Source organism: Lithobates pipiens, unplaced genomic scaffold (genome assembly GCF_037356315.1).
Source record: "Lithobates pipiens isolate NorthernLeopardFrog02 unplaced genomic scaffold, aLitPip1_a1.2 Scaffold_30, whole genome shotgun sequence".
Taxonomy (NCBI): Eukaryota; Metazoa; Chordata; class Amphibia; order Anura; family Ranidae; genus Lithobates; species Lithobates pipiens.
Window position 1 is genome coordinate 176,803,201 of NW_027507791.1, and position 115,880 is coordinate 176,919,080.

A 115,880-nucleotide genomic window follows, 5' to 3' on the forward strand; every position below is an offset into this window, starting at 1 on the left:
TCTCATAGTTTAGGTATACCTAAGATGACAATTACAGGCCTCTCTCATCTTTTTAAGTGGCAGAACTTGCACAATTGGTGGCTGACTAAATACTTTTTTGCCCCACTGTATCTTCCATATCTAAGCCTTCACCTTGTGCCTCTGAGTAGACTCAGGTGGCCCTATTTTTTATCATCTTCTGGCCACATCTTGTCATCTTTTATAGACCACCTCACTGGGGGATCTCCCTCTTCAGCAGCTGGTTTTGACCACCATCTCTGATTACCCCCCCCCCCCCCCCAGCGTGGCAGCTGGTCCTTTGCAGGACTGCACTCTTAGGATTGAGTTGATTGCACCCCCCTGCCCTGGATCCTTATCATGCATAAGGTTAGTTTACCTACAGAACTTTGCTCTTTTCCTTTTTACTTTGCTTCCCCTTCTTTTTCCTCCCCTTTCCTTTCCCTTTGCCCTTTTTCTTCTCCGTTTCGACTCTTCCACCCCCCCCCCCCTTCCACCCCCCCTTCCTCTCCTCCGTTTCCTTCACCCCTTCCTTTTTCCTTCCCCTCTTTTCCTTTTCGCTGCTTTCTTTGTTCCTCTTCTTTCCTTCTCAATTCTTTAGCTTTATTCGTTCTGGATTTATTTTACTTATTCCCTTTCTTCTTCCTGCGTTCCTCTTCCTTTTTCCTCTTCTTTTATTATACTCCTTCCTTTTCCTTTTTCTTTTATCTCCTTCTTTCCTTCTCTCTCTCATCTCATGTTGTATGAGCAATCTTTTTATAATTTTTTTCCAATCACCCATTATATTTAGAGAAACTTCCAGATTTTGCATGTCCCCCCTGGTCACCACGGGGGGAACATATATTGGCACAGTTACCTTGGCTGGGCATGGTCACAGTTAAGCAGCAGTGCTCTTCCTTCCCCTAGTTGTTTTTCTTTATTTTTTATTGATTTGTTTATTTTTACATTGATTGTTAATTATCTGTCCGAACCTATTGCAGATTTTCTCCTGAAGAAGCGGCATTGAGAGCACGAAACTAGTTGAGATATGACATCTGTGAACAGTTATCCCAATGTGATCTTCCCCCCTTGGGGACCATTATACTTGTGATACTTCCCGATTGCTCCCCATGCATTTTTATGTATCCAATAATATGTGTCTTGCTTGATCTTATATTGGTTTTGTATTAATAAAATTCTATATCGTTTTTACCCACGTGAATCTACATTAATTATATCTGTACCGCAATAGTCCATACTCCGTTTTTGATCTGAGGGACCAGTTGGGGACAGGCCCCTTTATTTATCTATTTCAATCGATTGGGATGATGGTACTCTGTTGTACTATTTATACCTTATTTTTTACACTTAGGGGTTATACAATTTTGACTTGTAGACAGTCCCAGGGTGAAATTACAGACATTGTATTAGCTCTCCTTCTTTTTTCCCTTCTTTTCAGGATTACACAATTATTTCACTTCCCTGTGAATCCCCACTCAGCTCCCTCTACCCCATCCTCCCTCACCCCAACGTGTTAATAGAATTTGTAGTTTTTAATTCGTGCTGTACTTTGGTAACATGTCTATTGTAATAATGTTAATGACACGCTTGCAAATAGCAATATAGGTATTGGAAGCATTCGAGGGCATGGATTTGACATCATGAAGCTTTCAGCTTCTAGTATTACAGAGCATGCACTGTCTTTTCCTGGGAGCGGTGGTGTGCATCTGTAATCCCAGCTGCTTGGGAGGCTGAGGCTGTCGCATTGCTTGAGTCCAGGAGTTCTGGTCTACCCTGTGCTATGTTGATTTGGTATCAATATGGTGGTCCCAGGGGAGCCCAGAGCCACCAGGATGTCCTAAGTAGGGGTGAACCAGCCCAGGTCAGTGACAGAGCAGGTCAAAACCCCTGTGTTGATCAGTAGTGGGATTGCACCTTTGAATAGCCAATCTAGAGCAGCCAGGACAATACAGTGGGACACAGACTTTTTCCCAACTATTAAATTTATTTTTATATAGTGTTTCTATTGACTTCATATAGCTTTCATCTTCTAGTGTCTCAGAGACAGCAGTCATCTGCAGTGGCTTGCATCTCTAATTCCAGCTACTTTGGCAGCTGAGGCTGTCAGATTGAAATATTGATATTGGAATATGGGAATTTAAGGTCATGAAGCTTTCAGCTTCTAGTATCTCAGGAGTAGGGATGAGCTTCATACGTTCGACTCGAACATCGGCTGTTTGCCCATTCGGCGAATTCCGAACGTTATGGGCCATTCGCGCCAAATTTGTGTGGCGCTCACGGCCCACAATACACTGCGATGGCGCAGTGCATTGCTGGCTCATGATTGGCCAAGCATGTACTGTGACCCGCCTGCTTGGCCAATCACAGCGCCGGCAGCGAGGAGAGCCAGTATACACCGCTATATCCACCTATATAGCTAACCATCTTGCTCGTTTTAAATAGAGCTTGCAGTCAGTGTTAGGAGATTGTGCGTGCTGTCTGCGTACTCTGAACCCAGTATACACCGCTATATCCACCTATATAGCTAACTATCTTGCTCGTTTTAAATAGAGCTTGCAGTCAGTGTTAGGATATTGTGTGTGCTGTCTGCATGCTCTGAACCCAGTATACACCGCTATATCCACCTATATAGCTAACTATCTTGCTCGTTTTAAATAGAGCTTGCAGTCAGTGTTAGGAGATTGTGCGTGCTGTCTGCGTGCTCTGAACCCAGTATACACCGCTATATCCACCTATATAGCTAACTATCTTGCTCATTTTAAATAGAGCTTGCAGTCAGTGTTAGGAGATTGTGCGTGCTGTCTGCGTGCTCTGAACCCAGTATACACTGCTATATCCACCTATATAGCTAACTATCTTGCTCATTTTAAATAGAGCTTGCAGTCAGTGTTAGGAGATTGTGCGTGCTGTCTGCGTGCTCTGAACCCAGTATACACCGCTATATCCACCTATATAGCTAACTATCTTGCTCATTTTAAATAGAGCTTGCAGACAGTGTTAGGAGATTGTGCGTGCTGTCTGCTTGCTCTGAACCCAGTATACACCGCTATATCCACCTACATAGCTCTTCTCGATTTGAGCCATCTGCCATCTGCAGGAGTTAGTGGAAGTTGTGTGTGCCTCCAGCACAATATACACTACCCAATTGCTGGTTTTCCCAACTCCCTTCAGGCCATTACCATGTCTGGAAGGCCAGCAAGGAGAGGCAGACAGGCGCGAGCCGATAAAAGAGGGCAAGCAGGCTCTGTGTCTAGAGACAACAGTGCTGGTCGTGGACGCGGTGCATCGTCATCATCAGCACGTGGCCATGGGACACGCTTGTCCTTCTTTTCGGCAGGTAGACATGTTGAGCCGCAACATGCCAATGACTTGGTAGAGTGGATGACCAAGCCCTCTTCATCCTCCTCATCATCTCCCACCCAGGCTCCTCTCAATGTCATCATCAGTGACTCCTTCCCTAGACCCACCACGTCCTCCTGAGGAGTCTCCTGAACTCTTTGAGCACAGTGTTGGGTACATGCTCCAGGAGGATGCCCAGTGTTTTGTAGGCTCTGATGATGATACTCAGCTAGAGGAAGGCAGTAGCGCGAATGCAGAGAGAGGGGATGCTCAAGAAGGACAGCAATCTCGCAGTCATGTTCCACAAGCTGCAGCGTACTGCCAGGTTTGCTCCAGCGATGAAAAGGGAGGGGATGATGAGGGCACTGACTCCACGTGGGTGCCTGGTAGGAGAGAGGAGGAGGAGGCACATGTCCAACGAGGCAGGATGCCCTCCGGGGGCCAGCTTAGGGGCAGCACACCGACTGAATCACACCGCAGAGCTCCGCCTGTGCAGGGCGCTGCCTCTGAGCGTTATTCTAAAAGTTCTTTGGTGTGGGCCTTTTTTGAGACGAGTGCATCAGATCGCACCACTGCTATTTGCAACATATGTCTCAAGCGTATCTCGCATGGCCAAAACATCAGCCGCTTGGGCACCACATGCTTGACCAGACATATGTTGACCTGCCATGCAGCTCGTTGGCAAGCGTACCTCAAAGACCCACACCAAAGAACAAAGCGGACCTCTCCTTGCTCCTCATCAGCTGGCATCTCCAACCCCACTAGACCTTCAGTCCTCTCTGAAACCTGCTCTGAGAGGAATGAAGGTGTAGAATTAGGTGTGTCACAGCCAAGTGCTTCCAGGCACTCTGCTAGCAGTACACCCACGTCCGATTATAGCAGGCAAATGTCCCTGCCCCAGCTGCTGGACCGGCGAAAGAAGTTCACTCCCAGCCATCCACATGCCCAGCGGTTGAATGCTAGCTTGGCTAAATTGCTAGCACTTCAACTGCTGCCTTTTCAGTTGGTAGACTCGGCCCCCTTCCGTGAGTTTGTACAATGTGCGGTTCCTCAGTGGCAGGTCCCCAAACTCCACTTTATCTCACGGAAGGTGATTCCGGCTTTCTACCGGCATGTGAAAGGCAATGTCCTTGCCTCGCTGGACAGGGCGGTCAGCGGTAAGGTGCATATTACCGCTGACTCATGGTCCAGCAGGCATAAACAGGGACGTTACCTGTCTTTCACTGCCCATTGCGTCACTCTTCTGGCAGCTGGGAAGGATGCAGGACAAGGTGCAGTAGTGTTGGAGGTTGTTCCGCCACCACGCCTCCAAAATGCTACTATTGGTTGTGACACACCTCTCTCCTCCACCCCCTCCTCTTCTTCTTCCTCCATGGCCTCTTCCAGTGCTCTGTCCTCAGAACCAGCGGTGCTCCGTAGGCGTTCCAGGGGCTATGCAAGTACGCAGGCAAAATGATGCCATGCCGTGCTTGCGCTGGTTTGTTTGGGGGACAGGAGCCACACTGGGGCGGATGTTTTGTCAGCTCTGCAGGGGCAGGCTGAGAGGTGGTTGATGCCACGCCAGCTTAAGCCAGGAATGGTGGTTTGCGACAATGGCACCAACCTCCTCTCCGCCCTCCGACAGGGACAACTGACCCATGTGCCCTGTGTAGCTCACGTCCTTAACCTGGTTGTGCAGCGGTTCTTGGGCAGGTACCCGGGCTTACAGGATGTTCTGAAGCAGGCCAGGAAAGTCTGTGTGCATTTCCGCCGATCATTTAATGCCTGTGCTCGCCTGGCTGAGCTCCAAAAGGAGTTGAACCTGCCCAAGAACCGCCTTATATGTGACATGCCCACCAGGTGGAACTCAACGTTGGCCATGCTGCAGTGGCTGCACACGCAGCAGAGGGCCATCAATGAGTACCTGTGTGACTACGGCACCAAGACAGGGTAAGGGGAGCTCGGTTTTTTCTCACCACGCCAGTGGGGCATGATCAGGGATGCATGCACTGTCCTGTCACCGTTTGAGGAGGCCACAAGGATGGTGAGCAGTGACAGTGCATGCATCAGTGACACTGTACCTCTTGTCCACCTCTTGGAGCATACGCTGCGTGGAATAATGGACAGGGCACTTGAGGCAGAACAGAGGCAGGAAGAGGAGGACTTCCTTGCCTCTCAAGGCCCCCTTTATCCAGACAGTGTTCCTGCTGTGCCACCCATCACACAGGAAGAGGATGAGGAGGAGGAGGAGGAGGAGGAGGATGATTGTGTCAGCATGGAGGTGGAGGCTGGCACTCAGCATCAGCAGCAGCAGCAGCCGCAGTCTTGTAGGGATGATTTACAGTCCCAAGAAACCCGTGGACTTGTACGTGGCTGGGAGGAGGTAGCTGCGGATCATGTTGTCCTTAGTGACCCAGAGGACTCCGGACCAAATGCCTCAGCTAACCTACGCTGCATGGCCTCCCTGATCCTGCAAAGCCTGCGGAAGGATCCTTGTATTCTTCGGATCAAGGAGAGGGACCATTACTGGCTGGCCACTCTCCTTGATCCACGGTACAAGGGTAAGGTTGCCGACCTTATCTTGCCGTCGCAGAGGGAGCACAGGATGAGACATCTCCGGGAGGCCTTGCAGAAAGGTCTGTGCAACACATTTCCAGAGACTGGGAGGTTACAAACTCCTGGTCCTGGACAACGTGTTGCTGAGGCATCGGTCAGAAGGAGCGGTGGAGAAGGTGGCCGTCTGACCGATGCTTTCAGGCAATTTTTTAGTCCGCAGCCCCAAGGTATGTGGGGCTCACTTGGGGATGTTTTTGTTATTTGCGATTTATTTAGTTTACTTGAGGATTTTTTCCAATGGCCTATGTTATATAAGGCCTAATTGGAATAATGTCCTGTATATGAGAATGTTCCTTTCCTTCTTTATAGAGTTTTATGAAATTTTTAGACTTAAGAAATGGCCTGATGGTCTGATGATCTGACAGTGTCCTTTGCCCATGTGGAAGAGTAAGGTCGGGGAATGATGGTGGGCCCTCCTATGTTCTGGGTGCAGTTACTAGAACTGTGCGATCGGGTATGGGGGGTTGACCTTGTCCGATCGTGCTCTCCTAATGGGTAGGTATGCGACCGGATTGTACCATCAGATATGATCCCATTCAGAGAACAGGTCAGTTCTGATTCTCTAGAGTGTTTTTTAGTTTATTTTATTTTTAAGATTTTTTAATTCACAAAAAAGATCAAATGAGTATGAACCTATTTGTGAAACGGTTCGTGTCCGATTCCTTATAGCATTCGTGTATTTTATTTCATTTAGTTTCATTTAATGATCAGGGCGAACGATCATTTTTGCCCATTTCTAAAATGGCTGATTAGGAGCTGTAGCCAGGAGCTCGGAAGTGGGCGGTTACGTTCTGTAGCTAGTGAGTATTTAGGCGGTGGGTCAGCGCGCCGCCCGTACCCCAGGAAGAAGTCACTTTTGACGAAACTACGTAGGGTGAGCGGCGTGCTGACGTTACCGCCATTCCCCGTTGACCAGGAAGGATGGGCAGTGTTAATAGGAGAGAGCCGGCCGGCTCGTGATTGTACTTACGCTTGTACTCAACTGGAATTTGTGAGTTTGTTTTACTTTTATTTCGTTCGTATTAAATTTTTATGCGGAATTACGCTATGGGAGCCTTTCTTTCTTGTCTTATCTAAAAAATTCGGTGGAATGTGAGACGTTGTAAGAAAGAGATATAAGAGGTGGAGACGCCAGCAGAACCCATCGGAGAGACCGGAGAGACCAGGAACGATCGTTTTTTCTTCATGCCTGTATGATCTCCCTAAAAAGAGATCTTGGCAGCTGGTAAGCCTCATTGAAATAGGTGGTGGATAGAACTTCCTCTTTGGGCGCACCTGCTATACATCTGAAGGGTGTTTGTAAAGAGTCACTTCAAGGGACTTATTCCATACCTTCGTACTTCCCTCTCTTTGGACTTTTTATGTGCTTCAAGTTTGATGTTTTTATACACAATTTTTCTTGATAGTATACATTGTTTAATACTAGAATTTAACACGTCACATTGTTAATACTGTAATGTATAAGTTTTAGCGCAGCCTTATTTTTTGGGTTTGTGTCTAGTGTGGGTATCTCACATTGGGTTGCAGCAGGAATTTATACTGTTATTATTTATATTATCACTTTTAGAGTTTGTTTTCACCGGCTTAGGCCTTGTTTTGATTAATTGAGTTATCGTTTGGACAGTGCTGTTTTCCAAAAAGTTTTTTAGCCCCAAGGTATGATCGGTTCCAGCAACCATCGCCAGCGTCTGATTTACATGGTGCAGAAATACCTAGGGGCAAGGTCAGACTTGGACACCTTTCCCACCGAAAATCCTCTGGCTTACTGGGTCTTGAGAAAGGATCACTGGCCAGAGCATGCAATTGAGCTACTGGCCTGTCCTGCATCCAGCGTTCTTTCGGTACGCACCTTCAGTGCTGCTGGTGGCTTTGTTACCGATCACAGGGTGCCCCTGTCCACCGAATCAGTTGATCAACTGACCTTCATCAAGATGAATCAGTCTTGGATCACCCACAGTTACCAAGCACCTGAAGCTGATGTAACCGAATAATTTTTTTAGAAATATCACATCCCTTCAAGACTGCCTATGCTGATGCTGAGTGACTGTCCTGTTATGTTGATTGTCTATCCTCTTCCTCCTCCGCTGATATGTTGGAAAAACATTTTTGGTTCTGGGTGATGCCACCAGCCCAATTTTTTTGCCCCTCTTTAACAGGGGCATTTAATTACAATTTTTGATGCAATGCTTTGCAGCAGGGCTAATTCCTGCACTAAAACTAGAGTATATGGGAGAGGTTGCAGTGTCGTGGCAAAATCACCAGTGCCTAAGGCCCAATTTTTCTGCCCCTGTTTAACAGGGGCATTTAATTACAATTTTTGATGCAATCCTTTGCAGCAGGGCTAATTCCTGCACTAAAACTAGAGTATATGGGAGAGGTTGCAGTGTCGTGGCACCAGCACCAGCACCTAAGGCCCAATTTTTCTGCCCCTGTTTAACAGGGGCGTTTAATTACAATTTTTGATGCAATGCTTTGCAGCAGGGCTAATTCCTGCACTAAAACTAGAGTTTATGGGAGAGGTTGCAGTGTCGTGGCACCAGCACCAGTGCCTAAGACCCAATTTTTCTGCCCCTGTTTAACAGGGCGTTTAACCACTTGCCGCCCGCCCTATAGGCAATTGACAGTGGCAAAGTGGTTTCATAATCCTGATCAGACGTCATATGACGTGATCAGGATTATGAGCCCCCGGGGGCACGCATCGCGGCGATCGTTGTTGCGGGGTGTCAGTCTGACACCCGGCAACTACGATCTCGGTAAAGAGTCTCCGACGGAGACTCTTTACCACGTGATCAGCCGTGTCCAATCACGGCTGATCACAATGTAAATGGGAAGAGCCGGTGATCGGCTTTTCCTCACTCGCATCTGTCAGACGCGAGTAGAGGAGAGCCGATCGGCTGCTCCTCTGACAGGGGGGTCTGTGCTGATCGATTATCAGCACAGCCCCCCAGAGGATGCCCACACTGGACCACCAGGGATGCCACCAGACCACCAGGGAAAAGGTAATCCTCCCTAGACCACCAGGGATGCCAGTCAGCACAATGGATGCCAATCAGTGCCCATAATGGATGCCAATCAGTGCCCACAATGGGCATCACTGATTGGCCTGCATTATTGTTTGGCACTGATTGGCATCAATTAGTACAGTATAACACCAATGCCGCCTATGAGTGCCCACCTGTGCCGCCTATCAGTGCCCACCTGTGCCTCCTATCAGTGCCCACCCATGCCCATCTGTGCCGCCTATCCATGCCCATCTGTGCCGCCCATCCATGCCAATCCGTGCCAGCTATCAGTGCCAATTTGTGCCACCTATCAGTGTCCATCCGTGTCGCCCATCCATGTCGTCCATCAGTGCCGCCTATCAGTGCCGCCTATCAGTGCCACATATCAGTGTCCATCAATGCCACCTCATCAGTGCCACTTCATTGGTGCCACATCATTGGTGCCCATCAGTGCCGCCTTATTAGTGCCCATCAGTGTAGCCCCATCAGTGCCCATCAGTGAAGGAGAAAACGTACTTATTTACAAAGTTTTGAAACTGAAACAAAAAAAACATTTTTTTTTTCAGAATTTTCTGCATTTTTTAATTTGTAGCGCAAACAATAAAAACCCGTAGAGGTGATCAAATACCACCAAAAGAAAGCTCTATTTGTGGGAAAAAAATTATAAAAATTTCATTTGGGTACAGTGTAGCATGACCGCGCAATTGTCATTCAAAGTGCGACAGCGCTGAAAGCTCAAAATTGGTCTGGGCAGGAAGGTGTTTAAGTGCCCGGTATTGAAGTGGTTTATTACAATTTTTGATGCAATGCTTTGCGGCAGGGCTAATTCCTGCACTAAAACTAGAGTATATGGGAGAGGTTTCAGTGTCGTGGCACCAGTGCCCAAGGCCCAATTTTTCTGCCCCTGTTTAACAGGGACATGTAATTACAATTCTTGATATAATATTTCACAGGAAGGCCTGTTCCTGTGCCCACCCAGAGTAACTGTGAGGACTTATAGTGTTGTAGCACCAGCACCACAACCACCAAAGGTCAATTTTTATAATCGTTCACAGCAGGGCGCTCCAGCGCCCACCAAGAGTCACTTTGAGGGCTTACAATGTTGTGGCAAAACCAACACCTTGTTCCGCCATTTCTGCAGAGCATATAGGGCAGGCCCCTACTTTCAAACATCCAACTTACAAACATCTCCTACTGCAAACGGAAGGAGACAACAGCAAGTGAGATGAAAAAAGACGGACGGCAAAACAAATTATACAGGGGTGATAACCCTTCCCTATGTTTTCCAAAAAGCTTAAAAATAGTTTTTTTGACTGGAGCTACACTTTAAAAATGTACCAGTTGAAAATTACAAACAGATTCAACTTAACACAACAAACCTACACAGTCCCTGTCTTGTTTGCACCGCCTGTATACTGCTGTTCTGGGTATATAGGGCCTGGGGGCCACACGTATTTCCTTTTTTTAATATGGGTACGGGGTTCCCCTTAATAAAAACAAGACCCAAAGGGGCTGGTAATGGGCAGGGAGGGCTACCCATGCCATTTTTCTCAATGATTTTCAACCATATTGCAGGAACCAGATATAACATTAAAACCACAAGAAGTTTGAAATGACGTTATTTCCGTTAAATGTCATTTTGTGCAGGGACTGTTCTAAACACGGGAAACACATGGCACTTCACAGGCATACTATAGACACCCCCCAGGCACGATATTTAAAGGAATATTTCAATTTTTTTTCCCTTTAATCGTCATTAAAATCAGTGCTCCCGCCAAAACTGCCATTTTTAAAACTTTTTTTTGCATTGACCCATGCCCCCTGGGGCAGAAGCCAGGTCCCCAAACCCTTTTTCGGACAGTATCTTGCATATTAGCCATTAAAATTAGCACTTTTAATTTCGAACGTTCGAGTCCCATAGACTTCAATGGGGTTCTAACGTTTGTACGAATTTGGGGTCCGTTCAAAAGTTCTGGTGCGAACGAACCGAGGGGTGTTCGGCTCATCCCTACTCAGGAGCAAGCACTGTTCCTCGCTGGTTGCAGTAGCGTGCAGCTATCATCTCAGCTACTTGGGAGGCTGAGGCTGTTGGATTGCTTGAGTCCAGGAGTTCTGATCTACCCTGTGCTATGTTGATTGGTTGTCCTGAACGCTAAGTTCATTATCAATATGGTGTTTCCAGGGGAGCCCAGAGCCAGCAGGTTGTCCTAAGGAGGGGTGAACCAGCCCAGGTTGAAGACAGAGCAGGTCAAAACCCTCGTGCTGATGATTAGTGGGATTGTGCCTGTGAATAGCTAGGGTAGAGCAGCCTGGACAATACAGACTTTTTTCCAACTATTAACTTTATTTTTATTCAGTGTTTCTATTATCTGTATTCCTCATTTATTTTGAAATATAAATTATAAAGTAGAAAATAGGTTGTAATGCAGATTACTGGTAGCCAGTCCCAGGGTGAAATTCCTGGGTGCCACTTATACACGCTCCTGTGATTGTGGTGGATCGCTCTCCCCGCAGTAAGACTGAGATGTTACGAATAGATCCGGGTCTTGTTCTAACAATCCAAAGCCAATTGCTCCTGATCATGTGATCACTGTGATTACCCAGGGTTGTTTCTCCTCTGTGTAGGGGAAAAGATGCATTGTATCTTTTCCTCTTGGCAAAAGGGGAAGTCTGTAAACAAAAAAAAAAAAGAAGACGAAAAAAGTCAGTTTAAAAAATAAAATAAAATACAGTTTAAGGCAGGGGTGCCCAACCTTTTGAAGAGCGAGGGCCACCTAAGCAAATTGGTAACCGGTCACGGGCCACAATGAGTGGAGCATGTGCATGGCAGTACACTCTACTCTTTTTTTTTGCGGATCGGATTGGAGGTAGGCGTTTGTAAACGGACACAAGTCCATTTACATCTGCTACTCTTTAGAGGTGAATGGAGGGTCCAAATGGGTCGGACTGACCGCGTGAAAGGGGCCTATGGCTCAGTGCAGGTAACCTTCAGGTGCACTGCTCTGCACCTGTGGATCAGTTTGAAAGCAGCCCAGTAACCACTGCAGAACAGATATGCCCATAGATACACTGTGATTTTAGTAATAAACTTACTATTAATAACAGTATTCTATTCTATTCCATCACAAAACAGGAGGTAGCAGGCCACATCAGAGGGCTCTGCGGGCCGCATGCAGCCCCCGGGCCACTGGTTGGGCACCCCTGGTTTAAGGTGATTGTAAATTAAATAATTTTATTTTTTAAATAACAAGCATGTTATACTTACCCAAGCAGCCTGGATCATCCTCTTCTTGGGTCTCCCTTTGAGTGACCACCATAGCAATTGACTTTTGTGCATGATGGCTCTCAAGCCGGCTCTGTGTGTCCATAAGACCCATGCACCCCTCTCACTGGCTGTGATTGACAGCAGGGGGAGCCAATGACTCACGTTGCTGTCTCTGAGCCAGTGAGGAGACAGACAGCCGAGAGAGTCTTGTGTACATCACTAGATCAGGCTCAGGTAAGTATAAGGAGGGGCTTGTGGGGGAAGCTAAATGCAGAAAGTTTTTATGTAAACAGCTTTCTGCCTTTAGAACCACTTTAACTAGATCAGGATCGGGTTTTGTGTCAGTGTAAGTGTCATTTGTATTAGTTAGTAGCACTTGTGTCTTCTTTTCAACCAGATTAACTATGTAGCTACGGTATGTGTCTTAGGTAGGAACTTATTATAGCGCAACTTTAATTTGGACTATATTATATTTAGTGTCAGTTTGTGTAGGGCAAAAAAAAGCATAAAGTCGTTTCTAATCCCTGCTACAGATTAGGGTTGCCATCTTTTCGTCAAGCCAAACCCGAACACTTTAGCAACGCGCGGGAATTTTTATTGCAGTACACGCTATAGACACTATATGATTGTAGGAGACTTGGGACACCTTTGAGTTACCCTAGGAGAGTAGTAAGGAGGCGCAGATAGCGCGCTGCAGTGAACAGTGGCTGTGGCCAAATTGTTTTAACAGTGGAGAGGGGGGTAGACTTAAAGGGACATGGTTAAATAAAACAAAAGCATTTGAGTGACCATAAATTATGATTAGATTATTAAAAGAAATGTCACAGTTAAAATATGAACCTAGCCTACCTTAAAAGTGGACACTATCAGTAGGGCAGTGGATGGTGTCAGTGGGAATGGGATGGTGTTAGTGGGGCAGAGGATGGTGTCAGTGGGCAGGGGACGTTGTCAATGGGCAGAGTGCGGTGTCAGTGGGGCAGAGTGCGGTGTCAGTGGGCAGAGTGAGGTGTCAGTGGGCAAAGTGAGGTGTCAGTGGGCAGAGTGTGGTGTCAGTGGGCAGTAGATGTGTCAGTGGGCAGTAGATGTGTCAGTGGGCAGTAGATGGTGTCAGTGGGCAGAATGTGGTGTCAGTGGGCATGGGATGGTGTTAGTGGGGCAGAGGATGGTGTTAGTGGGGCAGAGGATGGTGTTAGTGGGGCAGAGGATGGTGTCAGTGGGGCAGAGTGCGGTGTTAGTGTGTCAGTGGGGCAGTAGATGGTGTCAGTGGGCAGTAGATGGTGTCAGTGGGCAGAGTGCGTTGTCAGTGGGCAGAGTCCGTTGTCAGTGGGCAGAGTGCATTGTCAGTGGGCAGAGTGCATTGTCAGTGGGCAGACTGTATTGTCAGTGGGGCAGAGTGTGGTGTCAGTGGGGCAGAGTGCGGTGTCAGTGGGAAGTAGATGGTGTCAGTTGGCAGAGTGCATTGTCATTGGGCAGAGTGCATTGTCAGTGGGCAGAGTGCGGTGTCAGTGGGCAGTAGATGGTGTCAGTGGGCAGAGTGCATTGTCAGTGGGCAGAGTGCATTGTCTGTGGGCAGAGTGAGGTGTCAATGGGCAGAGTGAGGTGTCAGTGGGCAGAGTGAGGTGTCAGTGGGCAGAGTGCGGTGTCAGTGGGCAGTAGATGGTGTCAGTGGGCAGTAGATGGTGTCAGTGGGCAGAGTGCATTGTCAGTGGGCAGTAGATGGTGTCAGTGGGCAGTATATGGTGTCAGTGGGCAGAGTGCATTGTCAGTGGGCAGAGTGCATTGTCAGTGGGCAGTAGATGGTGTCAGTGGGCAGAATGCATTGTCAGTGGGCAGAGTGCATTGGCAGTGGGCAGAGTGCATTGTCAGTGGGCAGAGTGAGGTGTCACTGGGCAGAGTGCGGTGTCAGTGGGCAGAGTGCTTTGTCAGTGGGCAGAGTGCATTGTCAGTGGGCAGAGTGCATTGTCAAAGGGCAGAGTGCGGTGTCAGTGGGCAGAGCGCGGTGTCAGTGGGCAGTAGATGGTGTCAGTGGGCAGAGTGCATTGTCAGTGGGCAGAGTGCATTGTCAGTGGGCAGAATGAGGTGTCAGTGGGCAGAGCGCGGTGTCAGTGGGCAGTAGATGGTGTCAGTGGGCAGAGTGCATTGTCAGTGGGCAGAGTGAGGTGTCAGTGGGCAGAGCACAGTGTCAGTGGGCAGTAGATGGTGTCAGTGGGCAGAGTGCATTGTCAGTGGGCAGAGTGCATTGTCTGTGGGCAGAGTGAGGTGTCAGTGGGCAGAGTGCATTGTCAATGAGCAGAGTGCATTGTCAATGAGCAGAGTGCATTGTCAATGGGCAGAGTGCGGTGTCAGTGGGCAGTAGTGCAGTGTCAGTGGGCAGTAGTGAAGTGTCAGTGAGGCAGAGTGCGGTGTCAGTGGGGCAGAGTGCGGTGTCAGTGGGGCAGTAGATGGTGTCAGTGGGCAGAGTGAGGTGTCAGTGGGCAGAGTGCATTGTCAGTGGGCAGAGTGAGGTGTCATTGGGCAGAGTGCAGTGTCAGTGGGCAGTAGATGGTGTCAGTGGGCAGAGTGCATTGTCAGTGGGCAGAGTGCATTGTCAGTGGGCAGAGTGAGGTGTCAGTGGGCAGAGTGCGGTGTCAGTGGGCAGTAGATGGTGTCAGTGGGCAGAGTGCATTGTCAGTGGGCAGAGTGAGGTGTCAGTGGGCAGAGCGCGGTGTCAGTGTGCAGTAGATGGTGTCAGTGGGCAGAGTGCATTGTCAGTGGGCAGAGTGCATTGTCTGTGGGCAGAGTGAGGTGTCAGTGGGCAGAGCGCGGTGTCAGTGGGCTGTAGATGGTGTCAGTGGGCAGAGTGCATTGTCAGTGGGCAGAGTGCATTGTCAGTGGGCAGAGTGAGGTGTCAGTGGGCAGAGTGCGGTGTCAGTGGGCAGTAGATGGTGTCAGTGGGCAGAGTGCATTGTCAGTGGGGCAGAGTGCGGTGTCAGTGGGGCAGAGTGCGGTGTCAGTGGGGCAGAGTGCGGTGTCAGTGGGGAGTAGATGGTGTCAGTGGGCAGAGTGCAGGACCCCCCTCAGTGCAGACACCCACCCCCAGTAGATGGTGTCAGTGGGCAGTAGATGGTGTCAGTGGGGCAGAGTGCAGTGTCAGTGGGGCAGAGTGCGGTGTCAGTGGGGCAGAGTGCGGTGTCAGTGGGGCAGAGTGCGGTGTCAGTGGGCAGTAGATGGTGTCAGTGGGCAGAGTGCATTGTCAGTGGGCAGTAGATGGTGTCAGTGGGCAGTATATGGTGTCAGTGGGCAGAGTGCATTGTCAGTGGGCAGAGTGCATTGTCAGTGGGCAGAGTGCATTGGCAGTGGGCAGAGTGCATTGTCAGTGGGCAGAGTGAGGTGTCACTGGGCAGAGTGCGGTGTCAGTGGGCAGAGTGCTTTGTCAGTGGGCAGAGTGCATTGTCAGTGGGCAGAGTGCATTGTCAAAGGGCAGAGTGCGGTGTCAGTGGGCAGAGCGCGGTGTCAGTGGGCAGTAGATGGTGTCAGTGGGCAGAGTGCATTGTCAGTGGGCAGAGTGCATTGTCAGTGGGCAGAATGAGGTGTCAGTGGGCAGAGCGCGGTGTCAGTGGGCAGTAGATGGTGTCAGTGGGCAGAGTGCATTGTCAGTGGGCAGAGTGAGGTGTCAGTGGGCAGAGTGCGGTGTCAGTGGGCAGTAGATGGTGTCAGTGGGCAGAGTGCATTGTCAGTGGGCAGAGTGCATTGTCAGTGGGCAGAGTGAGGTGTCAGTGGGCAGAGCACGGTGTCAGTGGGCAGTAGATGGTGTCAGTGGGCAGAGTGCATTGTCAGTGGGCAGAGTGCATTGTCTGTGGGCAGAGTGAGGTGTCAGTGGGCAGAGTGCATTGTCAATGAGCAGAGTGCATTGTCAATGAGCAGAGTGCATTGTCAATGGGCAGAGTGCGGTGTCAGTGGGCAGTAGTGCAGTGTCAGTGGGCAGTAGTGAAGTGTCAGTGAGGCAGAGTGCGGTGTCAGTGGGGCAGAGTGCGGTGTCAGTGGGGCAGTAGATGGTGTCAGTGGGCAGAGTGAGGTGTCAGTGGGCAGAGTGCATTGTCAGTGGGCAGAGTGAGGTGTCATTGGGCAGAGTGCAGTGTCAGTGGGCAGTAGATGGTGTCAGTGGGCAGAGTGCATTGTCAGTGGGCAGAGTGCATTGTCAGTGGGCAGAGTGAGGTGTCAGTGGGCAGAGTGCGGTGTCAGTGGGCAGTAGATGGTGTCAGTGGGCAGAGTGCATTGTCAGTGGGCAGAGTGAGGTGTCAGTGGGCAGAGCGCGGTGTCAGTGTGCAGTAGATGGTGTCAGTGGGCAGAGTGCATTGTCAGTGGGCAGAGTGCATTGTCTGTGGGCAGAGTGAGGTGTCAGTGGACAGAGCGCGGTGTCAGTGGGCTGTAGATGGTGTCAGTGGGCAGAGTGCATTGTCAGTGGGCAGAGTGCATTGTCAGTGGGCAGAGTGAGGTGTCAGTGGGCAGAGTGCGGTGTCAGTGGGCAGTAGATGGTGTCAGTGGGCAGAGTGCATTGTCAGTGGGCAGAGTGAGGTGTCAGTGGGCAGAGCGCGGTGTCAGTGTGCAGTAGATGGTGTCAGTGGGCAGAGTGCATTGTCAGTGGGCAGAGTGCATTGTCTGTGGGCAGAGTGAGGTGTCAGTGGGCAGAGTGCATTGTCAATGAGCAGAGTGCATTGTCAATGGGCAGAGTGCGGTGTCAGTGGGCAGTAGTGCAGTGTCAGTGGGGCAGAGTGTGGTGTCAGTGGGGCAGAGTGCGGTGTCAGTGGGGCAGTAGATGGTGTCAGTGGGCAGTAGATGGTGTCAGTGGGGCAGAGTGCAGTGTCAGTGGGGCAGAGTGCGGTGTCAGTGGGGCAGAGTGCGGTGTCAGTGGGGCAGAGTGCGGTGTCAGTGGGGAGTAGATGGTGTCAGTGGGCAGAGTGCAGGACCCCCCTCAGTGCAGACACCCACCCTCAGTGCAGACCCCCCCTCAGTAGTGCAGACTCCCCCTCAGTGAAGACCCCCCTCAGTAGTGCAGACACCCCTCCATTACAGACCCCCACTCAGTGCAGGACCCCCCAGCAGTACAGACACCCCCCAGTGCAGACACCCCCTTATTACAGACACCCCCAGCATTGGAGACACCCCCCCTGAGTAGTGCAGACCCCCCTCAGTGCAGACACCCCTCAGTAGTGCAGACAACCCCCCCATTACAGACCCCCCTCTGTGCAGGACCCCCCAGCCGTGCAGACACTCCCCTCAGTGCAGGCTCCCCCCCCAGCAGTGCAGGCTCCCCCCTCAGTAGTGCAGACTCCCCACCTCAGTGCAGACCCCTTCAGTAGTGCAGACCCCCTTCAGTAGTGCAGACCCCCCTAGTAGTGCAGACCCCCCTCAGTAGTGCAGACCCCCCTCAGTAGTGTAGACCCCCCTCAGTAGTGCAGACCCCCAAAGTAGTGCAGGACCCCCCCTCAGTAGTGCAGACTTACCCCTCAGTAGTGCAGGCGCCCCCCACAGTAGTGCAGACCCCCCCTCAGCGCAGACCCTCCCCCTCAGTAGTGCAGACCCCCCCACAGTAATGTAGACTCCCCCTCAGTGCAGACCCCCCTCAGTAGTGTAGACCACCCTAGTAGTGCAGACCCCCTCAGTGCAGGACCCCCCTCAGTAGTGCAGACCCCCCTAGTAGTGCAGGGCCCCCCCTCAGTAGTGCAGGCTCCCCCCACAGTAGTGCAGACCCCCCCTCAGCACAGACCCTCCCCCTCAGTAGTGCAGACCCCCCCACAGTAATGTAGACTCCCCCTCAGTGCAGATCCCCCTCAGTAGTGCAGACCCCCCTAGTAGTGCAGGACCCCCCCCCCTCAGTAGTGCAAACTTCCCCCTCAGTAGTGCAAGCTCCCCCCACAGTAGTACAGACCCTCTCCCTCAGTAGTGCAGACCCTCACCCTCAGTAGTGCAGACCCCCCTCCACAGAAATGTAGACTCCCCCTCAGTGCAGACCCCCCTATGTAGTGTAGACCCCCCTAGTAGTGCAGACCCCCCTCAGTAGTGCAGACCCCCCTCAGTAGTGCAGGACCCCCCTCAGTAGTGCAGGACCCCCCTCAGTAGTGCAGACCCCCCTCAGTAGTGTAGACCCCCCTCAGTAGTGTAGACCCCCCTCAGTAGTGCAGACTCCCCCAGTGCAGCAGACCCCCTCAGTAGTGTAGACCCCGCTCAGTGCAGCAGACCCCCCCTCAGTAGTGCAGACCCCCTAGTAGTGCAGACCCCCCCTCAGTAGTGCAGACCCCCCTCAGTGCAGCAGACCCCCCCTCAGTAGTGCAGACCCCCCTCAGTGCAGCAGACCCCCCTCAGTAGTGTAGACCCCCTCAGTGCAGCAGACCCCCCCTCAGTAGTGCAGACCCCCCTCAGTAGTGCAGACCCCCCTCAGTGCAGCAGACCCCCCTCAGTAGTGTAGACCCCCTCAGTGCAGCAGACCCCCCCTCAATAGTGCAGACCCCCCTCAGTAGTGCAGACCCCTCTCAATGCAGGTCCCCCCTCAGTAGTGCAGACCCCCCTCAGTGCAGCAGACCCCCCTCAGTAGTGCAGAACCCCTAGTAGTGCAGACCCCCCTCAGTGCAGGACCCCCCCTCAGTGCTGGAGATCCCCCCAGTGCAGGACCCCCCTTAGTAGTGCAGACCCCCCTCAGTGCAGCAGACCCCCCCCCCGTAGTGCAGACCCCCCTCAGTGCAGCAGACCCCCCCTCAATAGTGCAGACCCCCCCAGTAGTGTAGACCCCCCTCAGTGCAGCAGACCCCCACTCAATGCAGACCCCCTCAGTAGTGCAGACCCCCCCTACATACCTCAGAACAGCGCTGATACACAGTGCAGTGTGTGTCCCTCGAGCGTAGGCTCCTCCTCCTCTGTGGATGTAAACAGAGAGGAGGGGGAGGCGGCTGAGGTCCGTGCTGCTGTGTCCCTGTCCCGGCACGAGGTACAGCGGAGAGCAGTGTTAGTGATGCGGGCGGCTGCCGCTACCCCAGTGTGTCACCCCTCTGGCGGGTGTCACCCGGAGCGGCCAGCACCCGCCCGCTAACACCACTCCCCAGGCCCCAACTCGGCTGCGGGCCCCATAGCGCCCGCGTGGGTCGCTATGACGGTAGTTCCGCCACTGCCGCCTGGGAATACCAGGTGCCGTAGGCTTTTTTCCATTATATTGTTGGCTTTGGCGACCTGCTGTATTTTTCCTCTCGATTGCCCGAGGTGACCACCTTGGCTTTTGTCAAGAGAGTTGTAAGTAGGATGCAAGATCGCCTACGGCCACGTCACACTGAATGCGCTCGATCTCGTCTGATCTCGAATGCTAAGCAGGGTCAGGCCTGGTTATTACCTGGATGGGAGACCGCCTGGGAATACCAGGTGCCGTAGGCTTTTTTCCATTATGTTGTTGGCTTTGGCGACCTGCTGTATTTTTCCTCTCCATTGCCCGAGGTGACCACCTTGGCTTTTGTCAAGAGAGTTGTAAGTAGGATGGAAGATCGCCTACGGCCACATCACCCTGAATGCACTCGATCTTGTCTGATCTCGGATGCTAAGCAGGGTCGGGCCTGGTTAGTACCTGGATGGGAGACCGCCTGGGAATACCGGGTGCCGTAGGCTTTTTTCCATTATGTTGTTGGCTTTGGCGACCTGCTGTATTTTTCCTCTAGATTTCCCGAGGTGACCACCTTGGCTTTTGTCAAGAGAGTTGTAAGTAGGGAGCAAGATCGCCTACGGCCACATCACCCTGAATGCGCTCGATCTCATCTGATCTCGGATGCTAAGCAGGGTCGGGCCTGGTTAGTACCTGGATTGGAGACCGCCTGGGAATACCAGGTGCCGTAGGCTTTTTTCCATTATGTTGTTGGCTTTGGCGACCTGCTGTATTTTTCCTCTCGATTGCCTGAGGTGACCACCTTGGCTTTTGTTAAGAGAGTTGTAAGTAGGAAGCAAGATCGCCTACGGCCACATCACCCTGAATGCGCTCGATCTCATCTGATCTCGGATGCTAAGCAGGGTCGGGCCTGGTTAGTACCTGGATGGGAGACCGCCTGGGAATACCAGGTGCCGTAGGCTTTTTTCCATTATGTTGTTGGCTTTGGCGACCTGCTGTATGTTTCCTCTCGATTGCCCTAGGTGACCACCTTGGCTTTTGTCAAGAGAGTTGTAAGTAGGGTGCAAGATCGCCTACGGCCACATCACCCTGAATGCGCTCGATCTCGTCTGATCCCGGATGCTAAGCAGGGTCGGGCCTGGTTAGTACCTGAATGGGAGACCGCCTGGGAATACCAGGTGCCATAGGCTTTTTTCCATTATGTTGTTGGCTTTGGCGACCTGCTGTATTTTTCCTCTCGATTGCCCGAGGTGACCACCTTGGCTTTTGTCAAGAGAGTTGTAAGTAGGGTGCAAGATCGTCTACGGCCACATCACCATGAAAGCGCTCGATATCGTCTGATCTCAGATGCTAAGCAGGGTCAGGCCTGGTTATTACCTGGATGGGAGACCGCCTGGGAATTCCAGGTGCCGTAGGCTTTTTTCCATTATGTTGTTGGCTTTGGCGACCTTCTGTATTTTTCGTCTCTATTGCCCGAGGTGACCACCTTGGCTTTTGTCAAGAGAGTTGTAAGTAGGGTGCAAGATCGCCTACGGCCACATCACCCTGAATGCGCTCGATCTCGTCTGATCCCGGATGCTAAGCAGGGTCAGGCCTGGTTATTAACTGGATGGGAGACCGCCTGGGAATTCCAGGTGCCGTAGGCTTTTTTCCATTATGTTGTTGGCTTTGGCGACCTTCTGTATTTTTCGTCTCTATTGCCCGAGGTGACCACCTTGGCTTTTGTCAAGAGAGTTGTAAGTAGGGTGCAAGATTGCTTACGGCCACATCACCCTGAATGCGCTTGATCTCGTCTGATCTTGGATGCTAAGCAGGGTCGGGCCTGGATAGTACCTGGATGGGAGACCGCCTGGGAATACCAGGTGCCGTAGGCATTTTTCCATTATGTTGTTGGCTTTGGCGACCTGCTGTATTTTTCCTCTCGATTGCCCGAGGTGACCACCTTGGCTTTTGTCAAGAGAGTTGTAAGTAGGGTGCAAGATCACCTACAGCCACATCACCCTGAATGCACTTTATCTCGTCTGATCTCGGATGCTAAGCAGGGTCGGGCCTGGTTAGTACCTGGATGGGAGACCGCCTGGGAATACCAGGTGCCGTAGGCTTTTTTCCATTATGTTGGTGGCTTTGGCGACCTGCTGTATTTTTCCTCTCGATTGCCCGAGGTGACCACCTTGGCTTTTGTCAAGAGAGTTGTAAGTAGGGTGCAAGATCGCCTACGGCCACATCACCCTGAATGCGCGCAATCTCGTCTGATCTCGGATGCTAAGCAGGGTCGGGCCTGGTTAGTACCTGCATGGGAGACCGCCTGGGAATATCAGGTGCCGTAGGCTTTTTTCCATTATGTTGTTGGCTTTGGCGACCTGCTGTATTTTTCCTCTCGTTTGCCCGAGGTGACCACCTTGGCTTTTGTCAAGAGAGTTGTAAGTAGGGTGCAAGATCGCCTACGGCCACATCACCCTGAATGCGCTCGCTCTCGTCTGATCTCGGATGGTAAGCAGGGTCGGGCCTGGTTAGTACCTGGATGGGAGACCCCCTGGGAATACCAGGTGCCGTAGGCTTTTTTCCATTATGTTGTTGGCTTTGGCGACCTGCTGTATTTTTCCTCTCGATTGCCCGAGGTGACCACCTTGGCTTTTGTCAAGAGAGTTGTAAGTAGGGTGCAAGATCGCCTACGGCCACATCACCCTGAGTGCGCTCGATCTCGTCTGATCTCGGATGCTAAGCAGGTTCAGGCCTGGTTAGTACCTGGATGGGAGACCGCCTGGGAATACCAGGTGCCGTAGGCTTTTTTCCATTATGTTGTTGGCTTTGGCGACCTGCTGTATTTTTCCTCTCGATTGCCCGAGGTGACCACCTTGGCTTTTGTCAAGAGAGTTGTAAGTAGGGTGCAAGATCGCCTACTGCCACATCACCCTGAATGCACTCGATCTCGTCTGATCTCGGATGTTAAGCAGGGTCGGGCCTGGTTAGTACCTGGATGGGAGACCGCCTGGGAATACCAGGTGCCGTAGGCTTTTTTCCATTATGTTGTTGGCTTTGGCGACCTGCTGTATTTTTCCTCTAGATTGCCCGAGGTGACCACCTTGGCTTTTGTCAAGAGAGTTGTAAGTAGGGTGCAAGATCGCCTACGGCCACATCACCCTGAATGCGCTCGATCTCGTCTGATCTCGGATGCTAAGCAGGGTCGGGCCTGGTTAGTACCCGGATGGGAGACCGCCTGGGAATACCAGGTGCCGTAGGCTTTTTTCCATTATGTTGTTGGCTTTGGCGACCTGCTGTATTTTTCCTCTCAATTGCCCGAGGTGACCACCTTGGCTTTTGTCAAGAGAGTTGTTAGTAGGGTGCAAGATCGCCTATGGCCACATCACCCTGATTGCGCTCGCTCTCGTCTTATCTCAGATGCTAAGCAGAGTCGGGCCTGGTTAGTACCTGGATGGGAGACCGCCTGGGAATACCAGGTGCCGTAGGCTTTTTTCCACTATGTTGTTGGCTTTGGCGACCTGCTGTATTTTTCCTCTCGATTGCCCGAGGTGACCACCTTGGCTTTTGTCAAGAGAGTTGTAAGTAGGATGCAAGATCGTCTACGGCCACATCACCCTGAAAGCGCTCGATCTCGTCTGATCTCAGATGCTAAGCAGGGTCAGGCCTGGTTATTACCTGGATGGGAGACCGCCTGGGAATTCCAGGTGCCGTAGGCTTTTTTCCATTATGTTGTTGGCTTTGGCGACCTGCTGTATTTTTCGTCTCGATTGCCCGAGGTGACCACCTTGGCTTTTGTCAAGAGAGTTGTTAGTAGGGTGCAAGATCGCCTATGGCCACATCACCCTGATTGCGCTCGCTCTCGTCTTATCTCAGATGCTAAGCAGAGTCGGGCCTGGTTAGTACCTGGATGGGAGACCGCCTGGGAATACCAGGTGCCGTAGGCTTTTTTCCACTATGTTGTTGGCTTTGGCGACCTGCTGTATTTTTCCTCTCGATTGCCCGAGGTGACCACCTTGGCTTTTGTCAAGAGAGTTGTAAGTAGGATGCAAGATCGTCTACGGCCACATCACCCTGAATGCGCTCGATCTCGTCTGATCTCGGATGCTAAGCAGGGTCGGGCCTGGTTAGTACCTGGATGGCAGACCGCCTGGGAATACCAGGTGCCATAGGCTTTTTTCCATTATGTTGTTGGCTTTGGCGACCTGCTGTATTTTTCCTCTCGATTGCCCGAGGTGACCACCTTCGCTTTTGTCAAGAGAGTTGTAAGTAGGGTGCAAGATCGCCTACGACCACATCACCCTGAATGCGCTCGATCTTGTCTGATCTCGGATGCTAAGCAGGGTCGGGCCTGGTTAGTACCTGGATGGCAGACCGCCTGGGAATACCAGGTGCCATAGGCTTTTTTCCATTATGTTGTTGGCTTTGGCGACCTGCTGTATTTTTCCTTTCGATTGCCCAAGGTGACCACCTTGGCTTTTGTCAAGAGAGTTGTAAGTAGGGTGCAAGATTGCCTACGGCCACATCACCCTGAATGCGCTTGATCTCGTCTGATTCTCGGATGCTAAGCAGGGTCGGGCCTGGTTAGTACCTGGATGGGAGACTGCCTGGGAATACCAGGTGCCGTAGGCTTTTTTCCATTATGTTGTTGGCTTTGGCGACCTGCTGTATTTTTCCTCTCGATTGCCCGAGGTGACCACCTTGGCTTTTGTCAAGAGAGTTGTAAGTAGGGTGCAAGATCGCCTACGGCCACATCACCCTGAATGCGCTCGATCTCGTCTGATCTCGGATGGTAAGCAGGGTTGGGCCTGGTTAGTACCTGGATGGGAGACCGCCTTGGAATACCAGGTGCCGTAGGCTTTTTTCCATTATGTTGTTGGCTTTGGCGACCTGCTGTATTTTTCGTCTCGATTGCCCGAGGTGACCACCTTGGCTTTTGTCAAGAGAGTTGTAAGTAGGGTGCAAGATCGCCTACGGCCACATCACCCTGAATGCGCTTGATCTCGTCTGATCTCGGATGCTAAGCAGGGTCGGGCCTGGTTAGTACCTGGATGGCAGACCGCCTGGGAATACCAGGTGCCATAGGCTTTTTTCCATTATGTTGTTGGCTTTGGCGACCTGCTGTATTTTTCCTCTCGATTGCCCGAGGTGACCACCTTCGCTTTTGTCAAGAGAGTTGTAAGTAGGGTGCAAGATCGCCTACGACCACATCACCCTGAATGCGCTCGATCTTGTCTGATCTCGGATGCTAAGCAGGGTCGGGCCTGGTTAGTACCTGGATGGCAGACCGCCTGGGAATACCAGGTGCCATAGGCTTTTTTCCATTATGTTGTTGGCTTTGGCGACCTGCTGTATTTTTCCTTTCGATTGCCCAAGGTGACCACCTTGGCTTTTGTCAAGAGAGTTGTAAGTAGGGTGCAAGATCGCCTACGGCCACATCACCCTGAATGCGCTTGATCTCGTCTGATTCTCGGATGCTAAGCAGGGTCGGGCCTGGTTAGTACCTGGATGGGAGACTGCCTGGGAATACCAGGTGCCGTAGGCTTTTTTCCATTATGTTGTTGGCTTTGGCGACCTGCTGTATTTTTCCTTTCGATTGCCCAAGGTGACCACCTTGGCTTTTGTCAAGAGAGTTGTAAGTAGGGTGCAAGATTGCCTACGGCCACATCACCCTGAATGCGCTTGATCTCGTCTGATTCTCGGATGCTAAGCAGGGTCGGGCCTGGTTAGTACCTGGATGGAAGACTGCCTGGGAATACCAGGTGCCGTAGGCTTTTTTCCATTATGTTGTTGGCTTTGGCGACCTGCTGTATTTTTCCTCTCGATTGCCCGAGGTGACCACCTTGGCTTTTGTCAAGAGAGTTGTAAGTAGGGTGCAAGATCGCCTACGGCCACATCACCCTGAATGCTCTCGATCTCGTCTGATCTCGGATGGTAAGCAGGGTTGGGCCTGGTTAGTACCTGGATGGGAGACCGCCTTGGAATATCAGGTGCCGTAGGCTTTTTTCCATTATGTTGTTGGCTTTGGCGACCTGCTGTATTTTTCCACTCGATTGCCCGAGGTGACCACCTCGGCTTTTGTCAAGAGAGTTGTAAGTAGGGTGCAAGATCGCCTACTGCCACATCACCCTGAGTGCGCTCGATCTCGTCTGATCTCGGATGCTAAGCAGGTTCAGGCCTGGTTAGTACCTGGATGGGAGACCGCCTGGGAATACCAGGTGCCGTAGGCTTTTTTCCATTATGTTGTTGGCTTTGGCGACCTGCTGTATTTTTCGTCTCTATTGCCCGAGGTGACCACCTTGGCTTTTGTCAAGAGAGTTGTAAGTAGGGTGCAAGATTGCCTACGGCCACATCACCCTGAATGCGCTTGATCTCGGATGCTAAGCAGGGTCGGGCCTGGTTAGTATCCTGGATGGGAGACCTCCTGGGAATACCAGGTGCAGTAGGCTTTTTTCCATTATGTTGTTGGCTTTGGCGACCTGCTGTATTTTTCCTCTCGATTGCCCGAGGTGACCACCTTGGCTTTTGTCAAGAGAGTTGTAAGTAGGGGGCAAGATCACCTACAGCCACATCACCCTGAATGCACTTTATCTCGTCTGATCTCGGATGCTAAGCAGGGTCGGGCCTGGTTAGTACCTGGATGGGAGACCGCCTGGGAATACCAGGTGCCGTAGGCTTTTTTCCATTATGTTGTTGGCTTTGGCGACCTGCTGTATTTTTCCTCTCGATTGCCCGAGGTGACCACCTTGGCTTTTGTCAAGAGAGTTGTAAGTAGGGTGCAAGATCGCCTACGGCCACATCACCCTGAATGTGCTCGATCTCGTCTGATCTCGGATGCTAAGCAGGGTCGGGCCTGGTTAGTACCTGGATTGCAGACCGCCTGGGAATACCAGGTGCCATAGGCTTTTTTCCATTATGTTGTTGGCTTTGGCGACCTGCTGTATTTTTCCTCTCGATTGCCCGAGGTGACCACCTTGGCTTTTGTCAAGAGAGTTGTAAGTAGGGGGCAAGATCGCCTCCGACCACATCATCCTGAATGCGCTCGATCTTGTCTGATCTCGGATGCTAAGCAGGGTCGGGCCTGGTTAGTACCTGGATGGCAGACCGCCTGGGAATACCAGGTGCCATAGGCTTTTTTCCATTATGTTGTTGGCTTTGGCGACCTGCTGTATTTTTCTTCTCGATTGCCCAAGGTGACCACCTTGGCTTTTGTCAAGAGAGTTGTAAGTAGGGTGCAAGATCGCCTAGGGCCACATCACCCTGAATGCGCTTGATCTCGTCTGATCTCGGATGCTAAGCAGGGTCGGGCCTGGTTAGTACCTGGATAGGAGACAGCCTGGGAATACCAGGTGCCGTAGGCTTTTTTCCATTATGTTTTTGGCTTTGGCGACCCCCTGTATTTTTCCTCTCAATTGCCCGAGGTGACCACCTTGGCTTTTGTCAAGAGAGTTGTAAGTAGGGTGCAAGATCGCCTATGGCCACATCACCCTGAATGCGCTCAATCTCGTCTGATCTCGGATGCTAAGCAGGGTCGGGCCTGGATGGTACCTGGATGGGAGACTACCTGGTGCCGTAGGCTTTTTTCCATTATGTTGTTTGCTTTGGCGACCTGCTGTATTTTTCCTCTCGATTGCCCGAGGTGACCACCTTGGCTTTTGTCAAGAGAGTTGTAAGTAGGGTGCAAGATCGCCTGCGGCCACATCACCCTGAATGCGCTCGATCTCGTCTGACCTCGGATGCTAAGCAGGGTCGGGCCTGGTTAGTACCTGGATGGGAGACCGCCTGGGAATACCAGGTGCCGTAGGCTTTTTTCCATTATGTTGTTGGCTTTGGTGACCTGCTGTATTTTTCCTCTCGATTGCCCGAGGTGACCACCTTGGCTTTTGTCAAGAGAGTTGTAAGTAGGGTGCAAGATCGCCTACAGCCACATCACCCTGAATGCACTCGATCTCGTCTGATCTCGGATGCTAAGCAGGGTCGGGCCTGGTTAGTACCTGGATGGAAGACCGCCTGGGAATACCAGGTGCTGTAGGCTTTTTTCCATTATGTTTTTGGCTTTGGCGACCTGCTGTATTTTTCCTCTCGATTGCCCGAGGTGACCACCTTGGCTTTTGTCAAGAGAGTTGTAAGTAGGGTGCAAGATCGCCTACGGCCATATCACCATGAATGCGCACGATCTCTTCTTATCTCGGATGCTAAGCAGGGCCGGGCCTGGTTAGTACCTGGATGGGAGACCGCCTGGGAATGCCAGGTGCCGTGGTTTTTTTTCCATTATGTTGTTGGCTTTGGCGACCTGCTGTATTTTTCCTCTCGATTGCCCGAGGTGACCACCTTGGCTTTTGTCAAGAGAGTTGTAAGTAGGGTGCAAGATCGCCTACGGCCACATCACCCTGAATGCGCTCGATCTCGTCTGATCTCGGATGCTAAGCAGGGTCGGGCCTGGTTAGTACCTGGATGGCAGACCGCCTGGGAATACCAGGTGCCATAGGCTTTTTTCCATTATGTTGTTGGCTTTGGCGACCTGCTGTATTTTTCCTCTCGATTGCCCGAGGTGACCACCTTCGCTTTTGTCAAGAGAGTTGTAAGAAGGGTGCAAGATCGCCTACGACCACATCACCCGGAATGCGCTCGATCTTGTCTGATCTCGGATGCTAAGCAGGGTCGGGCCTGGTTAGTACCTGGATGGCAGACCGCCTGGGAATACCAGGTGCCATAGGCTTTTTTCCATTATGTTGTTGGCTTTGGCGACCTGCTGTATTTTTCCTTTCGATTGCCCAAGGTGACCACCTTGGCTTTTGTCAAGAGAGTTGTAAGTAGGGTGCAAGATTGCCTACGGCCACATCACCCTGAATGCGCTTGATCTCGTCTGATTCTCGGATGCTAAGCAGGGTCGGGCCTGGTTAGTACCTGGATGGGAGACTGCCTGGGAATACCAGGTGCCGTAGGCTTTTTTCCATTATGTTGTTGGCTTTGGCGACCTGCTGTATTTTTCCTCTCGATTGCCCGAGGTGACCACCTTGGCTTTTGTCAAGAGAGTTGTAAGTAGGGTGCAAGATCGCCTACGGCCACATCACCCTGAATGCTCTCGATCTCGTCTGATCTCGGATGGTAAGCAGGGTTGGGCCTGGTTAGTACCTGGATGGGAGACCGCCTTGGAATACCAGGTGCCGTAGGCTTTTTTCCATTATGTTGTTGGCTTTGGCGACCTGCTGTATTTTTCCACTCGATTGCCCGAGGTGACCACCTCGGCTTTTGTCAAGAGAGTTGTAAGTAGGGTGCAAGATCGCCTACGGCCACATCACCCTGAGTGCGCTCGATCTCGTCTGATCTCGGATGCTAAGCAGGTTCAGGCCTGGTTAGTACCTGGATGGGAGACCGCCTGGGAATACCAGGTGCCGTAGGCTTTTTTCCATTATGTTGTTGGCTTTGGCGACCTGCTGTATTTTTCCTCTCGATTGCCCGAGGTGACCACCTTGGCTTTTGTCAAGAGAGTTGTAAGTAGGGTGCAAGATCGTCTACTGCCACATCACCCTGAATGCACTCGATCTCGTCTGATCTCGGATGTTAAGCAGGGTCGGGCCTGGTTAGTACCTGGATGGGAGACCGCCTGGGAATACCAGGTGCCGTAGGCGTTTTTCCATTATGTTGTTGGCTTTGGCGACCTGCTGTATTTTTCCTCTAGATTGCCCGAGGTGACCACCTTGGCTTTTGTCAAGAGAGTTGTAAGTAGGGTGCAAGATCGCCTACGGCCACATCACCCTGAATGCGCTCGATCTCGTCTGATCTCGGATGCTAAGCAGGGTCGGGCCTGGTTAGTACCCGGATGGGAGACCGCCTGGGAATACCAGGTGCCGTAGGCTTTTTTCCATTATGTTGTTGGCTTTGGCGACCTGCTGTATTTTTCCTCTCAATTGCCCGAGGTGACCACCTTGGCTTTTGTCAAGAGAGTTGTAAGTAGGGTGCAAGATCGCCTATGGCCACATCACCCTGATTGCGCTCGCTCTCGTCTTATCTCAGATGCTAAGCAGAGTCGGGCCTGGTTAGTACCTGGATGGGAGACCGCCTGGGAATACCAGGTGCCGTAGGCTTTTTTCCACTATGTTGTTGGCTTTGGCGACCTGCTGTATTTTTCCTCTCGATTGCCCGAGGTGACCACCTTGGCTTTTGTCAAGAGAGTTGTAAGTAGGATGCAAGATCGTCTACGGCCACATCACCCTGAAAGCGCTCGATCTCGTCTGATCTCAGATGCTAAGCAGGGTCAGGCCTGGTTATTACCTGGATGGGAGACCGCCTGGGAATTCCAGGTGCCGTAGGCTTTTTTCCATAATGTTGTTGGCTTTGGCGACCTGCTGTATTTTTCGTCTCGATTGCCCGAGGTGACCACCTTGGCTTTTGTCAAGAGAGTTGTAAGTAGGGTGCAAGATCGCCTACGGCCACATCACCCTGAATGCGCTCGATCTCGTCTGATCTCGGATGCTAAGCAGGGTCGGGCCTGGTTAGTACCTGGATGGCAGACCGCCTGGGAATACCAGGTGCCATAGGCTTTTTTCCATTATGTTGTTGGCTTTGGCGACCTGCTGTATTTTTCCTCTCGATTGCCCGAGGTGACCACCTTCGCTTTTGTCAAGAGAGTTGTAAGTAGGGTGCAAGATCGCCTACGACCACATCACCCTGAATGCGCTCGATCTTGTCTGATCTCGGATGCTAAGCAGGGTCGGGCCTGGTTAGTACCTGGATGGCAGACCGCCTGGGAATACCAGGTGCCATAGGCTTTTTTCCATTATGTTGTTGGCTTTGGCGACCTGCTGTATTTTTCCTTTCGATTGCCCAAGGTGACCACCTTGGCTTTTGTCAAGAGAGTTGTAAGTAGGGTGCAAGATCGCCTACGGCCACATCACCCTGAATGCGCTTGATCTCGTCTGATTCTCGGATGCTAAGCAGGGTCGGGCCTGGTTAGTACCTGGATGGGAGACTGCCTGGGAATACCAGGTGCCGTAGGCTTTTTTCCATTATGTTGTTGGCTTTGGCGACCTGCTGTATTTTTCCTCTCGATTGCCCGAGGTGACCACCTTGGCTTTTGTCAAGAGAGTTGTAAGTAGGGTGCAAGATCGCCTACGGCCACATCACCCTGAATGCGCTCGATCTCGTCTGATCTCGGATGGTAAGCAGGGTTGGGCCTGGTTAGTACCTGGATGGGAGACCGCCTTGGAATACCAGGTGCCGTAGGCTTTTTTCCATTATGTTGTTGGCTTTGGCGACCTGCTGTATTTTTCGTCTCGATTGCCCGAGGTGACCACCTTGGCTTTTGTCAAGAGAGTTGTAAGTAGGGTGCAAGATCGCCTACGGCCACATCACCCTGAATGCGCTTGATCTCGTCTGATCTCGGATGCTAAGCAGGGTCGGGCCTGGTTAGTACCTGGATGGCAGACCGCCTGGGAATACCAGGTGCCATAGGCTTTTTTCCATTATGTTGTTGGCTTTGGCGACCTGCTGTATTTTTCCTCTCGATTGCCCGAGGTGACCACCTTCGCTTTTGTCAAGAGAGTTGTAAGTAGGGTGCAAGATCGCCTACGACCACATCACCCTGAATGCGCTCGATCTTGTCTGATCTCGGATGCTAAGCAGGGTCGGGCCTGGTTAGTACCTGGATGGCAGACCGCCTGGGAATACCAGGTGCCATAGGCTTTTTTCCATTATGTTGTTGGCTTTGGCGACCTGCTGTATTTTTCCTTTCGATTGCCCAAGGTGACCACCTTGGCTTTTGTCAAGAGAGTTGTAAGTAGGGTGCAAGATCGCCTACGGCCACATCACCCTGAATGCGCTTGATCTCGTCTGATTCTCGGATGCTAAGCAGGGTCGGGCCTGGTTAGTACCTGGATGGGAGACTGCCTGGGAATACCAGGTGCCGTAGGCTTTTTTCCATTATGTTGTTGGCTTTGGCGACCTGCTGTATTTTTCCTCTCGATTGCCCGAGGTGACCACCTTGGCTTTTGTCAAGAGAGTTGTAAGTAGGGTGCAAGATCGCCTACGGCCACATCACCCTGAATGCGCTCGATCTCGTCTGATCTCGAATGGTAAGCAGGGTTGGGCCTGGTTAGTACCTGGATGGGAGACCGCCTTGGAATACCAGGTGCCGTAGGCTTTTTTCCATTATGTTGTTGGCTTTGGCGACCTGCTGTATTTTTCCACTCGATTGCCCGAGGTGACCACCTCGGCTTTTGTCAAGAGAGTTGTAAGTAGGGTGCAAGATCGCCTACGGCCACATCACCCTGAGTGCGCTCGATCTCGTCTGATCTCGGATGCTAAGCAGGTTCGGGCCTGGTTAGTACCTGGATGGGAGACCGCCTGGGAATACCAGGTGCCGTAGGCTTTTTTCCATTATGTTGTTGGCTTTGGCGACCTGCTGTATTTTTCCTCTCGATTGCCCGAGGTGACCACCTTGGCTTTTGTCAAGAGAGTTGTAAGTAGGGTGCAAGATCGCCTACTGCCACATCACCCTGAATGCACTCGATCTCGTCTGATCTCGGATGTTAAGCAGGGTCGGGCCTGGTTAGTACCTGGATGGGAGACCGCCTGGGAATACCAGGTGCCGTAGGCTTTTTTCCATTATGTTGTTGGCTTTGGCGACCTGCTGTATTTTTCGTCTCTATTGCCCGAGGTGACCACCTTGGCTTTTGTCAAGAGAGTTGTAAGTAGGGTGCAAGATTGCCTACGGCCACATCACCCTGAATGCGCTTGATCTCGGATGCTAAGCAGGGTCGGGCCTGGTTAGTACCTGGATGGGAGACCTCCTGGGAATACCAGGTGCAGTAGGCTTTTTTCCATTATGTTGTTGGCTTTGGCGACCTGCTGTATTTTTCCTCTCGATTGCCCGAGGTGACCACCTTGGCTTTTGTCAAGAGAGTTGTAAGTAGGGTGCAAGATCACCTACAGCCACATCACCCTGAATGCACGTTATCTCATCTGATCTCGGATGCTAAGCAGGGTCGGGCCTGGTTAGTACCTGGATGGGAGACCGCCTGGGAATACCAGGTGCCGTAGGCTTTTTTCCATTATGTTGTTGGCTTTGGCGACCTGCTGTATTTTTCCTCTCGATTGCCCGAGGTGACCACCTTGGCTTTTGTCAAGAGAGTTGTAAGTAGGGTGCAAGATCGCCTACGGCCACGTCACCCTGAATGTGCTCGATCTCGTCTGATCTCGGATGCTAAGCAGGGTCGGGCCTGGTTAGTACCTGGATTGCAGACCGCCTGAGAATACCAGGTGCCATAGGCTTTTTTCCATTATGTTGTTGGCTTTGGCGACCTGCTGTATTTTTCCTCTCGATTGCCCGAGGTGACCACCTTGGCTTTTGTCAAGAGAGTTGTAAGTAGGGGGCAAGATCGCCTACGACCACATCATCCTGAATGCGCTCGATCTTGTCTGATCTCGGATGCTAAGCAGGGTCGGGCCTGGTTAGTACCTGGATGGCAGACCGCCTGGGAATACCAGGTGCCATAGGCTTTTTTCCATTATGTTGTTGGCTTTGGCGACCTGCTGTATTTTTCTTCTCGATTGCCCAAGGTGACCACCTTGGCTTTTGTCAAGAGAGTTGTAAGTAGGGTGCAAGATCGCCTAGGGCCACATCACCCTGAATGCGCTTGATCTCGTCTGATCTCGGATGCTAAGCAGGGTCGGGACTGGTTAGTACCTGGATAGGAGACAGCCTGGGAATACCAGGTGCCGTAGGCTTTTTTCCATTATGTTTTTGGCTTTGGCGACCCCCTGTATTTTTCCTCTCAATTGCCCGAGGTGACCACCTTGGCTTTTGTCAAGAGAGTTGTAAGTAGGGTGCAAGATCGCCTATGGCCACATCACCCTGAATGCGCTCGATCTCGTCTGATCTCGGATGCTAAGCAGGGTCGGGCCTGGATGGTACCTGGATGGGAGACTACCTGGTGCCGTAGGCTTTTTTCCATTATGTTGTTTGCTTTGGCGACCTGCTGTATTTTTCCTCTCGATTGCCCGAGGTGACCACCTTGGCTTTTGTCAAGAGAGTTGTAAGTAGGGTGCAAGATCGCCTGCGGCCACATCACCCTGAATGCGCTCGATCTCGTCTGACCTCGGATGCTAAGCAGGGTCGGGCCTGGTTAGTACCTGGATCGGAGACCGCCTGGGAATACCAGGTGCCGTAGGCTTTTTTCCATTATGTTGTTGGCTTTGGTGACCTGCTGTATTTTTCCTCTCGATTGCCCGAGGTGACCACCTTGGCTTTTGTCAAGAGAGTTGTAAGTAGGGTGCAAGATCGCCTACAGCCACATCACCCTGAATGCACTCGATCTCGTCTGATCTCGGATGCTAAGCAGGGTCGGGCCTGGTTAGTACCTGGATGGAAGACCGCCTGGGAATACCAGGTGCTGTAGGCTTTTTTCCATTATGTTTTTGGCTTTGGCGACCTGCTGTATTTTTCCTCTCGATTGCCCGAGGTGACCACCTTGGCTTTTGTCAAGAGAGTTGTAAGTAGGGTGCAAGATCGCCTACGGCCATATCACCATGAATGCGCACAATCTCTTCTTATCTCGGATGCTAAGCAGGGCCGGGCCTGGTTAGTACCTGGATGGGAGACCGCCTGGGAATGCCAGGTGCCGTGGTTTTTTTTCCATTATGTTGTTGGCTTTGGCGACCTGCTGTATTTTTCCTCTCGATTGCCCGAGGTGACCACCTTGGCTTTTGTCAAGAGAGTTGTAAGTAGGGTGCAAGATCGCCTGCGGCCACATCACCCTGAATGCGCTCGATCTCATCTCATCTCGAATGCTAAGCAGGGTCGGGCCTGGTTAGTACCTGGATGGGAGACCGCTTGGTAATACCAGGTGCCGTAGGCTTTTTTCCATTATGTTGTTGGCTTTGGCGACCTGCTGTATTTTTCCTCTCGATTGCCCGAGGTGACCACCTTGGCTTTTGTCAAGAGAGTTGTAAGTAGGGTGCAAGATTGCCTACGGCCACATCACCCTGAATGCGCTCGATCTCATCTGATCTCGGATGCTAAGCAGGGTCGGGCCTGGTTAGTACCTGGATGGGAGACCGCCTGGGAATACCAGGTGCCGTAGGCTTTTTTCCATTATGTTGTTGGCTTCGGCGACCTGCTGTATTTTTCCTCTCGATTGCCCGAGGTGACCACCTTGGATTTTGTCAAGAGAGTTGTAAGTAGGAAGCAAGATCGCCTACGGCCACATCACCCTGAATACGCTCGATCTCGTCTGATCTCGGATGCTAAGCAGGGTCGGGCCTGGTTAGTACCTGGATAGGAGACAGCCTGGGAATACCAGGTGCCGTAGGCTTTTTTCCATTATGTTTTTGGCTTTGGCGACCCCCTGTATTTTTCCTCTCAATTGCCCGAGGTGACCACCTTGGCTTTTGTCAAGAGAGTTGTAAGTAGGGTGCAAGATCGCCTATGGCCACATCACCCTGAATGCGCTCGATCTTGTCTGATCTCGGATGCTAAGCAGGGTCGGGCCTGGTTAGTACCTGGATGGGAGACTACCTGGTGCCGTAGGCTTTTTTCCATTATGTTGTTTGCTTTAGCGACCTGCTGTATTTTTCCTCTCGATTGCCCGAGGTGACCACCTTGGCTTTTGTCAAGAGAGTTGTAAGTAGGGTGCAAGATCGCCTGCGGCCACATCACCCTGAATGCGCTCGATCTCGTCTGACCTCGAATGCTAAGCAGGGTCGGGCCTGGTTAGTACCTGGATGGGAGACCGCCTGGGAATACCAGGTGCCGTAGGCTTTTTTCCATTATGTTGTTGGCTTTGGTGACCTGCTGTATTTTTCCTCTCGATTGCCCGAGGTGACCACCTTGGCTTTTGTCAAGAGAGTTGTAAGTTGGGTGCAAGATCGCCTACGGCCACATCACTCTGAATGCGCTCGATCTCGTCTGATCTCGGATGCTAAGCAGGGTCGGGCCTGGTTAGTACCTGGATGGGAGACAGCCTGGGATTACCAGGTGCCGTAGGCTTTTTTTCATTATGTTGTTGGCTTTGGCGACCTGCTGTATTTTTCCTCTCGATTGCCCGAGGTGACCACCTTGGCTTTTGTCAAGAGAGTTGTAAGTAGGGTGCAAGATCGCCTACGGCCACCTCACCCTGAATGCGCTCGATCTCGTCTGATCTCGGATGCTAAGCAGGGTCGGGCCTGCTTAGTACCTGGATGGGAGACCGCCTGGGAATACCAGGTGCCGTAGGCTTTTTTCCATTATGTTGTTGGCTTTGGCGACCTGCTGTATTTTTCCTCTTGATTGCCCGAGGTGACCACCTTGGCTTTTGTCAAGAGAGTTGTAAGTAGGGTGCAAGATCGCCTACGGCCACATCACCCTGAATGCGCTCGATCTCGTCTGATCTCGGATGCTAAGCAGGGTCGGGCCTGGTTCGTACCTGGATGGGAGACCGCCTGGGAATACCAGGTGCCGTAGGCTTTTTTCCATTATGTTGTTGGCTTTGGCGACCTGCTGTATTTTTCCTCTCGTTTGCCCGAGGTGACCACCTTGGCTTTTGTCAAGAGAGTTGTAAGTAGGGTGCAAGATCGCCTACGGCCACATCACCCTGAATGCGCTCGATCTCGTCTGATCTCTGATGCTAAGCAGGGTCGGGCCTGGTTAGTACCTGGATGGGAGACCATCTGGGAATACCAGGTGCCGTAGGCTTTTTTCCATTATGTTGTTGGCTTTGGCGACCTGCTGTATTTTTCCTCTCGATTGCGCGAGGTGACCACCTTGGCTTTTGTCAAGAGAGTTGTAAGTAGGGTGCAAGATCGCCTACGGCCACATCACCCTGAATGCGCACGATCTCGTCTGATCTCGCATGCTAAGCAGGGTCGGGCCTGGTTAGTACCTGGATATGGAGACCGCCTGGGAATACCAGGTGCCGTAGGCTTTTTTCCATTATGTTGTTGGCTTTGGCGACCTGCTGTATTTTTCCTCTCGATTGCCCGAGGTGACCACCTTGGCTTTTGTCAAGAGAGTTGTAAGTAGGGTGCAAGATTGCCTGTGGCCACATCACCCTGAATGCGCTCGATCTCATCTGATCTCGTATGCTAAGCAGGGTCGGGTCTGGTTAGTACCTGCATGGGAGACCGCCTGGGAATACCAGGTGCCGTAGGCTTTTTTCCATTATGTTGTTGGCTTTGGCGACCTGCTGTATTTTTCTTCTTGATTGCCCGAGGTGACCACCTTCGCTTTTGCCAAGAGAGTTGTAAGTAGGGTGTAAGATTGCCTACGGCCACATCACCCTGAATGCGCTCGATCTCGTCTGATCTCGGATGCTAAGCAGGGTCGGGCCTGGTTAGTACCTGGATGGGAGACCGCCTGGGAATACCAGGTGCCATAGGCTTTTTTCCATTATGTTGTTGGCTTTGGCGACCTGCTGTATTTTTCCTCTCGATTGCCCGAGGTGACCACCTTGGCTTTTGTCAAGTGAGTTGTAAGTAGGGTGCAAGATCGCCTACGGCCACATCAACCTGAATGCGCTCCATCTCGTCTGATCTCGGATGCTAAGCAGGGTCGGGCCTGGTTAGTACCTGGATGGGAGACCGCCTGGGAATTCCAGGTGCAGTAAGCTTTTTTCCATTATGTTGTTGGCTTTGGCGACCTGCTGTATTTTTCCTCTCGATTGCCCGAGGTGACCACCTTGGCTTTTGTCAAGATAGTAGTAAGTAGGATGCAAGAACGCCTACAGCCACATCACCCTGAATGCACTGGATCTCGTCTGATCTCGGATGCTAAGCAGTGTCGGGCCTGGTTAGTACCTGGATGGGAGACCGCCTGGGAATACCAGGTGCCGTAGGCTTTTTTCCATTATGTTGTTGGCTTTGGCGACCTGCTGTATTTTTCCTCTTGATTGCCCGAGGTGACCACCTTGGCTTTTGTCAAGAGAGTTGTAAGTAGGTTGCAAGATTGCCTACGGCCACATCACCCTGAATGCGCTTGATCTCGTCTGATCTCGGGTGCTAAGCAGGGTCGGGCCTGGTTAAGTACCTGGATGGGAGACCGCCTGGGAATACCAGGTGCCGTAGGCTTTTTTCCATTATGTTGTTGGCTTTGGCGACCTGCTGTATTTTTCCTCTCGATTGCCCGAGGTGACCACCTTGGCTTTTGTCAAGAGAGCTGTAAGTAGGGTTCAAGATAACCTATGGCCACATCACCCTGAATGCGCTCGATCTTGTCTGATCTCGGATGCTAAGCAGGGTCGGGCCTGGTTAGTACCTGGATGGGAGACCACCTGGGAATACCAGGTGCCGTAGGCTTTTTTCCATTATGTTGTTGGCTTTGACGACCTGTTGCATTTTTCCTCTCGATTGCCCGAGGTGACCACCTTGGCTTTTGTCAAGAGAGTTGTAAGTAGGGTGCAAGATCGCCTACGGCCACATCACCCTGAATGCGCTCGATCTCGGATGCTAAGCAGCGTCGGGCCTGGTTAGTACCTGGATGGGAGACCGCCTGGGAATACCAGGTGCCGTAGGCTTTTTTCCATTATGTTGTTGGCTTTGGCGACCTGCTGTATTTTTCCTATCGATTGCCCGAGGTGACCACCTTGGCTTTTGTCAAGAGAGTTGTAAGTAGGGTGCAAAATTGGGTGTAAAATTGGGTGTAAAATTGGGTGTAAAATTGGGTGTGGCCACATCACCCTTAATGCGCTCGATCTCGTCTGATCTCGGATGCTAAGCAGGGTCGGGGCTGGTTAGTACCTGGATGGGAGACCACCTGGGAATACCAGGTGCCGTAGGCTTTTTTCCATTATGTTGTTGGCTTTGGCGACCTGTTGCATTTTTCCTCTTGATTGCCCGAGGTGACCACCTTGGCTTTTGTCAAGAGAGTTGTAAGTAAGGTGCAAGATCGCCTACGGCCACATCACCCTGAATGCGCTTGATCTCGTTTGATCTCGGATGCTAAGCAGGGTCTGGCCTGGTTAGTACCTGGATGGGAGACCGCCTGGGAATACCAGGTGCCGTAGGCTTTTTTCCATTATGTTGTTGGCTTTGGCGACCTGCTGTATTTTTCCTCTCGATTGCCCGAGGTGACCACCTTGGCTTTTTTCAAGAGAGTTGTAAGTAGGGTGCAAGATCGCCTGCGGACACATCACCCTGAATGCGCTCGATCTCGTCTGATCTCGGATGCTAAGCAGGGTCGGGCTTGGTTAGTACCTGGAAGGGAGACCGCCTGGGAATACCAGGTGCCGTAGGCTTTTTTCCATTATGTTGCTGGCTTTGGCGACCTGCTGTATTTTTCCTCTCGATTGCCCGAGGTGACCACCTTGGCTTTTGTCAAGAGAGTTGTAAGTAGTGTGCAAGATCGCCTATAGCCACATCACCCTGAAAGCGCTCGATCTCGTCTGATCTTGGATGCTAAGCAGGGTCGGGCCTGGTTAGTACCTGGATGGGAGACCGCCTTGGAATACCAGATGCCGTAGGCTTTTTTCCATTATGTTGTTGGCTTTGGCGATCTGCTGTATTTTTCCTCTCGATTGCCCGAGGTGACCACCTTGGCTTTTGTCAAAAGAGTTGTAAGTAGGGTGCAAGATCGCCTACGGCCACATCACCCTGAATGCGCTCGATCTCGGATGCTAAGCAGGGTCGGGCCTGGTTAGTACCTGGATGGGAGACCGCCTGGGAATACCAGGTGCCGTAGGCTTTTTTCCATTATGTTGTTGGCTTTGGCGACCTGCTGTATTTTTCCTCTCGTTTGCCCGAGGTGACCACCTTGGCTTTTGTCAAGAGAGTTGTAAGTAGGGGGCAAGATTGCCTACGGCCACATCACTCTGAATGCGCTCGATCTCACCTGATCTCGCATGCTAAGCAGGATCTGGCCTGGTTAGTACCTGGATGTGAGACCGCCTGGGAATACCAGGTGCCGTCGGCTTTTTTCCATTATGTTGTTGGCTTTGGAGACCTGCTGTATTTTTCCTCTCGATTGCTCGAGGTGACCACCTTGGCTTTTGTCAAGAGAGTTGTAAGTAGGGTGCAAGGTTGCGTACGGCCACATCACCCTGAATGCGCTTGATCTCGTCTGATCTCGGATGCTAAGCAGGGTCGGGCCTGGTTAGTACCTGGATGGGAGACCGCCTGGGAATTCCAGGTGCCGTAGGCTTTTTTCCATTATGTTGTTGGCTTTGGCGACCTGCTGTATTTTTCCTCTCGATTTCCCGAGGTGACCACCTTGGTTTTTGTCAAGAGAGTTGTAAGTAGGGGGCAAGATTGCCTACGGCCACATCACTCTGAATGCGCTCGATCTCACCTGATCTCGCATGCTAAGCAGGATCTGGCCTGGTTAGTACCTGGATGAGAGACCGCCTGGGAATACCAGGTGCCGTAGGCTTTTTTCCATTATGTTGTTGGCTTTGGCGACCTGCTGTATTTTTCCTCTCGATTGCCCGAGGTGACCTCCTTGGCTTTTGTCAAGAGAGTTGTAAGTAGGGTGCAAGATCGCCTATGGCCACATCACCCTGAATGCGCTCGATCTTGTCTGATCTCGGATGCTAAGCAGGGTCGGGCCTGGTTAGTACCTGGATGGGAGACCACCTGGGAATACCTGGTGCCGCAGGCTGTTTTCCATTATGTTGTTGGCTTTGGCGACCTGGTGTATTTTTCCTCTCGATTGCCCGAGGTGACCACCTTGGCTTTTGTCAAGAGAGTTGTAAGTAGGGTGCAAGATCGCCTACGGCCACATCACCTTGAATGCGCTCGATCTCGTCTGATCTCGCATGCTAAGCAGGGTCGGGCCTGGTTAGTACCTGGATGGGAGACCGCCTGGGAATACCAGGTGCCGTAGGCTTTTTTCCATTATGTTGTTGGCTTTGGCGAACTGCTGTATTTTTCCTTTCGATTGCCCGAGGTGACCACCTTGGCTTTTGTCAAGAGAGTTGTAAGTAGGGTGCAAGATCACCTACGGCCACATCACCCTGAATGCGCTCGATCTCGTCTGATCTCGGATGCTAAGCAGGGTCGGGCCTGGTTAGTACCTGGATGGGAGACCGCCTGGGAATACCAGGTGCCGTAGGCTTTTTTCCATTATGTTGTTGGCTTTGGCGACCTGCTGTATTTTTCCTCTCGATTGCCCGAGGTGACCACCTTGGCTTTTGTCAAGAGAGTTGTAAGTAGGGTGCAAGATCGCCTACGGCCACATCACCCTGAATGCGCTTGATCTCGTCTGATCTCGCATGCTAAGCAGGGTCGGGCCTGGTTAGTACCTGGATGGGAGACCGCCTGGGAATACCAGGTGCCGTAGGCTTATTTCCATTATGTTGTTGGCTTTGGCGAACTGCTGTATTTTTCCTTTCGATTGCCCGAGGTGACCACCTTGGCTTTTGTCAAGAGAGTTGTAAGTAGGGTGCAAGATCACCTACGGCCACATCACCCTGAATGCGCTCGATCTCGTCTGATCTCGGATGCTAAGCAGGGTCGGGCCTGGTTAGTACCTGGATGGGAGACCGCCTGGGAATACCAGGTGCCGTAGGCTTTTTTCCATTATGTTGTTGGCTCTGGCGACCTGCTGTATTTTTCCTCTCGATTGCCCGAGGTGACCACCTTGGCTTTTGTCAAGAGAGTTGTAAGTAGGGTGCAAGATCGCCTACGGCCACATCACCCTGAATGCGCTTGATCTCGTCTGATCTCGGATGCTAAGCAGGGTCGGGCCTGGTTAGTACCTGGATGGGAGACCGCCTGGGAATACCAGGTGCCGTAGGCTTTTTTCCATTATGTTGTTGCCTTTGGCGACCTGCTGTATTTTTCCTCTCGATTGCCCGAGGTGACCACCTTGGCTTTTGTCAAGAGAGTTGTAAGTAGGGTGCAAGCTCGCCTACGGCCACATCACCCTGAATGCGCTCGATCTCGTCTGATCTCGGATGCTAAGCAGGGTCGGGCCTGGTTAGTACCTGGATGGGAGACCGCCTGGGAATACCAGGTGCCGTAGGCTTTTTTCCATTATGTTGTTGCCTTTGGCGACCTGCTGTATTTTTCCTCTCGATTGCCCGAGGTGACCACCTTGGCTTTTGTCAAGAGAGTTGTAAGTAGGGTGCAAGATCGCCTACGGCCACATCACCCTGAATGCGCTTGATCTCGTCTGATCTCGGATGCTAAGCAGGGTCGGGCCTGGTTAGTACCTGGATGGGAGACCGCCTGGGAATACCAGGTGCCGTAGGCTTTTTTCCATTATGTTGTTGCCTTTGGCGACCTGCTGTATTTTTCCTCTCGATTGCCCGAGGTGACCACCTTGGCTTTTGTCAAGAGAGTTGTAAGTAGGGTGCAAGCTCGCCTACGGCCACATCACCCTGAATGCGCTCGATCTCGTCTGATCTCGGATGCTAAGCAGGGTCGGGCCTGGTTAGTACCTGGATGGGAGACCGCCTGGGAATACCAGGTGCCGTCGGCTTTTTTCCATTATGTTGTTGGCTTTGGCGACCTGCTGTATTTTTCCTCTCGATTGCCCGAGGTGACCACCTTGGCTTTTGTCAAGAGAGTTGTAAGTAGGGTGCAAGATCGCCTACAGCCACATCACCCTGAATGCGCTCGATCTCGTCTGATCTCGGATGCTAAGCAGGGTCGGGCCTGGTTAGTACCTGGATGGGAGACCGCCTGGGAATACCAGGTGCCGTAGGCTTTTTTCCATTATGTTGTTGGCTTTGGCGACCTGCTGTATTTTTCCTCTCGATTGCCCGAGGTGACCACCTTGGCTTTTGTCAAGAGAGTTGTAAGTAGGGTGCAAGCTCGCCTACGGCCACATCACCCTGAATGCGCTCGATCTCGTCTGATCTCGGATGCTAAGCAGGGTCGGGCCTGGTTAGTACCTGGATGGGAGACCGCCTGGGAATACCAGGTGCCGTAGGCTTTTTTCCATTATGTTGTTGGCTTTGGCGACCTGCTGTATTTTTCCTCTCGATTGCCCGAGGTGACCACCTTGGCTTTTGTTAAGAGAGTTGTAAGTAGGGTGCAAGATCGCCTACGGCCACATCACCCTGAATGCGCTCGATCTCGTCTGATCTTGGATGCTAAGCAGGGTCGGGCCTGGTTAGTACCTGGATGGGAGACCGCCTGGGAATACCAGGTGCTGTAGGCTTTTTTCTATTATGTTGTTGGCTTTGGCGACCTGCTGTATTTTTCCTCTCGATTGCCTGAGGTGACCACCTTGGCTTTTGTCAAGAGAGTTGTAAGTAGGTTGCAAGATCGCCTACGGCCACATCACCCTAAATGCGCTCGATCTCGTCTGATCTCGGATGCTAAGCAGGGTCGGGCCTGGTTAGTACCTGGATGGGAGACCGCCTGGGAATACCAGGTGCCGTAGGCTTTTTTCCATTATGTTGTTGGCTTTGGCGACCTGCTGTATTTTTCCTCTCGATTGCCCGAGGTGACCACCTTGGCTTTTGTCAAGAGAGTTGTAAGTAGGATGCAAGATCGCCTACGGCCACATCACCCTGAATGCGCTCGATCTCGTCTGATCTCGGATGCTAAGCAGGGTCGGGCCTGGTTAGTACCTGGATGGGAGACCACCTGGGAATACCAGGTGCCGTAGGCTTTTTTCCATTATGTTGTTGGCTTTGGCGACCTGCTGTATTTTTCCTCTCGATTGCCCGAGGTGACCACCTTGGCTTTTGTCAAGAGAGTTGTAAGTAAGGAGTAAGATTGCCTACGGCCACATCACCCTGAATGCGCTCGATCTCGTCTTATCTCGGACGCTAAGCAGGGTCGGGCCTGGTTAGTACCTGGGTGGGAGACCACCTGGGAATGCCAGGTGCCGTAGGCTTTTTTCCATTATGTTGTTGGCTTTGGCGACCTGCTGTATTTTTCCTCTCGATTGCCCGAGGTGACCACCTTGGCTTTTGTCAAGAGAGTTGTAAGTAGGGTGCAAGATCGCCTACAGCCACATCACCCTGAATGCACTCGATCTCGTCTGATCTCGGATGCTAAGCAGGGTCGGGCCTGGTTAGTACCTGGATGGGAGACCACCTGGGAATACCAGGTGCCGTAGGCTTTTTTCCATTATGTTGTTGGCTTTGGCGACCTGCTGTATTTTTCCTCTCGATTGCCCGAGGTGACCACCTTGGCTTTTGTCAAGAGAGTTGTAAGTAAGGTGTAAGATTGCCTACGGCCACATCACCCTGAATGCGCTCGATCTCGTCTGATCTCGGATTCTAAGCAGGGTCGGGCCTGGTTAGTACCTGGACGGGAGACCGCCTGGGAATACCAGGTGCCGTAGGCTTTTTTCCATTATGTTTTTGGCTTTGGCGACCTGCTGTATTTTTCCTCTCGATTGCCCGAGGTGACCACCTTGGCTTTTGTCAAGAGAGTTGTAAGTAGGGTGCAAGATCGCCTACGGCCACATCACCCTGAATGCGCTTGATCTCGTCTGATCTCGGATGCTAAGCAGGGTCGAGCCTGGTTAGTACCTGCATGGAAGACCGCCTGGGAATACCAGGTGCTGTATGCTTTTTTCCATTATGTTGTTGGCTTTGGTGACCTGCTGTATTTTTCCTCTCGATTGCCTGAGGTGACCACCTTGGCTTTTGTCAAGAGAGTTGTAAGTAGGGTGCAAGATTGCCTACGGCCACATCACCCTGGATGCGCTCGATCTCGTCTGAACTCGGATGCTAAGCAGGGTCGGGCCTAGTTAGTACCTGGATGGGGGACCGCCTGGGAATACCAGGTGCCGTAGGCTTTTTTCCATTATGTTGTTGGCTTTGGCGACCTGCTGTATTTTTCCTCTCGATTGCCCGAGGTGACCACCTTGGCTTTTTTCAAGAGAGTTGTAAGTAGGATGCAAGATCGCCTACGGCCACATCACCCTGAATGCGCTCGATCTCGGATGCTAAGCAGGGTCGGGCCTGGTTAGTACCTGGATTGGAGACCGCCTGGGAATACCAGGTGCCGTAGGCTTTTTTCCATTATGTTGTTGGCTTTGGCGACCTGCTGTATTTTTCCTCTCGATTGCCCGAGGTGACCACCTTGGCTTTTGTCAAGAGAGTTGTAAGTAGGGTGCAAGATCGCCTACGGCCACATTACCCTGAATGCGCTCGATCTCGTCTGATCTCGGATGCTAAGCAGGGTCGAGCCTGGTTAGTACCTGCATGGAAGACCGCCTGGGAATACCAGGTGCTGTATGCTTTTTTCCATTATGTTGTTGGCTTTGGTGACCTGCTGTATTTTTCCTCTCGATTGCCTGAGGTGACCACCTTGGCTTTTGTCAAGAGAGTTGTAAGTAGGGTGCACGATTGCCTACGGCCACATCACCCTGAATGCGCTCGATCTCGTCTGAACTCGGATGCTAAGCAGGGTCGGGCCTGGTTAGTACCTGGATGGGGGACCGCCTGGGAATACCAGGTGCCGTAGGCTTTTTTCCATTATGTTGTTGGCTTTGGCGACCTGCTGTATTTTTCCTCTCGATTGCCCGAGGTGACCACCTTGGCTTTTGTCAAGAGAGTTGTAAGTAGGGTGCAAAATCGCCTATGGCCACATCACCCTGAATGCGCTCGATCTCGTCTGATCTCGGATGCTAAGCAGGGTCGGGCCTGGTTAGTACCTGGATGGGAGACCGCCTGGGAATACCAGGTGCCGTAGGCTTTTTTCCATTATGTTGTTGGCTTTGGCGACCTGCTGTATTTTTCCTCTCGATTGCCCGAGGTGACCACCTTGGCTTTTTTCAAGAGAGTTGTAAGTAGGATACAAGATCGCCTACGGCCACATCACCCTGAATGCGCTCGATCTCGGAAGCTAAGCAGGGTCGGGCCTGGATGGGAGACCGCCTGGGAATTCCAGGTGCCGTAGGCTTTTTTCCATTATGTTGTTGGCTTTGGCGACCTGCTGTATTTTTCCTCTCGATTGCCCGAGGTGACCACCTTGGCTTTTGTCAAGAGAGTTGTAAGTAGGGTGCAAGATTGCCTACGGCCACATCACCCTGAATGCGCTCCATCTCGTCTGATCTCGGATGCTAAGCAGGGTCGGGCCTGGTTAGTACCTGGATGGGAGACCGCCTGGGAATACCAGGTGTCGTAGGCTTTTTTCCATTATGTTGTTGGTTTTGGCGACCTGCTGTATTTTTCCTCTCGATTGCCCGAGGTGACCACCTTGGCTTTTGTCAAGAGAGTTGTAAGTAGGGTGCAAGATCGCCTACGGCCACATCACCCTGAATGCACTCGATCTCGTCTGATCTCGGATGCTAAGCAGGGTCGGGCCTGGTTAGTACCTGGATGGGAGACCGCCTGGGAATACCAGGTGCCGTAGGCCTTTTTCCATTATGTTGTTGGCTTTGGCGACCTGCTGTATTTTTCCTCTCCATTGCCCGAGGTGACCACCTTGGCTTTTGTCAAGAGAGTTGTAAGTAGGGTGCAAGATCGCCTTCGGCCACATCACCCTGAATGCGCTTGATCTCGTCTGATCTCGGATGCTAAGCAGGGTCGGGCCTGGTTAGTACCTGGATGGGAGACCGCCTGGGAATACCAGGTGCCGTAGGCTTTTTTCCATTATGTTGTTGGCTTTGGCGACCTGCTGTATTTTTCCTCTCGATTGCCCGAAGTGACCACCTTGGCTTTTGTCAAGAGAGTTGTAAGTAGGGTGCAAGATCGCCTACGGCCACATCACCCTGAATGCGCTCGATCTCATCTGATCTCGCATGCTAAGCAGGGTCGGGCCTGGTTAGTACCTGGATATGGAGACCGCCTGGGAATACCAGGTGCCGTAGGCTTTTTTCCATTATGTTGTTGGCTTTGGCGACCTGCTGTATTTTTCCTCTCGATTGCCCGAGGTGACCACCTTGGCTTTTGTCAAGAGAGTTGTAAGTAGGGTGCAAGATTGCCTACGGCCACATCACACTGAATGCGCTCGATCTCATCTGATCTCGGATGCCAAGCAGGGTCGGGCCTGGTTAGTACCTGGATGGGAGACCGCCTGGGAATACCAGGTGCCGTAGGCTTTTTTCCATTATGTTGTTGGCTTTGGCGACCTGCTGTATTTTTCCTCTCGATTGCCCGAGGTGACCACCTTGGCTTTTGTCAAGAGAGTTGTAAGTAGGGTGCAAGATCGCATACGGCCACATCACCCTGAATGCGCTCGATCTCGTCTGATCTCGGATGCCAAGCAGGGTCGGGCCTGGTTAGTACCTGGATGGGAGACCGCCTGGGAATACCAGGTGCCGTAGGCTTTTTTCCATTATGTTGTTGGCTTTGGCGACCTGCTGTATTTTTCCTCTCGATTGCCCGAGGTGACCACCTTGGCTTTTGTCAAGAGAGTTGTAAGTAGGGTGCAAGATCGCCTACAGCCACCTCACCCTGAATGCGCTCGATCTCGTCTGATCTCGGATGCTAAGCAAGTTCGGGCCTGGTTAGTACCTGGATGGGAGACCGCCTGGGAATACCAGGTGTCGTAGGCTTTTTTCCATTATGTTGTTGGCTTTGGTGACCTGCTGTATTTTTCCTCTTGTTTGCCCAAGGTGACCACCTTGGCTTTTGTCAAGAGAGTTGTAAGTAGGGTGCCAGATCACCTATGGCCACATCACCCTGAATGTGCTTGATCTCGTCTGATCTCGGATGCTAAGCAGCGTCGGGCCTGGTTAGTACCTGGATTGGAGACCGCCTGGGAATACCAGGTGCCGTAGGCTTTTTTCCATTATGTTGTTGGCTTTGGCGGCCTGCTGTATTTTTCTTCTCTATTGCCCGAGGTGACCACCTTGGCTTTTGTCAAGAGAGTTGTAAGTAGGGTGCAAGGTCGCCTACGGCCACATCACCCTGAATGCGCTTGATCTCGTCTGATCTCGGATGCTAAGCAGGGTCGGGCCTGGTTAGTACCCGGATGGGAGACCGCCTGGGAATACCAGGTGCCGTAGGCTTTTTTCCATTATGTTGTTGGCTTTGGCGACCTGCTGTATTTTTCCTCTCGATTGCCCGAGGTGACCACCTTGGCTTTTGTCAAGAGAGTTGTAAGTAGGGTGCAAGATCGCCTACGGCCACATCACCCTGAATGCACTCGATCTCTTCTGATCTCGGATGCCAAGCAGGATCGGGCCTGGTTAGTACCTGGATGGGAGACCGCCTGGGAATACCAGGTGCCGTAGGCTTTTTTCCATTATGTTGTTGGCTTTGGCGACCTGCTGTATTTTTCCTCTCGATTGCCCGAGGTGACCACCTTGGCTTTTGTCAAGAGAGTTGTAAGTAGGGTGCAAGATCGCCTACAGCCACATCACCCTGAATGCACTCGATCTCGTCTGATCTCGGATGCAAAGCAGGGTCGGGCCTGGTTAGTACCTGGATGGGAGACCGCCTGGGAATACCAGGTGCCGTAGGCTTTTTTCCATTATGTTGTTGGCTTTGGCGACCTGCTGTATTTTTCCTCTCGATTGCCCGAGGTGACCACCTTGGCTTTTGTCAAGAGAGTTGTAAGTAGGGTGTAAGATCGCCTACGGCCACATCACCCTGAATGCGCTGGATCTCGTCTGATCTCGGATGCTAAGCAGGGTCAGGCCTGGTTAGTACCCGGATGGGAGACCGCCCGGGAATACCAGGTGCCGTAGGCTTTTTTCCATTATGTTGTTGGCTTTGGTGACCTGCTGTATTTTTCCTCTCGATTGCCCGAGGTGACCACCTTGGCTTTTGTCAAGAGAGTTGTAAGTAGGGTGCAAGATTGCCTACAGCCACATCACCCTGAATGGGCTCGATCTCGTCTGATCTCGGATGCTAAGCAGCGTCGGGCCTGGTTAGTACCTGGATGGGAGACCGCCTGGGAATACCAGGTGCCGTAGGCTTTTTTCCATTATGTTGTTGGGTTTGGCGACCTGCTGTATTTTTCCTCTCTATTGCCCGAGGTGACCACCTTGGCTTTTGTCAAGAGAGTTGTAAGTAGGGTGCAAGATCGCCTATGGCCACATCACCCTGAATGTGCTCGATCTCGTCTGATCTCGGATGCTAAGCAGGGTCGGGCCTGGTTAGTACCCGAATGGGAGACCGCCTGGGAATACCAGGTGCTGTAGGCTTTTTTCCATTATGTTGTTGGCTTTGGCGACCTGCTGTATTTTTCCTCTCTATTGCCCGAGGTGACCACCTTGGCTTTTGTCAAGAGAGTTGTAAGTAGGGTGCAAGATCGCCTATGGCCACATCACCCTGAATGCGCTCGATCTCGTCTGATCTCGGATGCTAAGCAGGATCGGGCCTTGTTAGTACCTGGATGGGAGACCGCCTGGGAATACCAGGTGCCGTAGGCTTTTTTCCATTATGTTGTTGGGTTTGGCGACCTGCTGTATTTTTCCTCTCTATTGCCCGAGGTGACCACCTTGGCTTTTGTCAAGAGAGTTGTAAGTAGGGTGCAAGATCGCCTATGGCCACATCACCCTGAATGTGCTCGATCACGTCTGATCTCGGATGCTAAGCAGGGTCGGGCCTGGTTAGTACCCGGATGGGAGACCACCTGGGAATACCAGGTGCCGTAGGCTTTTTTCCATTATGTTGTTGGCTTTGGCGACCTGCTGTATTTTTCCTCTCGATTGCCCGAGGTGACCACCTTGGCTTTTGTCAAAAGAGTTGTAAGTAGGGTGCAAGATCGCCTACGGTCACATCACCCTGAATGCGCTCGATCTCGCCTGATCTCGGATGCTAAGCAGGGTTGGGCCTGGTTAGTACCCGGATGGGAGACCGCCTGGGAATACCAGGTGCTGTAGGCTTTTTTCCATTATGTTGTTGGCTTTGGCGACCTGCTGTATTTTTCCTCTCGATTGCCCGAGGTGACCACCTTGGCTTTTGTCAAGAGAGTTGTAAGTAGGGTGCAAGATCGCCTACGGCCACATCACCCTGAATGCGCTCAATCTCGTCTGATCTCGGATGCTAAGCAGGGTCGGGCCTGGTTAGTACCCGGATGGGAGACCGCCTGGGAATACCAGGTGCCGTAGGCTTTTTTCCATTATGTTGTTGGCTTTGGCGACCTGCTGTATTTTTCCTCTCGATTGCCCGAGGTGACCACCTTGGCTTTTGTCAAGAGAGTTGTAAGTAGGGTGCAAGATTGCCTACGATCACATCACCCTGAATGCGCTCGATCTCGTCTGATCTCGGATGCTAAGCAGGGTCGGGCCTGGTTAGTACCCGGATGGGAGACCGCCTGGGAATACCAGGTGCTGTAGGCTTTTTCCATTATGTTGTCGGCTTTGGCGACCTGCTGTATTTTTCGTCTCGATTGCCCGAGGTGACCACCTTGGCTTTTGTCAAGAGAGTTGTAAGTAGGGTGCAAGATCACCTACGGCCACATCACCCTGAATGCGCTCGATCTCGTCTGATCTCGGATGCTAAGCAGGGTCGGGCCTGGTTAGTACCCGGATGGGAGTCCGCCTGGGAATACCAGGTGCTGTAGGCTTTTTTCCATTATGTTGTTGGCTTTGGCGACCTGCTGTATTTTTCCTCTCGATTGCCCGAGGTGACCACCTTGGCTTTTGTCAAGAGAGTTGTAAGTAGTGTGCAAGATTGCCTACGGCCACATCACCCTGAATGTGCTCTATCTCGTCTTATCTTGGATGCTAAGCAGGGTCGGGCCTGGTTAGTACCTGGATGGGAGACCGCCTGGGAATACCAGGTGCCGTAGGCTTTTTTCCATTATGTTGTTGGCTTTGGCGACCTGCTGTATTTTTCCTCTCGATTGCCCGAGGTGACCACCTTGGCTTTTGTCAAGAGAGTTGTAAGTAGGGTGCAAGATCGCCTACGGCCACATCACCCTGAATGCGCTCTATCTCGTCTGATCTAAGTTGCTAAGCAGGGTCGGGCCTGGTTAGTACCCGGATGGGAGACCGCCTGGGTATACCAGGTGCCGTAGGCTTTTTTCCATTATGCTGTTGGCTTTGGCGACCTGCTGTATTTTTCCTCTCCATTGCCCGAGGTGACCACCTTGGCTTTTGTCAAGAGAGTTGTAAGTAGGGGGCAAAATTGCCTACGGCCACATCACCCTGAATGTGCTCGATCTCGTCTGATCTCGGATGCTAAGCAGAGTCAGGCCTGGTTAGTACCCGGATGGGAGACCACCTGGGAATACCAGGTGCTGTAGGCTTTTTTCCATTATGTTGTTGGCTTTGGCGACCTGCTGTATTTTTCCTCTCGATTGCCCGAGGTGACCACCTTGGCTTTTGTCAAGAGAGTTGTAAGTAGGGTGCAAGATAGCTTACGGCCACATCACCCTGAATGCGCTCGATCTCGTCTGATCTCGGATGCTAAGCAGGGTCTGGCCTGGTTAGTACCTGCATGGGAGACCGCCTGGGAATACCAGGTGCCGTAGGCTGTTTTCCATTATGTTGTTGGCTTTGGCGACCTGCTGTATTTTTCCTATCGATTGCCTGAGGTGACCACCTTGGCTTTTGTCAAGAGAGTTGTAAGTAGGGTGCAAGATCGCCTACGGCCACATCACCCTGAATGCGCTCGATCTCGTCTGATCTCGGATGCTAAGCAGGGTCGGGCCTGGTTAGTACCTGGATGGGAGAACGCGTGGGAATACTAGGTGCCGTAGTCTTTTTTCCATTATGTTGTTGGCTTTGGCGACCTGCTGTATTTTTCCTCTCGATTGCCCGAGGTGACCACCTTGGCTTTTGTCAAGAGAGTTGTAAGTAGGGTGCAAGATCACCTACGGCCACATCACCCTGAATGCGCTTGATCTCGGATGCTAAGCAGGGTCAGGCCTGGTTAGTACCTGGATGGGAGACCGCCTGGGAATACCAGGTGCCGTAGGCTTTTTTCCATTATGTTGTTGGCTTTGGCGACCTGCTGTATTTTTCCTCTCGATTGCCTGAGGTGACCACCTTGGCTTTTGTCAAGAGAGTTGTAAGTAAGGTGCAAAATCGCCTACGGCCACATCACCCTGAATGCGCTCGATCTCGTCTGATCTCGGATGGGAAGCAGGGTCGGGCCTGGTTAGTACCTGGATGGGAGACCACCTGGGAATACCAGGTGCCGTAGACTTTTTTCCATTATGTTGTTGGCTTTGGCGACCTGCTGTATTTTTCCTCTCGATTGCCTGAGGTGACCACCTTGGCTTTTGTCAAGAGAGTTGTAAGTAGGGTGCAAGATCGCCTTCGGCCACATCACCCTGAATGCGCTCGATCTCGTCTGATCTCGGATGCTAAGCAGAGTCGGGCCTGGTTAGTACCTGGATGGGAGACCGCCTGGGAATACCAGGTGCCGTAGGCTTTTTTCCATTATGTTGTTGGCTTTGGCGACCTGCTGTATTTTTCGCCTCGATTGCCCGAGGTGACCACCTTGGCTTTTGTCAAGAGAGTTGTAAGTAGGGTGCAAAGATTGCCTACGGCCACATCACCCTGAATGTGCTCGATCTCGTCTGATCTCGGATGCTAAGCAGGGTCGGGCCTGGTTAGTACCCGGATGGGAGACCGCCTGGGAATACCAGGTGCCGTAGGCTTTTTTCCATTATGTTGTTGGCTTTGGCGACCTGCTGTATTTTTCCTCTCGATTGCCCGAGGTGACCACCTTGGCTTTTGTCAAGAGAGTTGTAAGTAGGGTGCAAGATTGCCTACGGTCACATCACCCTGAATGCGCTCGATCTCGTCTGATCTCGGATGCTAAGCAGGGTCGGGCCTGGTTAGTACCCGGATGGGAGACCGCCTGGGAATACCAGGTGCTGTAGGCTTTTTTCCATTATGTTGTCGGCTTGGCGACCTGCTGTATTTTTCGTCTCGATTGCCCGAGGTGACCACCTTGGCTTTTGTCAAGAGAGTTGTAAGTAGGGTGCAAGATCACCTACGGCCACATCACCCTGAATGCGCTCGATCTCGTCTGATCTCGGATGCTAAGCAGGGTCGGGCCTGGTTAGTACCCGGATGGGAGACTGCCTGGGAATACCAGGTGCTGTAGGCTTTTTTCCATTATGTTGTTGGCTTTGGCGACCTGCTGTATTTTTCCTCTCGATTGCCCGAGGTGACCACCTTGGCTTTTGTCAAGAGAGTTGTAAGTAGTGTGCAAGATTGCCTACGGCTACATCACCCTGAATGTGCTCTATCTCGTCTTATCTTGGATGCTAAGCAGGGTCGGGCCTGGTTAGTACCTGGATGGGAGACCGCCTGGCAATACCAGGTGCCGTAGGCTTTTTTCCATTATGTTGTTGGCTTTGGCGACCTGCTGTATTTTTCCTCTCGATTGCCCGAGGTGACCACCTTGGCTTTTGTCAAGAGAGTTGTAAGTAGGGTGCAAGATAGCTTACGGCCACATCACCCTGAATGCGCTCGATCTCGTCTGATCTCGGATGCTAAGCAGGGTCTGGCCTGGTTAGTACCTGCATGGGAGACCGCCTGGGAATACCAGGTGCCGTAGGCTTTTTTCCATTATGTTGTTGGCTTTGGCGACCTGCTGTATTTTTCCTCTCGATTGCCCGAGGTGACCACCTTGGCTTTTGTCAAGAGAGTTGTAAGTAGGGTGCAAGATCACCTACGGCCACATCACCCTGAATGCGCTTGATCTCGGATGCTAAGCAGGGTCAGGCCTGGTTAGTACCTGGATGGGAGACCGCCTGGGAATACCAGGTGCCGTAGGCTTTTTTCCATTATGTTGTTGGCTTTGGCGACCTGCTGTATTTTTCCTCTCGATTGCCCGAGGTGACCACCTTGGCTTTAGTCAAGAGAGTTGTAAGTAGGGTGCAAGATCGCCTACGGCCACATCACCCTGAATGCGCTCGATCTCGTCTGATCTCGAATGCTAAGCAGGGTCGGGCCTGGTTAGTACCTGGATGGGAGACCGCCTGGGAATACCAGGTGCCGTAGGCTTTTTTCCATTATGTTGTTGGCTTTGGCGACCTGCTGTATTTTTCCTCTCGATTGCCCGAGGTGACCACTTTGGCTTTTGTCAAGAGAGTTGTAAGTAGGGTGCAAAGATCGCCTACGGCCACATCACCCTGAATGCGCTCGATCTCGTCTGATCTCGGATGCTAAGCAGGGTCAGGCCTGGTTAGTACCTGGATGGGAGACCGCCTGGGAATGTCAGGTGCCGTAGGCTTTTTTCCATTATGTTGTTGGCTTTGGCGACCTGCTGTATTTTTCCTCTCGATTGCCCGAGGTGACCACCTTGGCTTTTGTCAAGAGAGTTGTAAGTAGGGTGCAAGATCGCCTACGGCCACATCACCCTGATTGCGCTTGATCTCGTCTGATCTCGGATGCTAAGCAGGGTCGGGCCTGGTTAGTACCTGGATGGGAGACCGCCTGCGAATACCAGGTGCCGTAGGCTTTTTTCCATTATGTTGTTGGCTTTGGCGACCTGCTGTATTTTTCCTCTCGATTGCCCGAGGTGACCACTTAGGCTTTTGTCAAGAGAGTTGTAAGTAGGGTGCAAAGATCGCCTACGGCCACATCACCCTGAATGCGCTCGATCTCGTCTGATCTCGGATGCTAAGCAGGGTCAGGCCTGGTTAGTACCTGGATGGGAGACCGCCTGGGAATGTCAGGTGCCGTAGGCTTTTTTCCATTATGTTGTTGGCTTTGGCGACCTGCTGTATTTTTCCTCTCGATTGCCCGAGGTGACCACCTTGGCTTTTGTCAAGAGAGTTGTAAGTAGGGTGCAAGATCGCCTACGGCCACATCACCCTGATTGCGCTTGATCTCGTCTGATCTCGGATGCTAAGCAGGGTTGGGCCTGGTTAGTACCTGGATGGGAGACCGCCTGCGAATACCAGGTGCCGTAGGCTTTTTTCCATTATGTTGTTGGCTTTGGCGACCTGCTGTATTTTTCCTCTCGATTGCCTGAGGTGACCACTTTGGCTTTTGTCAAGAGAGTTGTAAGTAGAGTGCAACATAGCCTATGGCCACATCACCCTGAATGCGCTGGATCTCGTCTGATCTCGGATGCTAAGCAGGGTCGGGCCTGGTTAGTACTTGGATGGGAGACCGCCTGGGAATTCCAGGTGCCGTAGGCTTTTTTCCATTATGCTGTTGGCTTTGGCGACCTGCTGTATTTTTCATCTCGATTGCCCGAGGTGACCACCTTGGCTTTTGTCAAGAGAGTTGTAAGTAGGGTGCAAGATCGCCTACGGCCACATTACCCTGATTGCGCTTGATCTCGTCTGATCTCGGATGCTAAGCAGGGTCGGGCCTGGTTAGTACCTGGATGGGAGACCGCCTGCGAATACCAGGTGCCGTAGGCTTTTTTCCATTATGTTGTTGGCTTTGGCGACCTGCTGTATTTTTCCTCTCGATTGCCCGAGGTGACCACCTTGGCTTTTGTCAAGAGAGTTGTAAGTAGGGTGCAAGATAGCCTATGGCCACATCACCCTGAATGCGCTCGATCTCGTCTGAACTCGGATGCAAAGCAGGGTCAGGCCTGGTTAGTACCTGGATGGGAGACCGCCTGGGAATACCAGGTGCCGTAGGCTTTTTTCCATTATGTTGTTGGCTTTGGCGACCTGCTGTATTTTTCCTCTCGATTGCCCGAGGTGACCACCTTGGCTTTTGTCAAGAGAGTTGTAAGTAGGGTGCCAGATCGCCTACAGCCACATCACCCTGAATGTGCTCGATCTCGTCTGATCTCGGATGCTAAGCAGGGTTGGGCCTGGTTAGTACCTGGATGGGAGACCGCCTGGGAATACCAGGTGCTGTAGGCTTTTTTCCATTATGCTGTTGGCTTTGGCGACCTGCTGTATTTTTCGCCTCGATTGCCCGAGGTGACCACCTTGGCTTTTGTCAAGAGAGTTGTAAGTAGGGTGCAAGATCGCCTACGGCCACATCACCCTGAATGCGCTCGATCTCGTCTGATCTCGGATGCTAAGCAGGGTCGGGCCTGGTTAGTACCTGGATGGGAGACCGCCTGGGAATACCAGGTGCCGTAGGCTTTTTTCCATTATGTTGTTGGCTTTGGCGACCTGCTGTATTTTTCCTCTCGATTGCACGAGGTGACCACCTTGGCTTTTGTCAAGAGAGTTGTAAGTAGGGTGCAAGTTTGCCTACGGCTACATCACCCTGAATGCGCTCAATCTCGTCTGATCTCGGATGCTAAGCAGGGTCGGCCTGGTTAGTACCTGCATGGGAGACCGCCTGGGAATACCAGGTGCCGTAGGCTTTTTTCCATTATGTTGTTGGCTTTGGCGACCTGCTGTATTTTTCTTATCGATTGCCTGAGGTGACCACCTTGGCTTTTTTCAAGAGAGTTGTAAGTAGGGTGCAAGATCACCTACGGCCACATCACCCTGAATGCGCTCGATCTTGTCTGATCTCGGATGCTAAGCAGGGTCGGGCCTGATTAGTACCTGGATGGGAGAACGCCTGGGAATACTAGGTGCCGTAGGCTTTTTTCCATTATGTTGTTGGCTTTGGCGACCTGCTGTATTTTTCCTCCTGATTGCCCGAGGTGACCACCTTGGCTTTTGTCAAGAGAGTTGTAAGTAGGGTGCAAGATCACCTACGGCCACATCACCCTGAATGCGCGCGGTCTCATCTGATCTCGGATGCTAAGCAGGGTCAGGCCTGGTTAGTACCTGGATGGGAGACCGCCTGGGAATACCAGGTGCCGTAGGCTTTTTTCCATTATGTTGTTGGCTTTGGCGACCTGCTGTATTTTTCCTCTCGATTGCCCGAGGTGACCACCTTGGCTTTTGTCAAGAGAGTTGTAAGTAGGGTGCAAGATTGCCTACTGCCACATCACCCGGAATGCGCTCGATCTCGTCTGATCTCGGATGCTAAGCAGGGTCGGGCCTGGTTAGTACCAGGATGGGAGACCGCCTGAGAATACCAGGTGCCGTAGGCTTTTTTCCATTATGTTGTTGGCTTTGGCGACCTGCTGTATTTTTCCCCTCGATTGCCCGAGGTGACCACCATGGCTTTTGTCAAGAGAGTTGTAAGTAGGGTGCAAGATCGCCTACAGCCACATCACCGTGAATGCGCTCAATCTCATCTGATCTCGGATGCTAAGCAGGGTCGGGCCTGGTTAGTACCAGGATGGGAGACCGCCTGAGAATACCAGGTGCCGTAGGCTTTTTTCCATTATGTTGTTGGCTTTGGCGACCTGCTGTATTTTTCCCCTCGATTGCCCGAGGTGACCACCTTGGCTTTTGTCAAGAGAGTTGTAAGTAGCGTGCAAGTTCGCCTACAGCCACATCACCCTGAATGCGCTCGATCTCGTCTGATCTCGGATGCTAAGCAGGGTCGTGCCTGGTTAGTACCTGGATGGGAGACCGCCTGGCAGGGGCGTAACTAGAAATCACAGGGCCCCATAGCAAAATGTTGTATGGGCCCCCCCCCAAAAAAAAATAACTAATGCCATTGAACAACAGATTACCACACCCATGTGGCACAGTACCCAGGCAACAGCTTATATTCATTTCGAACAACAAAGTATGCAGTATACTGTATGCAGCCCCTGAAGGACACAGATTGCTGACCTCCATCAGTACAGTGCAGACCCCCCAGCAGTACAGACACCCCCTACCTCAGTGCAGAACCCCAGCAGTACAGACACCCCCTACCTCAGTGCAGAACCCCAGCAGTACAGACCCCCCAGCAGTGCAGACACCCCACTTAGTACAGACCCCCCCCCTCAGAGCAGGACCACCCCAGCAGTACAAATACCTCCCAGTGCAGACACCCCCCAGTGCAGACCCCCCCTCAGTAGTGCAGACTCCCCCTCAGTGAAGACCCCCCTCAGTAGTGCAGAGACCCCCACTCAGTGCAGGACCTCCCAGCAGTACAGACACCCCCTTATTACAGACACCCCCAGCATTGGAGACCCCCAGCCGTGCAGACACCCCCCCAGCAGTGCAGACCCCTTCAGTAGTGTAGACCCCCAAAGTAGTGCAGGACCCCCCTCAGTAGTGCAGGCTCCCCCCACAGTAGTGCAGACCCCCCCTCAGCACAGACCCTCCCCCTCAGTAGTGCAGACTCCCCCTCAGTGCAGACCCCCCTAGTAGTGCAGGACCCCCCCCCTCAGTAGTGCAGACTTCCCCCTCAGTAGTGCAGACCCTCACCCTCAGTAGTGCAGACCCTCCCCCTCAGTAGTGCAGACCCCCCTCCACAGAAATGTAGACTCCCCCTCAGTGCAGACCCCCCTATGTAGTGTAGACCCCCCTCAGTAGTGTAGACCCCCTCAGTGCAGCAGACCCCCCTCAGTAGTGCAGACCCCCCTCAGTAGTGCAGACCCCTCTCAATGCAGACCCCCCCTCAGTAGTGCAGACCCCCCTCAGTGCAGCAGACCCCCCTCAGTGCAGCAGACCCCCCCTCAGTGCAGCAGACCCCCCTCAGTGCAGCAGACCCCCCCTCAGTAGTGCAGACCCCTCTCAATGCAGGTCCCCCCTCAGTAGTGCAGACCCCCCTCAGTGCAGCAGACCCCCTCAGTAGTGCAGACCCCCCCTACATACCTTGCAGTCTGTGGGTTACTATGGTCGCACTCCGGTTGCCAAGGACGGGTGGTTGCTAAGCGACGCTAGGGTCCTTCCGAGTTACAGCTTGTACGCAGGTTTGATAGAGCAGAGAGCGTCCCTGCTGCTCAGCAGCGTGCGGGTGTAATTCTCAGTAATACCTGTAGATGGCAGTGTTGAGCTGATGACGTCACTGAGAATGCGTGCTTCAAGATTAAGAGAGTAACATATTATAAGTGCCGGGAGCGGTGGCGCCTCACGGTAGAAGCCGTCTCGGTGGGGCTGTTGGATTGGTCGTGTTGTCCATGAGTTCAAGCCTCGTGGGGAAATATGGCCAATCCACACAGCCCGCTTTTTTTTTCCTTCTTTAAAAAAATAAATAATATATATATATTTTTTATAAAATAAAAAACATAAATATAATAGAAAATATTATGTTTAAGGTTTTCATTTATTATTTTATACCCCTTTATTTACATTTTTATTCTAGAGCAGCCTAAATAATAATAATAAAAATTAAAAAAATTAAAAAATATAATAATATATAAATATAAAATATAATAATAATAAATAAAAAATATAAATATAATATATATAATAGAAAATAAATAGAAAATAAAATATTGTATATTGTATTTAAGGTTTTTATTATTTTATATGTCAATGTTATTTTATATGCCAATGTTATCATTGGCAATAAAAAACATAAATATAATATATATAATATAAAATAAAATAAAAATGTATATTTAAGGTTTTTATTTATTATTTTATACCCCTTTATTTACATTTTTATTTCTATATTTACTAATTATTATATTTATTATTTTTATGCACTCTTATTTATATTTGTTTTTATATGTGAGTGATTGTTTTATTTACACACACACCCTTATTTTTTCTTATATTTAATCCTTTTTCTTTTTTTGTGTTTAGACACCTTTATTTATTTTTATTTTTTGAAATGTGTTTAAGTTTTTTAAATAAACACACAAAAAGAAAATGATAACATTGACAATAAACAAAAAGTTACATCACATATTCACAATCTTTTCTGCTTGATTTCATCACATTTATAAGATAATTATTTATAGTATAATTATTTATTTGCAGATTTTGTAAAAAAATTATTGCAGCATAATATATGTAAAAACATGTTGGAATAATTGTGTTGTAATAATTGCAGTTATTTATGAGGGAGAAATTCAATAATTATTTATCTCTATTTTTTTTATTATTTATTAAGTATATATTTTATATATTAAGTATATATATTTTATATTATATATATATTATATGATTTTTATTTATTATTTTATACCCTTTTATTTAAATTTTTTATTTTTATATTTATTATTATTTTAATGTGATTGTTTTATTTACAAACCCTTATTTTTTTATATTTAATCTTTTTTCTTTTTTTTGTGTCCTCCTGTTTACTTCCGCAATGCGCTCTCCCGCGAGCACGCATCGGGAAAGTTCTGTGCTGACCATGTCCAAGGCACAGATTGCTGTAAATGGCCAATCGCAGCGGCCGTTTACAGCTCGATTGGCGTGTCCAATGAGAGATAATCTCATATGTAAACATATGAGATCATCTCTCATCACCGGCTCTCCCTCCTCACACAGAGACAGCGTGTGAGGAGGGAGAGATGAACCGCTTAGTCAGAGATGCAGCGGTTAGTGGGAAAAAATTAATAATAAATATAAAAAATGAAAATAAAGTGCCCATCTGTCCCCACTGCCACCTCTCCCCACTGCCATCTGTCCCCACTACCACCTGTCAGTGCCATCTGCCCCCAGTGCCACCTGTCAGTGCCATCTGCCCCCAGTGCCGCCTGTCATCAATGCCATCTGTCCCCAGTGCCACCTGTCGTCAGTGCCATGTGTCCCCAGTTCCACCTGTCGTCAGTGGCATCTGTCCCCAGTGTCATGTATAAGTGCCATCTGTAATCAGTGCCACGTATAAGTGCCATCTGTCATCAGTGCCACGTGTCATCAGTGCCACATAGTGCCATCTGTCATCAGTGCCACATCAGTGCCACGTGTCATCAGTGCCACATAGTGCCATCTGTCATCAGTGCCACATAGTGCTATCTGTCATCAGTGCCATATCAGTGTCATGTGTCATTGGTGTCACGTATTAGTGCCATCTGTCATCAGTGCCACGTATCAGTGCCATCTGTCAGTGTCACGTGCCATCTGTTATCAGTGTCACGTGTCATCAATGCCGCGTATCAGTGTCATCTGTCATCAGTGTCACGTGTCATCAGTGCCACGTATTAGTGCCTCGTGTCATCAGTGCCACGTATAAGTGCCATCTGTCATCAGTGCCACATATTAGTGCCATCTTCATCAGTGTCATGTTTCATCAGTGGCACGTATTAGTGCCATCTGTCATCAGTGCCACATCAGTGTCATGTGTCATCAGTGCCACGTATCAATGCCATCTGTCATCAGTGCCACGTCAGTGTCACATGTCATTGTCCTGGTGCTCCAGGGCCTTCAAAAGTGTAATAGGTAGTCAACCAGTTAGATGTGTAATTTATGCTTCTGGAACACCTGATGGTGCTCCTTGCATGTTGGACCTCTCTAAGTGGCAAGGCTGTGGAAAAGTCCCACACATGTGGTATGGTAATACTCAGGAGGAGTAGCAGAATTTATTTTGGGGCATCATTTGTGGTATACACATGCCAAGTGAGAGAAATAACCTATTACACTGACAATTTAGTGGAAAAAAATAAAAATAAATAAAAAATCTTAATATTGCAAAGAATTGTGGGAAAAAATGACAACATCAAAAAGCTCAACATGCCTCTTACTAAATACCTTGGAATGTCTACTTTAAAAAAAAGGGGTCATTTGTTGGGTATTTGTACTTTCCTGGCTTGTTCGGGTCTCAAGAAATGAGATCGGCCACCAGTGCATCAGATGTAATCAATTTTGTATGATTTGCACCACAGCTTTTAGACTCTCTAACTTTCACAAAGACCAAATAATAGCCAATAATTTGGGTTAATTTTACCAAAGATATGTAGCAGTATAAATTGTGGCCAAAATGTATGAAGAAAAATTAATAATTTGCAAACTTTTATCACAGAAACAAAGAAAAATTTTTTTTTTTTCAACATTTTCGGTGTTTTTTCATTTATAACGCAAAAAATAAAAAACCCAGAGGTGGTCAAATACCACCAAAAGAAAGCTCTATTTGTGGGGAAAAAAGGATAAAAAATTTGTTTGGGTACAGCAATACATGACTGAGTAATTGTCATTGAAAATGTGAGAGCACCGAAAGCTGAAAATTGGTCTGGGCAGGTGGGGGGTTTAAATGCCCAGTTGTCAAGTGGTTAAGTTCTTTCCATAAACACACAAAAAGAAAATGATAATATTGGCAAAAAAAAAGGTACTGAATTTGCATAGAAAGCACATAGAGGTAGGGCAGCCAGGATGTATTTTGCTATCATCAATCGCTCGCCCTTATTTATTTTTATTCATTATTTTATACACCCTTATTTATAGTGATTTTTATATTTATTAACTATTGTAAATATTATTATTATTTTTTATGCACGCTTATTTATTATATTATATATTTATTCATGAAATTTATTCATACGTATATATATATTTATATTTTATATTTATATTATATATTTTTTTTAATTATTATCATTACTTTAATTTTTTTCTACACTCTTATTTATTTCTTTTATATTACTTTATTTGTTCATATTAATTTAACCCTTTTTTTCCATCACATATTCACAAACTTTTCTGTTTGATTTCATCGCATTTATAGGATAATTATTTGTAACATTGCATTGCAGATTTTTAAAAGATTGATTGCAGCATAATATATGTAAAAACATGTTGTAATAATTGTGTTGTAATAATTGCAGTTATTTATGAGGGAGAAATTCAATAATTATTTGTATGGAGTTTTTTTTTTCTTTGTTTTAGCTTTACTTGGTAATACTTTTAAACAATAAACTGTATGAGCAGCACTGACCCCTGCTGGTAAAAGATAGATAAAGCATCCTCAGCTCACATGTAATGCAGCATATTCACCACACGAGGTCGCTCTGCTCAGAGCTCTGAGCCTGCCTTTTGCCATCCTGAATGTGTAAAGCAGAAGGTTGATGCTGATGATCAGCTCTAGTGAAGTGTCTGTGAGTGACATTTATCAGAGGAATTACTGACAGAATAAGGAACCTAACTGGTGTCAATCAGACTGCCAAAACATTAGTGAGATGTTTTGAGTGCACAAGTGATCCCTTCCATCCCAATACTGGGCGACCTTCTGCTATAGATTTACACAATATTTGTAGATTTGTGATTAAAAAGTGAAGTTCTGCCCATATTCCTCCCCTCTCCTCTACCGCTATAGCAACTTATTTTTTGGAGTGGGTTCCTTTTTCTGACAGGTACCCACTCCCACTTCTGCTCCTCCCCCCTAGGTGAGAAAAGCCGAGGTTCTGCTTCCCCCCTCCCCCACTCCCGCAGCCTCCTGGGACACGTCTCATGCCCTAGGAGTTGCGGGACCAGTGTGAAAGTGCAGTACATCTCGCACATGAGCAGTGGGGGGCCAGCTGTGGAACAGCAGGAAGTCACAGCCGGCTTCCCACAGTCAAGATGGCGGCCCTGGAGAACAGAAGACCAGCGAAGAAGCAGAGTTTACAACAAAAAAAGAAAAAATGAGCTACTAAGACTAGAATCAGACATATGTGGGATGGGAAACACATGCTAATCGCACACGTTCCCCAACCTGCAGGAAATATGTGCTGCCCTTTAGCAGATGCACAGTGGGTGTCATCACCTCTTAATCTCCCCCCACACATAGGAAAGCGCGGCGTGTTTTCAGGTACGCAAAACCACAAAGTCCGTCAGTACCGTACAGTTCTGTCTGTTTTAAAGCAAGGGTCAGGGCTTTTTTCCCCCATTTCCCGCAGGTACAGCAGGTGATTCAAATGAACGGGGTACTGTGTCTGTGCAGACGGGTCACACTGGATCTGCACAAGTGTGACCCTAACCTGAGATAAAGAAGATTGGATACAAATGTTGCCGTTTGGAACTTTGATTTATTGGTGTTACACTCTTATGGTTTTGATCAAATTCATCAACATATTTGTGAAGCGCTACATTGATGATATACAGTGCCTTGCAAAAGTATTCGGCCCCTTTGAACTTTTCAACCTTTTGCCACATTTCAGGCTTCAAACATAAAGATATAAAATTTAAATTTTTTGTGAAGAATCACCAACAAGTGGGACACAATTGTGAAGTGGAACGAAATCTGTTGGATAATTTAAACTTTTTTAGAAAATAAAAAACTGAAAAGTGGTGTGTGCAAAATTATTCTGCCCCTTTACTTTCAGTGCAGCAAACTCACTCCAGAAGTTCAAGTCTCTGTATAAATGCAACTGCTCTGTGATAGTCTCAGGGTTCTGTTGAAAGCGCAGAGAGCATCATGAAGACCAAGGAACACACCAGGCAGGTCCGTAATACTGTTGTGGAGAAGTTTAAAGCCGGATTTGGATAAAAAAAGATTTCCCAAGCTTTAAACATCCCAAGGAGCACTGTGCAAGTGATCATTTTGAAATGGAAGGAGTATCAGACCACTGCAAATCTACCAAGACCTGGCCGTCCCTCTAAACTTTCAGCTCAGACAAGGAGAAGACGGATCAGAGATGCAGCCAAGAGGCCCATGATCACTCTGGATGAACTGCAGAGAACTACAGCTGAGGTGGGAGAGTCTGTCCATAGGACAACAATCAGTCGTACACTGTACAAATCTGGCCTTTATGGAAGAGTGGCAATAAGAAAGCCATTTCTCAAAGATATCCATAAAAAGTCTCGTCTAACGTTTGCCACAAACCACCTGGGAGACACACCATACATGTGGAAGAAGGTGCTCTGGTCAGATGAAACCAAAATCCAACTTTTTGCCCACAATGCAAAACGATATGTTTGGCGTAAAAGCAACACAGCTCATCACCCTCAACACACCATCCCCACTGTCAAACATGGTGGTGGCAGCATCATGGTTTGGGCCTGCTTTTCTTTAGCATATAAACGAGAAAAGAACTGAAAATGGGTCAAAAAACTGTGAAGTGGTCCAATCCCTATATACTTATCAAAAAAAAAGGCTTCCCCCTGAATGGGTGAGATTTTAAATGACCATCAACTCCGGACACAAATGGACACAATAATATACAATTTTTATTCATAAATTACACAATGTACATAATATTACCAGGAAGTACAAATGGGCTAAACAATGTCCTCCTGGTGTATTAATAAACAAACATATATATAGAACAAAATATGATTAAAACAATGCTTGTCCTATATCACCCACACCCAACGCGTTTCCAGTTGCTGATAATTAAGAACCTTCATCAGGGGTGAACAAACTTGATGATATAGCAATCTAGTGAGGTGTAAGTTCGAGGATCAAAATGCCTGCCATTTAGAAAAATATAAGTATGTCTGAAGAGTACTTCAAATACTATCGAGATGTCAACCAAGTACAGGATATCCTGCAAATTACTTCCAGATCATTTAGACGGATTCTATGGCAAGGGGGGTTTTTGTTTCTATGTGAGACATTAATTGGAACAAACAATGGCTATCTGGATGTTTCAAGTCCACCTTCATGTGTGTGTCAAGCTGAATTAGCATGTATATGACTTGCACCCAGGGTTGCCTTGTCCCATTCCCAGGAAATAAGCCCAAAAGGAAAACTGGAAGCTGTAGTCCAACCACAAATTACAAACGGCAAAGCAGTCCTCTATGTGCAGCGTATGGATGGCCCTCATGGTGTTAGATAAGTCCACTGGTGGTGGGAGGGTGTTAGATAAGTTGGCTGGTGTGGGGAGGGTGTTAGATATGTCCGCTGGTGGGGGGAGGGTGTTAGATAAGTCCGCTGGTGGGGGGGAGGGTGTTAGATAAGTCCACTGGTGGGGGGAGGGTGTTAGATAAGTCCGCTAGTGGGGGTAGGTTGTTAGATAAGTCCGCTGGTGGAGGGAGGTTGTTAGATAAGTCCATTGGTGGGGGGGAGGTTGTTAGATAAGTCCGCTGGTGGGGGGAGGGTGTTAGATAAGTCCGCTGGTGGGGGAGGGTGTTAGATAAGTCCGCTGGTGGGGGGAGGGTGTTAGATAAGTCTGCTGGTGGGGGGAGGTTGTTAGATAAGTCCACTGGTGGGGAGGAGGGTGTTAGATAAGTCCGCTGGTGGGGGGGGTGTTAGATAAGTTCGCTGGTGGGGGGAGGGTGTTAGATAAGTCCGCTGGTGGGGGGAGGTTGTTAGATAAGTCCGCTGGTGGGGGGAGGTTGTTAGATAAGTCCGCTGGTGGGGGAGGGTGTTAGATAAGTCCGCTGGTGGGAGGAGGGTGTTAGATAAGTCCGCATGTGGGGAGTGCGTTAGATAAGTCCGCTGGTGGGGGGAGGGTGTTAGATAAGTCTGCATGTGGGGGGGTGTTAGATAAGTCCGCTGGTGGGGGGAGAGTGTTAGATAAGTCCGATGGTGGGGGGAGGGTGTTAGATAAGTCTGCTGGTGGGGGAGGGTGTTAGATAAGTCCGCTGGTGGGGGGAGAGTGTTAGATAAGTCCGATGGTGGGGGGAGAGTGTTAGATAAGTCCGATGGTGGGGGGAGGGTGTTAGATAAGTCTGCATGTGGGGGGGTGTTAGATAAGTCCGCTGGTGGGGGGAGAGTGTTAGATAAGTCAGATGGTGGGGGGGAGAGTGTTAGATAAGTTCGCTGGTGGGGGGATGGTGTTAGATAAGTCCGCTGGTAGGGGGTGGGGTGTTAGATAAGTTCGCTGGTGGGGGAGAGTATTAGATAAGTCCGCTGGTGGGGGGGTCTTAGATAAGTCCGCTGGTGGGGGGGGAGGGTGTTAGATCATTTCGCTGGTGGGGGGGTGTTAGATAAGTCCGCTGGTGGGGGGAGGATGTTAGATAAGTCCGCTGGTGGGGGGAGGTTGTTAGATAAGTGCGCTGGTGGGGGGAGGGTGTTAGATAAGTCCGCTGGTGGGGGGAGGTTGTTAGATAAGTCCGCTGGTTGGGGGAGGGTGTTAGAAAAAAAACAAAAGCAGCCGCTGACAAAATTTTAATTGTCATGATGACTATGCTATGCATTATTAATTAAATTTACTACTGAAGGGGATTTTCCTATTCTAGTATGCTCTCATACTGGGGCGGTGCGCTGGCGGGACGTTTGAAAAAGTCCTGCAAGCAGCATCTTTGGGGCGGTTTAGCGGCGCTGTATACCAAGGCTCCCAGACCGCCTCTGCCCTTTGGAATGAATGGGCAGTGCTTCTGAAATGGCTGCAACACGGGGCGCTTTTAACCCCTTTTGAGCCCCTTCTTGGGGGTTAAAAGTGCCCTGTTACCACCCGAACAGCGTTAAAGAGGCGCTAAAACGAGCGGAACTTTACCTCTAACGCTCGGGCGGCTGCAGCGTGAAAGCACCCTAAAACTAAAACAAAAACAAAAAACGTACTGTGCGCTGCTAGATCGTTCGGGTTTGGCTTAAAACTAAAGTGACAACCTCACCTAAGAGCTCATTCACACTGGATGCATTTTTCTGCACTTTATCAGCACCGCTCACCACACAGGACCATAGAAAACCATCGTTATCTCTGTGCCCTGTTCACACCACAAAGCTGCCTTGTGCTGCTGAATTTGCACAGAAAGCAGGTAGAAGTAGCGCCCCCAGGAGGTGTATGGGCATTATTAATCGCTCGCCCTTATTTATTGTTATTTATTGTTTTATACCCCCTTATTTATAAATATTTTTATATTTATTAACTATTTTATTGTTGTTTATTATTTGTATACCCCCATATTTATTTTTATATTTATTCATTAAATGCATTCACAAATATATATTTTTGCCTTTTTTTTATACTCCCTTATTTATATTCATTTTTTTTAAAACGCAGACTTGGAGCATTTTTCCCGCAATGCACCAGAGCTCACATGAAGTGGCATTGCAGCTCGGCCTCCGCATACAGATGAGTGAAGGGCCGGTCCACACCACGGAATCGCACAACAACGTACTGAGCGTTCCTCTGCCATTCACGTGCGGTGTGCGATTTTAGCCTATTCATTTAGAATGGACTGAGTTGCACCGAACTGCACCAAAAGCAGTTCATGCACTCCTTTAAGGGAAACGCACAGCAAGCGGATGGCATAGTACTTCTGTAGCACGCAGTCTGGTGCAGGCGAGCGCCCTGCGCGTGTGACCTGCATTTCATGACATAATATTAACACCCCGCTGCAAATCGCAACTGCAGTGCGTTTTGAAGGTGGTGCAGGAAACGTGCGGCTTCCAACCCGGCATTCTGGTGTGAACTAAATGCCACTCAATAAAGTAAAAAGAATTGTGCCTACTTTATCTATATTAACACCTCGGATTGCGCCTACTTTACTCCTATTAGCGCCTGACTTGCGCCTGCTTTGTACATGTTGGAATAATTGTGTTGTAATAATTGCAGTTATTTATGAGGGAGAAATTCAATAATTATTTATCTCTATTTTTTTTATTATTTATTAAGTATATTTTATATTATATATATTATATGATTTTTATTTATTATTTTATACCCTTTTATTTAAATTTTTTATTTTTATATTTATTATTATTTTAATGTGATTGTTTTATTTACAAACCCTTATTTTTTTATATTTAACCACTTTGCGCCAGCGCTATAGCCAAAAGACAGCTACAGTGCGGACACTAACTGCCGGGAGGGCGTCCCTGAACGTCCTCCTGTTTACTTCCGCAATGCGCACTCCCGCGAGCTCACATCGGGAAGTTCTGTGCTGGCCGTGTCCAAGGCACAGATTGCTGTAAATGGCCAATCGCAGCGGCCGTTTACAGCGTGATCGGCGTGTCCAATGAGAGATAATCTCATATGTAAACATATGAGATCATCTCTCATCACCGGCTCTCCCTCCTCACACAGAGACAGCGTGTGAGGAAGGAGAGATGAACCGCTTAGTCAGAGATGCAGCGGTTAGTGGGAAAAAATAAATAATAAATATAAAATATGAAAATAAAGTGCCCATCTGTCCCCACTGCCACCTCTCCCCACTGCCATCTGTCCCCACTACCACCTGTCAGTGCCATCTGCCCCCAGTGCCACCTGTCAGTGCCATCTGTCCCCAGTGCCGCCTGTCATCAGTGCCATCTGTCCCCAGTGTCACCTGTCGTCACCTGAGGAAGGAGAGATGAACCGCTTAGTCAGAGATGCAGCGGTTAGTGGGAAAAAATAAATAATAAATATAAAATATGAAAATAAAGTGCCCATCTGTCCCCACTGCCACCTCTCCCCACTGCCATCTGTCCCCACTACCACCTGTCAGTGCCATCTGCCCCCAGTGCCACCTGTCAGTGCCATCTGTCCCCAGTGCCGCCTGTCATCAGTGCCATCTGTCCCCAGTGTCACCTGTCGTCAGTGCCATCTGTCCCCAGTTCCACCTGTCGTCAGTGGCATCTGTCTCCAGTGTCATGTATAAGTGCCATCTGTCATCAGTGCCATGTATAAGTGCCATCTGTCATCAGTGTCACATGTCATCAGTGCCACGTATTAGTGCCATCTGTCATCAGTGCCACGTATTAGAGCCATGTGTCATCAGTGCCACGTATTAGTGCCACGTGTCATCAGTGCCACGTATAAGTGGCATCTGTCATCAGTGCCACATATTAGTGCCATCTTCATCAGTGTCATGTGTCATCAGTGGCAGGTATTAGTGCCATCTGTCATCAGTGCCACATCAGTGTCACGTGTCATCAGTGCCACGTATTAATGCCATCTGTCATCAGTGCCACGTTAGTGTCACATTTCATTGTCCTGGTGCTCCAGGGCCTTCAAAAGTGTAATAGGTAGTCAACAAGTTAGATATGTAATTTATGCTTCTAGAACACCTGATAGTGCTCCCTGCATGTTGGGCCTCTATAAGTGGCAAGGTTGTGGAAAAGTCCCACACATGTGGTATGGTAATACTCAGGAGGAGTAGCAGAATTTATTTTGGGGCATCATTTGTGGTATACACATGCCAAGTGAGAGAAATAACCTATTACAATAACAATTTAGTGGGAAAAAATAAAAATAAATAAAAAATCTTAATATTGCAAAGAATTGTGGGAAAAAATGACAACATCAAAAAGCTCACCATGCCTCTTACTAAATATCTTGGAATGTCTACTTTAACCACTTGAGATCCGCACTATAGCCAAATGACGGCTACAGCGCGGATCTCCTTTTCCGGGACTACGGCTATTGACGTAGTCCCGTGTACGAGCGGCCTGCGCGCCCCCTGAGGGGCGCGCGCGGCGCGCTCTGTGATCGGCGAGTCCATGAGACTCGCCTGATCACCGATCCGTGCAAGGGGTCGATCCCGACCCCTTATCACGTGATCAGCTGTCAGCCAATGACAGCTGATCAGGTGACATAACGGAGCCGGTAATCGGCTAGTATTCAGATAGTATTTAGAAAAAAAAAAAGCCGATCACCGGCGGCCGTGATCGGGACATCAGTCCCGATCACGGCCAGCAATGCAAGCGCCCACCTGCCCCCTGCCAGTGCCCACCTGCCCCCTGCAGTGTCACCCTAATAAAAAGTAAGTGCCCCCCGTCAGTGCCACCCAGCAGTGCCCATAGTGCCACCCAGCAGTGCCCACAGTGCCACCCAGCAGTGCCCACAGTGCCACCCAGCAGTGCCACCCACAGTGCCACCCACAGTGCCCACAATCTGCCTCAAAGGTGCTGCACCCCAGTGCCGCCCATCAGTGCCCAGCAGTGCCCAGCAGTGCCGCCCATCAGTGCCCAGCAGTGCCGCCCATCAGTGCCCAGCAGTGCCACCTATCAGAGCCACCTATCAGTGCCACCTATCAGTGCCCATCAGTCCCATCTATCAGTGGTACCTATCAGTGCCCATCCGTGCCACCCATCCGTGCCACCCATCCGTGCCACCCATCCGTGTTATCTTATCTGTGCCCATCTTTGCCCATCAGTGCCGCCTTATCTGTGCCCATCGGTGCCGCCTTATCTGTGCCTATTAGTGCCGCCTTAACTATGCCTATCAGTGCCCACCAGTGCAGCCTATCAGTTCCCACCAATGCAGCCTATCAGTGCCCACCAATGCAGCCTATCAGTGCCCACCAATGCAGCCTATCAGTGCCCACCAATGCAGCCTATCAGTGCCGCCTAATCAGCGCACTTCAATGAAGGAGAAAAATGACCCGTTTGCAAAATTTTATAACAAACTATTAAAACATGATTTATTTATTTATTTTTTTTGCATCTTTTTTTGTTTGTTTAGCAAAAAATAAAACTCCGAGCTGTAACTAAATACCACCAAAAGAAAGCTCTATTTGTGGGAAAAAAATGATAAAAATTTCATTTGGGTACAGTGTTGTATGCCCGCGCAATTGTCATTCAAAGTGCATCAGCGCTGAAAGCTGACAATTGGTCTGGGACTGAGGGGGGTTTAAGTGCCCAGTTTGCAAGTGGTTAAAAAAGGGGGTCATTTGGGGTGTATTTGTACTTTCCTGGCTTGTTCGGGTCTCAAGAAATGAGATCGGCCACCGGTGCATCAGATGTGATAAATTTTGTATGATTTGCACCACAGCTTTTAGACTCTCTAACTTTCACAAAGACCCAATAATAGCCAATAATTTGGGTTATTTTTACCAAAGATATGTAGCAGTATAAATTGTGGCCAAAATGTATGAAGACAAATTAATAATTTGCAAACTTTTATCACAGAAACAAAGAAAAATGTGTTTTTTTTCAACATTTTCTGTGTTTTTTCATTTATAACGCAAAAAATAAAAAACCCAGAGGTGGTCAAATACCACTAAAAGAAAGCTCTATTTGTGGGGAAAAAAGGATAAAAAATTAATTTGGGTACAGCAATACATGACTGAGTAATTGTCATTCAAAATGTGAGAGCACCGAAAGCTGAAAATTGGTCTGGGCAGGAGGGGTGTTTAAATACTCAGTTGTCAAGTGGTTAAGTTATTTCCATAAACACACAAAAAGAAAATGATAATATTGGCAAAAAAAAAAGGTACTGAATTTGCATAGAAAGCACATAGAGGTATGGCAGCCAGGATGTATTTTGCTATTATCAATAGCTCGCCCTTATTTATTTTTATTCATTATTTTATACACCCTTATTTATAGTTATTTTTATATTTATTAAGTATTTTAAATATTTATTTTTTTATACACGCTTATTTATTATATTATATATTTATTCATGAAATTTATTCATACGTATATATATATATATATATATATATATATATATATATATATATATTTATATTTTATATTTATATTATATGTTTTTTTAATTATTATCATTACTTTAATTTTTTTCTACACTCTTATTTATTTCTTTTATATTACTTTATTTGTTCATATTCATTTAACCCTTTTTTTCCATCACATATTCACAAACTTTTCTGTTTGATTTCATCGTATTTATAGGATAATTATTTGTAACATTGCATTGCAGATTTTTAAAAGATTGATTGCAGCATAATATATGCAAAAACATGTTGTAATAATTGTGTTGTAATAATTGCAGTTATTTATGAGGGACAAATTCAATAATTATTTGTATTTTTTTTTTCTTTGTTTTAGCTTTAATTGGTAATACTTTTAAACAATAAACTGTATGAGCAGCACTGACCCCTGCTGGTTAAAGATAGATAAAGCATCCTCAGCTCACATGTGATGCTGCATATTCACCACACGAGGTCGCTCTGCTCAGAGCTCTGAGCCTGCCTTTTGCCATCCTGAATGTGTAAAGCAGAAGGTTGATGCTGATGATCAGCTCTAGTGAAGTGTCTGTGAGTGACATTTATCAGAGGAATTACTGACAGAATAAGGAACCTAACTGGTGCCAATCAGACTGCCAAAGCATTAGTGAGATGTTTTGGGTGCACAGGTGATCCCTTCCATCCCAATACTGGGTGACCTTCTGCTATAGATTTACAAATATTTGTAGATTTGTGATTAAAAAGTGAAGTTCTGCCCATCCTCCTCCCCTCTCCTCTACCGCTATAGCAACTTATTTTTTGGAGTGGGTTTCTTTTTCTGACAGGTACCCGCTCCCACTTCTGCTCCTCCCCCCTAGGTGAGAAAAGCCGAGGTTCTGCTTCCCCCTCCCCCACTCCCGCAGCCTCCTGGGACACGTCTCATGCCCTAGGAGTTGCGGGACCAGTGTGAAAGTGCAGTACATCTCGCACATGAGCAGTGGGGTGCCAGCTGTGGAACATCAGGAAGTCACAGCCGGCTTCCCACAGTCAAGATGGCGGTGCTGGAGAACAGAAGACCAGCGAAGAAGCAGAGTTTACAACAAAAAAAGAAAAAATGAACTACTAAGACTAGAATCAGACATATGTGGGATGGGAAACACATGCTAATCTCACACGTTCCCCAACCTGCAGGAAATATGTGCTGCCCTTTAGCAGATGCACAGTGGATGTCATCACCTCTTAATCTCCCCCCACACATAGAAAAGCGCGGCGTGTTTTCAGGTACGCAAAACCACGAAGTCCGTCAGCACCGTACAGTTCTGTCTATTTTAAAGCAAGGCTCAGGGCTTTTTTCCCCCATTCCCCGCAGGTACAGCAGGTGATTCAAATGAACGGGGTGCTGTGTCTGTGCAGAACCTGAGATAAACCTGAGATAAAGAAGATTGGATACAAATGTTGCAGTTTGGAACTTTGATTTATTGGTGTTACACTCTTACGGTTTTGATCAAATTCATCAACATATTTGTGAAGCGCTACATTGATGATATATATGTGCAGCATATCTGTATCAGCTTTCCTTTATTAATACAGGGTTTCCTTTTTTTTATATTGTACTTATTGATGTCTAGGCTCCAGAGAGGCCAGCTAGGGCAAGGATAGGGTAAGTGACCACGGTCTGTATTGTACCCCCTGGACATAAGAAGCATGTAAAAGTTACAAGGAGGGGGCACAGCGAGGGTGCAATAAAATTGACTTTTAGGCCTCATGCCCACGGACGTTTTTACAGCCGCTTTTTTGAGCGTTTTTTGCAGCTTAAAAATGCCTGTCCATGTTAGTCTATGGCTTCATGCCCACCTAGGCGTTTTTGAGCTGCAAATGGCATAGGCATTTTTAAGCTGTTAAAAAAAAAAACCCTGGACCAGGGCGCTCCGTGGTGCGGCGCTAGAGCTGAAAAACGTGAAACGTTAAAAAATGTGCAAAAGCGCAGTAAAAATCAAGTTTTTAACACCACTTTTTCCAGACATCGGACCTAGCTTTACTGCCCATTTTTTAAAACGTCCGTAGGCATGTAGCCTTATAGAGTGACATAGTAAAAAAGAGATGTTGAAATACTTGTGGAGTGCAAATACTGAGTAAGGGCAGATACCAAGATCCAGCATCAGGATGCATGAGAAGTGATACTCTGAACTCTTCCTCCTGATCTCTGTGCTCTGCACATTACTCATTTCGAACACCTGTGCTCTCTTTGTTACTTACCTCTCTTTGTTACTTACCTTTGTTACTTACCTCTCTTTGTTACTTACCTTTGTTACTTACCTCTCTTTGTTACTTACCTCTGTTTGATACTTACCTGTCTTTGTTACTTACCTGTGTTTGTTACTTACCTCTCTTTGTTACTTACCTTTGTTTACTACTTACTTCTGTTTGTTACTTACCTCTTTTACTTATCTCTGTTTGTTACTTACCTCTGTTTGTTACATACCTGTCTTTGTTACTTACCTCTGTGTGTTACTTGCTCCTGACCACTACACAATCTGCAAAGCTCCCAACTGTCTCCGATCTTGAGGGACTGTCCATGATTTGGAACAATGTCCCTCTGTCCCTTTTTCCTCCTCATTTGTCCCTCATTTTGGTCTGATCTGTATAGTTGTATATAAAATACACTGCTGATCTTTCAAAAAGTGTTCAGTGCTAAACCTTTCATCCAATTTCTAAATTGCTGCATTTGTACATTTCTAAAGCGAGTATAAAGGAATAGTAGTGGTTAAAAAAAAAAAAAAACACTTGTGGGTTTAACTAATCTTTTTTTGGTAGAAATCTCCTTTAAGGGGGTGTGACAAGGGGCGTGTCCTGTGCCTACATACTTTTACTAATAGGTGTCCCTCGTTCCCATCTCTGGAAGTTGGGAGGTATGCATTGTGCTTTACTTACTCTTGGCCCAGAACAGAGCAGTTTAGCCAACCTACCAGATTGAAATTTACTGGCACGACACCAAAAATTTCCTGGCACAGCCAAGTTTTTACCGGCATTTCCAAAAATTACAAAATTCCAGACTTAAGTGCAAATTTTTCTATTTAGGCTACAAACAAGTACAATATGCAATTAGCAATGAGATTTAAAGTAGATAAACAGCACTAAACAGCAATGACAGTCCCACTCCTGACCTATTCTGCCCCTTTCCTGCAGACTCACACACGAGGCTCTGGCCACTCTGATTGGCTCCCTTGCACCATAACAGCACACGACATGCTCGGGCTCCGCCTCCACCAGAGCTGCCCGAACACACAGTAGCAGGCACTTGGATGGTCTCAGCCAGCTCTGGACCGGGCCGAACATCACAGCTGTATTTTTTACTGCTAACTTTTTGGCGGGGAAGCTAAATGCAGAAAGTTTATTATCTTGATGCAGAGAAGGAAATTAAATTATATTAAAGGCACAGTTTAAAAAACAAAACAAAAAAACATGTCATACTTACTTGCTTTATGCAGTGATTTGGCAGACAGCAGCCCTCATCCTCTCAGGTCCCCCACCAGTGCTTCTGGCCCCTCCCATCTGCCAAGTGCCCTCAGAGTAAAGAGCTTGCTATGGGGGCACCCAGAGCAGGCCGCTCACCAGCCACAGTTCTGCGTGTCCAATCGGACACAGAGTTGAGACGTCTTCTCTCACTTCTCATTGGCTCACAAGTTATGAGTGACAGCAGCCAGAGCCAACATTCATAAAATAACAAACATATTACACTTGCCTACTCTGTGCTCCTCTTCTGGTGTCACCTGCTGGAGCTCTTGGCTCCTCCCCTGCTTTGTGTACCCCCCATAGCAGGCTGCTTCCAATGGGGGCACACCTGCAGGATTGATCCTCAGCCAGGCTGTGTGCGTCTTTTGGCACACACAGCATGGCTCAGCCCCACTGCCTGCTCTCTGCTCACAGGATTTAATCGTCAGGAGTCAATGGTTTCTTCTGCTGCCTCTGTGAGCGGAGAGAGAGGGAGGAAAGAGCCACTGCAGATGGGCACAGCGCTGGATTGAGAGAGGACATAGGTAAGTATAAAACGGGGTGATTGGCGATACAAACACTGGGACACTTTTTAGCTTAATGCAGGGAATGCATTATAATCACTTTAAAACAGAACTAAACTTACCTTTGCTTCAGTGACACCGCCCCTCAACAGTGCCAGCATCTTCAGCTGTGTGCCGGTCTTCAGTCTTCTTTATGGGCCAGTGTAGTATGACATCCCTCCTGCGCATGCACAGGAATCAGTCATTCCAGCACACAGAGACCAGGCCAGAGGTGTAATCTGATCTCCACATGTGCATTGCATCGCTTTAAGCACCTCCCACTGTTAGCACAATTTGACCACATCCACCATTATTGTGATGTTCTATGCACATTGCATCGTTGCACTCCTTAGGGTGCCCAGAAGGTTCAATGGATCTTTCAAATTCCTACTTATGTCCCTGACTCTCAGCATTAGGGATGAGCTTCGTGTTCAAGTTGAACATACGTTCGACTCGAACATCGGCTGTTCGTCCGTTCGGCGAAGTCCGAACATTTTGGTCCGTTCGCGCCAAATTCGTGTGGCGCTCACGGCCCACAATGCACTGCGATGGCACAGTGCATTGCTGGCTCATGATTGGCCAAGCATGCACTGTGACCCTGCATGCTTGGCCAATCGCAGCACCAGCAGCGAGGAGAGCCATGATTGGCCACAGGCAGGATGCCTGTGGCCAATCATAGCTCAGGCTGTGTAGTGCACGCCCCACACTATATAAGGCCGCCAGCGCGGCGGCCTTGTGTAGTGTGTTGGCGTCTGAAGCAGTGGGTGTTCTGTGTACCTTCAACACAGTACACACCGATCGTTTTCGGCCAATTTTCGATCTTGCTGTTGTGTAGTGGTTGTTGTCTGCGTGCCCTGACCGCAGTATACACCGCTATATTCACCTCACCTATATAGCTAGTGATCTATCTTTTATAATAGAGCTTGCAGTCAGTAGTGTTAGGAGCTTGTGCGTGCTGTCTGCGTGCTCTGTACCCAGTACATACCGCTATATCTACCTACATAGCTCTTCTCTATTTGAGACCACTTGCCATCTGCAGGAGTTATTGGAAGTTGTGTGTGCCTCCAGCACAGCACAGTATACATCTGTATATACCCCTTTATCTCTGGTGTTCTATAATAAAGGCATCTGCAGGAGTTAGTGGGTGTTGTGTGCCTCTAGCACAATATACACTACCCAACTGCTTTTTTACCCAACTCCCTTCAGGCCATTACCATGTCTGGAAGGCCAGCAAGGAGAGGCAGACAGGCGCGAGCCGATAAAAGAGGGCAAGCAGGCTCTGTGTCTAGAGACAACAGTGCTGGTCGTTGACGCGGTGCATTGTCATCAGCATGTGGCCATGGGACACGCTTGTCCTTCTTTTCGGCAGCTGGACATGTTGAGCCGCAACATGCCAACGACTTGGTAGAGTGGATGACCAAGCCCTCTTCATCCTCCTCATCCTCTCTCACCCAGTCTCAGGGTAGTAGCAAAGCAGCTGCCAACGCATCGTCTTCCCTCCTCTCAATGTCATCATCAGTGACTCCTTCCCTAGACCCACCACGTCCTCCTGAGGAGTCTCCTGAACTCTTTGAGCACAGTGTTGGGTACATGCTCCAGGAGGATGCCCAGTGTTTGGTGGGCTCTGATGATGACACTCAGCTAGAGGAAGGCAGTAGCGTGAGCGCAGAGAGAGGGGATGCTCAAGAAGGACAGCAATCTGGCAGTCATGTTCCACAAGCTGCAGCATACTGCCATGTTTGCTACAGCGATGAAGAGGGAGGGGATGATGAGGGCACTGACTCCACGTGGGTGCCTGGAAGGAGAGAGGAGGAGGAGGAGGAGGCGACACATGTCCAACGAGGCAGGATGCCCTCCGGGGGCCAGCTTAGGGGCAGCACACCGACTGAATCACACCGCAGAGCTTCGCCTGTGCAGGGCGCTGCCTCTGCGCGTTATTCTAAAAGTTCTTTGGTGTGGGCCTTTTTTGAGACGAGTGCATCAGATCGCACCGCTGCTATTTGCAACATATGTCTCAAGCGTATCTCGCGTGGCCAAAACATCAGCCGCTTGGGCACCACATGCTTGACCAGACATATGTTGACCTGCCATGCAGCTCGTTGGCAAGCGTACCTCAAAGACCCACACCAAAGAACAAAGCGGACCTCTCCTTGCTCTTCATCAGCTGGCATCTCCAACCCCACTAGACCTTCAGTCCAGTCTGAAACCTGCTCTGAGAGGAATGAAGGTGTAGAATTAGGTGTGTCACAGCCAAGTGCTTCCGGGAACTCTGCTAGCGGTACACCCACGTCCGATTATAGCAGGCAAATGTCCCTGCCCCAGCTGCTGGACCGGCGAAAGAAGTTCACTCCCAGCCATCCACATGCCCAGCGGTTGAATGCTAGCTTGGCTAAATTGCTAGCACTTCAACTGCTGCCTTTTCAGTTGGTAGACTCGGCCCCCTTCCGTGAGTTTGTACAATGTGCGGTTCCTCAGTGGCAGGTCCCCAAACGCCACTTTTTCTCACGGAAGGCGATTCTGGCTCTCTACCGGCATGTGGAAGGCAATGTCCTTGCCTCGCTGGACAGGGCGGTCAGCGGTAAGGTGCATATTACCGCTGACTCATGGTCCAGCAGGCATGGACAGGGACGTTACCTGTCTTTCACGGCCCATTGGGTCACTCTTCTGGCAGCTGGGAAGGATGCAGGACAAGGTGCAGTAGTGTTGGAGGTTGTTGCGCCACCACGCCTCCAAAATGCTACTATTGGTTGTGACACACCTCTCTCCTCCACCCCCTCCTCTTCTTCTTCCTCCATGGCCTCTTCCAGTGCTCTGTCCTCAGAACCAGCGGTGCTCCGTAGGCGTTCCAGGGGCTACGCAAGTACGCAGGCAAAATGATGCCATGCCGTGCTTGCGCTGGTTTGTTTGGGGGACAGGAGCCACACTGGGGCGGATGTTTTGTCAGCTCTGCAGGGGCAGGCCGAGAGGTGGTTGACGCCACGCCAGCTTAAGCCAGGAATGGTGGTTTGTGACAATGGCACCAACCTCCTCTCCGCCCTCCGACAGGGACAACTGACCCATGTGCCCTGTGTAGCTCACGTCCTTAACCTGGTGGTGCGGCGGTTCTTGGGCAGGTACCCGGCTTACAGGATGTCCTGAAGCAGGCCAGGAAAGTCTGTGTGCATTTCCGCCGATCATTTAATGCCTGTGCTCGGCTGGCTGAGCTCCAAAAGGAGTTGAACCTGCCCAAGAACCGCCTTATATGTGACATGCCCATCAGATGGAACTCAGCGTTGGCCATGCTGCAGCGGCTGCACACGCAGCAGAGGGCCATCAATGAGTACCTGTGCGACTACGGCACCAGGACAGGGTCAGGGGAGCTCGGTTTTTTCTCACCACGCCAGTGGGGCATGATCAGGGATGCATGCACTGTCCTGTCACCGTTTGAGGAGGCCACAAGGATGGTGAGCAGTGACAGTGCATGCATCAGTGACACTGTACCTCTTGTCCACCTCTTGGAGCACACGCTGCGTGGAATAATGGACAGGGCACTTGAGGCAGAACAGAGGCAGGAAGAGGAGGACTTCCTTGCCTCTCAAGGCCCCCTTTATCCAGACAGTGTTCCTGCTGTGCCACCCATCACACAGGAAGAGAATGAGGAGGAGGAAGAGGAGGAGGAGGATGATTGTGTCAGCATGGAGGTGGAGGCTGGCACTCAGCATCAGCAGCAGCAGCAGCAGTCTTGTAGGGATGATTTACAGTCCCAAGAAACACGTGGACTTGTACATGGCTGGGAGGAGGTAGCTGCGGATCATGTTGTCCTTAGTGACCCAGAGGACTCCGGACCGAATGCCTCAGCTAGCCTATGCTGCATGGCCTCCCTGATCCTGCAAAACCTGCGGAAGGATCCTCGTAGGGAGGGAGCAGAGGATGAGACATCTCCGGGAGGCCTTGCAGAAAGGTCTGTGCAACGCGTTCCCAGAGACTGGGAGGTTACAAACTCCTGGTCCTGGACAACGTGTTGCTAAGGCATCGGTCAGAAGGAGCGGTGGAGAAGGTGGCCGTCTGACTGATGCTTTCAGACAATTTTTTAGTCCGCAGCCCCAAGGTATGATCGGTTCCAGCACCCATCGCTAGTGTCTGATTTACATGGTGCAGGAATACCTAGGGGCAAGGTCAGACTTGGACACCTTTCCCACCGAAAATCCTCTGGCTTACTGGGTCTTGAGGATGGATCACTGGCCAGAGCTTGCACAGTATGCAATTGAGCTACTGGCCTGTCCTGCATACAGCGTTCTTTCGGAACGCTCCTTCAGTGCTGCTGGTGGCTTTGTTACCGATCACAGGGTGCGCCTGTCCATCGAATCAGTTGATCGACTGATCTTCATCAAGATGAATCAGTCTTGGATCACCCACAGCTACCAAGCACCTGAAGCTGATGTAACAGAATAATTTTTTTTGAAATATCACATCCCTTCAAGACTGCCTATGTTGATGCTGAGTGACTGTCCTGTTATGTTGATTGTCTATCCTATTCCTCCTCCGCTGATATGTTGGAAGAACATTTCTGGTTCTGGGTGATGCCATCAGCCCAATTTTTCTGCCCCTGTTTAACAGGGGCGTTTACAATTTTTGATGCAATGCTTTGCAGCAGGGCTAATTCCTGCAATAAAACTAGAGTATATGGAAGAGGTTGCAGTGTGGTGGCACCAGCACCAGTGCCTAAGGCCCAATTTTTCTGCCCCTGTTTAACAGGGGCGTTTAAGTACAATTTTTGATGCAATGCTTTGCAGCAGGGCTAATTCCTGCAATAAAACTAGAGTATATGGCAGAGGTTGCAGTGTGGTGGCACCAGCACCAGTGCCTAAGGCCAAATTTTTCTGCCCCTGTTTAACAGGGACATGTAATTACAATTCTTGATATAATATTTCACAGGAGGGCCCCTTCCTGTGCCCACCCAGAGTAACGGTGAGGACTTATAGTGTTGTGGCACCAGCACCACAACCACCAAAGGTCAATTTTTCTACCACTGTTCAACAATGGCATGTAATTACAATTCTTGATATAATCGTTCACAGCAGGGCGCTCCAGCGCCCACCAAGAGTCACTTTGAGGGCTTACAATGTTGTGGCAAAACCAACACCTTGTTCCGCCATTTCTGCAGAGCATATAGGGCAGGCCCCTACTTTCAAACATCCAATTTACAAACATCTCCTACTTGCAAACGGAAGGAGACAACAGCAAGTGAGATGAAAAAAGATGGACGACAAAACAAATTATACAGGGGTGATAACCCTTCCCTATGTTTTCCAAAAAGCTTAAAAATAGTTTTTTTGACTGGAGCTACACTTTAAAAATGTACCAGTTGAAAATTACAAACAGATTCAACTTAACACAACAAACCTACACAGTCCCTGTCTTGTTTGCACCGCCTGTATACTGCTGTTCTGAGTATATAGGGCCTGGGGGCCACACGCATTTCCTTTTTTTAATATGGGTACAGGGTTCCCCTTAATATGCGTACAAGACCCAAATAGGCTGGTAATGGGCAGGGAGGGCTACCCATGCCATTTTTCACAATGATTTTCAACCATATTGCAGGAACCAGATATAACATTAAAACCGCAAGCAGTTTTAAATGGTGTTATTTCCGTTTAATGTCATTTTGTGCAGGGACTGTTCTAAACACGGGAAACACGTGGCACTTCACATGCATACTACAGACACCCCCCAGGCACCATATTTAAAGGAATATTTCACTTTTTTTTTCACTTTAATCGTCATTAAAATCAGTGCTCCCGCCAAAACGGCCATTTTTAAAAACATTTTAGGCATTGACCCATGTCCCCTGGGGCAGGAGCCAGGTCCCCAAACCCTTTTTAGGACAGTATCTTGCATATTAGCTGTTAAAATTAGCACTTTTAATTTCGAACGTTCGAGTCCCATAGACTTCAATGGGGTTCTAAAGTTCGTTCGAATTTGGGGTCCGTTCGAAAGTTCTGGTGCGAACCGAACCGGGGGGTGTTCGGCTCATCCCTACTCAGCATACAGAATTGGAACAGTAAGAGCCGTGTACTGAGCCGTGTACTGAGGATTACACCCCGCATACCGAACAATAGAAGTGCGGTGTCCATACCTGCAGAATAAGAACAGATACTGAGAGTTACACCCAGCATACAGAGGATGCGGCTTCACTTCCTGGTTCCCTACTGCGCACGTGTGACTTGCGATGCGCGATCCCACTAGTCCCTGCTGTCTTCTGGGTCCTGGGGGCCTCCTAGAAGACAGTGGGGGGGGGCGGAAAAGGCGCCGGAAGGGGCGTAGATACCCGCGGGTGGCTCGGTTGTCTTTGCCCGGAAGTGGGAGCAAAATACCCGTATTAGACAGGTATCTGCTCCTTCCTGAAAGGGGCCAAATTTGACACTAGAGGTGGAACTCCGCTTTATTGTGTTAACTGAATTCTTTGGAAACGTCTATTGTTATATTAGTGAAGAACTTGCAATAAGTAATAATGACACAAGGTGGCAGGACAGGTGAAGTGATAGTGTGTTTGATTTTCATACAAAGCACAAAAACAGAGTCATATCCAGAGTGTATAATAAAAGAAGCAGTGCTGCGTAATGTCAATATATATGTAAATGTTATCAGCTTTTACAGCCATATTTGAGTTGAGGGTCGTTTTTTTGGGGGGTTTTTTGTACAACATTTTTACAGACATTTTTGTGCCATAATATTGATCCTGTTCCCGGAAAGCATGGTATACAGCACAGTGCTTGTGCTGTGTCATTTGGCCCCCTGTAACAACTCAAAAGCCTGACTGACCCTGCCTGGTTCTGCCCTCCCCTTGTAAACTGACCACAGTGTATAATGGCTGCTGAGCCCTAACACCATGGTCAGTTTACGCATAGCTCCCAACTGTCCCTGATTTGAAGCAATGTCCTTCTGTCCCTCTTTCCCCCTCATTTGCCCTTCATTTTGGTCTGATCTATGATCTGATGTATATAAATTGCACTTTTTATCTTTCAAAACATGTTTCCCAGTGCTAAATCTTTCATCCAAATTATAAATTGCTACATTTGTAAATTTTATAAGCCAATATAAAGTAATAGTAGTGGTAAAAAAAAGTCCCTTGTGGATTTAATTAACTTTTTTGGGTTAATTCTCCTTTAAGGGGGTGTGGCAGGGGGCATGTCCTATGCCTACATACATTTGCTGGTAGGTGTACCTCATTCCCATCTCAAAAGGTATGAGTTTACGTGCCTCCGTCATCCGCGGCTCTCTTGTCCTCCTCTGTCCTATCCCACCCTGCCTGTCTGCTCCTGTGTCAGTGACACCCCCCTCCCTCCCATCTTGCTGCTGAAATTTCAGTTAATGTTTTAGACCATCCTGCCTATTTAATATTCCTATGTGCCCCTGTGCCTGTTTTTGATCAAAAATAAGCTGTTCTTTAGCATTTCTCAGAGGATCGCAGCTCACTTGACCTGCTGGCTCTCTCCTCCTCTCTTCCTCCCCTCCTGACTTACGTCTGTGGGGAATTCTTGGCCCTGCCCACTTCTGCTGTCAGACGGGGGAGGAGAAAGGCGGCAGGTCATGTATGGGCCACTCGCTGCTCTGAGAACTAGTAAAGAACATCTTATTTTTATAAAACACAGGGGCACATAGGAGTGATAAACAGGCATGATTGTATAAACAGCATAAAGTAGCTTAACAACCACTTTAAGTATTTTTAGGAAATAAAAACTCATTACAAGGAAATAAAAACATGGGATGGGGCGATTTTAGGCATTTTTTAGCATGTTTGCACTTTAAAGGTTTGACCAATGTAATTATGAATAACATGCCGATGCTTGCGGCTCAAAAGAAGCTCATACAGCTTCCTGTGAAATCCCCATACCCCACCCTCTCTCACCTTAAAGTGTTAACTATATTCTTTGGTAACGCCTATTGTTATATCATTCAAGCACTTACAATTAGCAATAATAACAGGAGATGGCAGGACTTTGACTTAATTTAGCTTTCAGCTTCTAGTGTTTCAGAGCAAGCAATTTCCATGTCTGGGTGTGGTGGCCAGTAGAGGTGCTTCCATAGAGGGTGCAGGAGCGCCACCCCCTCTCTCCAGCACCATTCTATCACCAATAGATAGATTAATGCATTGCATGAATCTATCTATTGTAACCGCTGACGCCCCCTATTCAGGTGTCTGGCCCCTTGTCGGGCGCCGGGCATCTGAATTACAGCGGCGGGGGTGTTTTTGGAAGCGCCTGATTTGAGCTGTCGGCGCTAATAGGTATCCTGATTAGAGCCGTGGGCTCTAATAGGCTTCCAAATTAGTAAACAGCGGGCGCAATGATGTGCGTTCGCTGTTTACACAGTGTTGTGTTAGAGAAGCAAATACATTGCTTCCCTAACACTGACCCGCCTCTCAGCCAATCAGGTGCTCGGGTCTGGTTACCCTGTCACCTGATTGGCTGAAGCGACAGGCGCTGTGATTGGGTGCCTATCAGGCTTCCAATTATAGCAGAGATGACAGAAAGAGGACAGGAGGAGATATGGAGGACTTCCATGTGGAGGACAGTGCCAAGACAGGTAAGTGCCGGGCGGGGGGGGGGGGGGGGACACTGGCAGCATTTGATAGGGAACAGTAGCGTCAATTGATTCCACTGTTGCGGAGTGACGCCACTACCGGGATGGCTGTGCATAAATCGGACGCAGTGGATCGGCGTCCGTGCACAGCGGTCCTATTTCCCGACTGGAGGAAGACCCCTGAGGGGCTAGATGGTGCCCCTCCTTTAAACCTTGAGCCATCGAAATAAGCCTACCTATTCCTCGCCCTATTGGAGAGGTTACAGGAATTGAGGAACTGGCCAATTTAACTCAAGAGGTGATACACAATTTCTAATTATTTATTTATTTATTTATTTATTTTTTATTATTTATTTATTTGTTTTTCTTTCTTAGTATGCTATTTGAGCGTAGTTTAAAATTTTGCACAATCCTCCTTAGATATAATATAATACCTTGACACATAGAACCTATTCTAGGCAAATGCACTCCTCACTTATGATAAACAGCCCGAGTTTAATGATGGGCAATTATGTATAACCATATATTCCTTATAATATTTAGGATATATATACGCACGTTAACACTATATCCCTCTATACAATTGTAAATATACATTGAAGTCCTTTCACATAACCAATTAAAAATACAAACAATAAACAACTCGTTTGCAATACATATAATTAATTTCTTTCACATAATAAATTAAGGTAGACTCACGAAAAAAAGTTGTGCCTTATTATGTTTGCTTTCATCTATGCAGATTATGGTGCAAAATCATCTTCCGTTGCTGTTTTATACCATAAATATTTGAAGCCTCTATGCTAATCGCAGGCTCCTATATATATAAAAATGTGATGTCGATGTGAAAATCGCCTTATCTGCCTAGAGAAATTCTTCTTTATTTGTCTTCTCTGTCTCTCTGCACATTTTTCTTGGGATATTCCCATTAAGAAATGTAAGTAAATGTATTTAATTTTTTAGCAGCACATTTTAAAGAAGAATCTTCCTCCTTTTTTTTTTTTTTTTTTTCCTCTTTTGTTTATAATAATTAAACACCCTGGACAGTATACTATATATTATATAATATTTTGGATAATAAGAAAATGTCACACCCGTTCCCATATTGCTTCAAATTAATAAGTCCCCACAGCATACCCCCCTTTTTTTCTTTTTTTTTTTTTCCTCTCCTGGGAGGAAGGTTTACTCTAAGATTTTTACTCTGTAATTATAATTTAGTTGTTTTTTTGTCTATGTTGTAAAATTATTAATTATGTATGCAAAATATGTTATATTTTTGATTTGATGGATACATTTTTTCTTATTTTAGAAAACCGATAAAGCTCTTGAGGAAGCGTTGGTAATAACGCGAAACATGTAGAGAGCCAGAGTATATCTAAGATCGGTTCTGTAATTAATACCCTGTCTACTGTAACCTTCTTTTTTTTGTATATTAAGCATTAATGTACATTTGTTTACCCTCTGGGTATATATATCTGATGGAAATAGATATGGATATGATGTAAAATGCATTAGTATAGACAGGATATATAAAAACAGTACTTGATGTGTTTTATAATTATTTTTTATTTTTATAAATAAATAATTTTTTACATTTAATATATATATTTTTTTCTCTTTTTTTTTTTTTTTTATGCTATATATTTAATTATACTAGTATGCCTAAAAAGTCCAACACAACCAACAATTTTTTCTGAGGTTTTTTGTGTTTCCCCCTTCTTCGTCTTATTTTTCCCTTGTTTTATTTCAAATTGATGGGGCACATTGGCGTCAATTGATGGGGCACACCGACGGCAATTGATGGGGCACACTGGCAGCAATTGATGGGTCACACTGATGGCAATTGATGGGGCACACTGGAAGCAATTCATGGGGCACACCTGCGGAAATTCATGGGGCACACTGGCAGCAATTGATTGGGCATAGTGGTGGCAATTGATTGGGCACACTGGCAGCAATTGATGTGGCACACTCGCAGCAATTGATGGGCACACTGGCAGCAATTGATTGGGCACACTGACAGCACTTGATTGGACACAGTGGCAGCAATTGATGGGCACACAGGCAGCAATTGATGGGTACAGTGGCTGTGTTTAATGGGCACAGTGGCTGCGCTTGATGGGCACAGTGGCTGCGCTTGATGGGGTTTTCTTTTCAGTTTGTTTGCACCCCCCCAAAAAAAAATTCTGAGCACCAGCCACCACTGGTGGTGGCCTGTGTCTGTAATTGCAGTTACCTTGGAGGCTAGGATTGTTGGATTCCTTGTGTGGTCTACCTTGTACTATGTCAACTGGCTGTCCACTCTAAGTTTGGTATTAATATGGTGGTTGGTCAAAAAGAGAAAATCAGTAGTGGGATCATGCCTACAAATAGCTGGTGTAGAGCAGCCTGGACAATATAGTGAGCCATGTTCTTCTTAAATCTGTATTAGTTCCACATTTATTCAAAATATAAATTATAAAGTAGATGAATCATAGAGAATAGTTTGTAATGCAGCTGATACACCCAAGCTGAATCAATCAGAATCTACTTGACTCGTAGACAGCCCCAGGGTGAAACTGGAGACATGACTAGGGTAGCCAGATAACTTACTTCCCCAACAATACATGTAAACCTTAACTGTTAATCTTAAAATAAATACCCGGACACCTGCTTGGATGAAAATGGCCTCAACGGCCTTTATTTAAATAACAATAAAAAATTAAACTTTATTTTAAATATTTTAATAATACAAAAACTTGTAACAACTTCAGTTACCCAAAAGACCCTAAGTGCTTTTTTGGCTGGTCCCTGACGACCCCTTATTATTTTGAGCCTGTGATCCCCACTTCGTCAGCATCTGTCCCCAGCCGCCAAACTTGCCTCGAGGACTCACTAACTGACCACAGACCCCCAAATATGTTAGCCATTAATCTGGACTGACACCAGCCCAAACACAATGACTCCATCTCTGGCATGGGTCCCAACCTTTTTCAATTGACCCATGCATTTCTACATATATATATTCATATATATATATAGAAGTCGCCAAGGACCCAACGCCACCGCGGAACAAGTGTGAAACCTTACACTTGTGACCGCCGCCACGCCAGCAAAGCCCGGTGCACACCATCTTCCAGCCCTAAGGCCCACAGATCAATGCCCACAGGGTTCAAATGAACCCCGTCGCCCCTCAAATACCTCCAGGTGTCCACTTCTAACTCCCAATGACGGATGACCACCCCACCATTCCGGGCCACAAACCTCCCCACCTCTTTGTTGACCTTAATCCTGGTTTTGTTCAGTTTTTCCCAGGATCGAGCCCCTCTCCACGACATGCGGGCCACTATATCCGACCACACCACCGTCATGTCCGGGAAAGCGGTACGGAGCCTCAAGAAATCCCACTGTATGTCTTTGATCACTTGTCGCATCGGTCGGATCCCCAGATCATTGCCCCCAACATGGAGCACCAAAATATCCGGGGACCGATCCAAGGCAGCAAAACGATGTACCTCGGGGACCACCTTATGCCACATCATACCCGGGATCCCAATCCACCTGACCGTGCCTTCCTCCCTGGCCACCCTGAGTTGTCTACCTTCAGGCCTGACATCCGCCCTCCTGGCCCCCCAAAAAACAAAAGAATGTCCCATTATCCAAACGAGACATCTTGGGGGATCTGAAAAAGAAAGGAAAAAACCATGCAAACCCATCAACAGTAGTAACATACAAAATCAACAAAACAATTCAGCACAACAGTTGTGGCCTAACATATAACCGGTATCTAGCCGATTCCCACCGACCAATCCTCTTAATGACTTCCGACGGAAGTCCCCATCTAGCTGCCTCAGTAGCCGCCCCTATCCGAAACGAGTGGGAAGCATACTCACCCGAAGGAAGACCAGCTGCCTCCAGACACCTCCGAAAAACCGCAGAAAATTGGAACCTGGACAGGCAGGAGCCATCCCGATGCACCAGCAACGCCCCGTCCTCCGGCGGGCGGAGGGCCAAAAACCGCTGCAGAGCCAGTACCAGACAAAGCTGCTCCTCCACCCCTGTAAACAACTCCACCCAGGCCCCCCTGCCTTCCTGATCCATCTTTGACTTCCTAATCCAGATCCTCACCTTGTCTCCCGAGCATTGGACATCACTCCACCGCAGTCCACCAGCCACCCTCCTGGACGGCGAGACCAGCTCCCCAATCCGAAAAGCCCCAAAGAACGCCAGCACAAACGCCGCCGTAAACAGTACTACCTCGTAACCCGTGGAACACACCTCCCCCAACACTGACAGAACTGACCCCAGCACCGCAAAAGAAACAGGGCGCCTGGAGTCGCGTGTTTGGGAACCCCTTCTGTACCCCCGCAGAGCCCTGCGAACCAAAAATGCCTTTGTGACATCCACCCTACCTTCCATCTGAAACCAGAAGGCCAACGCAGCCATCTTCCGTCCGATGGCTGCCCCGGACACTCCCTTTGCATAATTAGCACATACAAAGATCAACACCAGCATCTCCATCCCATCCGGGCCCCCCATACCTCCTACCTCATTCACCAAGTCCAACCATTCCTGCCAAACTTTCTGATAAGCCTTCCACGTTCCTGCGCTGAGAGACTGTCTGATCAATCCTGCGGCGACTCCAATGCAACCGTCCACAGCTCCTGCGGGCACAGTTCCCCTTCCTGACGTGCCTCCGGTGCCAATTTGCGAAACGTGTCCCACTGGAAACGAGACAAAGCATCCGCTAAGCCATTGTCGACCCCAGGGATATGCACAGCATATATAAACGCATTTATGCGCAAACAGCAAAGCACCAAGTGGCGCAACAACCGTATCACCGGGGGGGAAGAGGCCGAGATGTTGTTAATGGCCATCACCACCCCCATGTTGTCGCAATTGAATCGCACCTTCCTGTTCTCAAAGACCTCCCCCCACAACTCCACAGCTAAAACAATGGGGAACAACTCCAGCAAGACTAAATTTTTGAGAAAACCCGCTTCCCTCCAACTCTCCGGCCACGGGCCCGCGCTCCATCTACCCTGGCAATAAGCACCATAGCCACCCGACCCAGCCGCGTCCGTGAACAGGACCAGATCAGCATTGCCGACCGGCCCAACCTGCCAAATGGCCCGCCCATTGAATTCCGCCAGAAAGGAATCCCAAATCTTCATGTCTTCCCGTAACTCCCTCGTCAACCTCACAAAATGATTCGGCATGCGTACCCCCGCGGTCGCCGCCGCCAATCGTCTACAGAAAATACGCCCCATAGGGATAATCCTGCAAGCAAAATTCAATTTGCCAAGCAAGGACTGCACTTCCTTCAAGCGAAGCTTACGCTTGCCGCTGGCCACACACACCTCCTGCCGCAATGCCACCAATTTGTCCTCCGGCAATCTACACTCCATGGCCATTGAATCAATCGTGATGCCCAGGAAAACCAAGGCCGATGTGGGGCCTTCGGTCTTATCCGCCGCCAGGGGGATCCCAAATCTGTGCGCTAAATGTTGAACCGTCCCGAGCAAAATGCCACAACAACGAGAATCCGGGGGGCCTATGCATAAAAAATCATCCAAATAGTGGATAATAGAACTCACCCCCGCAACCTCCCTCACTGCCCATTCAAAAAACGAGCTAAACTGCTCAAAATACGCACAAGAAATGGAACACCCCATCGGGAGACACCTATCCACGAAGTACTCCCCCAGCCAGCAACAACCCAACAAACACATGCTCTCGGGGTGTACAGGCAACAAACGAAAGGCCGATTCCACATCGGTTTTCGCCATCAGAGATCCCCTACCATATCTTCTAACCCACGCTACCGCCGCATCAAATGATGTATAGGTAACCGCACAAGCCTGCGGGTCAATACCATCATTAACCGAGCCGCCCTTAGGGTAGGACAGATGATGAATCATCCTGTACTGACCCGGTTCCTTTTTTGGAACAACTCCCAACGGGGAAACAACTAAACCTGGCAGCGGAGGATCCACGAACGGGCCCGCCATCCGCCCCAACGCCACCTCCTTGGCCAATTTGGCCGACACCACCTCCTGATGGAGACGGGCCGACCTCAAGTTATCCGAGAGCGGTGGCACTTCCCGCACCATACTCGGAATCCTAAACCCCTCCCTAAAGCCAACCTCCAAAAACAGCGCCGCCGTCCTGTCCGGATACCTACTTAGAAAAGGAAGCATCCTTACCAGACTCACCGGCGTCATCCCTTTTTCCAGCGTTGTCCCCTGGCCGACCCTTGCCCTGCTTAAAGCAACGCAGGAAGGGGTGGCTCCCGCTGCAGCCTGCGCACTCGTGCTTGTATCTGCACGCTGAGCCGAAACGGCAAGTTCCTTCATTGAACTGCCAGCAGACCCCTTTCTTTTTAGGGGCCGGCGATCCCGCGGAGGAAGCGCCGCCGGCCCCCCCTGGAAAAAACTGCCCCGACCCCCTCGAAGATGTCATCAACTTCATCCAAAGACTAATGTCTTTGTGATCCCATCTGATGGAGGGGCGAACAGCCTTCCGCTGACGAAACTGCTCGTCATACCGAAGCCATGCCAAACCCCCATAAACCCTATGAGCCTCACTGATCGCCTCCAAATAGCAGAACAGTGCGGAGCAATTTTCCGGGGCCCTCTCCCCGATCACACTTGCAAAAATCGCAAATGCCTGCAGCCAGTTTGCAAATGTGCGCGGGATTAACCTATACCTCCTCTTCTCCTCCTCATCCTTTTTACTCTCATCCGGTTTCACCCGATCTAAATTAAATTTCTCCAAGGGGAGCAGGGAAAATATTTCCACAAACTCGTCCTTCCAAATCTTTTCCCGCACCTCCTTCTTCAAGTGGGCCCCCAATGGGCCCTCAAAACACACATATACCTCACAGCGCGCTGCATCCGCCAAACGCACCTTGTCCAAGTCCTTGTCCCCCGTCTCTGATCCAGGCTTAGTACCCCCGGCGTTCTTGTCCGTCTGCGTCTCCGTCGTCACCGACGTCTTCTGAGCCGTCCCCTCCCCACCAGCCTGCCCCCCCACCACCGCCGGCGGAACAACCCACGGCGTCACCGGAGCCGGGGGTCTCACCTCCCCCCCGTCCAATCGCCGTAGCAGCTCCCTGAGGGACTCCAACAACCCCTGCGACCCCTCCCCCACCCCCTGCCCGGCCTGAGCACTACCCTCCCCCACCCCCCTCCCCCTACAACTGCCACGCTCCCCCCCCCAGAGGCCCCCCCGCCCCCACTCCCCCCCCGACAACCCTCCCCCACCCCACAAGACAAAGAAGAGTGTGAACACTCACCAGGCTGTCCCAGGCGATGAGAACCTCCAGCCGCCCCACCGGATACTCCTGCAGCCTCCTGGGGATCTTCAGGCAGCTCTCCCTCCTCACTGCTGCTGCCAGCCCGGTCCACCGACATCGGATACTGCTGATGTCCGTCAGGTCCTCCTCCCCCCCTGGGCACTGCAGCGCTGGGCAGAGGAGAAAAGCTGGGATTCCTCACAGTGTTCCTGTCAGCATTCAAAATTGGCGCCGAGCCGGTGACGTCATCAAGCCGCGCCGCAATCTCGTCCAACGCGCAGGCATTCCCCTGGCCAGCCCTCCCAGGACCCAAACTGAGCCCGGAGGCGGGGCCTCCCGACCGACGTGCGGCAATGGCACGATCCTGCTCACTGCCAGCAGCCAAGATGGCGACTCCACGAGGTAAGCCCCCTGCTGCCTCAACTCCCGCACTGGTGCCCGCTCTTCTGTGTCTCCCACGGCGGACTGCCCCCCCGACCGGAACCTCGCCGGAGGCAGCAGCCGAATGGATCCGAGCCATTGAGGTGGAAGGAGGGGGTGGGGGCCCGCCGGCCCCCCGAACTTCCCCCCCCCTGGGACTTTGCAGTGGACGGGGATTCCTTCCAGGCCCCCCGCTGGCTGGCCGGAGTGTCGGCGGGGGTGGCTGAAGGGTCCCGGCTGGGGCTCCCATAACGGCGTCGAGTCCGGGGGGTATTGTCTGGGCTCAGGCGCTCCGGGGGTCTAGACCTCCGAGCACGCAGCTGGACAGGCCCGGCCGTGGAAGGACCCTGTCCTACCCCCTGCAGCGTGGCAGCAATCTGGCCCTGAAGCCACTCTGTGCCATGCACCTCCGCTGCTTCCCTAAGCTGCGCCCAAAGCTCTTGCAACCCACTCATCCTAACTAACCTCTCTCTATCTGCTTGCAGGACACAACGTCTCTCCTCGCTTGCTGACCCCCAACTGCTGACTTGCCCCACCCTGGCACATGGACGAAAGACCCACACTCCTCCCCCCTTGTGACCTTCCACCAATAGGGTAAGTACGCCTGCATCTTAAACCACCCCCACGCTGCTTTTACTTTAGCCCAGTAATTCCCTTGCACCCTGTCATGTATGTCCTGCGCTTCCTTTTCTATACAGCTCCGTACATGTCTTTGTATTAGTTTTTCCTGCTTTTTTTTCCCCTCTTTTCAGGATTACACAATTATTTCACCTCCCTGTGAATCCCCACCCTCCCTCACCCCAATGTGTTAATAGAATTTGTAGTTTTTCATTCATGCTGTACTTTGGTAACATGTTTATTGTAATGTTAATGACACGCTTGCAATTAGAAATATTGATATTGGAAGGAGGGGATTTGACATCACGTAGCTTTCAGCTTCTAGTATTGCAGAGCAAACACAGTCATTTGCTGGTTGCAGTGGTGTGCATCTATAATCCCAGCTTCTTGGGAGGCTGAGGTTGTTGGATTGCTTGAGTCCCGGAGTTCTGATCTATCTCTGCCCTATGTTGATTGGGTGTCCACGCTAAGTTCAGTATCAATATGGTGATTCCAGGGGAGCCCAAAGCTACCAAGTTGTCCTAAGGAGGGGTGAACCAGCCCAGGTTGGAGACAGAGCAGGTCAACACCACCGTGCTGATCAGTAGTGGGGCTGCACCTGTGAATAGCCGGTATAGCACAGCCTGGATAATAGTGGGACACAGACTTTTTTACAACTATTAACTTTATTTTTATACAGTGTTTCTATTGACTTCATATAGCTTTCATCTTCTAGTGTCTCAGAGACAACAGTAACCTGCAGTGGTGTGCATTTCTAATTCCAGCTACTTTGGCAGTTGATGTTGTCATATTGCTTGAGTCTATGAGTTCTGGTCTACCCTTCTCTATGTCTTTTGGGTGTGCACTCTAAGCATGGCATCAATATGGTGGTTCCAGGGGAGCCCAGACTCATCAGATTGTCCCAAGGAGTAAGGAAACAACATAGGCCAAAACCCCTGTGCCAATCAGTAGTGGGATCACACCTGCAAATAGCCAGTGTAAAGCAGCCTGGACAATATAATGAGATATGGTCTTTTTAAATGATTAACTTTTTTTTATACAGTGTATAGATGATCTGTATTAGTTCCACATTTGTTCAAAATATAAATTATAAAGTAGATGAATCATAGAGAATAGGTTGTAATGCAGCTGATACACCCAAGCTGAATCAATCAGAATCTACTTGACTCGTAGACAGTCCCAGGGTGAAATTACAGACATTGTATTAGTTTCCCTTCTTTTTTTCCCCTCTTTTCATGCTGTACTTTGGTAACATGTTTATTGTAATGTTAATGACACACTTGCAATTCGAAATATTGATATTGGAAGGTGCGGGATTTGATGTCAAGTAGCTTTCAGCTTCTAGTATCACAGAAGCAAGCACTGTCCTTTGCTGGGTGCAGTGGCATGCAGCTATAATCCCATCTACCTGGGAGGCTGAGGCTGTTGGATTGCTTGAGTCCAGGCATTCTGATCTACCCTGCTCTTTGTTGTTTAGGTGTCCATGTTCCAATCTTAGGTTTCCAATTTAGGTGTCCAAGTTCAGCATCAATTATGGTGGTTCTAGGGGAGCCCAGAGCCACCAGGTTGCCCTGAGGGGTGAACCGGGCTAGGTCGGAGACGGAGCAGGTCAAAACCGCCATGCTGATCAGCAGTGGGATCGCGCCTATGAATAGCTGGTGTAGAGCAGCCTGGACAATACAGTGGGACACAGACTTTTTTACAACTATTAACTTTATTTTTATACAGTGTTTCTATTATCTGTTTTAGTTCCTCATTTATTTGAAATATAAATTATAAAGTAGATGAATCATAGAAAATAGGTTGCAATGCAGATGACTGGTAGCCAGTCCCAGTGTGAAATTAGATAGACAGCTGCATTCGCAGGATTACACAATTATCTTATTTAATTATGTTTCATGTTATATGTGGGTCTACTAGGGTCTCTGCCAGGTTCACGTGATTACAACCCACATGTCCTTCTTGTTTTTCTTGCTATAATTAGGTAATGTCATTGATTTTTTGCTGCTTCCCAGCCTGCAGTTTTTACTGAGCCACCACCGGGTGTCATCTGTGCCCCGTGTCTGTTCCCTTTATGGTGTCTAGGTGCTCTCCCTGGTAGAGGGACGGTTTCTACATCCTGGGACCGCCCCATCCACTTGTGCATGTCTCAACTGGGTCTTTCTGCCCTTTGGCTGGATGACTAGCGCACGTGCTCCATGCGGGAGTACAGACCGGGTGACATCACACGCCACTCATTTGAGACTATTTAAGCTGTATTTATGCTTCTTGATGCTGCTGGATGTGGATTCTGGGGCTCTGGTTGTACTTCCCATACCAAGTCAGTACAGTAGGGCAAAAAAGTATTTAGTCAGCCACCAATTGTGCAAGTTCCCCCACTTAAAAAGATGAGATAGACCTATAAGTGTCATCAACTATGAGAGACAAAATGTGGAAACAAATCCAGACAATCACATTGTCTGATTTTTGAAAGAATTTATTTGCAAATTATGGTGGAAAATAAGTATTTGGTCACCTACAAACAAGCAAGATTTCTGGCTCTCACAGACCTGTATCTTCTTCTTTAAGAGACTACTCTGTCCTCCACTCATTACCTGTATTAATGGCACCTGTTTGAACTTGTTATCAGTATAAAAGACACCTGTCCACAACCCCAAACAGTCACACTCCAAACTCCACTATGGTGAAGACCAGAGTTGTTGAAGGACACCAGAAACAAATTTGTAGACCTGCACCAGGCTGGGAAGACTGAATCTGCAATAGGTAAGCAGCTTGGTGTGAACAAATCAACTGTGGGAGCAATAATTAGAAATTTGAAGACATACAAGACCACTGATAATCTCCCTCAATATGGGGCTTTACGCAACATCTCACCCCGTGGGGTCAAAATTATCACAAGAACGGTGATCAAAAATCCCAGAACCACACGGGGGGGCCTAGTGAATGACCTGCATAGAGCTGGGACCAACGTAACAAAGGCTACCATCAGTAACACACTACGCCGCCAGGGACTCAGATCCTGCAGTGCCAGATGTGACCCCTGCTTAAGCCAGTACATGTCCGGTCCCATCTGAGGTTTGCAAGAGAGCATTTGGTTAATCCAGAAGAGGATTGGGAGAATGTCATATGGTCAGATGAAACCAAAGTAGAACTGTTTGGTAGAAACACAACTCATCGTGTTTGGAGGAAAGAGAATGCCGAGTTGCAACCAAAGAACACCATACCTACTGTGAAGCATTAGGGTGGCAACATCATGCCTTGGGGCTGTTTCTCTGCAAAGGGAACAGGAAGAATGATCCGTGTACATGAAAGAATGAATGGGGCCATGTATCATGAGATTTTGAGTGCAAACCTCCTCCCATCAGCAAGGGCATTAAAGATGAAACATGGCTGGGTCTTTCAGCATTACAATGATCCCAAACACACCACCTGGGCAATGATGTGGCTTCGTAAGAAGCATTTTAAGGTCCTGGAATGGCCCAGCCAGTCTCCAGATCTCAACCCCATAGAAAGCCTTTGGAGGGAGTTGAAAGTCTGTGTTGCCCATAGACAGCCCCAAAACATCACTGCTCTAGAGGAGATCTACATGGATTACATGGAAGCCAACATACCAGCAACAATGTGTGACAACCTTGTGAAGACTTACAGAAAACGTTTGACCTCTGTCACTGCCAACAAAGGATATATAACAAAGTATTGAGATGAACTTTTGATATTGACAAAATACTTATTTTCCACCATACTTTGCAAATAAATTCTTTCAAAAATCAGACAATGTGATTGTCTGGATTTTGTTTCCACATTTTGTTTCTCATAGTTTAGGTATACCTAAGATGACAATTACAGGCCTCTCTCATCTTTTTAAGTGGCAGAACTTGCACAATTGGTGGCTGACTAAATACTTTTTTGCCCCACTGTATCTTCCATATCTAAGCCTTCACCTTGTGCCTCTGAGTAGACTCAGGTGGCCCTATTTTTTATCATCTTCTGGCCACATCTTGTCATCTTTTATAGACCACCTCACTGGGGGATCTCCCTCTTCAGCAGCTGGTTTTGACCACCATCTCTGATTACCCCCCCCCCCCCCCCCAGCGTGGCAGCTGGTCCTTTGCAGGACTGCACTCTTAGGATTGAGTTGATTGCACCCCCCTGCCCTGGATCCTTATCATGCATAAGGTTAGTTTACCTACAGAACTTTGCTCTTTTCCTTTTTACTTTGCTTCCCCTTCTTTTTCCTCCCCTTTCCTTTCCCTTTGCCCTTTTTCTTCTCCGTTTCGACTCTTCCACCCCCCCCCCCCTTCCACCCCCCCTTCCTCTCCTCCGTTTCCTTCACCCCTTCCTTTTTCCTTCCCCTCTTTTCCTTTTCGCTGCTTTCTTTGTTCCTCTTCTTTCCTTCTCAATTCTTTAGCTTTATTCGTTCTGGATTTATTTTACTTATTCCCTTTCTTCTTCCTGCGTTCCTCTTCCTTTTTCCTCTTCTTTTATTATACTCCTTCCTTTTCCTTTTTCTTTTATCTCCTTCTTTCCTTCTCTCTCTCATCTCATGTTGTATGAGCAATCTTTTTATAATTTTTTTCCAATCACCCATTATATTTAGAGAAACTTCCAGACTTTGCATGTCCCCCCTGGTCACCACGGGGGGAACATATATTGGCACAGTTACCTTGGCTGGGCATGGTCACAGTTAAGCAGCAGTGCTCTTCCTTCCCCTAGTTGTTTTTCTTTATTTTTTATTGATTTGTTTATTTTTACATTGATTGTTAATTATCTGTCCGAACCTATTGCAGATTTTCTCCTGAAGAAGCGGCATTGAGAGCACGAAACTAGTTGAGATATGACATCTGTGAACAGTTATCCCAATGTGATCTTCCCCCCTTGGGGACCATTATACTTGTGATACTTCCCGATTGCTCCCCATGCATTTTTATGTATCCAATAATATGTGTCTTGCTTGATCTTATATTGGTTTTGTATTAATAAAATTCTATATTGTTTTTACCCACGTGAATCTACATTAATTATATCTGTACCGCAATAGTCCATACTCCGTTTTTGATCTGAGGGACCAGTTGGGGACAGGCCCCTTTATTTATCTATTTCAATCGATTGGGATGATGGTACTCTGTTGTACTATTTATACCTTATTTTTTACACTTAGGGGTTATACAATTTTGACTTGTAGACAGTCCCAGGGTGAAATTACAGACATTGTATTAGCTCTCCTTCTTTTTTTCCCTTCTTTTCAGGATTACACAATTATTTCACTTCCCTGTGAATCCCCACTCAGCTCCCTCTACCCCATCCTCCCTCACCCCAACGTGTTAATAGAATTTGTAGTTTTTAATTCGTGCTGTACTTTGGTAACATGTCTATTGTAATAATGTTAATGACACGCTTGCAAATAGCAATATAGGTATTGGAAGCATTCGAGGGCATGGATTTGACATCATGAAGCTTTCAGCTTCTAGTATTACAGAGCATGCACTGTCTTTTCCTGGGAGCGGTGGTGTGCATCTGTAATCCCAGCTGCTTGGGAGGCTGAGGCTGTCGGATTGCTTGAGTCCAGGAGTTCTGGTCTACCCTGTGCTATGTTGATTTGGTATCAATATGGTGGTCCCAGGGGAGCCCTGAGCCACCAGGATGTCCTAAGTAGGGGTGAACCAGCCCAGGTCAGTGACAGAGCAGGTCAAAACCCCTGTGTTGATCAGTAGTGGGATTGCACCTTTGAATAGCCAATCTAGAGCAGCCAGGACAATACAGTGGGACACAGACTTTTTCCCAACTATTAAATTTATTTTTATATAGTGTTTCTATTGACTTCATATAGCTTTCATCTTCTAGTGTCTCAGAGACAGCAGTCATCTGCAGTGGCTTGCATCTCTAATTCCAGCTACTTTGGCAGCTGAGGCTGTCAGATTGAAATATTGATATTGGAATATGGGAATTTAAGGTCATGAAGCTTTCAGCTTCTAGTATCTCAGGAGTAGGGATGAGCTTCATACGTTCGACTCGAACATCGGCTGTTTGCCCATTCGGCGAATTCCGAACGTTATGGGCCATTCGCGCCAAATTTGTGTGGCGCTCACGGCCCACAATACACTGCGATGGCGCAGTGCATTGCTGGCTCATGATTGGCCAAGCATGCACTGTGACCCGCCTGCTTGGCCAATCACAGCGCCGGCAGCGAGGAGAGCCAGTATGCACCGCTATATCCACCTATATAGCTAACCATCTTGCTCGTTTTAAATAGAGCTTGCAGTCAGTGTTAGGAGATTGTGCGTGCTGTCTGCGTACTCTGAACCCAGTATACACCGCTATATCCACCTATATAGCTAACTATCTTGCTCGTTTTAAATAGAGCTTGCAGTCAGTGTTAGGATATTGTGTGTGCTGTCTGCATGCTCTGAACCCAGTATACACCGCTATATCCACCTATATAGCTAACTATCTTGCTCGTTTTAAATAGAGCTTGCAGTCAGTGTTAGGAGATTGTGCGTGCTGTCTGCGTGCTCTGAACCCAGTATACACCGCTATATCCACCTATATAGCTAACTATCTTGCTCATTTTAAATAGAGCTTGCAGTCAGTGTTAGGAGATTGTGCGTGCTGTCTGCGTGCTCTGAACCCAGTATACACTGCTATATCCACCTATATAGCTAACTATCTTGCTCATTTTAAATAGAGCTTGCAGTCAGTGTTAGGAGATTGTGCGTGCTGTCTGCGTGCTCTGAACCCAGTATACACCGCTATATCCACCTATATAGCTAACTATCTTGCTCATTTTAAATAGAGCTTGCAGACAGTGTTAGGAGATTGTGCGTGCTGTCTGCTTGCTCTGAACCCAGTATACACCGCTATATCCACCTACATAGCTCTTCTCGATTTGAGCCATCTGCAGGAGTTAGTGGAAGTTGTGTGTGCCTCCAGCACAATATACACTACCCAATTGCTGGTTTTCCCAACTCCCTTCAGGCCATTACCATGTCTGGAAGGCCAGCAAGGAGAGGCAGACAGGCGCGAGCCGATAAATGAGGGCAAGCAGGCTCTGTGTCTAGAGACAACAGTGCTGGTCGTGGACGCGGTGCATCGTCATCATCAGCACTTGGCCATGGGACACGCTTGTCCTTCTTTTCGGCAGGTAGACATGTTGAGCAGCAACATGCCAATGACTTGGTAGAGTGGATGACCAAGCCCTCTTCATCCTCCTCATCATCTCCCACCCAGGCTCAGGGTACTAGCAAAGCAGCTGCCAATGCATCGTCTTCCCTCCTCTCAATGTCATCATCAGTGACTCCTTCCCTAGACCCACCACGTCCTCCTGAGGAGTCTCCTGAACTCTTTGAGCACAGTGTTGGGTACATGCTCCAGGAGGATGCCCAGTGTTTTGTAGGCTCTGATGATGATACTCAGCTAGAGGAAGGCAGTAGCGCGAATGCAGAGAGAGGGGATGCTCAAGAAGGACAGCAATCTCGCAGTCATGTTCCACAAGCTGCAGCGTACTGCCAGGTTTGCTCCAGCGATGAAAAGGGAGGGGATGATGAGGGCACTGACTCCACGTGGGTGCCTGGTAGGAGAGAGGAGGAGGAGGCACATGTCCAACGAGGCAGGATGCCCTCCGGGGGCCAGCTTAGGGGCAGCACACCGACTGAATCACACCGCAGAGCTCCGCCTGTGCAGGGCGCTGCCTCTGAGCGTTATTCTAAAAGTTCTTTGGTGTGGGCCTTTTTTGAGACGAGTGCATCAGATCGCACCACTGCTATTTGCAACATATGTCTCAAGCGTATCTCGCATGGCCAAAACATCAGCCGCTTGGGCACCACATGCTTGACCAGACATATGTTGACCTGCCATGCAGCTCGTTGGCAAGCGTACCTCAAAGACCCACACCAAAGAACAAAGCGGACCTCTCCTTGCTCCTCATCAGCTGGCATCTCCAACCCCACTAGACCTTCAGTCCTCTCTGAAACCTGCTCTGAGAGGAATGAAGGTGTACAATTAGGTGTGTCACAGCCAAGTGCTTCCAGGCACTCTGCTAGCAGTACACCCACGTCCGATTATAGCAGGCAAATGTCCCTGCCCCAGCTGCTGGACCGGCGAAAGAAGTTCACTCCCAGCCATCCACATGCCCAGCGGTTGAATGCTAGCTTGGCTAAATTGCTAGCACTTCAACTGCTGCCTTTTCAGTTGGTAGACTCGGCCCCCTTCCGTGAGTTTGTACAATGTGCGGTTCCTCAGTGGCAGGTCCCCAAACTCCACTTTATCTCACGGAAGGTGATTCCGGCTTTCTACCGGCATGTGAAAGGCAATGTCCTTGCCTCGCTGGACAGGGCGGTCAGCGGTAAGGTGCATATTACCGCTGACTCATGGTCCAGCAGGCATAAACAGGGACGTTACCTGTCTTTCACGGCCCATTGCGTCACTCTTCTGGCAGCTGGGAAGGATGCAGGACAAGGTGCAGTAGTGTTGGAGGTTGTTCCGCCACCACGCCTCCAAAATGCTACTATTGGTTGTGACACACCTCTCTCCTCCACCCCCTCCTCTTCTTCTTCCTCCATGGCCTCTTCCAGTGCTCTGTCCTCAGAACCAGCGGTGCTCCGTAGGCGTTCCAGGGGCTATGCAAGTACGCAGGCAAAATGATGCCATGCCGTGCTTGCGCTGGTTTGTTTGGGGGACAGGAGCCACACTGGGGCGGATGTTTTGTCAGCTCTGCAGGGGCAGGCTGAGAGGTGGTTGATGCCACGCCAGCTTAAGCCAGGAATGGTGGTTTGCGACAATGGCACCAACCTCCTCTCCGCCCTCCGACAGGGACAACTGACCCATGTGCCCTGTGTAGCTCACGTCCTTAACCTGGTTGTGCAGCGGTTCTTGGGCAGGTACCCGGGCTTACAGGATGTTCTGAAGCAGGCCAGGAAAGTCTGTGTGCATTTCCGCCGATCATTTAATGCCTGTGCTCGCCTGGCTGAGCTCCAAAAGGAGTTGAACCTGCCCAAGAACCGCCTTATATGTGACATGCCCACCAGGTGGAACTCAACGTTGGCCATGCTGCAGTGGCTGAACACGCAGCAGAGGGCCATCAATGAGTACCTGTGTGACTACGGCACCAAGACAGGGTAAGGGGAGCTCGGTTTTTTCTCACCACGCCAGTGGGGCATGATCAGGGATGCATGCACTGTCCTGTCACCGTTTGAGGAGGCCACAAGGATGGTGAGCAGTGACAGTGCATGCATCAGTGACACTGTACCTCTTGTCCACCTCTTGGAGCATACGCTGCGTGGAATAATGGACAGGGCACTTGAGGCAGAACAGAGGCAGGAAGAGGAGGACTTCCTTGCCTCTCAAGGCCCCCTTTATCCAGACAGTATTCTTGCTGTGCCACCCATCACACAGGAAGAGGATGAGGAGGAGGAGGAGGAGGAGGAGGATGATTGTGTCAGCATGGAGGTGGAGGCTGGCACTCAGCATCAGCAGCAGCAGCAGCCGCAGTCTTGTAGGGATGATTTACAGTCCCAAGAAACCCGTGGACTTGTACGTGGCTGGGAGGAGGTAGCTGCGGATCATGTTGTCCTTAGTGACCCAGAGGACTCCGGACCAAATGCCTCAGCTAACCTACGCTGCATGGCCTCCCTGATCCTGCAAAGCCTGCGGAAGGATCCTTGTATTCTTCGGATCAAGGAGAGGGACCATTACTGGCTGGCCACTCTCCTTGATCCACGGTACAAGGGTAAGGTTGCCGACCTTATCTTGCCGTCGCAGAGGGAGCACAGGATGAGACATCTCCGGGAGGCCTTGCAGAAAGGTCTGTGCAACACATTTCCAGAGACTGGGAGGTTACAAACTCCTGGTCCTGGACAACGTGTTGCTGAGGCATCGGTCAGAAGGAGCGGTGGAGAAGGTGGCCGTCTGACCGATGCTTTCAGGCAATTTTTTAGTCCGCAGCCCCAAGGTATGTGGGGCTCACTTGGGGATGTTTTTGTTATTTGCGATTTATTTAGTTTACTTGAGGATTTTTTCCAATGGCCTATGTTATATAAGGCCTAATTGGAATAATGTCCTGTATATGAGAATGTTCCTTTCCTTCTTTATAGAGTTTTATGAAATTTTTAGACTTAAGAAATGGCCTGATGGTCTGATGATCTGACAGTGTCCTTTGCCCATGTGGAAGAGTAAGGTCGGGGAATGATGGTGGGCCCTCCTATGTTCTGGGTGCAGTTACTAGAACTGTGCGATCGGGTATGGGGGGTTGACCTTGTCCGATCGTGCTCTCCTAATGGGTAGGTATGCGACCGGATTGTACCATCAGATATGATCCCATTCAGAGAACAGGTCAGTTCTGATTCTCTAGAGTGTTTTTTAGTTTATTTTATTTTTAAGATTTTTTAATTCACAAAAAAGATCAAATGAGTATGAACCTATTTGTGAAACGGTTCGTGTCCGATTCCTTATAGCATTCGTGTATTTTATTTCATTTAGTTTCATTTAATGATCAGGGCGAACGATCATTTTTGCCCATTTCTAAAATGGCTGATTAGGAGCTGTAGCCAGGAGCTCGGAAGTGGGCGGTTACGTTCTGTAGCTAGTGAGTATTTAGGCGGTGGGTCAGCACGCCGCCCGTACCCCAGGAAGAAGTCACTTTTGACGAAACTACGTAGGGTGAGCGGCGTGCTGACGTTACCGCCATTCCCCGTTGACCAGGAAGGATGGGCAGTGTTAATAGGAGAGAGCCGGCCGGCTCGTGATTGTACTTACGCTTGTACTCAACTGGAATTTGTGAGTTTGTTTTACTTTTATTTCGTTCGTATTAAATTTTTATGCGGAATTACGCTATGGGAGCCTTTCTTTCTTGTCTTATCTAAAAAATTCGGTGGAATGTGAGACGTTGTAAGAAAGAGATATAAGAGGTGGAGACGCCAGCAGAACCCATCGGAGAGACCGGAGAGACCAGGAACGATCGTTTTTTCTTCATGCCTGTATGATCTCCCTAAAAAGAGATCTTGGCAGCTGGTAAGCCTCATTGAAATAGGTGGTGGATAGAACTTCCTCTTTGGGCGCACCTGCTATACATCTGAAGGGTGTTTGTAAAGAGTCACTTCAAGGGACTTATTCCATACCTTCGTACTTCCCTCTCTTTGGACTTTTTATGTGCTTCAAGTTTGATGTTTTTATACACAATTTTTCTTGATAGTATACATTGTTTAATACTAGAATTTAACACGTCACATTGTTAATACTGTAATGTATAAGTTTTAGCGCAGCCTTATTTTTTGGGTTTGTGTCTAGTGTGGGTATCTCACATTGGGTTGCAGCAGGAATTTATACTGTTATTATTTATATTATCACTTTTAGAGTTTGTTTTCACCGGCTTAGGCCTTGTTTTGATTAATTGAGTTATCGTTTGGACAGCGCTGTTTTCCAAAAAGTTTTTTAGCCCCAAGGTATGATCGGTTCCAGCAACCATCGCCAGCGTCTGATTTACATGGTGCAGAAATACCTAGGGGCAAGGTCAGACTTGGACACCTTTCCCACCGAAAATCCTCTGGCTTACTGGGTCTTGAGAAAGGATCACTGGCCAGAGCATGCAATTGAGCTACTGGCCTGTCCTGCATCCAGCGTTCTTTCGGTACGCACCTTCAGTGCTGCTGGTGGCTTTGTTACCGATCACAGGGTGCCCCTGTCCACCGAATCAGTTGATCAACTGACCTTCATCAAGATGAATCAGTCTTGGATCACCCAAGTTACCAAGCACCTGAAGCTGATGTAACCGAATAATTTTTTTAGAAATATCACATCCCTTCAAGACTGCCTATGCTGATGCTGAGTGACTGTCCTGTTATGTTGATTGTCTATCCTCTTCCTCCTCCGCTGATATGTTGGAAAAACATTTTTGGTTCTGGGTGATGCCACCAGCCCAATTTTTTTGCCCCTCTTTAACAGGGGCATTTAATTACAATTTTTGATGCAATGCTTTGCAGCAGGGCTAATTCCTGCACTAAAACTAGAGTATATGGGAGAGGTTGCAGTGTCGTGGCAAAATCACCAGTGCCTAAGGCCCAATTTTTCTGCCCCTGTTTAACAGGGGCATTTAATTACAATTTTTGATGCAATGCTTTGCAGCAGGGCTAATTCCTGCACTAAAACTAGAGTATATGGGAGAGGTTGCAGTGTCGTGGCACCAGCACCAGCACCTAAGGCCCAATTTTTCTGCCCCTGTTTAACAGGGGCGTTTAATTACAATTTTTGATGCAATGCTTTGCAGCAGGGCTAATTCCTGCACTAAAACTAGAGTTTATGGGAGAGGTTGCAGTGTCGTGGCACCAGCACCAGTGCCTAAGACCCAATTTTTCTGCCCCTGTTTAACAGGGCGTTTAACCACTTGCCGCCCGCCCTATAGGCAATTGACAGTGGCAAAGTGGTTTCATAATCCTGATCAGACGTCATATGACATGATCAGGATTATGAGCCCCCGGGGGCGCGCATCGCGGCGATCGTTGTTGCGGGGTGTCAGTCTGACACCCGGCAACTACGATCTCGGTAAAGAGTCTCCGACGGAGACTCTTTACCACGTGATCAGCCGTGTCCAATCACGGCTGATCACAATGTAAATGGGAAGAGCCGGTGATCGGCTTTTCCTCACTCGCATCTGTCAGACGCGAGTAGAGGAGAGCCGATCGGCTGCTCCTCTGACAGGGGGGGTCTGTGCTGATCGATTATCAGCACAGCCCCCCAGAGGATGCCCACACTGGACCACCAGGGATGCCACCAGACCACCAGGGAAAAGGTAATCCTCCCTAGACCACCAGGGATGCCAGTCAGCACAATGGATGCCAATCAGTGCCCATAATGGATGCCAATCAGTGCCCACAATGGGCATCACTGATTGGCCTGCATTATTGTTTGGCACTGATTGGCATCTATTAGTACAGTATAACACCAATGCCGCCTATGAGTGCCCACCTGTGCCGCCTATCAGTGCCCACCTGTGCCTCCTATCAGTGCCCACCCATGCCCATCTGTGCCGCCTATCCATGCCCATCTGTGCCGCCCATCCATGCCAATCCGTGCCAGCTATCAGTGCCAATTTGTGCCACCTATCAGTGTCCATCCGTGTCGCCCATCCATGTCGTCCATCAGTGCCGCCTATCAGTGCCGCCTATCAGTGCCACATATCAGTGTCCATCAATGCCACCTCATCAGTGCCACTTCATTGGTGCCACATCATTGGTGCCCATCAGTGCCGCCTTATTAGTGCCCATCAGTGTAGCCCCATCAGTGCCCATCAGTGAAGGAGAAAACGTACTTATTTACAAAGTTTTGAAACTGAAACAAAAAAAACATTTTTTTTTTCAGAATTTTCTGCATTTTTTAATTTGTAGCGCAAACAATAAAAACCGTAGAGGTGATCAAATACCACCAAAAGAAAGCTCTATTTGTGGGAAAAAAATTATAAAAATTTCATTTGGGTACAGTGTAGCATGACCGCGCAATTGTCATTCAAAGTGCGACAGCGCTGAAAGCTCAAAATTGGTCTGGGCAGGAAGGTGTTTAAGTGCCCGGTATTGAAGTGGTTTATTACAATTTTTGATGCAATGCTTTGCGGCAGGGCTAATTCCTGCACTAAAACTAGAGTATATGGGAGAGGTTTCAGTGTCGTGGCACCAGTGCCCAAGGCCCAATTTTTCTGCCCCTGTTTAACAGGGACATGTAATTACAATTCTTGATATAATATTTCACAGGAAGGCCTGTTCCTGTGCCCACCCAGAGTAACTGTGAGGACTTATAGTGTTGTAGCACCAGCACCACAACCACCAAAGGTCAATTTTTATAATCGTTCACAGCAGGGCGCTCCAGCGCCCACCAAGAGTCACTTTGAGGGCTTACAATGTTGTGGCAAAACCAACACCTTGTTCCGCCATTTCTGCAGAGCATATAGGGCAGGCCCCTACTTTCAAACATCCAACTTACAAACATCTCCTACTGCAAACGGAAGGAGACAACAGCAAGTGAGATGAAAAAAGACGGACGGCAAAACAAATTATACAGGGGTGATAACCCTTCCCTATGTTTTCCAAAAAGCTTAAAAATAGTTTTTTTGACTGGAGCTACACTTTAAAAATGTACCAGTTGAAAATTACAAACAGATTCAACTTAACACAACAAACCTACACAGTCCCTGTCTTGTTTGCACCGCCTGTATACTGCTGTTCTGGGTATATAGGGCCTGGGGGCCACACGTATTTCCTTTTTTTAATATGGGTACGGGGTTCCCCTTAATAAAAACAAGACCCAAAGGGGCTGGTAATGGGCAGGGAGGGCTACCCATGCCATTTTTCTCAATGATTTTCAACCATATTGCAGGAACCAGATATAACATTAAAACCACAAGAAGTTTGAAATGACGTTATTTCCGTTAAATGTCATTTTGTGCAGGGACTGTTCTAAACACGGGAAACACATGGCACTTCACAGGCATACTATAGACACCCCCCAGGCACGATATTTAAAGGAATATTTCAATTTTTTTTCCCTTTAATCGTCATTAAAATCAGTGCTCCCGCCAAAACGGCCATTTCTAAAACTTTTTTTTGCATTGACCCATGCCCCCTGGGGCAGAAGCCAGGTCCCCAAACCCTTTTTCGGACAGTATCTTGCATATTAGCCATTAAAATTAGCACTTTTAATTTCGAACGTTCGAGTCCCATAGACTTCAATGGGGTTCTAACGTTTGTACGAATTTGGGGTCCGTTCAAAAGTTCTGGTGCGAACGAACCGAGGGGTGTTCGGCTCATCCCTACTCAGGAGCAAGCACTCTTCCTCGCTGGTTGCAGTAGCGTGCAGCTATCATCTCAGCTACTTGGGAGGCTGAGGCTGTTGGATTGCTTGAGTCCAGGAGTTCTGATCTACCCTGTGCTATGTTGATTGGTTGTCCTGAACGCTAAGTTCATTATCAATATGGTGTTTCCAGGGGAGCCCAGAGCCAGCAGGTTGTCCTAAGGAGGGGTGAACCAGCCCAGGTTGAAGACAGAGCAGGTCAAAACCCTCGTGCTGATGATTAGTGGGATTGTGCCTGTGAATAGCTAGGGTAGAGCAGCCTGGACAATACAGACTTTTTCCCAACTATTAACTTTATTTTTATTCAGTGTTTCTATTATCTGTATTCCTCATTTATTTTGAAATATAAATTATAAAGTAGAAAATAGGTTGTAATGCAGATTACTGGTAGCCAGTCCCAGGGTGAAATTCCTGGGTGCCACTTATATACGCTCCTGTGATTGTGGTGGATCGCTCTCCCCGCAGTAAGACTGAGATGTTACGAATAGCTCCGGGTCTTGTTCTAACAATCCAAAGCCAATTGCTCCTGATCATGTGATCACTGTGATTACCCAGGGTTGTTTCTCCTCTGTGTAGGGGAAAAGATGCATTGTATCTTTTCCTCTTGGCAAAAGGGGAAGTCTGTAAACAAAAAAAAAAAAAAAAAAAGAAGACGAAAAAAGTCAGTTTAAAAAATAAAATAAAATACAGTTTAAGGCAGGGGTGCCCAACCTTTTGAAGAGCGAGGGCCACCTAAGCAAATTGGTAACCGGTCACGGGCCACAATGAGTGGAGCATGTGCATGGCAGTACACTCTACTCTTTTTTTTTGCGGATCGGATTGGAGGTAGGCGTTTGTAAACGGACACAAGTCCATTTACATCTGCTACTCTTTAGAGGTGAATGGAGGGTCCAAATGGGTCGGACTGACCGCGTGAAAGGGGCCTATGGCTCAGTGCAGGTAACCTTCAGGTGCACTGCTCTGCACCTGTGGATCAGTTTGAAAGCAGCCCAGTAACCACTGCAGAACAGATATGCCCATAGATACACTGTGATTTTAGTAATAAACTTACTATTAATAACAGTATTCTATTCTATTCCATCACAAAACAGGAGGTCGCAGGCCACATCAGAGGGCTCTGCGGGCCGCATGCAGCCCCCGGGCCACTGGTTGGGCACCCCTGGTTTAAGGTGATTGTAAATTAAATAATTTTATTTTTTAAATAACAAGCATGTTATACTTAACCAAGCAGCCTGGATCATCCTCTTCTTGGGTCTCCCTTTGAGTGACCACCATAGCAATTGACTTTTGTGCATGATGGCTCTCAAGCCGGCTCTGTGTGTCCATAAGACCCATGCACCCCTCTCACTGGCTGTGATTGACAGCAGGGGGAGCCAATGACTCACGTTGCTGTCTCTGAGCCAGTGAGGAGACAGACAGCCGAGAGAGTCTTGTGTACATCACTAGATCAGGCTCAGGTAAGTATAAGGAGGGGCTTGTGGGGGAAGCTAAATGCAGAAAGTTTTTATGTAAACAGCTTTCTGCCTTTAGAACCACTTTAACTAGATCAGGATCGGGTTTTGTGTCAGTGTAAGTGTCATTTGTATTAGTTAGTAGCACTTGTGTCTTCTTTTCAACCAGATTAACTATGTAGCTACGGTATGTGTCTTAGGTAGGAACTTATTATAGCGCAACTTTAATTTGGACTATATTATATTTAGTGTCAGTTTGTGTAGGGCAAAAAAAAGCATAAAGTCGTTTCTAATCCCTGCTACAGATTAGGGTTGCCATCTTTTCGTCAAGCCAAACCCGAACACTTTAGCAACGCGCGGGAATTTTTATTGCAGTACACGCTATAGACACTATATGATTGTAGGAGACTTGGGACACCTTTGAGTTACCCTAGGAGAGTAGTAAGGAGGCGCAGATAGCGCGCTGCAGTGAACAGTGGCTGTGGCCAAATTGTTTTAACAGTGGAGAGGGGGGTAGACTTAAAGGGACATGGTTAAATAAAACAAAAGCATTTGAGTGACCATAAATTATGATTAGATTATTAAAAGAAATGTCACAGTTAAAATATGAACCTAGCCTACCTTAAAAGTGGACACTATCAGTAGGGCAGTGGATGGTGTCAGTGGGAATGGGATGGTGTTAGTGGGGCAGAGGATGGTGTCAGTGGGCAGGGGACGTTGTCAATGGGCAGAGTGCGGTGTCAGTGGGGCAGAGTGCGGTGTCAGTGGGCAGAGTGAGGTGTCAGTGGGCAAAGTGAGGTGTCAGTGGGCAGAGTGTGGTGTCAGTGGGCAGTAGATGTGTCAGTGGGCAGTAGATGTGTCAGTGGGCAGTAGATGGTGTCAGTGGGCAGAATGTGGTGTCAGTGGGCATGGGATGGTGTTAGTGGGGCAGAGGATGGTGTTAGTGGGGCAGAGGATGGTGTTAGTGGGGCAGAGGATGGTGTCAGTGGGGCAGAGTGCGGTGTTAGTGTGTCAGTGGGGCAGTAGATGGTGTCAGTGGGCAGTAGATGGTGTCAGTGGGCAGAGTGCGTTGTCAGTGGGCAGAGTGCGTTGTCAGTGGGCAGAGTGCATTGTCAGTGGGCAGAGTGCATTGTCAGTGGGCAGACTGTATTGTCAGTGGGGCAGAGTGTGGTGTCAGTGGGGCAGAGTGCGGTGTCAGTGGGCAGTAGATGGTGTCAGTGGGCAGAGTGCATTGTCATTGGGCAGAGTGCATTGTCAGTGGGCAGAGTGCGGTGTCAGTGGGCAGTAGATGGTGTCAGTGGGCAGAGTGCATTGTCAGTGGGCAGAGTGCATTGTCTGTGGGCAGAGTGAGGTGTCAATGGGCAGAGTGAGGTGTCAGTGGGCAGAGTGAGGTGTCAGTGGGCAGAGTGCGGTGTCAGTGGGCAGTAGATGGTGTCAGTGGGCAGTAGATGGTGTCAGTGGGCAGAGTGCATTGTCAGTGGGCAGTAGATGGTGTCAGTGGGCAGTATATGGTGTCAGTGGGCAGAGTGCATTGTCAGTGGGCAGAGTGCATTGTCAGTGGGCAGAGTGCATTGTCAGTGGGCAGTAGATGGTGTCAGTGGGCAGAATGCATTGTCAGTGGGCAGAGTGCATTGGCAGTGGGCAGAGTGCATTGTCAGTGGGCAGAGTGAGGTGTCACTGGGCAGAGTGCGGTGTCAGTGGGCAGAGTGCTTTGTCAGTGGGCAGAGTGCATTGTCAGTGGGCAGAGTGCATTGTCAAAGGGCAGAGTGCGGTGTCAGTGGGCAGAGCGCGGTGTCAGTGGGCAGTAGATGGTGTCAGTGGGCAGAGTGCATTGTCAGTGGGCAGAGTGCATTGTCAGTGGGCAGAATGAGGTGTCAGTGGGCAGAGCGCGGTGTCAGTGGGCAGTAGATGGTGTCAGTGGGCAGAGTGCATTGTCAGTGGGCAGAGTGAGGTGTCAGTGGGCAGAGTGCGGTGTCAGTGGGCAGTAGATGGTGTCAGTGGGCAGAGTGCATTGTCAGTGGGCAGAGTGCATTGTCTGTGGGCAGAGTGAGGTGTCAGTGGGCAGAGTGCATTGTCAATGAGCAGAGTGCATTGTCAATGAGCAGAGTGCATTGTCAATGGGCAGAGTGCGGTGTCAGTGGGCAGTAGTGCAGTGTCAGTGGGCAGTAGTGAAGTGTCAGTGAGGCAGAGTGCGGTGTCAGTGGGGCAGAGTTGCGGTGTCAGTGGGGCAGTAGATGGTGTCAGTGGGCAGAGTGAGGTGTCAGTGGGCAGAGTGCATTGTCAGTGGGCAGAGTGAGGTGTCAGTGGGCAGAGTGCAGTGTCAGTGGGCAGTAGATGGTGTCAGTGGGCAGAGTGCATTGTCAGTGGGCAGAGTGCATTGTCAGTGGGCAGAGTGAGGTGTCAGTGGGCAGAGCGCGGTGTCAGTGGGCAGTAGATGGTGTCAGTGGGCAGAGTGCATTGTCAGTGGGCAGAGTGAGGTGTCAGTGGGCAGAGTGCGGTGTCAGTGGGCAGTAGATGGTGTCAGTGGGCAGAGTGCATTGTCAGTGGGCAGAGTGAGGTGTCAGTGGGCAGAGCGCGGTGTCAGTGTGCAGTAGATGGTGTCAGTGGGCAGAGTGCATTGTCAGTGGGCAGAGTGCATTGTCTGTGGGCAGAGTGAGGTGTCAGTGGGCAGAGCGCGGTGTCAGTGGGCTGTAGATGGTGTCAGTGGGCAGAGTGCATTGTCAGTGGGCAGAGTGCATTGTCAGTGGGCAGAGTGAGGTGTCAGTGGGCAGAGTGCGGTGTCAGTGGGCAGTAGATGGTGTCAGTGGGCAGAGTGCATTGTCAGTGGGCAGAGTGAGGTGTCAGTGGGCAGAGCGCGGTGTCAGTGTGCAGTAGATGGTGTCAGTGGGCAGAGTGCATTGTCAGTGGGCAGAGTGCATTGTCTGTGGGCAGAGTGAGGTGTCAGTGGGCAGAGTGCATTGTCAATGGGCAGAGTGCATTGTCAATGAGCAGAGTGCATTGTCAATGGGCAGAGTGCGGTGTCAGTGGGCAGTAGTGCAGTGTCAGTGGGGCAGAGTGCGGTGTCAGTGGGGCAGAGTGCGGTGTCAGTGGGGCAGTAGATGGTGTCAGTGGGCAGTAGATGGTGTCAGTGGGGCAGAGTGCAGTGTCAGTGGGGCAGAGTGCGGTGTCAGTGGGGCAGAGTGCGGTGTCAGTGGGGCAGAGTGCGGTGTCAGTGGGGAGTAGATGGTGTCAGTGGGCAGAGTGCGTTGTCAGTGGGCAGAGTGCATTGTCAGTGGGCAGAATGTATTGTCAGTGGGGCAGAGTGCGGTGTCAGTGGGGCAGAGTGCGGTGTCAGTGGGCAGTAGATGGTGTCAGTGGGCAGTAGATGGTGTCAGTGGGCAGAGTGCGGTGTCAGTGGGCAGAGTGCGGTGTCAGTGGGCAGAGTGCGCTGTCAGTGGGCAGTGTGCGGTGTCAGTGGGCAGTAGATGGTGTCAGTGGGCAGAGTGCATTGTCAGTGGGGCAGAGTGCGGTGTCAGTGGGGCAGAGTGCGGTGTCAGTGGGGCAGTAGATGGTGTCAGTGGGCAGTAGATGGTGTCAGTGGGCAGAATGGATTGTCAGTGGGCAGAGTGCATTGGCAGTGGGCAGAGTGCATTGTCAGGGGCAGAGTGAGGTGTCAGTGGGCAGAGTGCGGTGTCAGTGGGCAGAGTGCATTGTCAATGGGCAGAGTGCATTGTCAATGGGCAGAGTGCGGTGTCAGTGGGCAGAGCGTGGTGTCAGTGGGCAGTAGATGGTGTCAGTGGGAAGAGTGCATTGTCAGTGGGCAGAGTGCATTGTCAGTGGGCAGAGTGAGGTGTCAGTGGGCAGAGTGAGGTGTCAGTGGGCAGAGTGCATTGTCAATGGGCAGAGTGCATTGTCAATGGGCAGAGTGTGGTGTCAGTGGGCAGTAGTGCAGTGTCAGTGGGGCAGAGTGCAGTGTCAGTGGGGCAGAGTGCGGTGTCAGTGGGCAGTAGATGGTGTCAGTGGGCAGTAGATGGTGTCAGTGGGCAGAGTGCGGTGTCAGTGGGCAGAGTGCGTTGTCAGTGGGCAGAGTGCATTGTCAGTGGGCAGAATGTATTGTCAGTGGGGCAGAGTGGGGTGTCAGTGGGGCAGAGTGCGGTGTCAGTGGGCAGTAGATTGTGTCAGTGGGCAGAGTGCGATGTCAGTGGGCAGAGTGCATTGTCAGTGGGCAGAGTGCATTGTCAGTGGGCAGAGTGAGGTGTCAGTGGGCAGAGTGAGGTGTCAGTGGGCAGAGCGCGGTGTCAGTGGGCAGTAGATGGTGTCAGTGGGCAGAGTGCATTGTCAGTGGGCAGAGTGCATTGTCTGTGGGCAGAGTGAGGTGTCAGTGGGCAGAGTGCATTGTCAATGGGCAGAGTGCATTGTCAATGAGCAGAGTGCATTGTCAATGGGCAGAGTGTGGTGTCAGTGGGCAGTAGTGCAGTGTCAGTGGGGCAGAGTGCGGTGTCAGTGGGGCAGAGTGCGGTGTCAGTGGGGCAGTAGATGGTGTCAGTGGGCAGTAGATGGTGTCAGTGGGGCAGAGTGCGGTGTCAGTGGGCAGAGTGAGGTGTCAGTGGGCAGTAGATGGTGTCAGTGGGCAGAGTGCATTGTCAGTGGGCAGTAGATGGTGTCAGTGGGCAGTATATGGTGTCAGTAGGCAGAGTGCATTGTCAGTGGGCAGAGTGCATTGTCAGTGGGCAGTAGATGGTGTCAGTGGGCAGAATGCATTGTCAGTGGGCAGAGTGCATTGGCAGTGGGCAGAGTGCATTGGCAGTGGGCAGAGTGCATTGTCAGTGGGCAGAGTGAGGTGTCAGTGGGCAGAGTGCGGTGTCAGTGGGCAGAGTGCATTGTCAATGGGCAGAGTGCGGTGTCAGTGGGCAGAGCGTGGTGTCAGTGGGCAGTAGATGGTGTCAGTGGGCAGAGTGCATTGTCAGTGGGCAGAGTGCATTGTCAGTGGGCAGAGTGCATTGTCAGTGGGCAGAGTAAGGTGTCAGTGGGCAGAGTGCATTGTCAATGGGCAGAGTGTGGTGTCAGTGGGCAGTAGTGCGGTGTCAGTGGGGCAGAGTGCGGTGTCAGTGGGCAGTAGATGGTGTCAGTGGGCAGTAGATGGTGTCAGTGGGCAGAGTGCGGTGTCAGTGGGCAGAGTGCGTTGTCAGTGGGCAGAGTGCATTGTCAGTGGGCAGAATGTATTGTCAGTGGGGCAGAGTGCAGTGTCAGTGGGGCAGAGTGCGGTGTCAGTGGGCAGCAGATGGTGTCAGTGGGCAGAGTGCGGTGTCAGTGGGCAGAGTGCATTGTCAGTGGGCAGAGTGCATTGTCAATGGGCAGAGTGTGGTGTCAGTGGACAGAGTGCGGTGTCAGTGGGCAGTAGATGGTGTCAGTGGGCAGTAGATGGTGTCAGCGGGCAGAGTGCATTGTCAGTGGGCAGTAGATGGTGTCAGTGGGCAGTAGATGGCGTCAGTGGGCAGAGTGTGATGTCAGTGGGCAGAGTGCATTGTCAGTGGGCAGAGTGCATTGTCAGTGGGCAGAGTGCGGTGTCAGTGGGCAGAGTGCGGTGTCAGTGGGCAGAGTGAGGTGTCAGTGGGCAGAATGCGGTGTCAGTGGACAGAATGCGGTGTCAGTGGGCAGAATGCGGTGTCAGTGGGCAGAGTGCATCGTCAGTGGGCAGTAGATGGTGTCAATGGGCAGTGGACTTTTAAAAATCATCAAAAAAATCAAAGCAATCCACAGGCACCCCATAAATAGAGAAGAAAAGATATTAAAGGCTACTGAGTGAGCACTGCACAATGAAGTAATGATGCCAGGATGGTACTGAAGATAGAACTAGACTACAATCTTTAATTAGCAGCCATGTCCCTGGAAAGACAAGCATGACAGTCCTACACTGGAGAGCTTGTGGACTGTGAACTGCAGGGAAGTAAAGGCCCTCAGCTCTGCACTTACCCAGCGGTCTGTCTGTGTCTCCTTAGCTCGCTCAGCAGGCTCTGTGTCTGTTCCTCTCGCGTTTTGGAAAGGTCACATGATTGGCTTGCAGAGGCCAAGGCTATGTGTCTGCATGGAGTAGGCACTGGCGACTGGCGTGTCTCTCCCCCCTCACAGCCGCCCTACAATGTGTCACAACTTAAGTTATTCAGTGCAGGAGTATAACTAGTAATGGTGGCGATCAGCGATTTTTATTGTGACTGCGACATTATAGCAGACACATCAGACATTTTTGACACATTTTTTGGACCATTGACATTTATACATCAATCACTGCTATATAAATGCAGTGATTCCTGTGTAAATGACACTGGCAGTGAAGGGGTTAACCAGTGGGTGGCGGTGTTGGGGTTAAGTGTTCCTAGGGGTGTGTTACTAATTGTTGGGGGCTGGGCTTTAATTTAGTGAACACTGATCTTTGCTCCAATCAGAGATTAGCGTCACTAGTTGCTAGGCAGAACGGGGAGATGCTGTTTACAACAGCATTTCCTCGTTCAGCCGCCCCGTGAGACGATCGTAGGAATGCCCGCAGCGATCAAGGCTGCGGGACCCGTGACCGGACTCATGGGGGTCCTGACCAGGACACGAGTGCGCCGTCGCGATGGCAGGGCGGTATTAAAGATTGGACGTACCTGTACGCCAATATGCCTGCCCGTGCCATTCTGCCGATGTACATCGGCGTGCGCTGGTCGGGAACCAGTTAATGTGTCAATGAAAATTTTATCATTTTTTTCCCACAAATAGAGCTTTCTTTTGGTGGTATTTGATCACCTCTGCAATTTTTTATATTTTGTTAAAAAAATTAAAAAGGACCGATTTAAAAAAAAAAATACAAAAACGTTTTATATTTTTTAATAAATTTTGCAAACAGGTAACTTTTCTCCTTCATTGATGTATGCTAATGAGGCTACACTGATGGGCGCTGATAGACTGCACTGGTGGGCACTGATAGACTGCACTGTTGGGCACTAATAGGGGCACTGATAGCTGGCACTTATGGGTGGCAGTGATGGACACTGATCGGCACTGGTAGGTGACACTGATAGGCAGCACTGCTAGGTGGCACTGAAGAGGCACTGATTGGCACCACTGGTGGGCATTGATAGGATGCACTTGTGGGCACTGAAAGGTGGCAATGATTGGTGGCACTGATTGGGGGTGGCAGGCGGTACTTGTGGGCATATATGAGGCAGCTTTTCCTCTTCCTCTTTGGGACCGATGTCCCTTCAAACAGGCTTTTTTTCTTCTCACGTTGTCAGTGTGAGAAGAAAAAAAACGATTACCGATCTTCTGTTTACATCACATGATCAGCTGTCATTGGCCGACAATTGATCACGTGGTAAGGGACCGGTATCGGCCCCTTACTTGGATCTGTGATCACTCAAGTCTCATTGACTCGGGTGATCACAGTGCGTGCCAATCAGCTTCTAACTTCAACTTGTTCAATGAAAGTTTTTGTAATCTCTTACAGCACACTTTTTGCTACAGGTAACCCTATAATAAGGCTTTTACCTGTAGCTACCCCGGATATCTCCTGAACCTTAACGGTTTAGGAGATATCTCTGTATTTGCATGTATGTGTCGACGTCATCGTTACATGCACACTGAAGCAAATTGAAGCAACGGTACGTCCGTGCCATTGCTTTAGTGAGTGTACCATTACTGGTGGCTCCTGGGCGCATGCACGGGAATTACTTCATCGTAGCTCCGGCCAATCACAGCGCCGGAGCCCGCGATACCCGGAAGTAACTCCGGGAGCGATGTCGACCGCCAGAGCGGTGTACGAGGACGGCTGTGAGGGC

At 49.5% G+C, this 115,880-nt stretch overlaps 80 non-coding genes and 78 pseudogenes across 80 annotated transcripts; all 158 read left to right on the forward strand.

Moving 5' to 3' along the window:
* Positions 1-19,477: 19,477 nt before the first annotated feature.
* Positions 19,478-19,596, forward strand: LOC143945799 (5S ribosomal RNA; annotated as a pseudogene).
* Positions 19,597-19,705: 109 nt separating this feature from the next.
* On the forward strand, positions 19,706-19,824 carry LOC143950749 (5S ribosomal RNA). The gene has a single exon (XR_013266087.1). It is a non-coding gene; the product is annotated as a 5S ribosomal RNA (ribosomal RNA).
* A 109-nt stretch (positions 19,825-19,933) lies between these two features.
* Positions 19,934-20,052, forward strand: LOC143951763 (5S ribosomal RNA). Its single transcript, XR_013267004.1, has one exon. It is a non-coding gene; the product is annotated as a 5S ribosomal RNA (ribosomal RNA).
* Positions 20,053-20,161: 109 nt separating this feature from the next.
* On the forward strand, positions 20,162-20,280 carry LOC143954610 (5S ribosomal RNA). Its single transcript, XR_013269585.1, has one exon. It is a non-coding gene; the product is annotated as a 5S ribosomal RNA (ribosomal RNA).
* Positions 20,281-20,389: 109 nt separating this feature from the next.
* On the forward strand, positions 20,390-20,508 carry LOC143943871 (5S ribosomal RNA; annotated as a pseudogene).
* A 109-nt stretch (positions 20,509-20,617) lies between these two features.
* On the forward strand, positions 20,618-20,736 carry LOC143948684 (5S ribosomal RNA; annotated as a pseudogene).
* Positions 20,737-20,845: 109 nt separating this feature from the next.
* LOC143947559 (5S ribosomal RNA) lies at positions 20,846-20,964 on the forward strand (annotated as a pseudogene).
* A 109-nt stretch (positions 20,965-21,073) lies between these two features.
* On the forward strand, positions 21,074-21,192 carry LOC143954326 (5S ribosomal RNA). The gene has a single exon (XR_013269328.1). It is a non-coding gene; the product is annotated as a 5S ribosomal RNA (ribosomal RNA).
* A 109-nt stretch (positions 21,193-21,301) lies between these two features.
* LOC143945803 (5S ribosomal RNA) lies at positions 21,302-21,420 on the forward strand (annotated as a pseudogene).
* Positions 21,421-21,529: 109 nt separating this feature from the next.
* On the forward strand, positions 21,530-21,648 carry LOC143944154 (5S ribosomal RNA; annotated as a pseudogene).
* A 109-nt stretch (positions 21,649-21,757) lies between these two features.
* On the forward strand, positions 21,758-21,876 carry LOC143953853 (5S ribosomal RNA). Its single transcript, XR_013268897.1, has one exon. It is a non-coding gene; the product is annotated as a 5S ribosomal RNA (ribosomal RNA).
* Positions 21,877-21,985: 109 nt separating this feature from the next.
* On the forward strand, positions 21,986-22,104 carry LOC143944223 (5S ribosomal RNA; annotated as a pseudogene).
* A 109-nt stretch (positions 22,105-22,213) lies between these two features.
* LOC143950312 (5S ribosomal RNA) lies at positions 22,214-22,332 on the forward strand. Its single transcript, XR_013265725.1, has one exon. It is a non-coding gene; the product is annotated as a 5S ribosomal RNA (ribosomal RNA).
* A 109-nt stretch (positions 22,333-22,441) lies between these two features.
* Positions 22,442-22,560, forward strand: LOC143944791 (5S ribosomal RNA). The gene has a single exon (XR_013265059.1). It is a non-coding gene; the product is annotated as a 5S ribosomal RNA (ribosomal RNA).
* A 109-nt stretch (positions 22,561-22,669) lies between these two features.
* LOC143948647 (5S ribosomal RNA) lies at positions 22,670-22,788 on the forward strand (annotated as a pseudogene).
* Positions 22,789-22,897: 109 nt separating this feature from the next.
* On the forward strand, positions 22,898-23,016 carry LOC143945675 (5S ribosomal RNA; annotated as a pseudogene).
* Positions 23,017-23,125: 109 nt separating this feature from the next.
* On the forward strand, positions 23,126-23,244 carry LOC143948648 (5S ribosomal RNA; annotated as a pseudogene).
* A 109-nt stretch (positions 23,245-23,353) lies between these two features.
* LOC143954631 (5S ribosomal RNA) lies at positions 23,354-23,472 on the forward strand. Its single transcript, XR_013269604.1, has one exon. It is a non-coding gene; the product is annotated as a 5S ribosomal RNA (ribosomal RNA).
* Positions 23,473-23,581: 109 nt separating this feature from the next.
* Positions 23,582-23,700, forward strand: LOC143946045 (5S ribosomal RNA; annotated as a pseudogene).
* A 109-nt stretch (positions 23,701-23,809) lies between these two features.
* Positions 23,810-23,929, forward strand: LOC143944536 (5S ribosomal RNA; annotated as a pseudogene).
* Positions 23,930-24,038: 109 nt separating this feature from the next.
* Positions 24,039-24,157, forward strand: LOC143951337 (5S ribosomal RNA). Its single transcript, XR_013266619.1, has one exon. It is a non-coding gene; the product is annotated as a 5S ribosomal RNA (ribosomal RNA).
* A 109-nt stretch (positions 24,158-24,266) lies between these two features.
* Positions 24,267-24,385, forward strand: LOC143943610 (5S ribosomal RNA; annotated as a pseudogene).
* Positions 24,386-24,494: 109 nt separating this feature from the next.
* LOC143946046 (5S ribosomal RNA) lies at positions 24,495-24,613 on the forward strand (annotated as a pseudogene).
* Positions 24,614-24,722: 109 nt separating this feature from the next.
* On the forward strand, positions 24,723-24,842 carry LOC143944537 (5S ribosomal RNA; annotated as a pseudogene).
* A 109-nt stretch (positions 24,843-24,951) lies between these two features.
* Positions 24,952-25,071, forward strand: LOC143945901 (5S ribosomal RNA; annotated as a pseudogene).
* A 109-nt stretch (positions 25,072-25,180) lies between these two features.
* On the forward strand, positions 25,181-25,299 carry LOC143952564 (5S ribosomal RNA). Its single transcript, XR_013267729.1, has one exon. It is a non-coding gene; the product is annotated as a 5S ribosomal RNA (ribosomal RNA).
* A 109-nt stretch (positions 25,300-25,408) lies between these two features.
* LOC143946606 (5S ribosomal RNA) lies at positions 25,409-25,527 on the forward strand (annotated as a pseudogene).
* Positions 25,528-25,636: 109 nt separating this feature from the next.
* On the forward strand, positions 25,637-25,746 carry LOC143949959 (5S ribosomal RNA; annotated as a pseudogene).
* A 109-nt stretch (positions 25,747-25,855) lies between these two features.
* Positions 25,856-25,974, forward strand: LOC143945804 (5S ribosomal RNA; annotated as a pseudogene).
* A 109-nt stretch (positions 25,975-26,083) lies between these two features.
* On the forward strand, positions 26,084-26,202 carry LOC143946338 (5S ribosomal RNA; annotated as a pseudogene).
* Positions 26,203-26,311: 109 nt separating this feature from the next.
* Positions 26,312-26,430, forward strand: LOC143948338 (5S ribosomal RNA; annotated as a pseudogene).
* A 109-nt stretch (positions 26,431-26,539) lies between these two features.
* On the forward strand, positions 26,540-26,658 carry LOC143944761 (5S ribosomal RNA; annotated as a pseudogene).
* A 327-nt stretch (positions 26,659-26,985) lies between these two features.
* LOC143950643 (5S ribosomal RNA) lies at positions 26,986-27,104 on the forward strand. The gene has a single exon (XR_013265991.1). It is a non-coding gene; the product is annotated as a 5S ribosomal RNA (ribosomal RNA).
* A 109-nt stretch (positions 27,105-27,213) lies between these two features.
* Positions 27,214-27,332, forward strand: LOC143950125 (5S ribosomal RNA). Its single transcript, XR_013265556.1, has one exon. It is a non-coding gene; the product is annotated as a 5S ribosomal RNA (ribosomal RNA).
* Positions 27,333-27,441: 109 nt separating this feature from the next.
* LOC143948014 (5S ribosomal RNA) lies at positions 27,442-27,560 on the forward strand (annotated as a pseudogene).
* A 109-nt stretch (positions 27,561-27,669) lies between these two features.
* LOC143953640 (5S ribosomal RNA) lies at positions 27,670-27,788 on the forward strand. The gene has a single exon (XR_013268703.1). It is a non-coding gene; the product is annotated as a 5S ribosomal RNA (ribosomal RNA).
* Positions 27,789-27,897: 109 nt separating this feature from the next.
* LOC143947497 (5S ribosomal RNA) lies at positions 27,898-28,016 on the forward strand (annotated as a pseudogene).
* A 109-nt stretch (positions 28,017-28,125) lies between these two features.
* Positions 28,126-28,245, forward strand: LOC143944538 (5S ribosomal RNA; annotated as a pseudogene).
* Positions 28,246-28,354: 109 nt separating this feature from the next.
* LOC143951461 (5S ribosomal RNA) lies at positions 28,355-28,473 on the forward strand. The gene has a single exon (XR_013266731.1). It is a non-coding gene; the product is annotated as a 5S ribosomal RNA (ribosomal RNA).
* Positions 28,474-28,582: 109 nt separating this feature from the next.
* Positions 28,583-28,701, forward strand: LOC143944224 (5S ribosomal RNA; annotated as a pseudogene).
* A 109-nt stretch (positions 28,702-28,810) lies between these two features.
* LOC143952250 (5S ribosomal RNA) lies at positions 28,811-28,929 on the forward strand. The gene has a single exon (XR_013267445.1). It is a non-coding gene; the product is annotated as a 5S ribosomal RNA (ribosomal RNA).
* Positions 28,930-29,038: 109 nt separating this feature from the next.
* Positions 29,039-29,157, forward strand: LOC143944803 (5S ribosomal RNA). The gene has a single exon (XR_013265060.1). It is a non-coding gene; the product is annotated as a 5S ribosomal RNA (ribosomal RNA).
* A 109-nt stretch (positions 29,158-29,266) lies between these two features.
* Positions 29,267-29,385, forward strand: LOC143948649 (5S ribosomal RNA; annotated as a pseudogene).
* Positions 29,386-29,494: 109 nt separating this feature from the next.
* LOC143945676 (5S ribosomal RNA) lies at positions 29,495-29,613 on the forward strand (annotated as a pseudogene).
* Positions 29,614-29,722: 109 nt separating this feature from the next.
* Positions 29,723-29,841, forward strand: LOC143953641 (5S ribosomal RNA). Its single transcript, XR_013268704.1, has one exon. It is a non-coding gene; the product is annotated as a 5S ribosomal RNA (ribosomal RNA).
* Positions 29,842-29,950: 109 nt separating this feature from the next.
* Positions 29,951-30,069, forward strand: LOC143946048 (5S ribosomal RNA; annotated as a pseudogene).
* Positions 30,070-30,178: 109 nt separating this feature from the next.
* On the forward strand, positions 30,179-30,298 carry LOC143944539 (5S ribosomal RNA; annotated as a pseudogene).
* A 109-nt stretch (positions 30,299-30,407) lies between these two features.
* LOC143951338 (5S ribosomal RNA) lies at positions 30,408-30,526 on the forward strand. The gene has a single exon (XR_013266620.1). It is a non-coding gene; the product is annotated as a 5S ribosomal RNA (ribosomal RNA).
* Positions 30,527-30,635: 109 nt separating this feature from the next.
* Positions 30,636-30,754, forward strand: LOC143943611 (5S ribosomal RNA; annotated as a pseudogene).
* A 109-nt stretch (positions 30,755-30,863) lies between these two features.
* LOC143946049 (5S ribosomal RNA) lies at positions 30,864-30,982 on the forward strand (annotated as a pseudogene).
* A 109-nt stretch (positions 30,983-31,091) lies between these two features.
* Positions 31,092-31,211, forward strand: LOC143944540 (5S ribosomal RNA; annotated as a pseudogene).
* A 109-nt stretch (positions 31,212-31,320) lies between these two features.
* Positions 31,321-31,439, forward strand: LOC143950834 (5S ribosomal RNA). The gene has a single exon (XR_013266164.1). It is a non-coding gene; the product is annotated as a 5S ribosomal RNA (ribosomal RNA).
* Positions 31,440-31,548: 109 nt separating this feature from the next.
* On the forward strand, positions 31,549-31,667 carry LOC143953079 (5S ribosomal RNA). The gene has a single exon (XR_013268194.1). It is a non-coding gene; the product is annotated as a 5S ribosomal RNA (ribosomal RNA).
* A 109-nt stretch (positions 31,668-31,776) lies between these two features.
* LOC143950314 (5S ribosomal RNA) lies at positions 31,777-31,895 on the forward strand. Its single transcript, XR_013265727.1, has one exon. It is a non-coding gene; the product is annotated as a 5S ribosomal RNA (ribosomal RNA).
* A 109-nt stretch (positions 31,896-32,004) lies between these two features.
* Positions 32,005-32,113, forward strand: LOC143948326 (5S ribosomal RNA; annotated as a pseudogene).
* A 109-nt stretch (positions 32,114-32,222) lies between these two features.
* LOC143945877 (5S ribosomal RNA) lies at positions 32,223-32,341 on the forward strand (annotated as a pseudogene).
* A 109-nt stretch (positions 32,342-32,450) lies between these two features.
* Positions 32,451-32,569, forward strand: LOC143948121 (5S ribosomal RNA; annotated as a pseudogene).
* Positions 32,570-32,678: 109 nt separating this feature from the next.
* LOC143946945 (5S ribosomal RNA) lies at positions 32,679-32,797 on the forward strand (annotated as a pseudogene).
* Positions 32,798-32,906: 109 nt separating this feature from the next.
* On the forward strand, positions 32,907-33,025 carry LOC143947306 (5S ribosomal RNA; annotated as a pseudogene).
* Positions 33,026-33,352: 327 nt separating this feature from the next.
* On the forward strand, positions 33,353-33,471 carry LOC143955028 (5S ribosomal RNA; annotated as a pseudogene).
* A 109-nt stretch (positions 33,472-33,580) lies between these two features.
* On the forward strand, positions 33,581-33,699 carry LOC143950126 (5S ribosomal RNA). The gene has a single exon (XR_013265557.1). It is a non-coding gene; the product is annotated as a 5S ribosomal RNA (ribosomal RNA).
* Positions 33,700-33,808: 109 nt separating this feature from the next.
* LOC143949081 (5S ribosomal RNA) lies at positions 33,809-33,927 on the forward strand (annotated as a pseudogene).
* A 109-nt stretch (positions 33,928-34,036) lies between these two features.
* Positions 34,037-34,155, forward strand: LOC143945670 (5S ribosomal RNA; annotated as a pseudogene).
* A 109-nt stretch (positions 34,156-34,264) lies between these two features.
* Positions 34,265-34,383, forward strand: LOC143954732 (5S ribosomal RNA). The gene has a single exon (XR_013269693.1). It is a non-coding gene; the product is annotated as a 5S ribosomal RNA (ribosomal RNA).
* A 109-nt stretch (positions 34,384-34,492) lies between these two features.
* Positions 34,493-34,611, forward strand: LOC143953214 (5S ribosomal RNA). Its single transcript, XR_013268317.1, has one exon. It is a non-coding gene; the product is annotated as a 5S ribosomal RNA (ribosomal RNA).
* A 327-nt stretch (positions 34,612-34,938) lies between these two features.
* LOC143950120 (5S ribosomal RNA) lies at positions 34,939-35,057 on the forward strand. Its single transcript, XR_013265552.1, has one exon. It is a non-coding gene; the product is annotated as a 5S ribosomal RNA (ribosomal RNA).
* Positions 35,058-35,166: 109 nt separating this feature from the next.
* Positions 35,167-35,285, forward strand: LOC143945507 (5S ribosomal RNA; annotated as a pseudogene).
* Positions 35,286-35,394: 109 nt separating this feature from the next.
* Positions 35,395-35,513, forward strand: LOC143953224 (5S ribosomal RNA). Its single transcript, XR_013268326.1, has one exon. It is a non-coding gene; the product is annotated as a 5S ribosomal RNA (ribosomal RNA).
* Positions 35,514-35,622: 109 nt separating this feature from the next.
* LOC143950702 (5S ribosomal RNA) lies at positions 35,623-35,741 on the forward strand. Its single transcript, XR_013266045.1, has one exon. It is a non-coding gene; the product is annotated as a 5S ribosomal RNA (ribosomal RNA).
* A 109-nt stretch (positions 35,742-35,850) lies between these two features.
* Positions 35,851-35,969, forward strand: LOC143952178 (5S ribosomal RNA). Its single transcript, XR_013267380.1, has one exon. It is a non-coding gene; the product is annotated as a 5S ribosomal RNA (ribosomal RNA).
* Positions 35,970-36,078: 109 nt separating this feature from the next.
* On the forward strand, positions 36,079-36,198 carry LOC143945982 (5S ribosomal RNA; annotated as a pseudogene).
* Positions 36,199-36,307: 109 nt separating this feature from the next.
* On the forward strand, positions 36,308-36,426 carry LOC143943416 (5S ribosomal RNA; annotated as a pseudogene).
* A 109-nt stretch (positions 36,427-36,535) lies between these two features.
* Positions 36,536-36,654, forward strand: LOC143950992 (5S ribosomal RNA). Its single transcript, XR_013266306.1, has one exon. It is a non-coding gene; the product is annotated as a 5S ribosomal RNA (ribosomal RNA).
* Positions 36,655-36,763: 109 nt separating this feature from the next.
* On the forward strand, positions 36,764-36,882 carry LOC143947799 (5S ribosomal RNA; annotated as a pseudogene).
* Positions 36,883-36,991: 109 nt separating this feature from the next.
* On the forward strand, positions 36,992-37,110 carry LOC143944574 (5S ribosomal RNA; annotated as a pseudogene).
* A 109-nt stretch (positions 37,111-37,219) lies between these two features.
* Positions 37,220-37,339, forward strand: LOC143954826 (5S ribosomal RNA; annotated as a pseudogene).
* Positions 37,340-37,448: 109 nt separating this feature from the next.
* On the forward strand, positions 37,449-37,567 carry LOC143953843 (5S ribosomal RNA). The gene has a single exon (XR_013268888.1). It is a non-coding gene; the product is annotated as a 5S ribosomal RNA (ribosomal RNA).
* Positions 37,568-37,676: 109 nt separating this feature from the next.
* LOC143947861 (5S ribosomal RNA) lies at positions 37,677-37,785 on the forward strand (annotated as a pseudogene).
* A 145-nt stretch (positions 37,786-37,930) lies between these two features.
* On the forward strand, positions 37,931-38,049 carry LOC143947628 (5S ribosomal RNA; annotated as a pseudogene).
* Positions 38,050-38,158: 109 nt separating this feature from the next.
* LOC143954449 (5S ribosomal RNA) lies at positions 38,159-38,277 on the forward strand. Its single transcript, XR_013269440.1, has one exon. It is a non-coding gene; the product is annotated as a 5S ribosomal RNA (ribosomal RNA).
* A 109-nt stretch (positions 38,278-38,386) lies between these two features.
* On the forward strand, positions 38,387-38,505 carry LOC143944366 (5S ribosomal RNA; annotated as a pseudogene).
* Positions 38,506-38,614: 109 nt separating this feature from the next.
* LOC143946527 (5S ribosomal RNA) lies at positions 38,615-38,733 on the forward strand (annotated as a pseudogene).
* A 109-nt stretch (positions 38,734-38,842) lies between these two features.
* Positions 38,843-38,951, forward strand: LOC143946289 (5S ribosomal RNA; annotated as a pseudogene).
* Positions 38,952-39,060: 109 nt separating this feature from the next.
* On the forward strand, positions 39,061-39,179 carry LOC143948974 (5S ribosomal RNA; annotated as a pseudogene).
* A 109-nt stretch (positions 39,180-39,288) lies between these two features.
* LOC143953136 (5S ribosomal RNA) lies at positions 39,289-39,407 on the forward strand. Its single transcript, XR_013268246.1, has one exon. It is a non-coding gene; the product is annotated as a 5S ribosomal RNA (ribosomal RNA).
* Positions 39,408-39,516: 109 nt separating this feature from the next.
* LOC143948136 (5S ribosomal RNA) lies at positions 39,517-39,635 on the forward strand (annotated as a pseudogene).
* Positions 39,636-39,744: 109 nt separating this feature from the next.
* LOC143954609 (5S ribosomal RNA) lies at positions 39,745-39,863 on the forward strand. Its single transcript, XR_013269584.1, has one exon. It is a non-coding gene; the product is annotated as a 5S ribosomal RNA (ribosomal RNA).
* Positions 39,864-39,972: 109 nt separating this feature from the next.
* Positions 39,973-40,091, forward strand: LOC143951276 (5S ribosomal RNA). Its single transcript, XR_013266563.1, has one exon. It is a non-coding gene; the product is annotated as a 5S ribosomal RNA (ribosomal RNA).
* Positions 40,092-40,200: 109 nt separating this feature from the next.
* Positions 40,201-40,319, forward strand: LOC143950404 (5S ribosomal RNA). The gene has a single exon (XR_013265809.1). It is a non-coding gene; the product is annotated as a 5S ribosomal RNA (ribosomal RNA).
* A 109-nt stretch (positions 40,320-40,428) lies between these two features.
* On the forward strand, positions 40,429-40,547 carry LOC143951872 (5S ribosomal RNA). Its single transcript, XR_013267103.1, has one exon. It is a non-coding gene; the product is annotated as a 5S ribosomal RNA (ribosomal RNA).
* Positions 40,548-40,656: 109 nt separating this feature from the next.
* Positions 40,657-40,775, forward strand: LOC143950405 (5S ribosomal RNA). The gene has a single exon (XR_013265810.1). It is a non-coding gene; the product is annotated as a 5S ribosomal RNA (ribosomal RNA).
* Positions 40,776-40,884: 109 nt separating this feature from the next.
* LOC143950247 (5S ribosomal RNA) lies at positions 40,885-41,003 on the forward strand. Its single transcript, XR_013265667.1, has one exon. It is a non-coding gene; the product is annotated as a 5S ribosomal RNA (ribosomal RNA).
* Positions 41,004-41,112: 109 nt separating this feature from the next.
* LOC143951917 (5S ribosomal RNA) lies at positions 41,113-41,231 on the forward strand. Its single transcript, XR_013267144.1, has one exon. It is a non-coding gene; the product is annotated as a 5S ribosomal RNA (ribosomal RNA).
* Positions 41,232-41,340: 109 nt separating this feature from the next.
* LOC143950248 (5S ribosomal RNA) lies at positions 41,341-41,459 on the forward strand. Its single transcript, XR_013265668.1, has one exon. It is a non-coding gene; the product is annotated as a 5S ribosomal RNA (ribosomal RNA).
* Positions 41,460-41,568: 109 nt separating this feature from the next.
* On the forward strand, positions 41,569-41,687 carry LOC143950730 (5S ribosomal RNA). The gene has a single exon (XR_013266070.1). It is a non-coding gene; the product is annotated as a 5S ribosomal RNA (ribosomal RNA).
* Positions 41,688-41,796: 109 nt separating this feature from the next.
* On the forward strand, positions 41,797-41,915 carry LOC143951480 (5S ribosomal RNA). Its single transcript, XR_013266749.1, has one exon. It is a non-coding gene; the product is annotated as a 5S ribosomal RNA (ribosomal RNA).
* A 109-nt stretch (positions 41,916-42,024) lies between these two features.
* On the forward strand, positions 42,025-42,143 carry LOC143951929 (5S ribosomal RNA). Its single transcript, XR_013267155.1, has one exon. It is a non-coding gene; the product is annotated as a 5S ribosomal RNA (ribosomal RNA).
* A 109-nt stretch (positions 42,144-42,252) lies between these two features.
* Positions 42,253-42,371, forward strand: LOC143951242 (5S ribosomal RNA). The gene has a single exon (XR_013266532.1). It is a non-coding gene; the product is annotated as a 5S ribosomal RNA (ribosomal RNA).
* Positions 42,372-42,480: 109 nt separating this feature from the next.
* On the forward strand, positions 42,481-42,599 carry LOC143950935 (5S ribosomal RNA). The gene has a single exon (XR_013266254.1). It is a non-coding gene; the product is annotated as a 5S ribosomal RNA (ribosomal RNA).
* Positions 42,600-42,708: 109 nt separating this feature from the next.
* On the forward strand, positions 42,709-42,827 carry LOC143951010 (5S ribosomal RNA). The gene has a single exon (XR_013266322.1). It is a non-coding gene; the product is annotated as a 5S ribosomal RNA (ribosomal RNA).
* Positions 42,828-42,936: 109 nt separating this feature from the next.
* Positions 42,937-43,055, forward strand: LOC143954249 (5S ribosomal RNA). The gene has a single exon (XR_013269258.1). It is a non-coding gene; the product is annotated as a 5S ribosomal RNA (ribosomal RNA).
* Positions 43,056-43,164: 109 nt separating this feature from the next.
* On the forward strand, positions 43,165-43,283 carry LOC143950186 (5S ribosomal RNA). The gene has a single exon (XR_013265612.1). It is a non-coding gene; the product is annotated as a 5S ribosomal RNA (ribosomal RNA).
* A 109-nt stretch (positions 43,284-43,392) lies between these two features.
* Positions 43,393-43,511, forward strand: LOC143953977 (5S ribosomal RNA). Its single transcript, XR_013269010.1, has one exon. It is a non-coding gene; the product is annotated as a 5S ribosomal RNA (ribosomal RNA).
* Positions 43,512-43,620: 109 nt separating this feature from the next.
* Positions 43,621-43,739, forward strand: LOC143943785 (5S ribosomal RNA; annotated as a pseudogene).
* A 109-nt stretch (positions 43,740-43,848) lies between these two features.
* Positions 43,849-43,967, forward strand: LOC143950717 (5S ribosomal RNA). The gene has a single exon (XR_013266058.1). It is a non-coding gene; the product is annotated as a 5S ribosomal RNA (ribosomal RNA).
* Positions 43,968-44,076: 109 nt separating this feature from the next.
* On the forward strand, positions 44,077-44,185 carry LOC143948208 (5S ribosomal RNA; annotated as a pseudogene).
* Positions 44,186-44,294: 109 nt separating this feature from the next.
* On the forward strand, positions 44,295-44,413 carry LOC143943864 (5S ribosomal RNA; annotated as a pseudogene).
* A 109-nt stretch (positions 44,414-44,522) lies between these two features.
* On the forward strand, positions 44,523-44,641 carry LOC143950398 (5S ribosomal RNA). Its single transcript, XR_013265804.1, has one exon. It is a non-coding gene; the product is annotated as a 5S ribosomal RNA (ribosomal RNA).
* Positions 44,642-44,750: 109 nt separating this feature from the next.
* Positions 44,751-44,869, forward strand: LOC143946190 (5S ribosomal RNA). Its single transcript, XR_013265188.1, has one exon. It is a non-coding gene; the product is annotated as a 5S ribosomal RNA (ribosomal RNA).
* Positions 44,870-45,185: 316 nt separating this feature from the next.
* Positions 45,186-45,304, forward strand: LOC143954740 (5S ribosomal RNA). The gene has a single exon (XR_013269700.1). It is a non-coding gene; the product is annotated as a 5S ribosomal RNA (ribosomal RNA).
* A 109-nt stretch (positions 45,305-45,413) lies between these two features.
* On the forward strand, positions 45,414-45,532 carry LOC143950245 (5S ribosomal RNA). Its single transcript, XR_013265665.1, has one exon. It is a non-coding gene; the product is annotated as a 5S ribosomal RNA (ribosomal RNA).
* Positions 45,533-45,641: 109 nt separating this feature from the next.
* Positions 45,642-45,760, forward strand: LOC143952208 (5S ribosomal RNA). The gene has a single exon (XR_013267407.1). It is a non-coding gene; the product is annotated as a 5S ribosomal RNA (ribosomal RNA).
* Positions 45,761-45,869: 109 nt separating this feature from the next.
* LOC143945484 (5S ribosomal RNA) lies at positions 45,870-45,989 on the forward strand (annotated as a pseudogene).
* Positions 45,990-46,098: 109 nt separating this feature from the next.
* Positions 46,099-46,217, forward strand: LOC143951884 (5S ribosomal RNA). The gene has a single exon (XR_013267114.1). It is a non-coding gene; the product is annotated as a 5S ribosomal RNA (ribosomal RNA).
* A 109-nt stretch (positions 46,218-46,326) lies between these two features.
* LOC143952321 (5S ribosomal RNA) lies at positions 46,327-46,445 on the forward strand. The gene has a single exon (XR_013267509.1). It is a non-coding gene; the product is annotated as a 5S ribosomal RNA (ribosomal RNA).
* A 109-nt stretch (positions 46,446-46,554) lies between these two features.
* Positions 46,555-46,673, forward strand: LOC143947210 (5S ribosomal RNA; annotated as a pseudogene).
* A 109-nt stretch (positions 46,674-46,782) lies between these two features.
* On the forward strand, positions 46,783-46,901 carry LOC143947689 (5S ribosomal RNA; annotated as a pseudogene).
* Positions 46,902-47,010: 109 nt separating this feature from the next.
* On the forward strand, positions 47,011-47,129 carry LOC143950829 (5S ribosomal RNA). The gene has a single exon (XR_013266160.1). It is a non-coding gene; the product is annotated as a 5S ribosomal RNA (ribosomal RNA).
* Positions 47,130-47,238: 109 nt separating this feature from the next.
* LOC143952683 (5S ribosomal RNA) lies at positions 47,239-47,357 on the forward strand. The gene has a single exon (XR_013267836.1). It is a non-coding gene; the product is annotated as a 5S ribosomal RNA (ribosomal RNA).
* A 109-nt stretch (positions 47,358-47,466) lies between these two features.
* LOC143951926 (5S ribosomal RNA) lies at positions 47,467-47,585 on the forward strand. Its single transcript, XR_013267152.1, has one exon. It is a non-coding gene; the product is annotated as a 5S ribosomal RNA (ribosomal RNA).
* A 109-nt stretch (positions 47,586-47,694) lies between these two features.
* LOC143944484 (5S ribosomal RNA) lies at positions 47,695-47,813 on the forward strand (annotated as a pseudogene).
* Positions 47,814-47,922: 109 nt separating this feature from the next.
* Positions 47,923-48,041, forward strand: LOC143945743 (5S ribosomal RNA; annotated as a pseudogene).
* Positions 48,042-48,150: 109 nt separating this feature from the next.
* Positions 48,151-48,269, forward strand: LOC143953188 (5S ribosomal RNA). Its single transcript, XR_013268293.1, has one exon. It is a non-coding gene; the product is annotated as a 5S ribosomal RNA (ribosomal RNA).
* A 109-nt stretch (positions 48,270-48,378) lies between these two features.
* LOC143944114 (5S ribosomal RNA) lies at positions 48,379-48,497 on the forward strand (annotated as a pseudogene).
* A 109-nt stretch (positions 48,498-48,606) lies between these two features.
* Positions 48,607-48,725, forward strand: LOC143952078 (5S ribosomal RNA). Its single transcript, XR_013267290.1, has one exon. It is a non-coding gene; the product is annotated as a 5S ribosomal RNA (ribosomal RNA).
* Positions 48,726-48,834: 109 nt separating this feature from the next.
* Positions 48,835-48,953, forward strand: LOC143952193 (5S ribosomal RNA). The gene has a single exon (XR_013267393.1). It is a non-coding gene; the product is annotated as a 5S ribosomal RNA (ribosomal RNA).
* A 109-nt stretch (positions 48,954-49,062) lies between these two features.
* LOC143952637 (5S ribosomal RNA) lies at positions 49,063-49,181 on the forward strand. Its single transcript, XR_013267795.1, has one exon. It is a non-coding gene; the product is annotated as a 5S ribosomal RNA (ribosomal RNA).
* A 109-nt stretch (positions 49,182-49,290) lies between these two features.
* Positions 49,291-49,409, forward strand: LOC143952676 (5S ribosomal RNA). The gene has a single exon (XR_013267830.1). It is a non-coding gene; the product is annotated as a 5S ribosomal RNA (ribosomal RNA).
* A 108-nt stretch (positions 49,410-49,517) lies between these two features.
* LOC143953062 (5S ribosomal RNA) lies at positions 49,518-49,636 on the forward strand. The gene has a single exon (XR_013268179.1). It is a non-coding gene; the product is annotated as a 5S ribosomal RNA (ribosomal RNA).
* A 109-nt stretch (positions 49,637-49,745) lies between these two features.
* On the forward strand, positions 49,746-49,864 carry LOC143945995 (5S ribosomal RNA; annotated as a pseudogene).
* A 109-nt stretch (positions 49,865-49,973) lies between these two features.
* LOC143945775 (5S ribosomal RNA) lies at positions 49,974-50,092 on the forward strand (annotated as a pseudogene).
* Positions 50,093-50,201: 109 nt separating this feature from the next.
* On the forward strand, positions 50,202-50,320 carry LOC143944410 (5S ribosomal RNA; annotated as a pseudogene).
* Positions 50,321-50,429: 109 nt separating this feature from the next.
* LOC143955033 (5S ribosomal RNA) lies at positions 50,430-50,548 on the forward strand (annotated as a pseudogene).
* A 109-nt stretch (positions 50,549-50,657) lies between these two features.
* LOC143944549 (5S ribosomal RNA) lies at positions 50,658-50,776 on the forward strand (annotated as a pseudogene).
* Positions 50,777-50,885: 109 nt separating this feature from the next.
* Positions 50,886-50,994, forward strand: LOC143948908 (5S ribosomal RNA; annotated as a pseudogene).
* A 109-nt stretch (positions 50,995-51,103) lies between these two features.
* On the forward strand, positions 51,104-51,222 carry LOC143953312 (5S ribosomal RNA). Its single transcript, XR_013268406.1, has one exon. It is a non-coding gene; the product is annotated as a 5S ribosomal RNA (ribosomal RNA).
* Positions 51,223-51,331: 109 nt separating this feature from the next.
* LOC143953098 (5S ribosomal RNA) lies at positions 51,332-51,450 on the forward strand. Its single transcript, XR_013268211.1, has one exon. It is a non-coding gene; the product is annotated as a 5S ribosomal RNA (ribosomal RNA).
* A 110-nt stretch (positions 51,451-51,560) lies between these two features.
* LOC143950630 (5S ribosomal RNA) lies at positions 51,561-51,679 on the forward strand. Its single transcript, XR_013265980.1, has one exon. It is a non-coding gene; the product is annotated as a 5S ribosomal RNA (ribosomal RNA).
* Positions 51,680-51,788: 109 nt separating this feature from the next.
* On the forward strand, positions 51,789-51,907 carry LOC143950378 (5S ribosomal RNA). Its single transcript, XR_013265785.1, has one exon. It is a non-coding gene; the product is annotated as a 5S ribosomal RNA (ribosomal RNA).
* A 108-nt stretch (positions 51,908-52,015) lies between these two features.
* On the forward strand, positions 52,016-52,134 carry LOC143953528 (5S ribosomal RNA). The gene has a single exon (XR_013268601.1). It is a non-coding gene; the product is annotated as a 5S ribosomal RNA (ribosomal RNA).
* A 109-nt stretch (positions 52,135-52,243) lies between these two features.
* On the forward strand, positions 52,244-52,362 carry LOC143948468 (5S ribosomal RNA; annotated as a pseudogene).
* Positions 52,363-52,471: 109 nt separating this feature from the next.
* On the forward strand, positions 52,472-52,590 carry LOC143955034 (5S ribosomal RNA; annotated as a pseudogene).
* Positions 52,591-52,699: 109 nt separating this feature from the next.
* Positions 52,700-52,808, forward strand: LOC143948909 (5S ribosomal RNA; annotated as a pseudogene).
* Positions 52,809-52,917: 109 nt separating this feature from the next.
* LOC143950325 (5S ribosomal RNA) lies at positions 52,918-53,036 on the forward strand. The gene has a single exon (XR_013265737.1). It is a non-coding gene; the product is annotated as a 5S ribosomal RNA (ribosomal RNA).
* A 110-nt stretch (positions 53,037-53,146) lies between these two features.
* Positions 53,147-53,265, forward strand: LOC143953676 (5S ribosomal RNA). The gene has a single exon (XR_013268736.1). It is a non-coding gene; the product is annotated as a 5S ribosomal RNA (ribosomal RNA).
* Positions 53,266-53,374: 109 nt separating this feature from the next.
* Positions 53,375-53,493, forward strand: LOC143953719 (5S ribosomal RNA). Its single transcript, XR_013268775.1, has one exon. It is a non-coding gene; the product is annotated as a 5S ribosomal RNA (ribosomal RNA).
* Positions 53,494-53,603: 110 nt separating this feature from the next.
* LOC143953677 (5S ribosomal RNA) lies at positions 53,604-53,722 on the forward strand. The gene has a single exon (XR_013268737.1). It is a non-coding gene; the product is annotated as a 5S ribosomal RNA (ribosomal RNA).
* A 109-nt stretch (positions 53,723-53,831) lies between these two features.
* Positions 53,832-53,950, forward strand: LOC143953012 (5S ribosomal RNA). The gene has a single exon (XR_013268133.1). It is a non-coding gene; the product is annotated as a 5S ribosomal RNA (ribosomal RNA).
* A 109-nt stretch (positions 53,951-54,059) lies between these two features.
* On the forward strand, positions 54,060-54,178 carry LOC143952590 (5S ribosomal RNA). The gene has a single exon (XR_013267752.1). It is a non-coding gene; the product is annotated as a 5S ribosomal RNA (ribosomal RNA).
* A 109-nt stretch (positions 54,179-54,287) lies between these two features.
* LOC143943716 (5S ribosomal RNA) lies at positions 54,288-54,406 on the forward strand (annotated as a pseudogene).
* Positions 54,407-54,515: 109 nt separating this feature from the next.
* LOC143953248 (5S ribosomal RNA) lies at positions 54,516-54,634 on the forward strand. Its single transcript, XR_013268348.1, has one exon. It is a non-coding gene; the product is annotated as a 5S ribosomal RNA (ribosomal RNA).
* A 109-nt stretch (positions 54,635-54,743) lies between these two features.
* On the forward strand, positions 54,744-54,862 carry LOC143949247 (5S ribosomal RNA). The gene has a single exon (XR_013265471.1). It is a non-coding gene; the product is annotated as a 5S ribosomal RNA (ribosomal RNA).
* Positions 54,863-54,971: 109 nt separating this feature from the next.
* Positions 54,972-55,090, forward strand: LOC143951941 (5S ribosomal RNA). The gene has a single exon (XR_013267166.1). It is a non-coding gene; the product is annotated as a 5S ribosomal RNA (ribosomal RNA).
* A 109-nt stretch (positions 55,091-55,199) lies between these two features.
* Positions 55,200-55,317, forward strand: LOC143946766 (5S ribosomal RNA; annotated as a pseudogene).
* Positions 55,318-55,426: 109 nt separating this feature from the next.
* Positions 55,427-55,545, forward strand: LOC143946549 (5S ribosomal RNA; annotated as a pseudogene).
* Positions 55,546-55,654: 109 nt separating this feature from the next.
* LOC143943645 (5S ribosomal RNA) lies at positions 55,655-55,773 on the forward strand (annotated as a pseudogene).
* A 109-nt stretch (positions 55,774-55,882) lies between these two features.
* LOC143944411 (5S ribosomal RNA) lies at positions 55,883-56,001 on the forward strand (annotated as a pseudogene).
* Positions 56,002-56,110: 109 nt separating this feature from the next.
* On the forward strand, positions 56,111-56,229 carry LOC143946010 (5S ribosomal RNA; annotated as a pseudogene).
* Positions 56,230-115,880: the final 59,651 nt, after the last annotated feature.